Source organism: Anabas testudineus, chromosome 10 (assembly GCF_900324465.2).
Source record: "Anabas testudineus chromosome 10, fAnaTes1.2, whole genome shotgun sequence".
Taxonomy (NCBI): domain Eukaryota; kingdom Metazoa; phylum Chordata; class Actinopteri; order Anabantiformes; family Anabantidae; genus Anabas; species Anabas testudineus.
This window is the reverse complement of record NC_046619.1, coordinates 7092299-7214194: the sequence shown is the minus strand read 5'-3', so window position 1 is coordinate 7214194 and position 121896 is coordinate 7092299. Positions and strand designations below refer to the sequence as shown.

Here is a 121896-nt window from a genome sequence, read left to right as displayed (position 1 = left end):
ACATTTATAGGGAACCTAAATAAAAAGCACTATGATATTTATCCCCCTCAAACGGCTGATTTCCTAAATACATCTCCAAGCCAGTGGTTGATCATGATGGCTAATGATGCTGTGTGTATCTGAATGCCTCATTATCATGAGTTTGCATTAATTCAGTACTTGAGCGCTCCTTTGTTTCTCTCCATTACTCTCTCTCTCTCGCTCTTTGTCCGTGCCCCCTCATTCTCTCACATCTATCGCATCTTCTCTCCAAACTACCCCCCCCCCCCACCTTCTCCACGTTTTTCCTCACTGTTCCTCTCTAATCTGCAAAACGGCACATTTGGCTCGGCACAGAGAGTGATGAGAGGAAATGTCACGTTCCACTGTAAGCAGCCGACCATCCCACTGGAATTTCAATTGGCCGAGCAGTGTTGAGGTGGAGGGATGGAGAGATGGAAGGGATGAATGGACGGAGGAGTGGAGGACGACAGGAGCGGCCCTGCTCCATTGTGTATTTTTTAAAGACGTGGCGTTTTTTTTTTTTTTTTTTTTGGGATGATTATTCTAATCCCACCAAGGACCTCTCAGCCTGAACCCGCTGCCTTATCTCCCCTCCGCAGTCATTCTCTCATTAAAACACAATCACAGGCCACCAACTCTAATAAACCTTCAGCTTCCTCTTTGAAAAAAGGCAGTGAGGGGAGTGAAAATGCAGATTACAGTAGGTCTGTCAGCCAGTCCCTCCCTCCGTACATGACATTGGGAACAGGAATGCTGCTTCTAATCACTGACTGCAAAAAAGGCCATTTAAAAATCATTGGATTTTGGTGATTTTTATTTTTAAATCCACAATAAAAAAGGTCACTCTTTAATAAAGGCTGTAGGGATTATAGAGCGCCTAGTGGGACCTTGATTGTTCATTGCCTTGGAGAAGTAACATAACTTCTGAAGTCACTTCTCCTGGTGCAACTTGTCCAAAGTTAACATCAATCCAAACATTTTGGTAGAACGACTGCAGGCACTGGTGCTACAACCTGAAATCCATTTTGTCTACCATGTTCCACCCTCTCTCTCTCTCTCCCTCTCTCTTAGTGTGACAGATTCACACACTCACACACACACTCCTGACAGGGGTTTAAACCCTCTCTAATCATAAGCAGCTTGGCTTAAATCCTTGCGGTGAAGTGGGCCAGTTTGCTACCTACAGTATCTAACAACTTTATGTGGTTAGTGAAACATTATGTGTGTTTTTACTAGAAACTAAAACACATGAGGAACAGAAATGTACAATAAATAATTAGCGTGTTGCATATATGCTTAACCCCAGAGCTCAACTGATGGCTTCCCCAGACATTCAGTCAGCTGATCACTGAGTCCACCAAGTTCATAATTGGTCATTTTGTTATAAATCCACCTTGACCACAATATATTTCAGATCAATTTGATGTCATATTATGAGATTTTCAATAGAAACATTTAGCTCCATGGGAATGACATCCGTATATAGGCTTTGAAATGGTGTGTGGATGACAACTAGCATTTGATGATTGTGATGCTCCTGCATTAGTAATGTAAGGAAAAACAACAATAAATAATAAACATATAGTACAAATATTACCTTTCTTACAGTTTCAGAAAAAAACTGTACTTTATAGAAGAGCTGCTGTAGAGGATTGTGCTAGATTGTACAGGTGTACCTAAGAAAGTGGGAAGTGAGCGTGTGTAGTATTATATTTCAGAGTTTTGCCTGAATTATTCAAATTGTAGTTTTGCTCAGAGTTGCATCTCCTCGTAAAGTACTTCTGTTGACTAAATAATGACGTGTTAAACAAAGTTATCGTTCCCCTGTAGTGCTGAGTATGCAAATGTAAGTAATGATTCAGCAAAAAGTGCACCAACAATATTCTTCTCTCCGATGATGACTGTGAAAAGGAAGAGCTAACGCAGCAAATTAGTAAAACACCTGAAATTTGGATGTTTGCGTCTTTAATGCAGCACTGACGTGGAGCTCAGTGTTGACTGACACTGGACCTCTGCAATGCAGTGACCAGATCTTTGTTTTCCTTCCATCCCTCCTCCAGCCTCTTTCACCTACTCGTCACCACCTAATATATATTTAACTGGAAATTGAAAATCAGTAATTGAAATCCATATTCCTATATGGAATGCTAATGATCTAAGTGTGAATCTCTTGAAAATGATTTTGCAGCATCTCATTTATCATCTAAAATAACAGTGTAATAAGATTTATCTCTAGTCCAGCTCCTATGTAGGTCCTCACTATAAATCTAGCCAACAAGGTAAAGCACTATTAGTTTAATTGCTCCATTAAAACTATGTAGGAAATCCTGATGCTATCTTCCACTCGTGTCCCTCAGGCCATTTCCCCAGATCGCATGTCAGTGATTGGCCTTTGGCGTCCAGACACAGCTTAGAGATGTAAGAAGAGGAATTTATGGAAATAATATGCATTAAAAAAGATGAGAGAGGAACCAAAGTCGGAGCAGGCAGCTGTCATTGGTAGTGATTCAGAGGTCTATGAGGCCTCTCACTTTGTTCCTAAATTATTCATGCAATCTGTCAATGCTGCTGTCTAGGCAGACTCCTCTCCCCATGTGTTCAATGATGACAGAAATCCTGTGCTATGTTCGCTGCTATCTTCTGCAAATCCCTCACAGGAGACACACACCGCTCTCACAAAGTTCCAGCACATGCTTTTGTGTAAGAGCGTGTGTGTGTGTGTGTGTGTGTGTGTGTATGTGTGTGAGCGTGTGCATGCACATTAGCATACGCTCCCGCTCGCCAATGATACACGTGTGTATGGCCACATACAGTATGCCTGGATGTAAACAAAGGAAGAGAAGACATAGCTGCAGTTCCACATCTCTTCAGAATCAGTTGGCGTCTTTGTTGTGCACTTTACAGCCCTCGTTGGCGTTGTCACATGTCTCACTGAGTGTTCTCTTATGCAAAACAGACACCAAACAGTGGAATAGGAATACTCAGATACAAATGTGCACATGCGCTCGCCGCGTGCTTACAAGCACACATACATGCACGCTAAGAAAGACGGAGTGTGTCCTCTTTCTCTCTCATGCCAGTGAGAAGTAGCTTCGCTGCAGTTCCACGTCTCTTTGTGGAGGACTATAAAAGACAGAAATTCTTCAGATGTTGGAAAGCATGTATTATTGAAACTCTCCCTCAAATAGCCTCCACCGCATTATAAAACTCTTTATACACATATATTAAAAGAGGCTAAAAGATAAACTTCCTCCAATGAATATCCACTTTGAGGGCACTGCGGTCACCTGTCGGCACGTGTAGCTCTAATGAAGTGTATGCAGAACTCTTACGTTTGTGCCTGCTGCGTTTTGAGTGCTGCCATGATGCTCCGACGGAGACAGATGTGACTGTGCGTCATGGTGATGATCCAGGCCCCTGTCACTCAGCATTAGGATGGATTGTGTCGCATCCATCAGGGATGCCCACATGGACTTTTGAGATTTAAAAACTTTACATAAACTCGTGAATTTAGTGAAGCAGCCTTCTCTTAACTTCGGAGCATCTGAAGCAAGTCAAATATTGATAAATGAGTCTCGGTGCAAGCCCTAAGTGCCTGTTTAAGTAATGGGAGGGATGTTTGTTTGCAGAGATGCTAATGTCAAGTGTTTGTGCAGCAGCCTCAGCGAGGCACAGAAAATATATAGGCTGAATATGCACACTAACATGCAGGCGTACCCACTGATGAAAGGGTATGTGCAGATGTAGAGACAGACAGCAGATATATATTCGCTAGCATACATTTAAATATTATCCTGTAATACACACAATGCCTGTGTCCAACAGTGATCTAATTAAGAAATGCCCAGTGAGCAGATTATCAGTGTAACAGTAACCAAGGCCAACCGCCTCGCCTCCATGACAACCAGACATCAAACCCGGAGAAAGTCCCTGTGCTCAGTGATAGCGAGATGTTTCATATTAAAGCAGTTTGTCACTGTGCTGATGGTGTCATGAGTAAAAAAAAAAAACAATATTCACTGAAACACTTTCATTTTTTCTTCCTTATATCTTTTACACATCTGACATTTTCACTTTTGTCTGCTGCTGTATATGGTTTCTTACGGTAATAATCAGCCACAGCATTAAATCCACCTGGTGTTGTTAATGTTATTGTAGACAGGGGTCTCTGACCCGTCTGCAGCTACGCTGACCTATACGCAGCAGCCTCGTATCCACTGATACCTTACAGGTTTTTTTTCCATGCTGACCCCTGTGTACACAACAATAAAACCACCAGTTCATGCATTACTGCTGTGGCTGATCAGGGTATGATCTCATCCCCAGCTTTGCCTTGTGCTGTTTCTGCTTATCTTGCAGACACACCTTTGCTTTGCAGCAAACCTAAACCCCCAGACTTACCTGAAGTGAGCCATGATGACTTGCCGCTGGGTAAACTCTGACCACCAGGTGATGAGATGAAATATACTGAGGTTATTGTATTTACTGAAATGTGCTTACTTCTCAAATGGAACTGCTCCGTGAATCCCTCCTCTTTACCTCCTCTGCATCATCTTGAGTCAACTACTTTTTTCCTTCTTTGATCAGTTTTATTATTGTTTATTATTTGTGATCATTATCCTCTTGGGTGTCTTGTGACTTGTTCATGATCCTTCATCGTGTTTTTCATTTTTTACTTGGTCATTGTTCCAAAGTTATCTTTCATGTCCTGCTGTCTGAGCTATATTTGAATAGAAATCTACTACTGGGGGGAAATATTCATATTCATACAGACTTGTTTCAAACAAGAGGAAATCCAGACTATCTAGGCTTTATATCACATATCATATTATCAGCCAAAACATTAACACCACCTAAATGGACTTTGGGTTCATCCACTGCACTTCAAAATATACTCACCTCTTAAACCAATAGGTGGACACCAATGAAAAAACACCTTCAATCGTCTATTGTTCACACAACACAGCTTACACACTGTGAATCACACACACACACACACGACACACATTGTCTTTGTGTCTTTGGGCATGACCTGCCGTTATTACATTTGGCTCTCTGCCTGTGTGTCCTTCAGGTACATAAATGCACACAAGCGGTGCATCACACACGCGGACCACTTTAAACAACATATGAAAGCAGCCCCACAGCCAGGTGTGTGTCTCAGCAGGCGGTATCTCTACGAATCAGTGAGCCAGTTGCATGACATAATATCTCCTGCGGTGCATCCTCTGCTTTCTGTTTCTCTTGTCCTTCATCTCCCAGCAGGTGATCTCAATATGCTTCATTTATTTTTGGTTTTTTTGTGTGTGTGTGTGTGTGTGTGTGTGTGTGTGTTTTTCCTACAAGGAACCACCAGAATATAAAAAGTTTGTAAAAGGCCAAAGGGATATCTGCTATTTCTTAGTTTGACATGTTAAACTGTCAGTCATGCGTAAGGTGACCTTTTTTTCTTTGTTCGCTTAATAAATCATGATAAGTATTGTACCATATAGCGTCCTCTTGGGAAAGAAAAGCACAAGAGCTTTCAGAAGAAGAAAGTGCACATAAATTTTTTCTTTTCTCTTCTTTCTTCTTTTTTTGATTCGTGATGTCAAAGTTTTTATGACATGTCACTCGCTAGCGGAGGCAAACGGCCAATGTGTTTACCTTAGACCCTCAAAAGCACTGTCACCCAAGAGCATACTCATGGGTTTATCATCGTGTTGACACTCAAGGGGATTATACAAAGACAGAAACAAGCAAGGTTTATCAGCTTCAGACCCATAGGAGAACACACACACTACTCATACTGACACACACACACACACACACACACACACACACACACACACACACACACGCTAAAAAAGCTCTAATCCTCCAAAGAAGATGGGCATTGAGTACTGCACAAAACACACACACAGAGATTAGGAAACTTGAGCTCCTTCTCACTATCTCCCCTTCACTCTGTTTCAATTCACCACACTTGTATCAGCGGGAATTAGCTCCCTGCGTGTTGTCTTTCAGGCTGTGTAAGGTAAACAAAACGCTTTTCACTTCAAAGACAAAGTTTCTTAATTTCCTAATTCATAATCCTGCTCTTGACACTGTAGTTTGCCAGGCTATGTTTCGTTCCCATGGCAACATCCTACGATGCTGTGACTCTCTTGGCGTGGAGATACAGTACACTACACAGGCAGCAGGCTACTCCATTTCAGCGGAGACCCCAGTGAGTTGTTCCATAATTATGAAGGATAATTATTAAAGGTTCCCACAAGTGGGTGCGCTCGTTTGTGTTAATTTGATTTTCAGGACAGAAGCCATCATCAGAGGTTTTATTGTGTTTCTCACCTTGACCCTCACTTAATATAACTTTAAAACTATAAACCTACACCAATCAGCCGCAACATCAGGCATGGGTGACATTTAAAGCCTCACCGTGATCAACAGGTGTCAAAACTCACAGTGACAGCCAGAGAGTCCATGCTGACCCCTGTGCACCACAACAGTAAAGCCATTAGGTGTTAATGTTGTGGCTGATCAGTGTAAATTCTGACTCCAGACTAGCCTCTCTGTCTGTAGAAGATTTTCTTCATCTTTCCTCCTAACAGCAGAAATACAAGAACACACACAGACACACACACACACACACACACACGACCAAACACACACAGCCACAGCCGGTTCTCCCTTTGCGATAACTCCTACAAAACGCCTGTCATCCTTACTCAGTCATACACAAGCAGGGAGTCAGCGCAAGCCGATGGATCAATTTAGTACAGAAAAGCTGTGGCATTCTTCAAATGTAATGGGCTTTGATGTAGACGCTGAGCTGCATTACAGAACCCCGCTGAAGCCAGTGAAACCTCTTTTCATCTGCCTGCTTCCTATGCAGAGGACGTTGGCAGGAAACGTGCCTCACTTATGCTATGCTGTTTTTTTTTTTCCCCCCCTCCTCCTGTTCACAGAGCAGTGCAGTTCACCTGCACTCGCACATTTTCCCCCTTTTTTCCCCCCATTCTTTCTGTTCTCTTGTACGTGCACGGGAAATAACGACTTCCCTCTGCTTGTTTCAGATGATTGGCTCTCCCCGACCAGTGCCTGCCAAAGTCACAATTGTGACCCTATGTGCGACTTTTCTGTGATGTAAGCCTGAACACAGAGAAGCAGAAATTTCTTCTTGTGCAGCAGGGATGATTCCAGTTGTGTTGCACTCCTGTATCCTTCCACAGCTACAGACTGCCCCCTGGTGGAACATTTTGGTCACAGCAAGAGTTTGCAGCATTTCCTCTGAGGCATTGATCACGTTAATTTCTTTTTTTTTTTTTTCACACTACAGTACATGTTTAAATCTCAGTAACCGATGCTATTTGATTACAAATATTAGGAGTTAAAGAGCAAATATGCTAACATAACCTGTACTGCTTGTCAGTGATAAATCCTCCACACTAGGAATACTCATTATATCTACTTTAATTCATATTCAGAGCAAACCAGAGGCTTCTTTCACTCAGCTGCAGCTGCAGCACTTCACAGTTCTCTATAATTATAACTGTTTCCATACCAAAGTGTTCTTCTATCAGTATGTGAGTCATGATTCACTCCCATCACCAGCTCTTTGTACCAATTTCTGTCATGCTGCAAACTGCAACAGATCCTGCCACTTCTATATCGCTTGTAATATCATAGTAATGACTAAAAATTGGTGGCATAACATTCAATACACTCAAGACACATTACAGACATGTTAATAAAGACAATGCACATTTAGCTTTGATTTATTTTTAATAAGATTGAAAAACGGATCCACTGAACAAATAAACAGTAATCAGATCAGGATCATTTACTTGGCCTGGAGGTGGAGGGATGAATACAAATGAATCAGGCTGAAAGGGCTTCAGTTTCAGTGGGGTTGATGTGTTTTAAGGTGGAGGTATTTAGATGTGTGCAGAGCATAACAGGCACGTAGTTCACACAACCCACAGACCACTGACCATGAGACCACAGCAGCCAGCATTTCCTGCAAAGCTGCAGCACATAGCAGGAACATGTCACCATGGTGCTTTTCACAGTCTTTTCCCAGCACACGAGTGTGAGACTTGTTCTCACAGAGAGTCGCTGCCAAGAGCAGATCACTTATTATGCTCTATCTTCTGTGTTAGAGACAATGTGGATTTAGAGCAAATTGTCATTTTCTTGTACAGTAGCTAATTACACACTCATTACTCGCACCGGGTTTGCATCTATTGTAGCATCACATGCAAATTAAGTTAGGTTAGGGGGAATAGTTGTAATCAAAAATAGGAATGTCAAAGAAATTCCTTTTCAGCAATGTATTTTATTAGGAACTAATGTGCAGAAATCAAACAGAGTGAACCAAGAAGAGCACAAACGCTGCGATCAACGTAAAATCACAATTTTATTCAGCGAGAAGGCGACATCTTAAAGGAATACAAATGACACATGCGTGATTTACAAAAGAGAGAAAAAGTGTGAGAAACCATCAGAAAACAAAACACAGTCTGCAAAAATATGTTCTGGAGGGGTGAAAATCGAACTTGTTAGTCATGTATTGCTGTTGTGCGTTTACCGCTAAGGCTCACGGCGCTGGTCATTCAGAAGCATTCAGAAAGAATCTCAATCCCTTTTTTCATTTTCATTTGAGTGAGCTTTTATCATGCTGTGGCACGGTGGCATGAAACTGACATTTATGATGCATTTTTGTCAGTGAAATCAACAGCTTTGTGATAACTGGCACATTATAAAGTCTTTGAATCTGATGTTATTCCCAGACAGCTTGAGAAATGACAGAAATGGACAACGGCATGTTGTGACATAGTACGCAGTCAAGTAAAATGTTATTTCCCTGGTCAGAGGTCAGAAATTAGCCTGTAACCAATGCTTCCCCAGTGTCCATCAGTATGTCCATCAGTTTGTCCTTTTGTGCGTGTCAAGTCTCATGATTACCCCTTAAGTCGTGATATTTTAGCCATGACAAGATACAAAAAGCATGGGGTCAAAGATCAACTTCAGAGTCCCTGATGTAGACAGATTGTTTAGCGAACCATTCCCAGAAAACACACCAGAAATATTTATGGCACATTTAACAAAGTTTAAAAAAAAGAAAAAAAGCGTTTTCATTTCACCCAGGTAGCCTGTGTTAGTTAGTAAATTAACTATACGTAATATTGCAGCTTCAACATCCCATGGAATTTGGCACTGTGCCAATTAACATCACACAGTCCATCCTCTATTCTTATGAGGGGCAGGTCTCCAGGTCTCCTGAGGTGGCACAGACACGCCAGGAGAGGCCAGATACACAGCGAGACAGATTAGGGGCCAGTAGACAGGAAATACTTTTTTAGTGTTGACACCATGCAAAAGCATCAGATTATTGTGATGACTGACAGAGCTGACTCCATATTTACAGCTGACAACACATACAGGACCGATCACACATATAATCACGCAGGTTCATATGGTAAAAGCTGGTATGCGTCTATCTGCCTGTTGACCCTAATCTCTTCTTAGAAGATTTTTTTCTACTGGATGATGACTTGCAGCATTCAGAACCAGCAGCTTTCATTAAAAACTATAAATTATTATTGCAATATTTACTAATACTTAATAAGGGCCTTTTGTGATTATTCAATAGTATAAAATGAGCCATAGTCCATGGCTGCCAAGGCCATTAAATGCAATCAAATTGCAAACATTACAGAACTGTCCTTCAGCAAAGGTGAATCACTCAGAGAATCCAAAACGACTTCCTGCATAGTCCTGACATTTTTTCTCACTCCAAATTCAGCTAGGTTTAAGCTAAGTGTCTGATCTGAATGGGCAACACATTCCAGTACAGTATATTCTACCAGCGTTTGAGATGCTGCAGCATGTTCTTCATGATGGTAAATGGAGAAAACAGTGACACTTAGTGTCGAATGTCAGCAAAATTATTTTAGAAAATGAACTCACTGATTTAGCTTCTCTACAAATACACATTTTTGACTCTTGAAGACCCTAAATAAGAAGCATCTTTGGTCAGCCCTGCAGTTCTTGCTAGTACAGCAATTACAATGTTCAGAGTAAGGTTGAAAATGTTGATTTTCCCAGTAAGAATATCAAGAAAGAACTGCCAAAACCTGTGCTCAGTAATAAAATCACTATTGTTCTGTTATTAACAGACAAGCCAGAAGAGTTAGCCATTATTTGTGATTTTAAAAAGTCCCTCCATGGTTTAGATAAGTTCAAAACCCAACTCCAAAGTCTGTGGTGCGAGTGCATTCACTGGTCTCTCACACACATTCATCTGTGTGTAATATCTGACTCTCAGCTAGCTGGGGCCACAGCATGACTGTGCTGTGGGATCTAGCTCTGAGAAAAGTACTCAAGGACGAGGCGGAGGTGTCCCAGGCGGTCTTTGAGTGAGGTCAGGGACAGGACAGTAGTCTGATAGGCTGGGTCCAGCTGGAGGACAGACAACAGCCACCAGCACCAGGCCGGACCATTGGTCGAGGCCTGAAGAAAAGTTGAAGACGATTAGAATAGAAATATATTATACAAATAATTACTTTAAAATATTGAATACAAATCACTTAACATTACACCTTTTTCAGTTTGTTTACATCCAATTCTAAAAAAAGTAAAAAACATTGAGTAAAAAAGTCTAAAAAAAAAGACTAAAATGTTACTTCTACACCCCAACCTGAATATTCTCTTCTTTATCTGGCATGGTGCCGTATTGTCTGTTGATCTGCTCTCGGATGCGACTGCCAAGGCGCTGATACCAATCCTGAGCTTGCTGGTACACACTGTCATGAAGACGTTGCAAAATCTCCAACTCACTACCTTCAACCTGGGAGACAGACGCCGCAAACACAGAAGAAATACAAGAGAGAGGGAGGAAAGAGGTTCAGTAATTACGTTTTCTGTGTGTTTTCTTTAAGTGTACTTTGAGCTCTCTGCGATCCTGACCTTGAGGTCCTCCAGATACTCTATATCAGCGGTGTGGTAGCCATCTCTTTGACCCCTCTTTAGCACCCTGAATCTGCTGCCACCAACCGTGTCCACATAGGACCGCCCATCAGGCAGCAGCTCCAGACTGAGAATCTCCAGCACACAGCCATAGTCTGCAAACCTGCAGCACATAAGAAAAACATGTTCTACAGTAAATAAATCATCAACTGGACAAAGTGTACTGTCTTATTTATATTGTAGTGTAAAGGAAAAAACTATCTCATAATTTGTATATATATATGTTGTATATATGTTACTCTACTTCAGTGTTGCAGGAAGAATCTTATATATACAGTACATAACTTTAAATACCTGTGAATGCACGGGGCCTAAATTGGTTCACAACCTATTTTCATTATTTTCTACCCAATCGGAAAATAAACGCGCTGCTTTTGATAGTTATAAATCTAGCGATCAATATATTACAGACACAACACTGAACGCTGTCATTCTGTGCACTGCATACCCTTTGCCTTGCTCATAACAGCACATGCCAAACTTCTTGGTGCCAGTTTCCATGCAGCGCCGCATCATCAGCCGATATCGAGGTTCAAAGATGTGCAGTGGGCAGGGCACTCCAGGGTAGGCCACCGTGCAAACAAAGATAGGGATGTCCTTAGTAAGACTGCAAAAGAAGAGACAGAAGAGAAGTCGGTGAGGGGGTTTGGAGAGTTACTACAAAACCGCCTCAGTGTATGTTTTACTGAAAGGTGCTCACTTGGACAGTTCAGCCATCTCAGTATCATGGACCTGTTTCCTCTCAGCCAACTGTGAGGTAAAAAGGCGCATGACGATGTCCTGGAGCAGGACTGTTGGGTTGTACTTCCTGGTCTTGAAGTACTGCAATGAGAGAAACGCAAGCGCGTGTTATCAGACATCAGACCCAGAAACGTAAATACTCAATAACTAATACCACGTTTATCACATGTCACAAACTGAAACTGAACAAAAGGGGGGGAGGGGCTTTAATAATTAACTAGCTTTGAAAGTGGATATGTTCGTGAGCTAAAAACAGCATCTATCCTATTTTCCCCATTCAGTTTAAAAGAGGTGTATGAAAGTGTCTGTAGGTGGTTACCTCTTGTAGAGGCTGTTTGCAGAGTGGACAGCGGAGGTTGTGATCCAGACTCCTTTCTATGCAGTTTTTGCAGAAGGTGTGACCACAGGGAGTTGTAACTGGCTCAAAAAACAACCTTCGTAGAAAAAGCATAAACAGAGGAAGGGAATTTCTTCTTTTTGTACATTAGCTCCTAAAGTCTACTACATACTGAATGTGTGCTAAACATTTATCAGAGAGGGGAGCACGAGAATAGACTCAGTCCGATATACGACTCTGAAGCAGACAAAGTACAGATGGCAAAGAATTATTGATTCGAGTGAGTCCTCCAGGACACTAACCTGATGCAGAGAGGGCACTCAAAGTCTGACACAGTGAGAACACTCAGGCATTTCTCTCTCCGGTGAGTAACTTCTCCTGTAATGAAAGATGAGACAAAGATGATTGATGGAAAGTTTATTTATTTATGAAAGAATGAATGATTTTAATGCTAGTTCCTACCACCTCCCGTAAAGGTGTTTGTATCTTACCCCTGCCACGCCCATCTTCCTTCCTCATCATCATCTCTTCATCCTCTTCAGCAGTAGGGAGGAAGGACACAGCTTGGCAAAGGCTGAGGCAGCACTCAGTACCTGTATCATGCTTCACTTTGGAGACCTAGTAACACATACAGCTTTATCAGCTCGGATTTTATCTACATTCAAACACCTCCAAAAGCAAGTATTAAAGTGCATTCCCCTTGCCAGCTGACCTCGTGCACCTCTCTCCTCCCATTACTCTCCGATTCATCTCCACTTGGATGTATGAGGCCTTCGGGGTGAGCTGGCCCCTGGGAGCCGCTGAGGCTGGTAACGGGGCAGGCCTCTTTCAGGTACTCGGACAACAATTGTAAAATGGAGGGCACTTCCTCCGGCACTTCCACACCCTTCACCTCCAGGATCTGTGATTTGAATCCATGTCACAACACAAATAAAGGTATTTGAAACAATTTGATAAAAAGATAAATGAACAGAGCCGATTAGAATCATTTTTGTAATGGTCTAGACTGGCTGCATGTCTTTAGGCTCAGTCTTGCAGCTTTGCACTTTGCAAACATGTCACTGGGCAACTGTTTCATAAAATACTGCAATATGACAAATTTGTATCATGGGAAAAAATGATTATGATGTCTCACAAATGGTACCCCATGGCACGGCTCTACTAAAACCGTAACTGCACCCACATACATATACTGGAAAAGAACTATAATCAGAGCAGATGATCGTGCTAGATAAGTTACTGTAGGTTTAAGTCTGGCTTTTCATCTGAATCACGTCACATTAATCTGCATCACTGCTCTTCCAGTATGTTCTCAGACAACCACTCCGAATAAAAAACAAAGTGCAGGCTAAGAATAAACTACAAAACTGAAGATGTAGCTTATTTCCAATGCCACACCTTCAGTTTTGGATATTAAATCACATTTCATCTGATTGTGCTTTGTGTCTAAGCATAAATGTTAAACAAACCTTCTTGATCTGGCTCTTCGCAGGAGCAAAATCAGCCTGGAGTCTCAGGCAACGGTGAAACTGAACGAGGGCTTCTGTAAGCTGACCCAATTCCTGCAGTGCATTCCCTTTACGAAAGAAGCCCTGCACAAAGAGAACGGTGCTATCACCACACCACTGCCTTTAAAGTTGAAATGTACAGTAGGCGTTTCTGCATTAACTGTGTGCTGCCCACTGGCACAAAGCCAATAAATGACACTATGACATAAGTAGCGGTTTGCATAACTTTGTGAGTGACATAACATCAGTGATATGTGCTGAATAAAACATGAAGCAATAAATAAAAAGGGCAGCACCATTTTATTATGGTGACCTGTTATGTGTGTGTTATTAACATGCAACTCTGTGTTCCAAAACCTGCCAATATGAGTGTTGGGTCACAAAGACATAATGTATACTGTCTCTCACCTCAGTCCAGCTGGGACGAAGGCAGCAGAGGTAGTCGAGGTCTTTCAGAGCATCAGAGAAACGCATCAGGCCACTGTTAGCTTCAGCTCTGTATGACTTCCAACTCTGATCATCTGAGACTAGGGATGCAAAGGCAGGGGGGAGAGCGAGGAAAGGAGAAAGAGACAGAATATTTAATGCAGCACTGCACTACTTCTGAGGAGCTGAGGTCTTACAGCTGAGACAAACCTTACTGCAGACAAACAACAACTGGCAATGACAGGTTTGAAACGGCTTGCATAATAAGTGGTTCAGACGATCTCGATGACATGAGGGAAATCCATCCAAAAACACGTAAGCCACTGATCGGATGCAATGAATGCACTGTTCCTAGCTTTATCAAACTGATCTTGCATCCGCAAGACATGACTGATCCCCAAATGCAATAATAACTGCAATGATAATGTAATAATATAATTTTTAAAAGGCATTCGAAAATCATATAATAAACATTTACACATGGCTAAAACTATATTACACACACAAGATTTGTAGAAATGACTTGTGCACTACACCGGCACACCACTACAGTCCATCAATGTGTGTGTGTGAGTGCATTCAAGGCTCAAAGAGTAACTATTATCTAACTATTACCTAAAGCTGTTTTGTTCAGCCAAGTCATGTCTGTTTACTGTGTATAGGTCTTATACAATATAAATCACAATAGACAATAAAATAAGACAATATACAGACACAACCCTGATGCTGGACACATTTTGGAACAATAAAGGGAAAATGACCAGTCCTAACCTTGAATCGGAGGGGAAATCTGTAGCCACAAGTTACACAACCCACAAGTGCTACAAGGTAAGCAGTTGTATTTGTCTGCACTGGCAGAGGTGGCAAACATGTAGGTAATTCAACAGTATGCTGATTCACAGTAACACAAGCCCTCCTACAATCCTCAGGACGCCTACGGGCTATCTAAACTCATCGAGGGCACAAGTCCCTTTTGCTTCCTCGCTGCTGCATGAAGAAAATAAGGTCAACAGAGGCAAGTGCAGAGGATACGCAACTGAACAGATAGTGTAGCATAAAAGATGTTTGTAAAGCCCGTGTCTTGGAATCCGGGTCAATGCTTTAACGGGAGAAGATATTGCACAACATCCTCTTTACATTCTCCTGTTTTCCATACAATGGGGTTTGAATGCAGAAATGAAAAGACTACTGCTATTGCTGTATCTTCTACTGTGTAAAACAGATGTAGGTCAACTTTCCCCACTGTATCTCTCTTATGGTGCACCCTGTCATGAATCCAGATCATCAATGGACATTACTTTTCATCTGCATCTCACTTTTGTGCAGCTGTGTTCTAGAGACAGTTGCATAGTTGAGTCCAAACTATGACTTCATTGCAGTGTGATTTCAGGTGAATGTGTTTCTTACGCAAGCAACCCTGCAGCTATCTGATCAACACGCAGCCTGAGTACAAGTCACTCAAACTGCAGCTGTGCTCATGCCCTGCATGTGCCTCTTACCTAGGTTTAACCCATCATTGGCGATGCGTAAAGCTTCAGAGAAGTCCTTGGCTTTGAGCTTTTCCTGCATGTGGCGCGTCATCCGCGTCTCGTCGGGGCAGCACTTTTCCACGACGCTGATGAGCAAGACGTTGTTCTTCATGCCTCTCACGTCTCTCTGCTTTAACCTGTCTTTGCACAGCGGGCACTTGGACGGCAGGTAGCTCGCCACACACCTCCTGCAGAACGTGTGACCGCAGGACATGGTCACCGGCTCGCACATCAGGAAGAGGCAGTGCGGACACTCCAGCAGCTCCATGGTGGACAGGTTATGTCACCAGAGACAGAGACAGGGAGCCACGGAAGGAGTCGTTGCTTATTTTCGGTCGGAGATGCTTTTCTGTGTAGTAGTGTTGCATGGACAAATTAGATAACACAATGACAGCCAGCGATACTATAACTGCGCCCCCCTCTTCTGCTCTAACCACACGGACACAGAATACTGCATATATGTCTGTGTTTGCACCCGGTGCCGATGTCAACTAACATATGATCAGCGCACACATTTTCCTATTCTTATCCAATAAACTATGTCTACATTCAGCCCTGTCTCTGGTTTGGGACACATAACGCCTTCCCCCTTTTAGAAGCAAGTTGAATCAAAAAGCGCAGTTTCAAATCCCGTGCCCCGCTTTCCTCGTCGCTCCAGACTCCGTCCGTCACGCCCGATTATTTGGACATTAATAATGTTTCTTTTTAAGACCCACCGTCCGCTTTTAACCCCTGTCGCGACACATCCACGGCCACAAAGCGAGGTTACTGTGTAACACCATTACATTACATAAATAAAGACCACGTGACGCGCAGCGCGCAATCCCATTGGCTGAGAACGTGGCTTTCCGCCCTGTTGTGAAACCCAAGGATACCGAGTTTCATAACATCATTCCTGCGACAAAAGTTGGTTTTATAAACTCAGCGCAATTCAAACATAAGTGATGATGTTAGGGGACGGCCTCGTACGTGTTGTCGCTGTATTAATAATAGTTGATCGTACTTAACAGTGCGGGGAAATGGACACCGCACTGCTACAGTGTAGGGAATCCCAGCAGCAGATGATCATTACAGCAGCCAGGGGCGGTGTGGCAGGATCTGGTCCATCCTCACTTTTAACCAACATACCCTGAAGAAAAGGGTGCAAATGTTCATATTGTAATGCTAAAAATGTACAACAGGTTTCTGTGTAGGTGCAAACTGTTATGCAATAAGAACAGAAATGCTGAGAACAAAATCTCAGTACACCTGTTATACAAGTCGGTGTGTGTCAGGTAGAACTTCTGTGTCACGGAAACCGTTCATGATCAGTGAGATGTGGCTGGAAACACAGATCTTCCCAAATCACTATGATTCAACAGCCACTGGCTGAACAAATAAACTTAAACAAAATAGGTGTTATTTTCCATTCAACAAAAAAAAACTATGACATAATTTTTTTGCTATGTCGCTGTTGGGAGGGCCAATGCTGAGGTGTACATGTGGTTAAGTTTAGCAAATTCACTTGTTTAATCAGGCCGTCTAGTGGAAGGGTTTCATTTTTGTATCAAATATTGGACAGGAACAACCTAGAAGAAACTTGCAAAAACAAGGCTTGAGGACTTGAGGGAGAGAGGAGTAGTTACACAACTACAATCTATCCATACCAATCTTCCCATAACTATTTTTATTTGATTAGTGTAAAAGTTAAGATGAATTAAATGACAATGTCAGTGCATATAATAAAAATGAGCATGTAGAAGGCTTTGTGATTGTATGCAGCTTTCCTATAAATGTTAACAGAGTAAACAGACACCACTGTACCACTCTGACATCTCTGTACCTCTACTGTAATTTCCTTTATTGGTTTTGATAGAAAAGCTCAAGTTGGCACTCAAATTGATCTGTGTAATACTCAACTCACAGGAACCGGTGATATCGTCCACACAATAACTTTTAAATAAAAAAAAACAAAAACAAAAAAAAACAACTCATGTCCAGAGTGGGTTTCAGGCCCAGTGAAAACACAGTAAAGTTCTTCAAACTACACTAAGTACAGCGTATTTCAAAAACAGGCAATGTTTAATTATTTGTACAAAAAAGAAACACTTAACGATAAACTTATGCAATTTCATCAATAATACTGCACATGGCAGCATCCTTGTCCCATATTTTGTCTCTCTTTGAAGTAGGACTGCTCTTGTCCTGGTGACCTACTGCCATACAGCTGGCACCTGCTTCCTCTACATCCATAGGTTCTGTTTTAAGCCTGGGGACTTGCCCAGAAGAACAACCAACAATAGCTGCTGCAGACACACTCCTTGTCCCATCACCAACACCTTCTGGAGCCTCCATCTGTGGTAAGTCATCGGGTAAGGAGGCGAGACATCCCTGAATCATCTCCACCACCCTCTCCAGATGTTTTTGGAATCGCTCAGCTGTCTCTAGCCTCTGTCTCTTCTGCACCTCCATCATCACCCTCAGTGTCTCCCGGGCTTGGTGCGGCCTGTATTCGTTTATAAGGTGGTGCATGTGAACAAACAGAAGCTTTAAGTCCTCCAGTTTCTCCTCACGCTTTATACTGCCAGGGCTCTTGATAAGGATGTCCAGCAGATCCAAGAAGTTCACAAGAATGGACATGTTGAGCTTCTTAAGCTCCCGTTTGTGATCAAACTGCATCGGATGAAGCCTCTCAATGCCTTGGCTCTCCAGAGGCCGAATGATGATGTCATCACACTGGAACTGGTTACCAAACATCATGTAACTGTCTCTGATGGGTGGAGGTGGCTTAGGAGCCAGACCCTTGCGGATGTTTTCATCTGTGTACTCTTTGATGTACTGCATAGGTGGAGGAGGCAGGGCACTAACCTGCTGTGGTTCACCCATGATGCTGACCTAAGACATAAACAAAAGGTTTGTATTTGTTACCAAAGCAACGCCAAGCAAAGGCACACAGAAACAAAACCAATGTTGTTTAAAATTATAACACTGTGACATGTTAAAGAGAGAACACAGCAACAGAAATCTCACAGAAAGAAGCATAACCATAGGTTACTTATTCGCATTAACTTTGTAATTAAATGTAATAAAATAAGTTTTTCTCGACGATCGGGGCGACATCTGGTTGCTACCATAGTCGGCACTGACACGCTCTTTCTCGTATAAACAGAGTGTAGCTAGTTGTCTGAGCGTGGGAAGGCTAACATAACAAGCGCTTGTTACGTTAGCAACCGTCTTCCTGGAAAATTATTTCAGTTACAATGTTATCTGCGAATCTTGATTTACGCTGTTAAATATGTTATGTCTTCAATCTACAATCAGAATCAAAGAAACACAACCACTGCGTGTCCTGTACATACAAAGCTTAGTTAACTTTAAGATTAGCCAGCTAGCTTACGTGGCTACTGCTAGGCAATCACTATAGACAGCTAGCTTCTGCTAACTAGTGGCGTCGCCGCATCAGATTTACAGCACGGGCAAACATCAGCATGATGATGTTCCGACATACCTCTAAAACGATTCTTCACTGGATGTATGTAGATCTTAGTTGTGAAATGCAGTCTATATAATCGAACAATTAGCTCATGTCTACCTCAACTCCTTTTACACACCGACATGAACAGTCCAATACGGTGCGATTTCATTGGCTGGACTCAGCTCTTTGACCGTTTTTTTGGTCCTGCGGATTGGTCAGTGCCTGGCAACAAACTAAACGCTGATTGGTCGTAATTTCTGCAGTCGTGATTATACTTGGTTCATAACTTTTTATTACAGTTCTCTTCTAGATAGTTTACTGTGTTTACTTCAACTACTCATGTACAGATACACCGTAAAAAGGTAAGTCTGCGATTGCAGCAGTTTGTCGTTGGGTCATTAGAAAGATATTATTCCTCATAATAAATTTGGAGGAACTCTAGGAATAAACCACTTTATAATTAATGCAACCAAAAACACATATACAGATATTGAGTGCGCATATTATGTTCTTTTCCTTTTTCCTTTTTGATACAGCTTTAAAACTCACTCAAAGATTTAGAACCAGCTCAAAAGAATGTGTCTAATGAGAATCATTGTAATTTAGCCCACTATTCAAAGCAATTTCAATCTTTCCACATTTTATAATGTACAAGAAATGTTATATTTGACAAATGATTATCTATGCAGAAAGTATTCACATTTATAAACATCTACATCATTGCAATGGCACATTTACCTATTTTTGTTTATTTAATTTGCACTGCTATTTAACATAAGACCTGATTTTATAAATACAAGTTCACACTCACACCTACTTTAGGCCCTATAGGTCTACACACATAACAGCCTGCTACCATCTTCTATCCTTTGTTTTTTTAAATTGTCAAACAGGACAAAATTATTTTACATTTACCAATTCACAGCAGACAGGCCTCTCCATACAAGGTCTGACAGTTCATTTTTAACATTTTTAATAAAACATGAATTATTTTTTAATTGTATAAGATTACTATATGAGCAGTTATGCATTTTGAAAACCAATATTATAATTGCTAAACACATCCACCTTTAACACTGCGTACTACAGTTTTCTGTCAACCTGGACATTGTGACTTTTTATTTTCCAAAATTATTTTCTGTAAAAAAATTACTTATCATGAGTGAATATCCACGAGATGGGACGCCAGCCTTATCCAAACATTTTTTTAATTCAAACTAAACTGTAGGAACATTTTTCCTGATGGCAGTGCTGTGCCATCTTCAAGATCAGTTGTTTCAGTTTTGAACTGGATGCAGATTAGAATAAATAAGCACTTTTAGTGCCATCATTTTCTAATAATACCAGCATTTTAATGTAACATATGGATTAAAGGTATATATACTGTATATATGTACTGTTTTTTCTTCTTTAATGTACACTCTTGGTTCAGTGTTCAGAAAAGTTCAAGATCCAAAAAAGGTGCTGAGATAAAAGAGCACTCCACAGTTAGACTTATTGCAACATATTCAGTGAAAGTACTTGTAAGTGTAGGTACAGTATGTGTGTGTGTGTTTGTATGTGTGTGTGTGTATGTGTGGGCATATGTGTTTGCTTGCACAACCCCATTTCTTGCCGTAAGGATGTGGTTTATCAACTGCAGCAACGCTATGCCGGAAGCTCCGCAGATTCTATCAACTTATCATCCATTGTTTTTTTTTTTTTACTGACTGTGAGGTACTCTATGTCAAAGCCCTCCAGTGTTTTTCGTTGTGCCGTTCGTTGCTGTTACCATGTTCCCTAGGGTTATTTTGAAAGAAGACATGATCAAAAAATCTCAACAAAAGAAGAGAACATCACCCTGTAACTACAAGGAGAGGCATTTCATCTTGGACACCCAAGAGCTGAAGTATTTTGAAAATCGCTCCGGGGTAAGTCTGCACGAAGTCGCTGAACACACCACACATGTTTTTATAGTGATTTTAATCATATTACGTTTGCCTAGAGACATCAGCTAACGATTATGTTCTTTCAGAAAAAGCTCCTGATTAAAGGTTGCATTGAGCTGTCTAGAATTAAGTGTGTGGAAATCGTGTGCAGTGATGTGCCCATACCATGCAACTATAAGTACCCTTTTCAGGTGAGGTTCACACTAAAAATATAGCTACATAATATAGTGTTATATGCCAGACATAGTCTATTGTTATGTCAATTGTAACGTTTTCATCTCCTCCGTAGATCTTTCACGACAGCCATTACCTTTACATCTTCGCCCCGGACAATGATTGCCGTCAGAGATGGGTCAGAGCTCTCAAAGAGGGTAAGCAATACTAAAACACTGCAGTTTAAGCAACAACAGCAATGCAACAAATACCTGTGGACACTATACTATACATGTATTAGCAGGAGTTAATTTAAGACGGTATTTCATTATTTTTGTCTGATATAGAGACAAAGAGTAACGCATTGGTTACCAAGTACCACCCAAACTTCTGGATGGATGGAAAATGGAAATGTTGCCAACAAACAGAAAAACTGGCGACTGGTTGTCATGTATACAACCCACTTGGTTATGGTTTGTATCATATTAATCGTCTTGTCATCAAGAGCTTAACCCTAACCCCTAACCCACTAATTTGTGTATTTGATTTCGCGTGACACTGTTTCATCGAAGCATATGTTAGCAGGTGAAAAGCAACGTCTCTTGAACGTGGGGTTCAGACACATTACGATATTGATCTAAGTTTAGTAGTGTTGCATAACTTAACTGCAGTTTTGTGCATTTGTCAGAAACCTTCTTCAATTTCACATTCCTTATTTCTCCACAGCTTCTAAAAAGCCACTCCCTCAACTCCCAGATTCAGAGGTACAACTTTCGAAAGCTTTAACTAACTGAACTCTTGGTAATATGGTCGTTGACATTGTTTAAATCAAAGGGGTCAGACAAAATAACCTGTAACATATGAATTAAAGGCTGCACATTGGAATACATTTTTCCAGATGCTTCACTTTACATCAGCTTGCTTTGCTATCGTATGTTGCTTACACAACAGGCTTTTTCTTATCCAATGTAATGTAAGTAAATTACATTGAGTTAGTTAAGTTTTCTGGAGATCTTTTGCTTATTTTGTTCAACTTTGTGTTTTTTAGAATAAAAAAACATTGTTAGGCCTGTTTATTATCAGCTACTACACGATAATTGACTTCTGTCTTTATCAGTAATTCACAGTAATTACATGTTCATGTGTCATATGATGCTCAAACAGAAGAATTAGTTTCTTTGTAACATGTGCAATCGTATGTTTAGATGAGGTCTTTCTCTGTTATCTCTGGCAGATGGATCTGAACTATGCGGGGCACAGGCTGGTCGTCGCTCTGAAAGATTACATACCGCTTGGAGATGATGATTTGCCGCTTCAGAAAGACCAGGAGTATATTCTGATTAAAAGCTCCCACCCTGAATGGTGGACCGTACAAGATGACCAGGGGTAAGACTAATCAATTTTTAGTTCATGCTTACACTAAGTCATAGTAAATACATTTTTGTCACAGTAAGGTTGATTCATTAACATGCATTTTTTCTTATGCCTCATCAGAAACACAGGCTTTGTGCCCAGCACTTACGTAGCTGAAAAATCTGTCAAAAATTTTGAGAGATTTGAGTGAGTTTGTTTTCATCCCTCCGTCTAATTGTTAACACACGTACAGTTTTAAATCCATTCATGTGATCTGTATCAATTATCAATTAAAGAATGGATGAATTTGTTGTCTCGCAGGTGGTACAACAAGAACATAACCAGAGGGGAAGCAGAAGATTTGTTAATGAAAGAGGTAAAAACAATGTCAGTGTTTAAGGACCCAACGAATATTCAGCTCTGCTTTGTGCTTCCAGTCAGAAAAATCTGCTAAAAATAATAGTTAAGATAATTAGCATGATAACTCAATGTACTTTTGCTATGACGGTGCCACCTACAACGCCGTTGCACTTGCAGAATTAGTGCAATTGCACCTGCAAAACGAGAATTTGACATGACATGGGACTTGAACTTGTCTTACAACCACAGTGTTTCCTCTAATGTTGAATTTCCTGCTGTGAAAAGCTTCGCTCCCTTTTGCTGGCAGAACATACAGTAGCAATCCACTGTAATCCATTACACGTAGGAAGAGCCAGGCCCCTACTGACATTAGCTGCACATTAAAGGGTCATTGTTCATGTTTAACAGCTGTGTGATGACTTCAGGTGATTACAGTTCTCTTCTTTTAGGGAAAAGAAGGAGCATTCATGGTGCGTGACTCGCGGCAGGCAGGAGTCTACACCGTGTCGGTCTTCACCAAAGCAGCGGGGTAATTTTACTTCATTTTTCTTCTTCTGTACTGTATGTAATTAACTATTACTTGTACTAATGATAATATAATTAGTATACAGTATATTTATGCTGTGGTATATGCTATGCTGGGGTATATAAATACCCCAAAATACTACACTGCATAATATAGTGACACTTCATTGACTCCCTATTGAAATCTTTAAATTCTAGTAAAATAATAATACATTTACTTTTGGTCAATTGGCAGATGCTCTTATCCAAAGCGACCTAAGAAGTTAGGTACAAGGCAGGCAAAACGTGATCCAAAGAGAAAAAAGAGAAAGTGCTATAGGGAGAACTGTCTCTGTGTCATGAAAAGAAGATTTTGTGCAGAGAAAGTTGCAAAATAGTTCTGTAGATTGGAAGTGAGGCTGCTGTGTGTGCAGAGGTGAGTAGCTCGAGTAGCTCGTTCTATTATCGTCGTACCACTGAGCTGACAAGTTTAGCCTGGCATCTTCTGAGGTGAGGTGACGTTGTTCACTGCCGATGGGAAGGATTGTAGATGAGGATGAGGCAGTTCAGGTAGGCAGGTGCTGTTGAGTTGACTACTTTGTAAGTAAGGGGCAGGGCTTTGAACCCGATGATGGCCGCTACGCCAGTGCAGAGATCTGAAGAGTGGCATAATGTGCGTCCTTTTTGATCAAAAATGAGACGTGCTGCTGCATTTTGGATCATCTGGAGGGGTTTTATGCATGCTGGTAACCCCGTCTGTAAGATATTGCAGTAGTTGAGACGAGATATGACCAGGCCTGCACGATGAATTGGCTAGCGTAGGCCAAAAGGTAGCGTCTGATCTCTTCAGACAGAGGAGATGTGGTCAGTTGATCATCAATGATCACCTCCAGGTTTCTGGCAGACTTATTTGGAAGAATCACAACAAATATTAGATGATGTTAGGTGGACGTCACTGTTCAAAGGCGAGAGAGCTGCCACCTTATTAGTAAAGAAGGTGGCAAAGCTGTCAGCAGTGAGAGAGGTGGTTGGGGGAGTAGTAAAAGAGTGACTTGAAAGCGAAGAAAAGCTTCCTGGTGTCAATGGTTGTCTTGTTGTTTGTCCTGATAGTACTCTGTTTTTGGCTTGGTGACACTGTGAGAAAAAAAACAAACAAGCGGAAACATGTCTACAGTGTAAATACAATGACCCTGAATAAAAATCAATGAGTCTTTATTGTAATTTAAAATGTTCACTTTGGATGTATTAATGTAAATGTTAATTAGGTCTAATGGAGAGAAGAATCCAAGAGTGAAACATTATCAGATCAGACAGACAGAAACAGAAGACGCCTTATTTTACCTGGCAGAAAAGTACGTGTTCAGCACCATTCCTGAGCTCATCCAATACCACCAACTTAACGCTGCAGGTAAGAATAGGACAATGCACACGCCACAGCATTAATAACAACAGCTCATGTTACATAGGTTTGACATAAGTGTGTGTCCAGTGAGACAAAGAGCAAAAGAATGTGGCGCTATATATTCTGTATGTATATAAAATGTATGCTTATGAATCTGCTTGCTTGTCAGGCCTGATAACACGTCTGAGACACCCTGTCTCTCAAGATGGATGCTGCTCCCAGAACACTCTGATTCCTTCAAAAGGTAAGAGGATGTATTGTTCTAAAAATGCATGTTTTAAAGCAGCGTAGTTTGCCACTAGCTGGAGGATGCCAAATCATAAGGAAGAAATCTATTACTGATTGTTAATAATCAATTTTTAAGTCTTTAACAGTGCAGTGATTTGATTGTTTAAAAAAAAAAACTGCACTAAACACCTGATGGCAGAATACAGACTGTAGAGGGAACTCTCTTTGCATCTGACTCTCACATCGCCTGCTGTTTTTCTACTTTTCTTTACCCTACATTATGTAGAAAGAGTAAAAAAAACAATGTGGCCGTGCGGACAGTTTATTGAGAAAGATTTTGATTTTAAAATCTGCCTCTTCACTCTAAGCTGTGACATCACCCCCTGTAGCTGTGCCAAGACGTCGTCATTCAAACCAATGGAGAAGTTGAAAATGGAGCAAAAAATACCTAAATCTAAAACTGTCAAAAATCAAAATGTTTGAAAGATACAAAAACGCTGCCTTAAAGGGAAAAGTTGAAAGTGTCTACACCTGTTTAAATTATGTTTCTACATATGTTTCTCATTATGATGATAAAGGAAGCTGAGGAAAAGAGGAAAGTTAGTGGGAAGTTGAACAATGACTCTCATAGATGATCATTAAAAAGCGATAATAAAATAAAAATGAGCTGCTTGGGTTCAGCCTGGGATAGTATCAGGAAGAAATGTGGGAACAAATGACATTGATAGAAAGACGGTGGCTCTGGAAGGGTTTCATCTGACCTAGAACTGGCCCAAGAGCTCAGTAAATGTTTTCCAGACTTGATGTACATCACATGCATCCTTACATTTTCTTGTATCTGTTGGTTTGGCTCACTCATTATTAAACCGAAAAGGTTAATTAAATGGGATGGTAGAAGTTTTCTAGCAAAATCATTGGAACTTTTAATTATTAAGGAACCTGTCTGACCTCCATAGGAAGCAGCTGCTCAACAAGGTACAGTCGATCCTGTGTGACAGCTCCATGTTTCATGTGATGCCTTCAGGTTCTCTCTTTAGCAGCCACGAGCCATAACTAAAAGATACAAACATTCTTTTCTACCCTGGAGTTAAAAGCAAAAGGTTAAGATTATAGATGGATGGATGCACAACTTCTTGTTGACTTATTGGTGACCTCTAGTGGCTCTCATAGATGTATTTTATAACTGATTTTGTAATATGATTGTATATAAAACAATAAATAAAACATGGTGTAATATCTTTGCTAAACTCAACTAAGATTTTTTTAACCCTAACCCACATTCCTATAAAGCCTGCCTCTGTACTGTAATTTAAAAAGATGGCTCCTTTTGTTTGCCCTTCACCCACCAACAGATCATTGGGAAGTGGACCCTCAAGAGCTGACCCTGGGGGAGGAGTTAGGCAGCGGCCAATTTGGGCTTGTCCTTGAGGGGATGTGGAGGGAGAAGAAGGTGGCAGTGAAGATGACAAGAGAAGAGTGCATGTCAGACGACGAGTTTAAAGAAGAGGCATTGGTCATGACGTAAGTATCATAATATCCACCATAATAATGGTAAGTGTCATGTTGCTCAAGCAAAACTAACAAGAAACCGGTCAACTTTATGTGTGTGTGTGTGTGTTTAACCAGGAAATTATCTCATTCCAAACTGGTTCAGCTCTATGGTGTGTGCACACAACATTCTCCCATGTGTCTGGTGTTTGAGTTCATGGAAAACGGCTGTCTGTCAGACTACCTGCGAGCCAGGAAAGGGCAGTTGTCTCAGGACGTCATGTTGGGGATGTGTCTGGACGTCAGTGAGGGGATGGCTTACCTGGAGAGCTCCAACTTCATCCACAGAGATCTAGTAAACCAATAGATATAAGTTTTTTTTTTATTATCCACTTGTGCATACCCACTGTTAGAGTAATGATCCTCCCTTTTGTGACTCTTTCTTCTGCAGGCCGCCAGGAACTGTCTTGTTTCACATGATCATGAGGTGAAAGTGTCTGACTTTGGCATGACCAGGTACGCCTATACCAACGAGGCTGAATATTTCGTCACCAAATCTTGCCCAACATATCTTGTATCAAACATGTGAAATCACTTCGTTTTTATAGTAGAAGTCAGCTTATTACTGTGTAATGTGTGGCCACTGTCTGTGCCATAGATTTGTTCTTGATGATCAGTACACAAGCTCCCAGTGCTCCAAATTCCCTGTCAAGTGGTCAGCTCCAGAGGTCATCAGATACAGCAAGTTCAGCAGCAAATCCGACGTCTGGTCATTCGGTGTGTTAGTCTGTCTGTGTCTATCAGTGTGATTCAGTTATTTGGTTTGTATGTCTCTATATCTTATGCTATAACTGGACTAAAGACTAAGGGTCCATCTAAGACTTAGATGAAACCCTCTCTCTTAGGATTATGATCTACTGTATATATTCTATTAACAGTTCCTCCTATTCCCCACGCTCAGGTGTGCTTATGTGGGAGGTGTACAGCGAGGGCCGGCTTCCCTACGAGAACCGCTCTAATGCTGAAGTGGTGGAGTCACTGAACGCAGGCCTGAGGCTCCTGAAGCCACGCTTGGCTCCAGATGCTGTCCACCTGCTCATGGAGTGGTGCTGGAAGGAGGTACAGGGCACAGGGATTGTAAATATAAGGACAACTGCTCAATCATAAAAGAAGCAAAACGTTTTGTATTCATGCATTTTTTTCTGTCTTGTTTTTTCTGTTCTCATTCCCAGAAACCAGAAGATCGTCCATCCTTCGCTCTCCTCGTACACGAACTGGCCTCGCTCTCAAACATTTGAACACAGGCGGATTAATTTCTTTAAAATTGATTTATTTATTTAATTTATTGATTGAAATGTTTTGGCATATGTATTTTTATTATAGTAATTGCAAAACACAAGGCAAATTTTGAAATCCCTGAATTTTGCACTTTATCTGTAAACTATTCTAGAGAAGGTTCATACAGTCCATTCACACTGCTACAGCAATTTACTGCAGGCATCTGTGAAGATTTCCAAAATTCTCTGTAGATATGTTTATATTTGGCAGGTGTTATATTGTTTAAACCATTTCTACATGTGTTTTTTACTATTTTTTCATGTTTTATATTCACTACGGAGCAGGCGGCTCCCGTGAAAAGTTGTGAAAACGTATGTTGAGACGAGTTTGATTTGATGCCATAGTTCTATTTTATCGGCTTTTCCTGAAAAAAAAAAAAGTAAATAGGTTTATTTGATTTACATATCTGTCAGTATTAGCCTACGCTGAACTGTTTTATTGAAGTCTGGCAGTATGGAGATAGGGGAAACAGAGTAGTGCACAACACAAGAGAGGTCTGTTCATCTAGCAACCACGAATCGGACACAATTGTTAGCAGATACTCAATGTGTTTGGAGACAGACATGATCCACTGGATCGGCAAACTTGCATAGTGAACACTTTTTGACTGTCTTGGTGGTTAAATGTAAAGCTAAGCTAATACAGCCAGCTGGTGTCAGTGTTGACTGCTAACGCATGTTACTGGAAACGTGTGCTTGGTTTCTGCTGATGAGTGAACACATTTTTATTTGCTGTAAAAGTGTTAAACCTCTAGTTAAAGGCACATATATCTACAATGTACATTAAAATGTGTGTCAAAAATACGAATCATAACTCAGTTTATTATCTTTTATTGAGAGATTTTTAGTTCTATGACCCTAATAGTATTATTAATGTTACATAATATATGTAATACATATATATATATATATATATATATATATATATATATATAGATAGATAGATAGATAGATAGATAGATAGATAGATAGATAGATAGATAGATAGATAGATATAATTAAAATTCAAATCTGTAAAGAGCAAACGTTTTCTTTGTTATCCTGAATAGGTTTCCTTCATCGCTCCTTGATTGAGGAGATGGTGAGCTGCCAAAGGACTTTCTTTCTTTAGATAGAGGAGAAAGACAACATTTCCTTCACCTATGTTGTGATAATACACCAGTGCAGTAGGACTGTTTAAGCCCCACATCTTAATTCTGACTTCTTCTAACCAGGTGCACCCATGCCACAAAGAAAACCAAACCGGAACCAAACTGACTGAAAACTTTGTTAAAAAACTGAAACAGAAATTAATAAAACTGAAACTGAAATGAGAAAGAATGAAAGATGCTGGGGTTTAACAACAAGAACAAGAGTTCATTATAAAATGAACTGGGTTATATTTCAGATTCTTTACAGATCAATTCTATCTTCATACTGCTGAATAACTGTGATGCCTAATGAATACACTAATTAATACAGTATATTTACTAGGTTACTGATACAGGATTGCTGGTATTTTCCACATGTTTAGCTAACCTTTCATTCTGTGACTCTTACTCTCCATCTACTTATTGAGTCTTTTACCAGAGGATGCATGGTCACAACATTGTGAATACTTTTAGACAGCTGGGAGACGCTAAGCCAGGCTTTTGCTGGGACTTCTTACTACACATACCATCACAAAATACCAAGGGTTAAAAAGGTCAGAGGCACTAACTGAGTATCACACTCAACTAAATGACTATTTCACTTGCCTAATTCAAGTTGAAGTTTTTGTAAGCTCGTTTCGTGTTTCTGTTAAATGTATATATGTATGTCAAATTTGTAAATTTTACAGTGGGGCATCGGTCAGTGTTGGTCTTTTGAGAAGCGTTTGTCATTCAAGTTCTTGTGGTATGTCCCGAACTGTTGGTACCTTTAGTTTCCAATTCAGCATGTTCAATTGATGGCAGACCTCATCAGAGACCACTCTGAATGGCTGTTCAGCCTAGTGAATCACTTCACAAGAGGAAAAAGGGACCCCAGTGCCATTTACAGCTTACCAAACATAGTATTGGTTAGAAGACGCTATAAACCATTAGAGGTGAGTGAGAGTGGTGTGAAAGTCATAAGCAAACAATCCCAGTACTACTTTGTTTGTATAGTATATAGTTTGTTTATCGGCAGTGTCCCAAGGCATCATCTTTCCCTTTTTGCATAAATACGAATAAGACTACTGTCGCCTGCTGATGGTTAATAATGTTTTTGTGACACCTTTTTGGCCAATTTCCTCAAAAATGGCTCATTATATACTGTACTGCTCATTATGTAATCTAGTGACTTCAGCTTTCCTATAAATGACCCACAAATTTGTAACTTCCTCATCTCGCTATTCACTTTAGTTGACCTCTCTGTGTCTACATTTACTGGACTGTGCGACGTCCATCTGACCGTTGTGAGACATCAGACATGAATCAGATCTGGGACATGAAGTGGCCCACATATGATTTGAACAAGTGTGACTTGGCTTCACACAAAATCATGAACTGGGCTCAGGGGTCAGTGATCACACTTGTGTCACTGCAGCATGTGGTGTGAACACAGCCTTAGCCATATGTGCCATATTGTTAAAGTAGTGTGTGAACGCAACTTTAGTTATGTCCTGTGTTAATAAAGCAGTGTTTGCTCAAATTATTTGACACTTGCATCCAATATTTGGTATAAAACTACATGAAAAACGGACAAACTGTGCTCTGCAAAGCCACGATGTTGGGTTTTATTTAAAAGAGTACCAGTAAAAGCTGTGAGTGAAGTGAATCAACATGTCGGAGAGCCCTCACCCTCATCCTCATCCTCAGCCATCACTCGGCTGTGACTGTCCCTTTAAGAAAATGCACTTGCAGCCATTTTCTGCTCTTTGTGTGGGGTGGATTAGCACTGGGTAGGTACCGAGTGAAACTAGAGCATCAATCGGCAAAGAAGACGAGGAAACACTCAAACAAACGTTGGGATCGCCGTCGCAGTCCGCGACACTGTCCGCCCGTCTTCGTGTGCCGCCGGACGGACATGCAATTTACAGGTATGTGGCAAAATGCAGCGATGGATGGAGCCGCAGCGCTACAGAGGAGCGGGGATGGTGATGTGCGCTGGGTAGTGATGATGGCTGGAGACTGGAGAGCTGTCCCCCCCCCACCACCACCACCACCACCCCTCCTATTTCCCTCCTTGCACCGTGCATTTCTCAAACACGATAAATAAAAGGTTTGATCACTGGGAAGGGCGCGATCTCCGGTTTTTCGCGGATCCTCCAAACGCACGAACGGGATCCTCCGTTCGCTTACATCGGCGTCGTAGCTCGCACTGAGATGGGTGGGGTGACTAGAGGGTCCGTGTGTAGCAAGTGCACGGAGAAGCGATGGCTCGCGTAAAGCTACACGGTTGCCGCTTTCCTGAGCCGCCGCCAGCGTGTTTTCCGCCGTGCGGAGAAACGGAGAAGATGGGGAGAGGTGAGCGAAATGGATGCTGTGTGCTGGCTCCGTTTCAAACGATCGCTTTCATTCTCTTTTATCTTTTTCCTTTTTCGCCTTTTCCTCTCTTGCACCGCCCCGCATTGATCCACCCGAGCGTCGGGGCACAGCTCGCACTGGAGAGGTTTTCTGAGCCAGGCACGCAGGCCTGCTGCTGATGCACGGATGACAGGTTCACCTACTTCCTTTTCACACGAATCCCTGAACGCTGTCGTTTTTACACTTCATGCCACTCCGTCCATCTCTCCACCTGGAGAAGAAGAAAAACCAATCTACTGTTGCTGCAGAGTCACCGAGTTGTAAATCTGCATGCCAGCCCCTATATACCAACAAGCAGTGATGTAATGATATGCTGGGGATGCTTTGCAGCTGCTCATACAAAAAAAAAAATAATAATAATAAAATGAAATGATTCAGGAACATTTCTAGTCAAGTCAGGTTTATTGAGGCTTCACAGTCAATACAGCATGTGTATGCAGAAGGGAGAAAAGGGAAGAAGCCCATAGAAGAGCTGTACAGAGGTTACTGGTTAAAGTTATTTCCCTTGGTGGGATCACTGTGTTTAAAGTTAAATCAGCTGATCAGTCTGTTGAAGCTTGATCATGTATTTAGGTTTATTCGGTAGATTGCCATAAATCAGGCAAAAAAAAGGCCAAACATTCACCAGTTCCATGTTCCCAAATGCAAGGATGTTCTCATTTTACTGCTTTATAACATTGATAGAGTTGAATGTCATGGTGTTGGACAAAACAGGACATCTGGAGACTTCATCTCACACTCTGGGAAACGCATGTGAAGCTGTTTTAGGCAGTAAAGACAGAAGGGTGGACAACTGACCTGCAGTTTGTGGCTTGGTAATGGGCTATCCCCATAGTATGATGGGAGTAGATGATAGTACTGATGTGACATCTCTATTATAGCCGTTTAGGTACATGCCTACTGCGGAATAGAAACTAATGAACCCGAGCTATTTCTGCACTTCAAACCTTGGTCATGTGCAGCTGACAGTACTGTTACTATTTTTTCCAGTTTAGAATAGTGTGAGACAAAGGCCGGTACATGCAAAAAATCCAACCAACCAGCAATGGAAAAGGGAAGTAGAGGTAAACAATGCTGACAAACGATGATGAACAAAAGCCTTTTGCAAACCATATCTCTATTCTTATCTTGTATAAGCTCACTGCTTCCTGCTGCTATCAATCTAAAAAGGTATGTTAGTGATGTTAGTCCAGGTTGTCGTTTACCCTCCTCTACCTGAGCATGATTTGTTTGTTTGTTTGTTTGTTTTTCTTGCCAAGTTGCTTATTCATGTGATGCTCATTGTTGTTGGTTTAGCAGAGCATGACCTCATGGGGATCATGAGACAGCAGCAGTTCTGTGGTGTTGGTCTCTCTCTCAAAAAAAAAAAAAAAAAAATGACAGCCAGCTTGTCAAATAGCTCAGCTATAGCCTTCCACAAGCACAGCGTTGCACTATTCTGCACAGATGCTGCTCGGACACACATTTAACTACTGTGTCAGTGTGTTCCTTTCTTCCAAGCGGATCTCACGCGGATCTCCTGTCATTGTGTGGATATATATATAAATTACAGAGCTAGCCTTGGGGGTAGATCCCATTGAGTGGTGTGACCCTGGAGTTGACACACTTTTCTCACTCTGTCTTTCCCTCTAAGGCAAGATGTATTACACAAACCCCTATCAGTGCATATTGGTCATGACTTCTTTCTACAAATTTTGTGTGTGTGTGTGTATCTTGCAGCCTTTTCCTATTCTTGTTTTACTCTGTCTCATTCATGCCCTTCCTTTTAGTTGTAATTCTTGGAGCACTTCCTCATCACCCCCATAGTTTAGTGGTGGCGTGAGGAGATTTGACCCAAGCTCCTGATGCACAGGAGCTTTAGTTATAATGTGGGAGCTACTGTATGAGATTTCACCAAATAATTGTCTTGTGTGGTCTTCAGTATTGTTTCCAAACTACCACAGGCGTATAGCTATGTTACCAAGTATCCAGAGGAGAATGAAGGGGCCCTCTGCTTTGTAAAGATGCACACAGAAACACACACACACACACAGACACACATGCCAACTGTTAAACAGAGCCTGGTATAGGGTGGGAAAGTTTATTCAGCCAACCCAAGCTTCAGTCTGCGCCTGTATTCCCAAGCACAGATGGGAATTTAGTAGCACTGAGTGTGTTTGTATGCCTGAAAAAAAAGCGCTCGTAGCAAGCTGCATGTTACATTTCTGGTAAGCTGAATAGTTAAATGAAAGCAGCAGAGAATCGGAGAGCGTCTGAACCAAGGCAGCACGAAGACTGCAGGAAGCACAGCCACAATCGTGATTTCTTTTACTCTAGCGTTCAAATGTTTCTTCAGTACATGGGTGTGAAGGTTGTCTCTGACATTTTCACTTGTGAACATCACCAAAATCGTGCAGCTCCTTGTTTCTTCTGATTTTTAGACATGCAGTACTGCATTATTGAACAGAGGTTGGAGGTTCCTGCAAAGCACTGAACCTCCCAGCCTGCCTGTGGCACTGCATGCTACAATGGAAAATATTGTCAAACGCTGTATTTTGAAAAATGGTGGGGGTTTACCAATCTAATTAATGCAGATAATGGTAGGAAATGAGCTACATGAACATAGATCTAGGCAATTTAGCATGTCACAGCATGTGTGTGGATGGTTTTCTGTGCAGACAGTTTGAAGTGTCACTCGCTTAGTATCATTACAAGTTTGATGAATCATTCATTCGTCTGTGTCAGACCCCAAGGCCAGTGGTTCACCTCATGCAGCTATAATCCTCAGTGTATGTTAACTTTTACAGTTTGATGTGACAGGAAACTCCACCCGCCATCTTTTTTTTTTTTTCAGCTCATATGAGATCATACATATGTACCGACACGTGTGCATGACAATGTGACTCAGTGTATTTATAATAGGCTTCTGCATGCTTAGGGTATACTGTCTATCTCTGCTGTATAAAAACAGACATTGCTATTGAAACGGTGTCCAATTTTGTCTGAGGTTGTTCTAAGTTTGGAAGGAGGCAGGTTCAGCTGTGTGTTCATTCGAAAACCCAGTATGTGGCTGACAGCCTGTATAAGTAATCAGCATTAAATGTTATCTCACTGTATCAATGGACAGTTTTACAACTTGATGAAACGCCTTCTGTTCCTGGAAACTCTTCGTCTGCTTATGATGAGGAGAAGAGACGCAGCCTCGTTTGGTTTTAATCTGCCTGTTTTCTCTTTTGCTGTTTGGCCCCTGGCCCTCTCAGTTCTAGTTTTGCCCTCTCTGGCTGTGAATACTAAGCTGATTATCAGCAGTGTCAGCCCTGTCTGCTAGGTCAGACGTAAAACACACATTTCTGAGAGGCACATGATATACGGGTGGGCGCACGCACAGCGCTTTGGTCGGGGTAGTGTTTCTATGAGGTGAAGGCACTTCTGGGACTGTGCAGTTTCACGAGGGGCTAGATGTTTATTCCAAGGACAAATCAAGTAGAGTGTTGTCATAACGAGGTATGAGGTGAATATGAATTTGTGTTCATATACTACCCAAAATGAATTTTAATCTGCATAATATGTTTCTTCCATAAGGCTTGAATATGACAATCCTTCTAGAGCTTTTTTACAATTTCAATGACATTTTGTCCTTAATCACTTTCCCCCGCCTGTTTCAGCTCAATGAGCTTTCCAGGTAGTGGCATTTCTAGAATTCAACACATCATATGGTGCATAAATTAAAAAAAAAAAACGGAAGAAATGAGGTGCCTCTGCCCTTTACTTCCTGCGAACGTTAGTCTGATATTGACATATGGTGAAATAGGAGAGGATACAGGTGCACGGTGAACCACTAGACCAAACAGAGTTCACAAGAGGAAGTGAAGCCTGTCTAGACATGCAAGCACAGCATCTAGTGTATTTCCTTATGACTTGAAATACATATTACTGCATTAGATGGATGTGTGATATAAAATTTCACCTTCTTCATTCATTTGTACCTTCTGAAGCACTGGCCCTAACTCAGCCAGACATAACTTGAGTTTCCCTGTAAGATTAACTGAAGCGCCCTTTCATCACACACCACCCGTTACGTTCTAAATATGTCCACTTGAAAACATTTTAAACTGCATATGAAATGCTAATTAGGTCACTTTGGTTGCGCTGACATTCTGTTCTATCTTTGAATTGGCAGAAGCTTTAGATTATTATCTATTTTAACCATTACCCTTAGCAAACAGTTGTTTATTCATTCTTCATAGCTATTTCAACCACTTATCTGTTATCTATTAAACACACCATTTCAAGGTTTATTTATTCCCTTTCAACTATTTAAACCAGCAAAATGTATCTGTTGACTTGAGCTAATTAGTCAAATGTGCGCGCATTACTTTAAGGATTAAATATTAATAATATTAATATCATTATATTAAACATGCACATCTGTTTATCCATTACCTTAAAATAATACTTTCTCCATATAAAGCCAGGTTCAGATAAATAGCTGCAACATGGGGTTTAGAGGTATTATAAGTGATGTTTTTAAAAATCATAACATTTTAGCAAATTTACACCACCCACACATATTAACACCTGCTTCATGGTGTACTCCTAGTTTAGATTTACAGTTTTAAAATGTATCCCGTCTCATCCTGGGTCTTTTCTTTATCTCTTGTATGTATGCTTTCCTCTCTTTCTGTCAGACTGGGGTGTTGTGTGAGTGACGCCTTGTTACCATGACGACCCACGTGACCCTGGAGGATGCTCTGTCCAATGTGGACCTGCTGGAGGAGCTGCCCCTCCCGGACCAGCAGCCATGCATCGAACCCCCTCCCTCATCTATCATGTACCAGGTAAACACACACACACGCTGTCACGTCATCGCCGTCATCCCCGTCATCCCCTGTTGTTCAGACATCTCCAGTGCACCCCTCTCACTCTTTTCTGCCCTTTTTTTTGTTCTGCAGGCTAATTTTGACACCAACTTCGAAGACAGGAATGCATTCGTGACCGGCATCGCCCGTTACATAGAACAAGCCACGGTCCACTCCAGCATGGTGAGACCTGCGATCCACTTTCCAAAACCACATGTCATGGCTTACAACCATGTTGGTTTTTTACATTTGGTCGGCAACTGTGGGAAGCAGCATCACGCCCTTAAAGAGAGCCTTGTTGTTTGTGAATTGATTATCATTTGGCTCCCTTGTGAGGATTTGGCTAGCCCTGTGGCAGCTAACACATACACACATTCCTCTCACACACTGGTGAATCAGGCAGGCAGTGGACCACTAAACCTCTTTTTCCCGATGATGAATGAACAGAGAGTGTGATTTGACTAGTAAAGAGGGAAGTAGCGCTTTATTTAACCTTCTTTAATCAGGAAGTCCCATTGAGGTTGAAGCTGGTCTATTTGAGGATGTTCCTCCTTTAGCCTGAGTGATGAAGACATCTGTCTCACCTACTTCTGAATAGAGGGAATGTTCCCCTCCTCAATATTTGTCAAGCCCCACTGATCTTGGCCTAGGTGGTCTTTTTGGATTAAGTGCCTTTAATAAAAATAATAATAATAATTATTATTATTATTATCATTAATCATCATCAACAATTAGGAGACACAGTTGATGAAGTCATCCACTCTTTCTTGATATTTTGCTTTTAGTAGTGATTCATGTCTTTATATTATGTTGTTCATTCATGCAGAATGAGATGCTGGAGGAAGGACATGAATATGCTGTGATGCTTTACACCTGGAGAAGCTGTTCCAGAGCCATTCCCCAGGTAAGTAACACAAACACGCTTGCACCTAATACATTTTAATTATAATTATTTTTGCATCCTGTTCATCTTGTAATTAAGTTTTTCAATTAACAGATTAAAAAAACACATACTTTAGAGTTGTGAACTAACTGAACTAGACATTGTGATCAGGCTGTACGATGCCGCCCTCTTGTGTTTACTAGGTGAAATGCAACGAGCAACCAAACAGAGTGGAGATCTATGAGAAAACAGTGGAGGTATTAGAACCTGAAGTGACCAAGCTCATGAAGTTCATGTACTTCCAGGTAAGATTCAGCTGCCTGACTGACTTTTTAAAATCTTAGATTGAATTAACCCAGACCAAATCAAACCCTTCCAAACCATGTAATCTGTGTTGAAATAATTGTCAGTAAGATCCTGGTTCCTTTGTCTTCGCAGCGGAAAGCTATAGAACGGTTCTGTAGTGAAGTGAAGCGTTTGTGCCACGCCGAAAGAAGGAAAGACTTTGTGTCTGAGGCCTACCTGCTCACTCTGGGCAAATTCATTAACATGTTTGCAGTGCTGGACGAACTGAAGAACATGAAATGTAGCGTCAAGAATGATCACTCTGCCTATAAAAGGTAGTGTGCCATAAATCGAGAAGTCACAGTCAGGGTTTTGATTCCTCTGATGGGTGAGGTGGACAATTCTGTCTTCTCTTGTCTCCAGGGCAGCTCAGTTCCTGAGGAAAATGGCCGACCCGCAGTCCATTCAGGAGTCCCAGAATCTCTCCATGTTTTTAGCCAACCACAACAGGATCACTCAGGTTGGTTTGCAGATTATCTTTACAGCATGTGGTGTAAAAACTGTTTATCTTTGCATGGACACAGAGGATTAAACACTGACTTTCTACTGAAGTTGTATGTTTATCTTTGTAAAAACGATCCTCTTAGAATCTTGTTATCCAAAGTTTAATGCAAACGGACCTTAATATTGTTTGTTCCATGACTAAATTGGACTAAATCCTAACTTAATACTTGCTAGACAAACTGCATGAATGAACTGATGAATGACTCACATTTATATCAGGGTGCTGTGTGCTTGGTGTAGCTGAATGAACATATTATCCTGCCTGAAAGAGCAATTAAGCAATTATCCTACCTAACTAACCTAAGCTAAAGTTTGACCTGCTCAACAAGCTGAATGACATGGACAGTATTCTTAAAACAATAATGGGCCAAAGCATCCAATTTAGGATTTTTAATTATCATAGAAGCCAATTTAAAAGAAAGCTAGACATTACCTTGAGTTGGAGGTATTACAATTATTGGAGTTCATGCTTACTGTATATGCAATGAGGCTGTACAGAGTGTAGGTCATCTGTGTTTTGAGGGACCCCTACCCCCAAAAACTGAAAAATAAAAAACAAGGTAAGAACCAAACCAGGATTTGTAGAATCAGAGTAGACTGAGCCCTGTGTGGAATTATTGCTTATCTGAAGGTGACCTGGTGTCCCATCTCTGTCTCTGTGTAGTGCCTGCACCAACAGTTGGAGGTGATTCCTGGGTACGAGGAACTTTTGGCCGACATTGTCAACATCTGTGTAGACTATTATGAGAACAAGATGTACTTGACACCCAGTGAGAAACACATGCTGCTCAAGGTAGGCACGTCTAACACATTAACATGATGTCAACCTTAAAGAGCCTTAGCCTTAGCTGGCTCAGTGTGCTCAAACCAAATCGTTTCTCAATGTGATTCAGGTAATGGGCTTTGGTCTGTACCTGATGGATGGGAATGTGAGTAATATCTACAAACTGGATGCCAAGAAAAGGATCAACCTGAGCAAGATAGACAAGTTCTTCAAAGTAAGGCTTTTGCTTTTTTTTAGAATTTCTTTTGTCCTGTGTTCAAGTTTGGAGCGTGAGACATGAATTTCTTTGTTTTTCAGCTTCAAGTGGTGCCACTATTTGGTGATATGCAGATAGAGTTGTCACGCTACATCGAGACAAGTGCTCACTACGAGGAAAACAAGTCCAAGTAAGAGAACCTGTCTGGTCTGACCATCTGTCTTGAAATTCTTGACTCCTGCCCACCCATCAATCTGCAACCTTCTCCATTCTGTGCCCAGGTGGACGTGCACCCAGAGCAGCATCTCACCGCAGTACAACCTGTGTGAGCAGATGGTGCAGATCAGGGAGGACCACATCCGTTTCATCTCGGAGCTGGCGCGCTACAGCAACAGCGAAGTGGTGACGGGCTCGGGCCTGGACAGCCAGAAATCTGACGAGGAGTACAGGGAGCTGTTTGACCTGGCTCTGAGGGGCCTGCAGCTGCTGTCCAAGTGGAGCACACACGTCATGGAAGTTGTGAGTCGAGCGAGGGATTGATTGTGTCCGCGTGTGGGTGGGGAAAGCGTTTGTGCGTAATTCAATATGTGTGGGTTTGGGTATGAAACATTTGTGGTTTTGCCATTGATCATTGTAACTTTGATCTATTTATAACTTCGCCTTTTGCCTTTCACAGTACTCGTGGAAGCTGGTACATCCCACAGATAAATTCTGTAACAAGGACTGTCCGGGCACAGCGGAGGAGTATGAACGGGCCACGCGCTACAATTACACCAGTGAAGAGAAATTTGCCCTGGTGGAGGTCATTGCCATGATCAAAGGGCTGCAGGTAAAACACTGGTGATGCTGGCAGGTGTTGAAGTGTTCAGACTGAATGAGTAGCTGTGATGGTCTCAACAGCTAGTGATCAGAGAACTTGATCAAATGGATGTTTGAACTGTTCCCCGAAACGCTTTGAAACGTTTTTGAGAAATACACATATTTCATGAGAGCTACACTAAATGAGAGGACTGATATCAGTCCTGTTGCAGATTTTGAGAGTGTGATTTACTATAGGGCACATGTGTTTAGATGCATGGATTTATCAGTGATGGAGAATGGATTTATGTTATTCCAAGAATTTTTACTAGCTTAAATGAACTTCATTTTGAAAAAAAAAACAACAACAAACAAACATACTTTGTTTGTCTTACTGTATGTCTGGAAGGTATCTTTAATGGGCAGATATCATGTGGTTTCAATCCTTTTCTCTAACCTTCAGCAAGAAATTAAAAGAAATGTATTTTCTAAAATGTGAAATTATGAGTTAATACCCAGCTGATAGCGAGAAGCCCTTATGACCAAGTTGATGATAACTATTATGATGCTGTGCAATGTGCTGTGTAGGTTCTAATGGGCCGAATGGAGTCAGTATTTAACCAGGCCATTAGGAATACCATCTACGCAGCGCTGCAAGACTTTGCCCAGGTGACCCTCAGAGAACCTCTGCGCCAGGCTGTGCGCAAGAAGAAGAACGTCCTCATTAGGTACAATGATGATCTGTCCTAATGTACATTAAACCTGATGCTATTGCTTTTTGTGTTTTGTTTTTTTTTTTTTTTGTCTCTTAAATATGTAATTTACTTCCCTAGTCATGCTTTCTTTGTAGTGTTCTCCAGGCCATTCGAAAGACTGTCTGTGACTGGGAGGGGGCAAGGGAACCTCCAAATGACCCCTGTCTCAGGGGAGAGAAGGACCCAAAAGGTGGATTTGACATCAAAGTGCCCCGCAGGGCTGTAGGACCCTCTAGCACTCAGGTAAAGCATGAAACAAATCAAAACTGAAATAAGACTAAAATGATTGTAACCCATAGACGTAAAACAGGACAAAGATTCTCTTAGTCTCAAGATAGTTTTGGGAAAAAGGTCCCTGTGGGATAGAGGAAAGAGGCCAAAACCCATTTCTGTTGTGGAACCATATTTCATTCAATGAAATACCAGTACCACAGTATAAAAATCTAAGTTCAGCATTTAAAAGATGCTGATGAGCAAATTGTCCTTAAACTCTACAGGATAAAAATAGTCAACAGCCGAAAAAATGCCCCGCTTTAGTTTGTTAATGCACACAAGTTGCAACAACATAAAAATTTTATCGTTCAAGTCTTGACGGACTGTCATAGTTTTGTTAACATATGAATATTTTAATAAATAATGTTGACTTTACACATTACACCCAGAGGTTTGTGAGCATCTTAGGAGGAAGATGTTTTACCTGTGTTCCCCCTCTGCAGCTGTATATGGTGCGCACCATGCTGGAGTCATTGATAGCAGATAAGAGTGGGTCTAAGAAGACTCTCCGCAGCAGTTTGGATGGACCCATAGTGGTGGCCATAGAAGACTTCCACAAACAGTCCTTCTTCTTCACACATCTGCTCAACTTCAGCGGTGAGCGGTTACAGCTTTACCTCACAATATAAACTGTTTTCAAATGAGTTTGAGGGCTTGTAGGTTCATGCACAATTCAAGTCATTTCTTGCTTTTTTTTTTTTTTGCTTCTCGTCCCGTTCAGAGGCTCTGCAGCAGTGCTGTGACCTGTCCCAGCTGTGGTTCAGAGAGTTCTTCCTGGAGCTGACCATGGGCCGCAGGATCCAGTTCCCCATCGAGATGTCCATGCCCTGGATCCTCACAGACCACATCCTGGAGACCAAGGAGCCCTCTATGATGGAGTACGACAAATCCAACTGTGAAACACAGACTGTGCTTGCACTTTGACCTAACAACCTGTGTTGTAACTTCCATTCTCTCTCCTGCAGGTACGTGCTGTATCCTCTTGACTTGTATAACGACAGTGGATACTACGCTCTCACTAAGTTCAAGAAGCAGTTCCTTTATGATGAAATCGAAGCTGAGGTAATGAATAAAACGCATTAGTGTGTTCCTTAGTGCTGCTTCTTTAAAACACTGCCTTCACAATACTCCTCTTGTTTTTAGGTGAACCTCTGCTTTGATCAGTTTGTCTACAAGTTAGCAGATCAGATATTTGCCTACTACAAAGCAATGGCTGGAAGGTAAAGAAGTCTTGTGGGTCATATATTTGCCATATTGGCATATACCGTAGCAGGTTCTGCAAACTTAGTCTACATAAGATGCATAAATCACATGTCCTTTTTTTCCCACCACAGTGTCCTCCTAGACAAGCGCTTCAGAGCAGAGTGTAAAAACTATGGCGTGATCATCCCGTACCCACCATCAAACCGCTACGAGACGCTGCTCAAACAGAGACACGTACAGGTACTGCTAAATTAAAAGCTCTCTTGGTGTATTTTCAGCAGCTGTTGTCAATGTGAACATGACTCAGTGACTTTCAAAAATCTGCTTCTCTTACTGTATGTTAGGATAAAGATGAGGAAATATAATTTGATCTACACGGCAAATTGCTTTGTGATTTATTCCTCTGTTTCTCATTCGTTGTGCAGCTCCTAGGTCGATCTATCGACCTGAACCGGCTGATCACGCAGAGGATCTCTGCAGCGATGTACAAGTCTCTGGACCATGCCATCAGCCGCTTTGAAAGTGAAGACCTCACTTCCATAGTGGTAAGATCACACTGTGAAGCTACAGTAACTGCATGCACTAACAACAGTGGGCCTTAGCCTTCAATGCTGTTGAAGATCCTAAGTCATCAGATGAGCCAAAGGTCTATGTTAGATCCACAACATGTTCTGATTTGTTGGCAGCTTTGCTCTAAAAATGGTGAATCTGCATGTCCAGTGGTTTCTGTTTAGCATAGGTACACAGCTAAGGAACTCAAATGTGAATAAGAGCAAATCCCAAATAAGAAAATATTGGTAAATGTCAGAATCTCTTGTGACAGTTGATGAATGAGCCCCAATGATCCTTCTCCTTCACAACCTCATCAAATTTAACTATGTGTTCAATTCACCTTTCTAATTCTACTTGTGTATGTCTCCCGGACAGGAGTTGGAGTGGCTGCTGGAGATCAACAGACTAACCCACCGGCTCCTGTCCAAGCACATGACGCTGGACAGCTTTGACGCCATGTTCCGCGAAGCCAACCACAATGTCTCCGCTCCCTACGGACGAATCACGCTCCACGTCTTCTGGGAGCTCAACTTTGATTTCCTGCCCAACTACTGCTACAACGGATCCACAAACCGGTCAGTATGTTGACGCATGTTTGTGCAAATACTTCTTTTCCACATGAATTTTTTATTTTTGTCTTACAGTGTGTTTTGCTTTTGCCTTGTCAGCTTTGTACGTACAGCCATTCCCTTCACCCAGGAGCCTCAAAGAGACAAGCCAGCCAACGTGCAGCCTTACTACCTGTATGGGTCCAAGGTATCATCACTGCTGAAATTGTTTTTACCTCAAAATATATTTCCCTAAAATCTTGCAGCAGCATGTGTAAAGGAAGCCATCTTCTTACTGCTTCACATTAACACTGTTTCTCTTTCTGTCTCTCTTCTCAGCCTCTGAACATTGCCTACTCCCACATATACAGCTCCTACAGAAACTTTGTTGGCCCGCCTCACTTCAAGACCATCTGCCGTCTCCTTGGTTACCAAGGCATTGCCGTAGTGATGGAAGAGCTGCTAAAGATTGTCAAGAGCCTGGTATTTATCTTCATTTTCCATCGCATCCCTAAAACATGTCGCCCTCCTCTCAGTGTGCTGGATACTAACAGCCATTTTTTGTTCCCCCCCTTTTTCTTCCCTCTGCCTGCTGTGCTTCATCTATCTTTGCTGTCACTTTGTAGTTACAGGGCACCATTCTGCAGTATGTAAAAACGCTGATAGAAGTCATGCCTAAGATCTGCCGCCTACCCCGCCATGAGTATGGCTCCCCAGGTGAGCTTATATTTCCCGCTGTTACAGTGAATAGAGTGAATGTGGGGTTATATCTGTAGCATTTACCACATAATTTATACAACTGAAGTACAGAAGAAGAACAATATGTTTGTGTATTTACAGCCAAACACATGCACACTGTTGTAATGAAAAAGTCTGTCAAAAATAATTATATTATATATTACAGCCTTCACGTGATGCAACTCACAGCATCCGTCAGCCGGACACAGTGAAGTCGGCTACGTTCATGTTCTGTTAGAAGAATTAAATGATGTGCAGATGAAGAAATGCAGTAGATTGTCTTGTTTTTGATCGCAGATAACACTGACTGCAGTGACAAACATTGGTTTAACTATCACTATTCTTAATAAACGTCATCCTGCTTTTCTACAATTTAATGTTTTTAATATGACACAGCAACAGTCGGGTTTGCATTGAGAGAAGGTTGACACAGCTCTTACACAACTGTAAGGAAATGGACAGCGAGGCTGTTACCAAAGACAAAATGTCATTATACGCATTATTTTCATGCTTAGGTAAGGAGACTGAGTCCCGCCTGGGAATGTCGGACTCCACTCTATCTCGCTTTACACTGAGAACACCCTCTAATACTACATTATTACATTACCACATTATTAAATCTAATATGTTATGGTGGCTGTAAAGGAACCAGCTGGGGAGACAGTGAAGGAAATAGACTTTCTGCTGCAATGGAAATCAAATTGATGTACAGTCATTGTCATGTCAGAGTTATTGGTGTTGGAAATTACTTATTTGTGAGAAATGTCCCTTTAAAGCATTATAAAAATGCCTTTGCTGTTTACCCATGTAGGTTGTATCTTGGTGTATTACCTGATCTGCCCCTGTGCATTTTGGCTGGAGTTGTGTGTGTGTGTGTGTGTGTGTGTGTGTTTGTGTGTGAAGATTAAAGGCCAGTCAGATGGGATATCCCTATGAAGAAGGCTTGGTAATCTGTAGATTACTGATGTTCTGTACCTGGCTTACTGCCTGTGATCTTACTGTCAGCAGTTAATGATCCTCCTTTCCTCTGATACTCAGACCAAAGTGGGTCAGGGCAGCTAGACGGGAGCACTGACACCATCCTTATTCAACCTGGCAGCGTCACATTGTCAATGAATAATGAAGTATTAATATGTGCTTAATGTTTGGCTGTAGGAGTGAAATAGATGTTTCAGTAATAGATTTTAAATGTGTCGCTTAATTAAAAAAAGAAAGATTTTACAGGGTATTGTGACCATATTCTTCCATTTTTATAATTCCAGGTATCCTGGAGTTCTTCCACCATCAGCTCAAGGATATCATAGAGTATGCTGAGCTGAAGACAGATGTCTTCCAGAGCTTAAGGGAAGTGGGAAATGCCATCCTCTTCTGCCTGCTCATTGAACAAGCTCTGGTAAGACCTTTTCCTTTGCTCTCATGTTATACCTCTATTGCATTCTCTCTCCTTTCTTTAGTGTTTTTGTTCTGTACTATTGTCTCCCCTTATCCCGTGACCCCTGAGTATGCTTATTAAATAAGGCCGCTAACTCGTAGCCATCTTGACTACCATATGTTTATGTGGGTGACCAATAACCTAGGGGTGCCTGAAGGTTTTGACAGTGTCGATTCACTCTCTAAATCAAACACAAATAATCCAGAAACTGTCAGAGCCCCAGTTCGAATTCCCAAGTTTGTTTGACCTTTGATGTTTTTTGGGTTTTTTTTCTCAATACAACTCTATTTTTCATTACACGCTGGCAACTACTGCAGGTGGTAAGGATTTAGGTTTCGTCACTGGTATCACGATAACACAGAGACTGAATATGTCGTATTCTCTTTTATCTCTTGTTGGTTTGGGCTGCTGTGTTTCTGTTTTTCTCTTTTTCACCGTGTTAGTTTCACTTGGTTTCACCTTCAGTCAGCCATGGAAGCAAAAGGACTAAAGGAAATTTTCATTTTGTTCATGACACACAAAAAAATAAACAAACATTTGACCAAAAACTGTGGAAAAAAAAAACAAACAAAAAAAAAAAACAACGATTTGGCTGCTGTTAATATTAAAAGTCCCTGTCTTCCATGGAAGAGGTGATGGATCACTTCTGGTTGGTTGGTGGTTGTTGAAACAGTCTTGTGCTTAGCTCTGCACTTCTGCCTCCATACTCTCTTCTGATTCTGGGATCTTGTAATGCCTGTCTGCATAACACTACTCACTACTGTCCACCATTTCTGTATGACTGCACTGACTCGTGTGTTTATTGGCTGTTGGTTTGAACTGCCTGTAGATGTGTGTGCGTGCGTCTGGATGTGTGTGTGTGTCTTGCACTTATCATTGCATGGCTCTCTCTTCTCATTCATCACCCTTTAGCCAAGGTTTCAACATGCTGCTTCTCTGCGTTTAGTATGATTTTATAGCTTGCTGTCTTGACTAACAGTCGCCATGGCAACCATCAAACTAAGTAAGTCAGACAAGGAAGAGCTATCCAGGACCCCCGCACAGCTAAAGTACACACCGATATTTTATCCAGAGTATATCAAGATGGCTGTAAACGTGGCCTCTTGCTACTAAACCAGATTAGACTGGATGTTTTTCATAGAGTGGTACAAATTATAATCCTGCTAATAAACACTGAACATAGACACAATCATTCACTTATCTTGTATCTTCCTCTGCTGGAGGCCAATCTGTCTGCTTTTGAGACAAAATACAGGAATGCATCAGAATCAACATTACCTTATGGCTACCTGCATGCTCTACACGGGTGTTCATACAGCAAACCGAGGGGTGTTCTTGATTCAAATGATCTGTTTCTGTGTTATGTTCGAATCTTAGTCCCAGGAAGAAGTGTGCGACCTGCTTCACGCTGCCCCCTTCCAGAACATTCTGCCCAGAGTCTACATTAAAGGTATATGAAAGGTTTAGAAACAGTGAATTAAAGAGAGATGGGTAAAACCACTGGGTCAGATTATTGGTGTTCAATCAACATAACATTGATTTGTTTATTTTGCACAGTATGTAAATGTTTTTCATTGTGTCATATGTGTTATACAGAGGGAGAGCGCCTAGAAGTGAGGATGAAAAGGCTGGAAGCAAAGTATGCCCCTCTCCACCTTGTGCCTCTAATCGAGAGGTTGGGAACCCCACAGGTGAGTTTCACTCCACTCTGTCTGTAGGAGGGCACGAAGTGAGCCACCGGGTTATATAATATGGGAATATTCCTTTTTACCAGCAAATTGCCATTGCCCGTGAGGGAGACCTGCTGACCAAAGAGCGTCTGTGCTGCGGCCTCTCCATGTTCGAGGTCATCTTGACACGCATCCGCAGCTTCCTGCAGGACGGCGTGTGGCGCGGACCTCCGCCCACCAACGGTGTGATGCATGTTGACGAGTGCATGGAGTTCCACCGCCTCTGGAGTGCCATGCAGTTTGTTTACTGCATCCCTGTGGGCACACATGAGTTTACAGCAGAGTGAGTAAAACCTGGCCGGTGTACAGGACTATGAGTGTGTGTTTGGACTGTGGGAGGAAACCACCTGTAAGGAAACCTATATGCAAACTCAGACAGCCCGTCAGCAAACCTGGATTCGTACCAGGGACCCTCTAGCTGTAAAGTTCTACCTAGTCGTCCACTGTGCTGTTCTTATTTATATAATTTAGTTTTGGTTGAGGTAGAATAGGTGGTATATAGTTAAGTGCAAACATTTTTGCTGTGTTTTCATGCATTTGTTTAAGACTTGTGTCTCACTTCAGTGGATACATAACTCCTGCTTTTTCTGCGTTTTGCCTTGCAGGCAGTGTTTTGGAGATGGATTGAACTGGGCTGGCTGTGCCATCATTGTGCTGTTGGGACAGCAGCGTCGTTTTGACCTCTTTGACTTCTGCTACCACCTTCTCAAAGTCCAAAGACAGGATGGCAAGGATGAAATCATCAAGAATGTGGTGGGTATATTATATCTTATATACTGACCTAACGCATTCACTGACCAGTTGATGATTGACTTCTTTCTGCACCTGTATGATTTAAACACAGATTCATCTCTGTTTTCATTAACAGCCCCTGAAGAAGATGGCAGACCGCATTAGAAAGTACCAGATCCTCAACAATGAGATCTTTGCCATCCTCAACAAGTACATGAAGGCGGTGGAGACAGACAGTTCTACTGTGGAGCACGTTCGCTGTTTCCAGCCTCCTATACACCAATCCCTGGCAACCACCTGTTGAAAAAAAGACCCTTCACAAATAGTGTACACATACACACACACACACACACACACACACATTCCTCATAGCTGTGATACTAATTTCTGCCTCTTGCTGGTCTTTTAGAGGTATAGATTACATTAGCTCCATGCTGGCTGTAAGAATCCAAAGACAAGTCATCTCAAACTATTGTTCTGTGAAATTCGACTTGCTTTGCATTCTTCAAACCGACAGAAGTGGACCAGTCCAGAGGTAGAAGTGTATATTCACAACTTTTCTTTTTCTTCACTATGTGTGGCTCTCACTCAGACTCTCACTCAGACTCATGCATGCCTTTTCTAATCCCTTCGGCCTGCACACCTGTGGATTGGACCACCGACACAAATACCAAGAGCATCTCTGCCCCCACGATCTGAATCCCTATGTGAATCCACTTCTTTGAAGTTGCATCCATTCAAAGTCATAAAAACAAATTGCATTCAAAAGCTGAGACAAAACTAAGTCTAATAAGATTTCAATTGAATACTATTTCAACAAATTTTCTAAGTTACGTAGTTCTTTAAATGCAACACGGTGCTCTTAAGAGCTACTACTGCTGCTGTACTAACAGTACTAGTACAAGCACCAGTACACCTGTACTAACATAATGTGTGTTCAAACTCTACATCATTTGTATAATAATCTGGTCTGACATGTTCATGATACATAGTGTCTATCATGATGAATACTTACTACATTACTTCTTCTACGCCTGCTTGCTTTCAAAGGAATGAAGGTACATCACATTTTTGAGTTTGCTTTTATTTATCTTAACTCTCCCCATTCTGGTTTTCTCTCCTCCCGCTGACACATTTGTACTGGGTACCAGTTCCACTGTAAATTTCACTGTTGAACAAAGTGAAGTGTTGAGTGTTGTAAGTGTTCTTGTTTTTAATTATTAATATTTTAATTTACTTGCCGCTCTACTACTGACTGGTAACCTCATCAACTGTTTTTCTTTTCTCTCGTTTTGTCTGTTTGTTGCAAAGATTTTCATTTTTTTAATATATTCTGTACATGAATACAGTGATATTATTTACAGTCGGGAAAGACACATCTTCATTTGGGTGTTTGCCTTTTCTTTTTCAAGAGTTAAAAAAAACAAAACAAACAAGGTTGGAAAATACCTCTAGGTTGTATAAAGACAGTGGTGTACTAGATTAACCTGTTTTGAGTGTGGCTGAACAATGTTGGTCGAGAAGACCTACGAAACACAAACAGGAAAAAAAAATCATAACTAAAATATCAGTTATATTAAAGGGCAGTTTCCTAAATATAGTCAGTATTTACTATTGTTGGAATTTTGCTTTAGATTTAGCAGTGTTATCAAAATATGCAAAAATTGTCCCTATTTTTTTCATATGAAGGAAGATGAATTATTAAGAAGTAACCCTCCCTAAACAAACCCTGTGATCTTTTTTCTGCTCTGTTTTGAATGAACAAAGTTTCTTTTGTAACTCCAGTGTCTTTTTATCATATTTATTCAACTCTGACTTCTTGTTCATTTAAAGGTTAATCTAGTTAAAATGAAGGTACCAATGTATCATCTCGAAACCTTAGCATGGCAAGTGTAATTTATTGTCATCAATGGCTCCATTTGTGACATGAGGCTTTGTTTATGATATTGTTGTACAAGTGACCATGTTTTCAAGTACAAAAAAAAAAATGGAGAAAAGAGTATAATATGTACAACAATAGTCCTGCAAAGGATTTGAAATTATGTTGTATTTCCATGAAATAAAAAATGTTTAACTGAAAAAAAAAAAAAAATGAAGTTGTGTTGAGGAAGTTCTGTGTGTTAACAGCATTGTGTATGCACATCTTTATCAGAAAATAAATGTGGGAAGAGCTCAACTAGAAGAAAAAAAAAATTAAAATAAGCTAATCATGGTGCAGCAGTATCCAGTTAAACAGCATGGCACTTTCTAGCTCTGTTCACAAAAAGAAATCAAAAGAAAAGCTTTTATTATAAAGACACATGGCCTGTTTGGCTGTGTGGGGAGAAATCAGAAAATGTTTCTTCTTCTTTTCAAAGCTTGTGTACAACTTGATTGACTAATAAATACAAATAAATTGTTAAAAATACTAACATGCACAGAAATGATGTAGCTGTTCTGCGGACTGATGACGTCACCCATGACTGAACGCCTATTGGTCAGACGTACGTAAATGCGCGCATGACGTTTTTTCAAAATTTCAGCGGCGGAGCGTTTGTTGTTGTGTCATCTGGAGCTGCGCTGCAGCGGTGTTGTCATTGAAAAAGGGAGCTAAGTACGAATTACGAAGTACGAAATGTCTTTCTCAAGAGCCCCCTTGAGAAGATTCAACGAACACGCAGGTGAGTAATAAGAAATACTCTGTAGCTCGTTGTTAGCCTGAGCTATTCAACAGTAGTTACGTAGCTTGTTAGCTGACAGACGTTACGTCTCGCTAGCTAGGCTAAGCAAACGTTACGCTTTTCCAGTGTGGTATCCTGTAGGTTAATTAAAATGACTGGAATCAAGTAAAGCTAAAAGCCGACGTTTAAATATGTCAAAAAAAGAAACTAAACAGTGTTCGCTAACTTGTGATTGTGGCCGAAGCTTGCACCCCTGCACCGGGGTCCTATGAGATTAAACCTGGAGAACTGAAGGGAGCTGCTTCCTTCGACAAATCGGATCGATTCAGACCTGTTAAGGCGGGTAGGTAAATCCGATAAACACAGTGCAGTAAAGAAAGAAAACAAACAAATACCGTTTTCTGAAATATCACTTTTTATGCCCTTTCTTTCGTGCTCTGTGTCTCCAGCGGCTGGAGCTCTTCTCCCACCACCATCGCCTTCCAGAAGTGTCTTAGTGTCCCCTGTGCGGAGGACTTTGTCGGTTGATGGTCTAGTAAGTTTCCTTTTTCTTCAGTAACAGACCTGCTAGTTCTTTAAATCTTGTGTCATAAAATGAACCATGTTTATGCCTTCTCAAAATTTAGGCTGAAGGGTTAAGTGTAAAGAAAGACAGGAATGCCATGACCGTGGAGAAGAAGCAGCAAAAACTCTTGGAGAAAGAGGTACACTTAAATAAACAAACACTTGATCGGTTCACCAGAATCTGTTATAAATGTCTTTTTTTGATAAGTGGTTTCACAGAATCAGAGAAAGTGATGTACAACCGGTGTTTACAGTTAAATATGTGTTCAAAAGTCATAACTTTAGCTTTGCATCCTTTTAGATTCGATCCTTGGTCCAGCTGCGAGGAGAGCAGGACCGTCGCTTGCTGGCTCTGGAAGAGGAGATGCAGAAGGTTGAGGCCAAGCTGCTGGCCACAGTCAGGGAGAAGACGGGGCTTGCTGCCAACGTTACCACCCTTGAAAGACAGCGGGCCGAGCTCAAGAAAATCAATGAGTTTCTAAAAAGCAAGGTGTGCTTGCTTTAATGTTTTTAGAAATCCTGTCTTAAATATACCTAGATGAGATGTGTCTTAGGTGCCTAAAACCTTTCTTATCTTAGCATGGCTGTATGGAAAATGTGACAGACCTTTTATTTATTTATTTTTTTCTTTCTTTAGGTGTCTGCTGACACTACAAAAAAGAGAATCAATTCATTAACAATGGAATTGATGGAGGCCCGGAACACTTTAGATGTTAAAAACAAGGTATGATTTGCGTAAACTTATTCCTTTATTCCAATATTTCAATTAAATAAGATCTTTTTTTCCTGGTTCAGTTAAAACTGAAGTAGTATAACGTGTGTGTGTGTGTATATATATATGTTTTAGCTGCATTAGCCTGTTCTTATATAATGTGTGTGTGTGTGTGTGTGTGTGTGTGTGTGTGTGTGTGTGTGTGTGTGTGTGTGTGTGTGTGTGTGTGTGTGGCATGGGCCTAGGAGTTAAGTGTCCTGCAGATTAACAGTGATGGTCAACTGAAGGCGATGGAAACTGACCTTCAAGCTTCCAGGGCTGCTGTATCTGCTCTAAAAGAGAGGAATAAAGATTTGGGTAATATTTCTGAACATATAGTGCTGAGAAAAATCTGTTTGCTAACGTGTACTTGATGTAATCAAGCATTTTACTTTTTTAGAGGATCTCCACCAAGTGATGAAAACACAGAATAGGGAACTGGAGAATGAAAATGCTAGGTTACATGGTGAGTTCTGAGTACGGTATGCTTTTACCTTTGCACTTATCGTAACTCGTAAAAATGCCCTTTTTTAAAATACACATTGTAAATACACATTTTTATTTAAGCCTATCAGGCTTATATCTTAGCCTGACTCCTGTACATAAAGATACACGTATCTCCCTAATATAGCTCTTGAAGCAGTTGTACATACAATTATCCATGATTCTGTGTTGTTTCCAGCTTCTATACGAGAGCTGAAGGAGGAGGTCAGAGTAGTGCAGGGATATCTGGACACTGCCAATGAAGAGATTCAGGTATAAACTAGGACTTTTGGTCCAAATCTTACAAAAATCGAAGTCTTTCTTCAGATTTTTGTCAAGCTATATGAAAGTCACGCCTGATTTATCTTTGCATTTGTAGGACCTTCGCTTGAAACTGCAAGAGAAGACACAAGACATGACTGTATCAAGTTCTCAGTTGGAGAAAGTAAAGTAAGCAAGCCTCTAATGCATCAGCAATGCAAGCTACATCTGAACTGTATGACATGACACTCGTTTGTCATTTCTTCACAGACAACTAGAAACCAAACTGGAGCACTGCATGACAGACTTAGAAATGACTCAAGATGTGCTGAGGCAAAAAGAGGAGGAGGCACTGAAATTCCATCAAGAGCTGCAGGCGTCAAAGGATGCTTTATGCGAAGCAGAGAAGAGGTTGGAGAGCCAAGAGCAGGAGCTTAAGTCTTCACAGAAGGCAGTGATAGACATGGAGAAGCAAATGAATGTGGCCAACCAAGAAGTATACGACTCTCAAGCTACAGTGCGTCACCAGGAGGCAGAGCTCGCTAGACTAAGAGAGGTCCTTAGAAGGACGGAGAAGGAGCTGGATGAGAGAGTGGCCCACCTTGAACAACGATGTCTTTTCTCCGAGGAAGAGAGATGTGTGTTGACCAAAACCCTATTGCTTAATTGTTAATTGCAAAATGGATTGCAAAAACAAAATTAGAATAATAAGTTACAAAACAGTTACATGATATATGTATTTTCTTCTTTTAGGCAAGACCCAGGAAGAGGGATTGAGGAGAGTGCAGGAGTTGAAGACAGAGCTCAGCTTGCTGAAGGAGGCTAAAAGAGATGAAAAAAAGAGACAAATTCAGCTCCAGCAAGAACATGCTGCACTTACTGAGGAACTGAGCAAAGAAAAGGTTAGAAAGTTTTCTATCTAAGATGACTTAGATTAATTCTGTGTCATGACACTTAAGTTTTAATTTACTCTTTCCTATTTTCTGCAGGCGCTTGTAGACTCTCTCTCTGTGCTGGTGAAGCAAGAAAGGGAGGAGTCTGAGGAGAAATTGAGACACTTAACAGAGGAGATGGAGGAGGTGCTGGGAGAGCTTGCCATGCTGGAGGACCAGGACCAGAAGAGACAGGAGATGTCGGAGAACCTGCAGGAGGCAAATGAAGAGCTGGAGAGACAGCTGAAAGATACCAGAGCACTACTGGAAACGTAAGCAACCATGGGCCAAACACACAGATAAAAAGCGTTGATGAAAAAGGAGCAAGTAAACCCAATCCAAAATACTTGGATTCAAGAAATCCTGGTCAAAACCTTTGCATTTGTTGGCACTACCTGCATGTTATGTATTTAGAGTCAAAGGTAGCTGGCACCATCATTAGCATTAGGAAAAAATGACTGGTTGCCTGTCCATGACAAGATGACAGACAGGGACAGGGGGTCACTGTCTATTTCTGTTTATTAACAATTTCAATTTGCCTCACAACTCCATGTTTAAATATGGGGGTAACTAGGGTACTTGGGAGAAGTTTTTACTTAGACACTTAAGGGCAAGAGATGGCAGGAAGATATTGATGAGGAAAAAAATAGGCATGACACTCAAAAATCTTTTTCCAACTTAGAACTTAGCATGCCAGTCATTTGATGTGCAAATTACAAGGGCAACAGCTAACAATTATTTCATTATCAATTAATTTGTCAGTTGTTTTCTGGATTATTGTCGTTGTTTAGTTCAGTCGTTCCTGACGTGTTCTGTCTGAAATACACCCACAGTCCATCCTTATTGACACCACCCCCGTGTCTCATAGATGTCCTTCAAAAACCGACAATTTATAATCTTAGATTTTTTTTCCATCATTCACGTTTTTTACGTGTTCCAAGTTATAGTTGTAAGTCAGAATGTACTATCTGAATACTAGCAGTGTAATAGCACACCTGTATCCTTTCTGTTTTTAGTAACAACAATGATGTGGCAACTTTGAAAGAGGAGCATTCAGCAGCAATGAGAGAGCTCCAAGAGGCACACACAAACTCACTGAGCAAGATGGAAGACATTATCACAGAACTGGATAGGTAAGCTATAGCTTTTTCTTGTGGGTTTTAAGCATTATTGGTCTGTTTGATTTGTTTGTGAGAAATAATTCTGAGTAATGTATAACTTTACATACTGCTTTTTAGTACCAAAGATGCTCTTAAGGAAGCAGAGGAGAGGCAAAAAGACCTGGAACAGGAGGTGGAGAGAATGACCCAGCAGGTGAAGGAGGAGATGGACAATGTGGTTAATCAGAAAACGCAGGAGATCAGAAGAATGCAGGAACTGTTGCAGGAGCACCAGGAGAGGCAGTTAGCTGAAGCAAAAGCCAGGGAGGAGAATGCAAAGTATGCTTGTATTTCACTTGAAATCTGTGTTGAAAAAACTTTCCCTTTCCCACCTTTTTATATATTACATTATTCATTGACGTTATAGGAAATTGCTGGAGGTGCAGACTCACCTTGCACAAAAGGACGAGGAACTGAAGGCCATGGAAACAAACCATACTTCCCTGATAAGCCACTTACAGCTGGAACTAGAGTTACAGAAAAAGGAGAAAGAAGTAGCACTGGGGCAACTAGAGGAACAGAGGGGTCTTGGTGTTTCACAGCTCCAGCATGAGAAAGAAATGGCCCAGAAACTGCTAGAGGAGGTCAGTCAGAAAAAAGAGGAAATAATGGAACAGCTTAACCAAGAGAGAGAAGAACGAGTTAGAATTGAGACAGCACTTCAAGAATTAAAGGGAACTTTGGAGGCTGAAAGGAAAGACCTCCAGCAGATGAAGTCAGAGGTGCCCAGATTACAGGCAGAGCTTATGAGAGTAGTTGAAGAAAACAAGAGTCTTCTCTCTCACGTAGAAATGGTAGATCAGTCCAGGCTTGCTCTGGAAAATCAACTAAATGTCGCAGAGCAGGACAGAAATCAGCTTCAGTCCCGCCTTAATCAGGTAGAACAAGAAGGTGTGACATTTCAGACTCAAATTAAAATAATGGAGGAGATGGTGCAGGCCCTGCAGCAGCAGGTTAAAGAACAACAGCAGAACAAACTGTCTCTTCAGAAGCAGGTAGACATACTGACTCAGGAGAAGGTTACACTGCATTGGGAGATGGAGGAGCAGCATCAGGAACTCCAAAGACAAATAACTGAAGCACAAGAGAAAAGGTGAATGACACTAGATTTGTCTGCTCGTTTTATATAGGCTTTGTTATTTACAGATTTTAATTGATCATTAATTTTTTCCAAGTGTCCCAGATTCAGAGACAGAACACTGGAGGCAGCAATATGAGGAGCTGTTTGCTAAAGTCAAGCCCTTCCAGGTCAGTCACATACACATATGAAATCTTAATATCATCTAGATCGTCGTACTAATCAATATTTGTCTATTAACAATGGGAAACCATGATTGAGAAATGTAACTGTTGTTGTTCGTAGTGACAAAATCAGAATAATCATGCGGAACAAAGATTGGTTGTTTTGGCTTATTTGTAATTCATCTTGTTTGCTGCTCTCCTTCACACACAAAGAACAGATTGTGAGTTGGAGCCACAGGAGAGAAAAGCCGGTGACAAATTTTTTGAGTCTTACTTCAAGCAAAGTGTTTAATGCCTTGCCAAAAAGTTACTAGAGCTGGCACAAGTCACTTTGTCAAAGTTGCTAAAGGGGTCTAAAAAGTCACTAAATCTAGCGACACACAAGCTAAATTGGAAACGCTGCACCACTGCCTAAAGATTGTTCACACGTGTACATGTTTAATTAAATTGCTGCCTTTTGTGGTCATATAATCCCACAGGCTGACACTGTGATTGCAATTATATTGCAGCACTAGTTTAAGACATTCAATTTCACCACTCTCGCCAACTGTATTTTCAGGGCCAGCGTGGCTGTAACACACGGTACATACCCTACCCAACATGAACCAGCAGACACGCTTAGCCACTAAGTGTTTTGTTTAAATTAAAATACATGTAATGGTTTTTACCTTCTTAATGTTGCTGCTGGTCTCCCCCCCAAAGGAACAACTCAATGCATTTGCAGCTGAGCGAAATGCACTACTCAATGAGAACGGGGTGAACCAGGAGGAATTAAACAAGTTGGCTGACGCTTATGCTCGCCTGCTGGGCCACCAGAACCAGAAGCAGAAGATCAAACACGTGATGAAGCTGAAAGATGAGAACATTTCCCTGAAACAGGTAAAACATAACCACACCACCGTATGCCTGATGTTCTATATGATTCCCTACCCCCACACCAACTTCATACGCTCATACTTTATCCTTCTTTTCCCTGGCTCTGTGTGGGTGGGTAGGAGGTGTCTAAGCTTCGCTCCCAGGTGAGCCGACAGAAGAGTGATCTGGAGCAGCTCAAGTCAAAACTACCTGGTGCTCCTCGTCGCAGGTTTGATCCCAACAAAGCTTTCCAACACGACAAGGAGAACAGGCTAACAGAAGCCACTGAACCCCTTAGAGAAGGTAAGCATCCAAGTGACCTCACTGCAACACTACATATGAAAACATGTGCTAGGATTTGATTTATATACTGATTTATAACTTTTGTTTTGGTGTGGAATCCTAATTCATTGTTTATTTTGTCAGGAAATCATTATGCGTAATGGAGCTCTACTACCAGACAAGAACTGGCATCTAATTGGCTGATTTAATTTAAATAAATTAATTTCTAAGGTGTATGTCTTCTGAATACTTATCAACATCATCTTCTAAATATTATTTGTATTAAGGTAGTAGTCTGTGTTTTTCTGTTCTACTTTTATTGTTAGGCTGGGTTTTATTTTTTTGTTCTCTTTTTTTTTTTTTTTTTTTTTTTCTTAAGAAATTTTAGGAGCAGATTGTGTATAGAAGCAGTGTGTAAAAATAATGAGGACATAGATGCATGCAAGACATAAGTGCTTACAATTCAGAGAACAAGAGCATAAATTGTAAGATCCAACATACTGTGAATGAATTTCAGTTTGTAACTTTTGGCAGTTCTTCTGGGAGCGGAACCAGTAGCTATTCTGTGTGATATAGCATTTAAAACCTTTCTTATTTGTAAATAAAGACAGATTTTAATACACTTCTTAAAAGTGTCTCAGAAATTTATTTAGTTTTAAAGTGTAAAAATGGTGTGTACAAAGCCTTTGTTACTATGTGTCCTCTTGGCCATGTCTGTCCTCAGCCACTAGAGGGCACTCTACGACTGCGGCCACAGCTTAGAGCACGGCTTAAAAAAAAAAAAAAAAAAAAGCTATTGCATCCCCATGTTTCATCCACAATATATACCAGCTACAAAGGACACAAATGCACATCTTTGCACAGAGGAGCCTTAGGTTATGGGTCATGAAGCTTTATTTCCTTCAGTTGATAAGACATAGCCAGTGTTGATCCAGAAATTGACTTCAGGATCTTTTTACAAGCTATGATTGGTGCTAGTTGTGGAGTGTTGAGTCAGTCGCAGTAGCCCTCCAGGTGGTAAATGCTGCATGGCTTATGGCAGCACTGCTCCACGATGCCTCTCTTCACCTTGGGCTCATCGTGTCCAGGCAGAGCCCTCCACAGCCGCTGCTCCTGCCTGGCCCTTTTAGACAGGAACCCTTAGAAGTGGAGAAAGTTTCCAGAGCCCTGGGTCAAATCCTGCTCCAATTCAAACTACCATTTAAACTGTTTACACTTTCATGTAGACTTAATGGTGAGGTAATCGGATCTCCCCAATCCATTTAGTGTTGTTAGTCTCTATTTCAAGAGAAGAAATGACAGAGCTAGCTAACTTGTGTCTCTAAAGTTAACTTCAAATCATCAGTAGAATGTTTGAGGCAGAGGAACCAAATAATGTGTTTGGGGAATAATCTAATGAGGAATTTGGGGATTACACAATTGATTCTGTTACTATTGGATTTGTCTCATCACAGATGTTGAAAGCAACAAAAAGAAGTATGGCCACGCCACTAACTTAAAAAAAAATGCTGCAAGAGTCTTTGTACACTAATGATGGTTCAGACAAATACACAAATTTACTTCAGTACAGTTTCCAGCGTGTTCCCTAAACATTTTTTATCCAGCCAGCATCCAAATTGGCGTTCTCATTAGAGTTTGAACTTTGAACACGGTAGGCAGAGTCTGCTGGGATGCAAAGCCAGCCTGGAGTTTTGGGGCAATGTCATACTGTTCCTCTCTGATCTCCCACCATCAAGGGCACAATTAAAACTTATTTTACACGCCTCAAACAAAATAAGTCGCAGCTGTTCCCAGAGTTAAAGCGGCCTTACCAAGCAGATGTTCCAGGTCCCGCTTGTGGGGTCGGCTTGGGCTGTAGAAGAAGCCCCTTTCTCCACAGACGAAGTAGAGGGCGTCCACCAGGTGGGAGCCGCACAGGTGTCTGACTGGGGCCGTGGACACCCCCTGGGAGTTGAGCATGAGCAGTAACATCACAGACACCACCCATGATACCCTGGCCATAGGAAGGAGACCTCTTGGAGTACTAAAATAGTACACATCTGATCAAAATTTTATGTTAGATTTCAAAGACAGAGTAAAAGTGAATCCACCTTGATACACCATCAATACTTTACACCTTGAGGCCAGATGGTCGAAACTAAAAGCGTTCATGTTTGATTCGATCTCTCTTCATGACACTCGCGCATTACTTTTTTCTTTTAATAAATACGTTTAGATATAGATATTTTGCAATGTTTGAAAATTCTACTACTCTAGACAACCTCAGGTCTTAAGAGCATAATAGCCCAGAGACAACACAGAGGGCACGCAGCAGTATCCCAACTCAAAATAAGGGCTTTGAAGTGAGCAGAAAACTGAATAATTCAATCTTTCATTTAAAATCAAAGGCCAGGATGAAAAGCCACGCTGAATCTAGGTGCGTAGAGAAGTCAGTGGCTCATGTCTGACTCTAAATATTACAATTAAGCGTGAGTCGAGCAGAAAAAGTCAGAGATTGAGAAAAGTGATGAGCGTTAAGAATAAGAATCTTGAAGACCTTGTGGTCTACAAGCTGTTCTTTGTTGGGGGCGATATGATGCATCTAAATTCCTGAAATAACTGGACAGTTTTGAAGTTAAATCGACCGGTTATGTTTTTGATGTTTGGTATTTTGTAGTTTATATTTCCAAATGGCATTTTAGAGCTCAGCTGTCCAAGGTTATGTTTAATGTTATTTCTACACGGCTGCTGTTGAAGAAATTTGAAAATGGATTTTATTTAGATTACTTTTACTTTTATCCCACAGGTGAGCCTTATTTTATCTTAGCTCAATCTATTACAAGCTAGAAGGACTGCCTGTGTCCCCAAATCATCGTCGCGGATACTGTCAGTGTATCCTCAAGGTCAGTCCCCACCCAGCAGTCCATCTCTGCGGCTATAGTGCTCAAGAGTCAGAATGATCTGTCCAAAATTACAGGACTGTTATTAGTTAAATCCCATTTGTGATGGATATTCTCCCGGGTTTGAAGTTCAGCTCCTGTTTCAAGGTGAAAAACATATTTAGCAGTCACTTAGAAGCTATATAGACCTTTTGTGGGCATCTTATGGTGTGCTGCAGATTACTGGACAGAAAATGAATCATTTTAACAGTGTCTTTAACAATGCACCTGTGCCAGGCATTACAACATTGGCAGAGCGCTCCTTCTGGCCTGCCACTCCTCTATCTGCCATGGCTGCACGCCAGGCTTCTTGGCACAATAGATTGGTTGAATTATAGACAGTGTGCTACTCTTTACTTGCTTCCTAGTTGTTGTACATATCAATTTTTAAAGCTGAAATCTCAAGGGAATACAGAGAAACTTGCTTACCTGTGTTTGAGGCCTCAGTGTAGCAGAGCAGCTGGTGGTTGCAGATGAAAAGGGCCAAGACCTATAGGACTGTAGACGTACAGAGAACATCTCTACTTGGCTACCTTTCCCCTTTATAACTCCCCACCTCCACCTGCCAGCCTCAGCGGAAAACGTTAAGGTTCTCTCATTAACACCCTGACCTGTAAGCATGCTGATCTGCTCTTGAGTGGCACTAAGTCATTTAAGAGAGTGCAAACCAGAAGCAGATCTAGGAATGAAGTTGAGAAGGCCGTCACCCAAAATGATACCGAATTCAACCCCTGCTGTGTGGCCTGACTGGCACTGTTCACAGGCTGACAAACACCATATGTTGCATTCAGATCACATAGCGTCGATTAGTTGCCTTCAAGGCTTTTTAGTGACCACTAGTGGTGTGCTTAGGGTTGAGCTGTGTGCACAACACTGTCTGCATCAGTCTTGTCTTACAAATCAGACAAATAGATGTCGCCAAATGCTTACATCTAAAGCAAATCTATCAACTCCACCTTGGCCTATCACACTTTCTTTTTAAGAGTGTACCAACCAACCAACTACCTTTGCTATCTCACACAGTTCTAGACTTTTTTGATCCTCAGTATGTTCTGATACTTTTCATATTGCCAGATAAATGCACCTCCATCTAGATGTCAACTTTCAGCCACATGCGAGCTCTTAAATGCAAGAACGATAGCTACCCTAAAAGCTACCTCTAATTAGCTTTTAGGGTTCAGATAGTTTTTCCCCCTCATACTATGAGGTTTTCATGGTTGTTCTCAATAAATAAAATAATTTTTTTGGTGTTATTATTTTAGGCACATTGTTAATATTCTTGACTCAGATGAAGATCAGATCATATTTTAAGTTAATCCAAGGTTCACATACTTTGTCTTGCTGCTGTATGTATAAATTGATAGATACTGAATAAAGTATTATTAGTATTTTTAAATAATAGAAATTTGATGTTTTTATTCAGTTTCCATCCAGAGGCTGCACCTTTCAGTTTTAGTTTGCCTTGGGTGCTCCAGAGTTCTCTTTTCCTTCTGGATAGCAGAGGGAGCCTTACGGGTTAATGGGAATTATGACAACATGAACGTTTGCTACCATGTTTAGTGATCTAAGCTGTTGAGGACAGGTTAGAAAATCACTAGTTCCTCATTATACAAGATGTGTGGTAAATTAAAGCATTAATTTAAAGCCAGAAATCCAGTGCTAGATTTTTTTTTTCATGTAGACATATTTTTAAGAACTATCAAGAAACTAATTAACCCAAAATTGAACTTTTTTTTCAACATGGGGAATAAAAGTTGTGTTTAATGAGTAAACACACAAACACAAGAATATATATCTATATCTATATATATAGATATAGATATATATAGATACATATATGTATTTTTGTCATATATAACATTTCTTCTGTCTGACATGAAAAAATAATTCTTTAAGACTAAGACTTAACATAAATGGATCCATGTGTGTGCAAAAACAGTTGTGAAGCATGTGCTCATTTGCTTAAAAGAACACATTTTAGCTAAGTGACATTAGAAGGAGGGCAGGTCTTTCTAGGCCCTATTAGTGAAGGGAGGGCTTTTATAGAAATGACAAAAGAGAAAGGTGGGAGGAAAGCTATCCAGCACCTTGACACTGCGATTTGAGAAGGTGTTAAATGTAGAACCAGGAAAGGTCCAACTTTGCTATGCTTTGAAACTCGTTCCTCGGGGGAACAGAGCAAAGCAGCAAGAGCTGTGAACAACAGGCACATCCTTCTCACCCCGGTCGCATGGCTGCTTCAAACACGCACATCAAATAGCAGAGGACTAGCAGACACCCCAGACATGCAGAGACAGACAGAAGTTGGCTGGAAAGTCGGCTGGGTCCCCGAGGTGGGAAGTTACGTAACTCATCTTCTCTTCTACTGCGTTTGAGGAGATAAAAGCGAGCGAGGAGTTCATCCTAGTGAGATGTTGTTAATCTGCTCTGAGAGTGAGCCTTTTTACTCCCATAATTATCCCAGACTTTCTGAGGATGGAAACTGAAGAGTCTTAGAACATCAAAAAATCGTTGACTGACGCAGCAGACAACAGAAACAACTTGGATCATTATGTTTTTTTTTTTTTTTCTGTGAGAGTCTGAACCGTCAGGAGGCAGACGTAATGAGACAGATTTCCATAAGTCAACGCTGAGAAACTGGATGCCGACGTCGAAGTCTGGGGAAAAAAAAAGATTCATCTGTGATTAGATGGAGCAAATCTTTGAAAACTGAACCTCTGCTGTTAAAAAACGCTTCAGGCTGAAATGAGAAAACATCAAAAAAGAAAGAAAAAAAAAAAGGTCAAGAGCTCTTTTAGGGGGCGAGGCGGGTCTGTGACAAGGGCAAGCGTTTTGGATTCTGCCAGGTCAAGTAGCCTTGTCATATGCAGACAGTGTTTCATGCATTGCACAAAAGACAGAGTGGGAACATCCGTCTGTTCTGGACACTGCCCTCCATGTGTGTCACAGCCTTGTGGCTCAGGTCCGTGACAGGACGCCACAGAGTTTGAGAAAAACGCCGGTGTGTCTGTGCGTGTGATACTGTGAGTGAGAGGGAGAGGACTGCCCTGCTGTCTGCACTCTCCTGTCCTGCAAGTGACAGTGGCTAATGCAGTACTAACCCCTGTCATGACCTACTTTGCTATGCAGCCTCTGTCCAGATCATCACAGAACACACACACACACACACACACACACATTATTAATGAATAAAACAATCTGCGTATAATTCCAAACGACTATTTTTAAAAACAGCACTCGATTTCGCTGCAACACTCGTGCGCACCGGGCAATATATAGAGAGAGACATGGAGCAGGTTTGAATTAGAAGTTGACTGGACGAGTTGGGTGACAGAGATTGGCAAGAGCGCGGTTTGACAGCTGAGAAAATGACTACATGTTAGAAATGTGACAAGTCCCCAAGAGAGAGGCGAGGCAGGACAGAATGATGGCCAGTTTGACTTTCAGGCAAGAGAAGAGATTTCTATTAAAACTCTCATGCGACCGGTCTGTTCGAGTTGAGCACGAATTTCATTTAGAGCTGGCGTTTTCCTAGTTTGCATGAGGCGTCCCTTAGTTTGACGGATTGATAAGAGAGGGGCTCGCTTCCTGTTTGAAGGGACGTTATTTCACACGGCGTCAGAAGGGAGAGGCATGTTTTGTCTCTTTGTATGGTGACCCTCCCCACTGGGTATTATGACCCTTCAATCCACCAATGGGAAGTGGCATCACTTTGAAATGTGCTTGATCGCTTACATTTCTCACAGAAGGAGGGTGTTGATTCACTCGGGATCGGCGCGATACAGTCTTTGTCTTGTCGACGCTGACAGCATTCCAAATCAGTTTTGTGGTTGCATCCCTCTTCGGGGCGTGCTGGTGGTTGTGTGGAGCTGCCAGACTGAGAAACTGAACCATCAGAGTTCTGCTCTGATGGTTCAGGTAAGACACCTTTCACAGGATCATTTGTTCAGAATGAAATCATCGTCCCACGGAGCGCTAAGTGGGATGAATAACCAATCACTTCAATTTTTTTGGACAATGTTAGTTAGTTTACACATTATTAACAACAGCAACAACAGGACTGAACTGGACTTTACGCATATGGATGAGACATTTGTTCATTTGAACTAAATGCAAAGTGCAGCTGAGGTTGTTATTAGTCATTTTGATTTGATTTTGAAATAATAATTTGGTTTAAAGTCAATAAGGAAGATCTTCCCTCTCACTTCCTCAATCCAGATTTCCATTTGCACTTCTTCCATCACTTCATACATACCCTAAAATCCCTCTCACACATTCAGATGTCACCTGTTCTGTGCAATTATCTATGGCCCGTTCTCCTCGAGCCCCATCACCACCTTATCAAGCAGGATGATCCAGGCAATACAGCTGGAAAATTCCATCTTCCATCAACTGCTTTACTCCATCACCACCAGTGTCTACACCCTGGGGAATTCTTTCTATCTTTATCAGTCTACCATGTTTCCAGATGGATCACAGTGATGTCGTTAACCTCAATAAACATTCTGTACATGTTCTGTTGATCTCTCCTTATTGAACTGATTGTGGAGGCAGTTGGTAGGAGGTTACCAAAGTGACTCGAGTATAACCTGAACAAGGCATGAATCCCAGTACTGAATGTCATGACAATCCAACCAATAGTTGTGTTGATCGCTTTCTGCAATTATAGTGAAAGAAACCATATATAGAAAAGGACATTAAACAAGATCTAGATAACTGACAGATTCAACTTCAGACTGTTACTATATATATATCTGTTTGTGTGTGTGTGTGTGTGTGTGTGTGTGTGTGTGTGTGTGTGTGTGTGTGTGTGTGTGTGTGTGTGTGTGTGTGTGTGTGTGTGTGTGTGTGTGTATATATTGATAATGAAGAGTTTTTAGTTTTATCACAGATCAACTTGTAGCTGTGGTATAAGGCTGGATGGAGTTGAGGATTATAGCAAAGCTGTGCACCACCCCATGCTATAACCAGTGTGTGTGTGTATGTGTGTGCATCTTTGCACATGTTTGCACAAATCGATGTGGCTGGTATCACCCCTCTGAGTCCGTCTCCCCCTGCTCTTAGAGATAAAGCGGAGAAAGCAGACCTACAGCCAGACATATGAGTGGGATTAACAACAGGCCCTTATTTGAGAGAAGAAAAGAGGCAAAAGCTAAAGATAGAGGGATTTCAACGCTTTTCATTATTTTGTGGAGAATGCGTACAGCAGGTACTGTCAGGGAAAAGGTCAGAATCAATCAATCCAATGTTCTCAGCCAACCTGCATCAAATTGCATATTGACTCAGCGTAACGGTCTCCAAACTAGTGGATTAGATGCATGCTGACAACTCTTATGCTACACTAGAGCTTTTCTGGAGTAGTATCTATATGCTGTTATTGGTATCTCAGGGACTTAGAGCTGATGTTACTAAGCCAGTCTTGCTCATCTCACTCCTTTAAAACTTCCCCCCCTGTATTCTGTGTGGGTGTAAACATGAGTGGCCGAGATGGTGGTGGTGGTGGTGGTGGTGGTGGCTGCGGAGCAGAATGCCAAACATGTCGGAGTCTGTGCGTGCGCGCCCATGTGTACTTGACACCTGAGCGCTATCTCGATCTGTAACTGTCTGCTATCTGCAGTAGCTGTCAGTGCAATATATATATATATATATATATAAATATATATAAGTGGTGTGCAGTTGCAGAGGAAGCCTGTATGCTGTCTTGTTGGCTTCCACTCGGTTTGCGTATAGCATGTCCAGCAGGAGGAACTACAGCTTTGATATGCTGATGAGAACCTTTTTATGTTGCATGTGTCTTCTTCACCTGTTTTACTCTTTTGCTCGAGAGCGGGAGGGAGATGCTTCAGGTGTGTTGTCCTTTCATTCCACAGAGGATCCCGTGGATGCTTAACAACATAAAGATTGAATTATCTGTGTTCTCTTTAAATCCCTGTTCAATCTGTTTATTTATATATATATATTTTATTTATTTATTTATTTTTTTTTGGATGGATGAAAGATTTTGTCTGTGGTGCTTGGGGAGCTGTGTACCCCGCTGTTTGGTAATATCTGAAATTAATTCCTCCACCCGTCTCAGTTGCGCCTAAACAATTCAAGGGCAGTGTTAGATCCTCAAATTGAGAATTTACTGAAAGGCCTTTGTACCACAGCCACTGATAGCATTTTTGTTAAGGATAATTCCATTTATCATTACTGTGTCCTAGCACAAACTGGCTCGTGTTGCCCAAACAACAAACTATATGTGACGCTCAATCACAAGGGTTGTTACCCATTAATGAAAGGAGGTTTTTGCCAAGTGTTGGAGAAGAAGAAAGAAGAAGCTAATTCTTTGAAGTGAAAGCAAAGGACTTCCCCCTGAGCCACCACAAAGAAGAATCTAGAGGAGAGGGAGAGGCAGAGAGGGGTGGGGTGGGGTGGAGAAAAGGTGAAAACAGAGGACTCTGAGTTTTTTTTATTATTATTTTTTTTGAAACCACTCAAGAATATTTAATTCTTTTCAGGTAGGGCTTGCTCCATAATTCAACAGTACCTGGACCTGAGCTTTTCATCCACACACCATTTCCACTGTGCACACACACACACACCTAAGCAAGCGCACATTTCACCCTTTACACTGTGTGACTGGCCTTTGCCCATCAGGCATCAGTATGAGGCTGCATTGGGATGTGAAGAGTTCTGAATGCAGATTCTGCATCTTGGTATTTATTTAGTCCACAAATATAATTATATGTAGACATGGCTGATAGAATTTGACATTTATACACTTGATGAGGTTCAAGGGGCTTGTTTTTCAACTTTGTATCATATTTAATGGGGCTCTGGTGATTAAGTCAATAGCTCATCACTGAGTTTGTCGAAGTCACACTTGAGTTAAACTATGGTATACATAATATATATATAGTATATTTAAGAAGAACTGGGTACCAGAGCACAAGATGCCGGCCTTTTTTCAGTTGCCCGTTTGCCCACGTATGGCAAACATGTAAGCAAACTGGCTGTTTTCATGTCATGCGGACAGAAGCAGCATTAGTGTTGATTTGATTTGAGGTTGTTTTTATCTGGCAACCTCACTGGTGGAAATCTTAACATTTACTCTTGTTTTAGCTCTGGCCTCAACCTAACAAGTGAAAGAAATGCCCGACTCTTTGCCTTGCTAAATGATCCACTACGATCACAAGCTTGTCACTAACTTTGTGGTGCTGAGCAGCAGCACACAGAGGGTTTATCAGAGCCTTTTTCTCAGATAAGATAAAATGCTGCCTGCCGTGGCTGAAAATGTCACTTGCAGGCAGTAAAACCGACTGTCTACAGACAATTCTTCATCATTTTATAATCTTTTTACGAGTGACTTATTACACATGGTAATTAGTCTTAAAATATTGATTGAAGAATTAGAGCATGTTTCCAGTCAGTGTTTGCCACACTGGCATCTTTACTGTGTTTTGACTTGGAGAGTCTCATATCTGTGTGCGGTGACCTTTTTAGGTGACAGCACTAGTAAAGCGTGCTCAAACCACAGGAAATTACATAAGAATTGATTTTGTGGCATAAACTGAGCAGAAAATAAACCACTTCGAATTTCTACATTAGCAGCAACTGCAAGGCTCTACATACTCTGCTGGAGCAGATGTAAACAAGAAGAAACATCTATCAAAGGCAAGCAAGGAATCCCAAAAGTGAAAGAGACACAGCTCACTCAAAGGCGAGGGTAAATATTATTAATATTATACCAACTGGGTAAAGGGTGGAAGAGAGATCGAGGTAAGATTCCAGCTTTAAGGTTTAAAAAGGGGCAAAAAAGAGCTTTACTAAAGCAAATAGCAACAGTGATTTAGTGCAGCCAACTTGACTTGTCACAGAAGCAATCCTTCTAATAGAACCACTTTGATTTATCACTGAGACTCTCCACAATAGAGACTGTAATGGGCTTTATTCATATTTTTATTTTATGAAACACGATGAAAGGGGTCATGGTGGCCATTAAGTGGATTAATGGTATGTGTTGGGTAAAGAAGAAGCTATAAAGCCCTAAAAGTTAATGCTGTCATCTGTGGACTGCTGTCCTGATGGAGTGGGAGGGGCCACGAGCAGCTAATAGACATAATTCAGCCAGGTAATGTCGGATCACTGGGGGACATGATAGATATCTCTTGGCAACATTATGGGGGCGTGTTGTGGCGTGCCAGCACATTTACGCAGGTTATATATGCTCTATAATGAAGAGCATAATGAAAATTGGACACAACTATAAATATGAGCAGCAAAAGCGTGATACGGAGGGATAATCACCGACGCAATTAAGGTGTCGTACACATGCAGTGCGAGACTGGCCTCCCCCGACTTTCTCATCTTCCCTTCACCAAGGCCGTATTTTATCCAGAAGCATCACATTTAATCGGGGGCGGAGGATGTCAGCGTAAATCCTGCGGTCCCCTGCAAGCATGCTGGCATTTTAAATATGTTCTTGCCAAAGCAGTAAAGTCTTTAATTAATCTATCTTAAAGGTTATTGACAACTATTGTTAGATTGTTAGTTGTATTTCTTAATTGCCGTGTGGGTGCATATCTGTGGACACTGTCCACGTTGTGTGCATCTGTAGGGGGCTTGAAAGAAAAAGAGTTGGCCGCTCTGTCAGAATTGGCGCCCTATGAGGTAGGGAAGGGGGAGGGGGGAGAAAGTCAGGTCAGGAGATATGGGAGAGAGATGGAGACGGATGACAAGGGGAGTCTAGGAGCTGAAGTGACCCTGCGGTCCAGATGCTGATAAAGTGCCATCACTGAGCGCTCTGTCAGCTCCGGCCCTTGTCTGTCACTGTCACCCTGCTGCATTTCACCCTCGTCTTTCTCTTTTACTTCACCTTCTCCACGTCATCTTTTTGTCCACCAGTTTCCCGTTTTATTTTTTTGTGCGCACATCCATACGTCAGTATCATGCTGTGTGTGCCTTCACACACTCCAGCTTTTTATCCTCCTGTAAAGACTTGCTCACTCACTCTTTAAATACGTTGCTTTGCAGTGAGTGTTTCACAGTACGCATGCTGAGCTCACGGGAAATGACTCACCCCGCTCCAGCTTTTATTTTGACAAACAGGGATGGAGGCTTTTCATTTGTAAATATACCTCCATGTTAGAACGGTTGTGCCAAACAAAAGACGCTCTGTGTTCATATAAGAAAAAAGTTGCAAGTTGGAATACAAATGCTATTTTGGAATACGTTCCAGGTATTAAAAAAACCTGACGATTAGCTGCAGAGACCATGAGGCATGACTTTCATGTTCAAAGTCTTCGTGCACTGGTGGTCATATGTGCTGATACACGTAGAGTTGCGATGATTAAGGGGATTTAGCTTATCTAGGTGGGGATGTCCTGTACATAAAGTTCTTTTGCTGTTATCCCCTGACCCTTAACCTCCTGCATTAGTAGATTAATAGTGACTGGCTGAGAGGCCATGTGTACTGTAGGCCCCGTGTGTTGAGTTTTACTTGTGCCTGTAGCAGAGGAGAGGTTTTAGTGTAAGTATGACATGAATGCTGAAAGACAAAGCTACCTAATCCCTTTTAGAAACAATTATCTGACACTAATTAAGTCAAAGATTAGTCATAACAGCTGACGAAACTTAAAAACAGCCTTTGAAGCTGCACTTTTTTTAAATCTTTATTTAAATTACATCTCAGAAGTACAAAATTCAAAGATCGTGAACTTGTGCATGACGTCAATCTGTCATTGTAGATCACTTGTAATTCAATTAAAGAAAACGAACACCGTGCTCAAATATAGAGAGCACGTGTCCTTCACCCTAAAAGTAAAATATGTAAAGGACGGAGAAATGGTGTGTCCTTGCTCCACAGTTGTGCAGAAATCCCTCAGGTTAATCTGTCTAATAGCAACTATCCCGGCTGTCACAACCAGGCTGGGACAGCCACTTGCAGGCTCAGATGACTTTGTTTTGTCCCTGTCTGAGAAAGCCCAGTTGATTGGAACTCTGTGTGTGTGTGTGTGTGTGTGTGTGTGTGTGTGTGTCTTGAAAATAGAGCCACACAGACATTGATTTGTGTTTGGCGGAACAGATCAAATTGTCCCCTCATGCTTGTACCCACTTTTCCATGGCGAAGTATGTATCAGCGTGTTTCGATTGTGCTTATGTCTATGAGCGTGCGAGAGTGTGTCTTGTACACAACGCGGCATCCTGATTCCCTGGCCAAACCCTATCATTTTGCGCCTGTCACATTTTGTTAAGTGTAGCTGCTCACACTCCTTAAATTCCTCACATTCCCTTGTCACCTCCAACGTCAATCCAGACGCTCATAAACAGCATCTCTCAAAATGGCATCTGATTCATTACACCCCACCACACACACACACACACACAAAAAAAAAGGGAGAATGCACCCATGAACACGCTGACATTTCTGGTCCTCTGCCAATGCTGCAGCTTAATTTGTCTCACAACAGACTTGTCTTTCTAATATTTAGTTTTGCTGCTGTCTACCAGCTTCAATGCTGGTAGACAGCATATTATGTTAGAAGATGGAACTTTTTGCTCTGTTCTGCACATGTGTATGGACTACACGAGAACAAACTACAAATAAGTGCCAGGGCTGAGGATAAACTGAATGTTTCAAAGTGCTAAATTGGACAGGGCATCATTTATGTTTGGCATTTTTTCAGCAATAGCCACAAAATCCATTTACATTCTATAATTACCTCCAAAGTCCAGGTGTGAGGGACATTACCCTGCCCATTATGATTAAGTAACATATAAACAGTCTACGTATCTCTCATGACTGCCAATATTGCACAGATTGTAAGCGACTCAAAAGATTTTTTTGTCTTTTTGTGGTGCTTTTTTGTTTCTCTGAAGTAGGTCTCTGTCTCTCTCAATGTTTAACTATGGACATATTACATAAGCGGCATGTTTTTGGCCATGGGAGAGAAGAAAAACTGTAAAGCTGACAGGCAATTCTTTATAACATTGTCACTGTTAGTGTTAGTCATTATCTACTTACCTACTCAGAAAGACATCATTGTACAGAAGTCGTGTTTCTGGCCACCTGACAACTTTCAGTCGACTATTTACATGCAAAACCATAGAGGAACGTATCTGTGCCTTTGTTTAATATATACTTGACTTTCTTCACCAGCTAGCTGCCAACTTTGTTTCCTTGACACTCGGTACTGGGCAGGTTGCTCAGAGCCTGTTTGCTGAAAACTCACTGTGACAGCTCCTATTACCTGGTGTGGATGCTTGTCTTGTAGTTGTGTTAACTTGTATTAACTGGACAATCAAGTTGAGTCAAACCTTTTGGAATTTCTTGGTTGTCATAAAATGTGATCTGATCTTCATGTTAAGTATATTAACAAATATAATGTACCTAAAGTAGTAAAACAAAATATTTTTTTTCTTTTATGTCTTTCTTTATTGAGAACAACCATAAAATCATTAGTTGTGGGCTAGAGCTACATTGACTGACAAAAAGAAACTTTTACTCGTTTACTCACCACAAGAAGAATATGCTTATGTGATACATGGCTCAGCAAAAGGGGCTTTCAGAGGATCTAGGATAAAGAATAGTTGATTTACATGCTGGAGAGGGCTACAAAGTGATGTCAAAGACTGCAGAAATTCACCAGTCTATAGTTAGTCAAACAATCTACAACTGGAGAAACTTTTGGACTGTGGCTGTTCTACCAAGAAGTGGACGTCCAGTCAAAATGACCCCAAGAGCACAACACAAACTCATCAGTGAGGTAAAGAAACAACCCCGACAGACACCCAAAGATTTGAAGGCATCATTGGAAATGGCTAACATCTGTGTTCATGAGTCTACAGTGTGTAAAACATTGAACTAGCAGGGTGTCTGTGACAGGACACCATGAAGGAAGCTGCTGCTTACTAAAAAGAAGATTGCTGCACGCCTGAAGTTTGCTAAAGAGCACACTGACACTCCACAGCAGTATTAGCAAAATGTTTTGTGGACTGATGAAACTATATTAAATTGTTTGGAAAGAACACAGCACTACAATTAGCGTAAAAAGGACACAGCATATCATCATGAAAACATCATTCCAATCGTATGGTGGAAGAAACATCATGACTCGGGCCTACTTTGCTGCATCAGTGCCTGATCAGCTTGCTGTGATTTCAGGGAAAGTTGACTTCCCAAGTTTATCAAAGCATTCTTCAGTGTAATGTGAGAATGTCTGTACGTCAGCTGAAACTCTGTAGGAGTTGGTTAAAGGACATTGACCCAAAACACACAACAGAACGGCTTCAGAAAAACTAAATCCACCTTTTAGCGGGGACCTCAACCCAATAGAGACGCTATGGAACGACTTAAGGAGAGCCACAAACACGAGGCATTCAAAGCATAGGACAGAGCTAAAGCAGTTCTGCAGGAAGAATGGACTAAAATTCCTTCTGAACGATGTGCTGATCTGATCCACAACTACAAGAAGCACCTGGGTGAGTTTATTGCTGGCAGGTTTTTTAATTGTTCTCAATAAAGACCTGAAGGGACAGAATTCACAAATTAACAAATTATAATTGTTAATACTCTTGACTTAGATAAAGATGATTATGTTTTATGACAAATTAATGCAGAAAACCACAAAACTTTAAAAGGTTCACATATTTTTCCTTGCCACTGTATATGCAACTCCACACATCACACATTTGCCTTAGGGGTTTTCAATCTGTACAACAAACAAGACCCTCTATCCTTAGACACAGTCTATTTGTTGAAGTGGGTCATGAGAATTACGTTCTACATAGCTATCAAAAGTGCAGAGGTTTAGGGAGTAGGTGATCAGTAGCCACTGGAAGGTCACTGGCAAAACAGATCTACTTGAACTATTGATAATATCGTCTTCCATAGAAGAGCAGCTGCACATTTCACCAGTAACAAAGACAGATAAGCTCTGGTTTACTTAACAATATTTTATTGCAATAAGTGCAGAAAGGTAGAAAACATAGAAAATAGTTCTGTTTCACCTGGTACCTTAAAATCTCCACACTTCTACTTCTGCATCTGGTAGAAAAGTGCTAAGATCCAGCATTCTGCATTAAGTGGCACTCAGCAGCCCTAAAAAAAAAAAAAAAATGTGATTACGATTGACACTTTCCTCAATCTGAGTTTATCAAGGCTCTGCCATCTCAACTAAAATCCCACTATAAGCTATAAAAGTGTCAAAAAGCCACACACAGGCCTAAATGTAAGTTGTTGCAGTGAATTTTATGGTTTACTTGAGCAGTCTACAGGTTCACTCAGACGTTCCTTTGTTTCTTTTTTTTTATATTGGTGGGAAAAGCCTTAGTTGTAGTGTTTCTTGATTCTACTAGAAGTCCAGCTCCTCCTGAATGTGTCATACCATTCAGCAGTATGTGCGTACTCTCCCTGCTCTGCTACACTCTGCTGCGCTCTCACAACAAATGAGAATGCTCCAGACTAATCAAGTGGTCAGTCTAGTAATTGAAATGCTCTGACTCGTTAGAAAGGGAGAAACTTTTGCTCTGCTGCGAGTGCTGTTCTATGAGCACGGGTCACAGGAGGCTTTGATAGCACTTCTCCACATTAGATGTGTTTCAGAGCTCATTTTGAGTGAAAGAAATTGTGCTATACCATATTCTGGAACAGGGAGCTTTTACCCCTCAACACTTCCAATCGTTTACATAGGAAGATGTAATGGAAGGCTGTAGATGGTAAATATTCAGCTGTTGTGACCTTTAATAGATTAGAACTGGCACATCAGTAATTCTCTTTGAAGTAGCGGTTCATTTCTAGCTTCTGTACTCACAGTATTACTCTCTGTTGGTCAAATATTATACAGTGGACATATTTCACTTTTATATAAAGCTATCAAAACAGGTTTTGGTTTCACTAGTTAGTTTTGTTCACACACACATGTAAAAACACATCCAGTACACGTACTCTGTGACAGAAGCTATATACCGCGACTATATTTGTGACAGCCAGTGAAAAAGCACATAGAAGCATCAAGCATCAAGACACAATGGACGTTTTGGTCAGATGAACCTCAGCTCTCTGCTGGGCAAAGATTTATATGCCACCGTGTCAGACAAATCGTTTATACACCACTTAGACAGGCGAGTGCCCCAAGCCGAAAGAAATGAAAGGTGTGGACTGGCCGCGGGACATAATGATTCTTGGAGTTTCTGTGTCACCCACGGGGAAGTAGGACAATGATTACTATAAAACACTGCCGTCGCTATACTGAGAAAAAAAAAAAAAGTTACGGATAAAGTTTTAAAGTTGCTCTGAAGTGTGAGAGTTAACCAAAGAAACCACAGTCTAAATGTAAAAAGAAAAAAAGTGCTAAAACTGAGAAGAACTACAGTTGGGCGACAATTCTCCATCCCAGTTTACCCATAGACATTTGATTTGTTGTTAATATTTATATAATGATAATGCCAGGTTTGGTTTTATTATAAAGGGCTGAAACAGCCTGAGGGGGAAAAAAAAACTAATTAATAGAAAATTAAAATGGAAAGATGGACAGAGTTTTGATTACAGAACAAACAAAATATGAATTAGTGTTTATTTGAAGCCTTATATACGTACGTTTAAGCTGAAATGTCCTTGAGTGACTTGCCACTCACTTACTGCTACATATGCTGTAGGACATAAACCCCTTCCAACGGCTCGCGTGTTAAGATAGCGATTCATGATCCCACGCCAGGACTGAGGATAAACGGAACGCATTTCTGTGGTTTGTTAGTGTTATGATGACACATCGCTGTAAACACCAACAAACGCTTTGAAGATGTGAAGGTAATCATATCATTATTGTAGATAAAGACGCATGACATTTGCTGAAGTTCTCTCGAGCCTCAAGAGGCACATAAAGTACACATCAAGTTCCCACTGATCTTTAATCAATTTATTCTGCAATAAGCTGCAGGAATAGGTGGAGGATGGAGCTGCATTAAAATTCTGTTCCATTTCACTTCAAAAGAGCCTTTTAATGTCTGACATATTTACCTCTGAAAATGGACCCCTTTGAATGATTCCTTTATTGGGATTTCCTGCTGTATAGTTTCTGGAAATATGCAGGAGAATACTGAGTAGATACCATATTGGCGAAAGTGAGCTTTTGTTTGATTAACTCTAATGCTGAGTTGAAGGCCCTGGAGCTAAAATCCCTTATTATTCCTAACCAGCCTGTCACTTGACAGGCTGGTTGGCTGACTGATCCATAGATGACTGATCCATCTTCTATGAGAATTGCTTATTAACATGAATGATTGTGATGAAAGTGATAATGGGTTTTCTAAGTCACAAGAAGACATGTGAAACACTGTTTGAGGTCTCTGGTACCCCACCTGTAAAATACAACACTGACTCCAAACATCATCAACATCACATAAACTCATGTAAACTTATTTATGTATAAAGATATAAATGAGCATTAGCCGTCACAGCAGTATAGCACAGTAATACACACACAGCGATACAGAAAGTACATACAGTCGAAACCTGTTATATGACTGTCTGAAACATATCTATAGCCATTTTTTTCACTTTCATGGGAAAAATACTAAGACTTATTCTTAATTCCTCTAACAGATTGCTGTAAAGGTTGCTGGCAATTGATTCCAGTATTACCAGCAACAACATTTAATCCCCGCATCGTGCATAAATCATACACTAACCTTGAATGTTGCTCACGCCAAACTTCTCTATTAAATCTGTGAATTATAATTAACATTGCCGTCGTGTTCTCTATTAGTTACTGTGGCCATATGCTCATTTCCCTCAGCTTCACAACAGCTGAATCAGTGGTCATCTCTTTTATCTAGAAAACACAATATGACAGCATTTGGCACGGCCTGTTTTCTCATTTTAATGCCACTGTGGCTGCCAAAGCTGCTTCTACTTTTTTCTGAAGAGCGGCGCAGCAGTAGGTGGCAGTGTTGCTCTTTTGCAGTTCTCACGCAGGCTTCTTGGCTTCTGCTAAAGCCCAACATTGATTAATTAGTTTATAGAATGTTGTGTAGACTTTGGTGTATTGGCTCTCGTCCGCTTTGGCTCTCCACCTCTGATTGCAGACAGATTAACAGATAAATGGATCACCATAGAGTATTCCAATGTGTGGTGCAGCAGGAATCGATATCTATTGTCCAGTAATGGCTTCAGAAAAGAGACAAGGACCTCTCTTTTTCCTTATTTCAAACTACACCTGTTTTTATACTCCGGCACACCCAGGGTTGGATAGGTTTTGGGAAACAATTCATGTAAAAATGCAGAGCAATGTGTTATTATCCATTAAAACAGTCAAATCAAAGCTTCTTCACTCTATAATAATCAGTAAATGCATGCTCTAAAGTTAAAAGTCTATTGTCTCTGCAATATTCATACATGACGTGATGGAAAACTTTTCGAGCTTTGCTAAATTGCCATTAGTTGTTAAGCATATTGTTAATTTCAATGAAAATTAATTTCCTTTCATTTAAATTTTGTAAGGTCAGCTAACTTTGAATAGCTTCGCGAGAGTCCACCATTATCATTAAATGTGTCCTGATTGGGATTGGCCTCGACTGAACAGTTTATATGCTTGAAATAGAACAGGAAATTGTGGGTGCAAACCTTCTGGGAAAATGATAAGGAGAATCCTCTCTTTTAAATGAATCAATTGTGTTTCCAGCAAAGGAAATTAATTACATACCTAAATATTGCTTATTGAAATAGACAAAGAATTTAAACACTTGGCAATCAGTCAAGACAGAGCGGCTCTTAATTTGCCATACAAATGAAATACAGAATAAAACATCATTAATTAACAAGAACAATAAGAAGAGTTGTTTGAAGGATACAGTGAAGGGTAAAGGCATATGGCAGTGATCAAAGCGCTTGAATGGAATGAAACTTTTTTTTTTTTTCAGATCAAATGAAAAGACTCAAATTAGAAGACTTGACCACACTGATAGGTGCTAATCACTACGCCGGTCAAGTTGTTTAAATCCTGTTGCTGCGTCAATCCTTTCTTCATTATTGCATTGTGTGTTTGCAGCTCTGAAGTCTCCCCCTGTTGTTACGAATGTGTTTCTATTCCTCCCTGTCAGCTTGGGGCCGTATAGAGATGTTAAAATTGTGCGAGTAACATGGACTGCTGACTTTATCCTTCCCTTCTTCTAAAGAGAAAAAATATATTATGACAGATAGTATGACTGTGTTTTCTTCCATGTCTGACAACATGTTATGCATTTTTATATATATATAAAAAAAAAAAAACCCTCCTCAAGTGTAACAGCGGGGAGGGAGAGGGGAGATTCTACACATCTGTTGAAATCTAGCTCTCAAGCGAGGCTGTTGAATAATTGCTGAAGTACCGTTTGTATTAGCAGTAGAGAGCGCCCTCTTAAACCTAGGCTCTGACTTTTAGACAAGCGCTTTAAGACAGTCATGGCATGAAGGTCATCACTAATTCAACAGTCGGCACCCTGACCAAGCAATAAAAATGTCCCCAAGAAAGAAAAGAAAGCCTCTGTTTAACCTATTTAATACCAACCGTATGTGGATCTAATCATTCCCTTTGAAAGCCCAGAATATGGTAATTAATTTTTCATAGTGTGAATTAGAATCCTAATTTGGAAATGTGAGATCAAAAGAAACACTTTCAATAGCTGGCTAGTGGTAGTAATCCTTAGTGGCCAAGGACAAGCGGCTGCAGTGTTCAAGATATTCCCAGTGGCAGGTTCACAGCAGAATGCAAAGAGGGATTTAGTGTGTTTTCTTGCTGAATCACATTAATAAATCATGTACCTATTAGACCATAGCAACACTTATATGAGGGATGAGTCATGCTTCCTTTTCTTTTTCTTATTTATCCTTAGAACATCCCGCTCTGCCTAACAACATACATTACGCTTCCTTCCCAGGCTGGCGTGTGCACATTCCCATAGGTTGTACAGTGCATGTTTGACAAGCAGCTAAATGAGCAACCCACACTTTCAGTACACTGCAATAGGAGCAATTGCATTAGGTCGGGATCGGTTCTGCAGGCTGGATGGAAAGGTCGCAGAGGTTGTGAATCACAGAGGAATCCTAATCAGGCCTTGTTGCAACTCTAATTAATTACAGCCCAGAGGGCAAGAGATCATACAGAGACCTACAAGCTAGCACATTTGCAAACACTGACTCACACACACCAGAAACACACACACACACACACGTAGAAAAGGAAATTGTATCCTTGGATTGTCTTACACTGCTGTGCACATATCAATCTGATACTGACTGATTTACAAGAGTTATTTCATGAGGTGTTGTAACTCACTTTAATATTGTACCACCTCCCCTCAGCCTGTTGCCTCAGTTAGACATTTCCTATATTTCCACGTAATGACTTTTGACAATCTCCAGAGCTCTTGCCTGGACTTGTTGCATCCAGCAGTTTTATGTGTGAGCAACCAGCGAGACAGCTGGAGTTTGCACACGAGAAACCACTAGAGTCATGTCTGCTTTATAGACAGGAATCAATTGAGAAATCAGTGTGAGTTTCTTTCAGTGTGATTTTCATTGGGCCAAATAGTGAGCTGAGAGAGAAACATTTCCTGTGAATATTGAGGAACTGACACGGAAACTTGACATTTCTGTAGTTTTCTTTCTCATATTATCTTTCTGTGACTGATGTCAAAGCTGCCAAAGAGGAAAATCAACATTATGTCATATCAAGTAAGAGAAAAAAAGAATAAAAAAAAAGCTTGTTTGCGCTCTTCCAGAGAATTAGGTGGAGAGATCGATGCCTCTTATGTCTGTCTGGTTGGATACAGCCAGCAGCAGTAGCTTAGGTTAGCAGTAACAGCCAGCCTGATTTAACACTGGAACAAAAATCTTCCAAACAGTAGCACTGATTGGAGAACTAGCTGTTTCAAAAATCACATATCATAGTTATGCATATGCATTAACCCTTGGGCGGGGGAGGGGGGAGGGGGGTGCTAAATAAGAGAGCAGTATTGACCACATGTTTTCAGACAGCCTGTCTGTTTTAATAGCGGATGCTCCACGTGTGTTAGTGGCGGGCAGAATTAGAAAGACCAGTGTGTGGGAGCTCTGATTAGCAGTGGAGAAGCCAGCCAGCGGCTTCCAGGGCAGCTCTGTTTGCAAACAGCGAGAACAGCAAGGGCAAGCCAAAGCAGGGGATCACAGGCGTGTGCATGCATAATGACATCTCTCTAAATTAGACAGTGATGAGTAAAACTCTGCTGACTCAAATACTGGAAGTCACTTGCAGATGATCATTTACTGGAAGATATTGTGATCTTTGACAGGCCCGAGATCAAAATAGAACCATAAAAAAAAAACAAGTTGAGGTGATAAATGATTGACTAACAAAAAGAAAAAGCTAATATGAATATGTTAACCTTGAGTTTAACAGTTTTGCTGTTGTGCTGAGTAGGTGAAAAACACTGACTTAACTTCAATAATGCCAAGTTCTCAAACTCATACTGATGCAGAGTACATATTTTCCTAATCGATTTGGGAGCAAATCCTCTGCTGAAGGCAAACAGGACTTTAGTATTCATGGGGGCATGTGTGCCTCTCGCTATGTTAATAATGCTGTCTTCAGACAGGCTCAGGCTATAATGAGGATTCACAAATTCAAATCACAGTCTGCTACATATGTCAATGCCATCAATATACCATGGCTCGAGCCCTTACACGTTCCTTTCCATTTCTGACACCGGCTGGCTTCTTGACCCTTCCCACCTCAACAAGGAAGCAGTGAGGAAGTTATCGGTGCTCCCATCAGATAATGACAAGATGATGACCGGCCTCTGGCCCCGGCTTCGTGGTTTACAGAAGAGCTGTTGGCTAGCAAAAGGCATAAAAAAAAAAATAGAGAGAGGAAAATGGAGAGGTTTAAGCACTACTGCTATTTACTACTTGTCAACATATCAGCAAGTGTGATGCAAGCAGAGGTTGGTGCAATTCAATTCACTCCACTTTTGGAAAATAGCCTCACTTTATTATTTTATGTCTATTCCACTTTATATGTGTGGCATTTAAACAGCACCCCCCCCCCCCCCCCCCCACAATGAGAATCCATCTCTGTTTTCACTATTTGTAGTAAATGTTTAATAAGATGGGTACATGAGAGTCAATCTACTTTAGCCCGCGCTCTGTGTATTGAACATTAAGCGTTTATGTAAATGAGGGCTGGCTAGAAACTCTCCCTCTGGTCTGGTCTCAATGGATGCTATTTACTCACATGGAAAACAGAGTTTAAGAAAGGATATATTCTCAGATACGTGCAAGAAAACAACATTAGCGTGTTAGCATTTCCTCATACCCATATATTCATTATCCTAAAAAAAAAAAAGCCATATCCCTAGGTCTCTCTTTAAGCTTCCCAAGCTACTCCTCCCTTTTCTAAATAGTTACTTTGAAGAATGAACTTCAGGTCATTATAGCCAAAGTGCTTGATTAATTAAGTAGTTAAAAGAGAAAGCACAGAGCAATAGTTTGCTGCCTTTTGGTCAACACTTGTTTTCTACTGTTTATTAAAAAGAATCCTTTGGGTGAGGAGACCTCTTAAATGGGGTTAGTGCTGTTGAAAGCAGCATTTCACAGTGAATAATTGGATTGCGGCTTTGGGCACGTGCATGTTTAAATGTTGAGATCGACCAGCGCCTGGGGAGTATTTACCTGAGAAGGCTCAATCCCCCCTCCCATCCTTCTTTTTCCTCCCTCCTACCGTCCATCGCTCCAGCCCTCCTCTCTAATCAGTCTGATAAAGGATATCCTCTGCAGTCCCCCAGCCATGGCTCTGCAGCAACAGATTAGGCAGGTCTACACGTACGCACACACTTCGTCTACCGTGGGGAAACGGAGCAGGAGGGGTGTGTGGGGGGGTGTCAGTGGCAGAGACAGACAAATTTACAGATGGACAAAGGTACAAGCACTGGGCTGTGGCTGTAAAGTGCTGCTACACAGATGCACAGATTGCTGATTGTTTTCCCCTCACGTTCCGACATAAAAACGCAAGCAGGCGCGGGATGCATGTGGCATGCTTGCACACACACACACGGGAAGCATGCTGGCATGTACCCTTGAGTTAACAAACTCTCATGTGAAGTACTCCGCTAACAAGCGGAAGTGAGTGACTCTGACAAATTGGTGTGTGCTGATGAATTGGTGCGTGTATGCTTTGGCTCATAACACTTGGAATAATGAATAGGCTGCCCCTAAAGTAACCTCTGCATGCTGAGAGATGGACGCTGCCTCAGACAGCTGCAGGAGGAGACGAGTTGGTGTGTATCTACATACTGTGCCTCACTGTGTGTGTGTGTGTGTGTGTGTGCTATTTGAAAGTGTACAAGAGAACTAGGAGAGAGAATGGACTCTATATGTGAATGCATGACCAGGACGCTCTCGGGTGTCATCGCAAATGTCCCAGGCTTTTATGCCATCAGTCCAGCACCTAAACTATTTGTGTTCCTGTAAACTATTTGTGTAGAGACCAATTGTGTGTCAGAGTAGACCAAAGGAGCTTGCTCAATGGCTTTTACAGTTCCAGGGAAGGTGTGTGGAGACTGTTTGCTCATCTACAAATGGCGAGCGATATGCCAAGTCATAAACATCCAGACACGGTTTTGCTGATTTCAGACAAGTTTTTATTTACTGTGAGCACAAAATCACACCACTTAAGCTGTTTGCGGCACCAGAACACTTCTGATTTTTTAACCTCCCTGCGGTACTCCAAAACCATTTTTCCCAAAATACACATGCCACCACAGCTGCCTCTATGACAAACCTATCACACTTTACTTGCAATGGCTTTTACAACTTCATGGAACAGGGCAACGGAGAATAGTTTACAACAGCGTCCTGTCTCTGACTGTGTATTCATTAAATGAGCTAGCTTTTTTTATTTTTTATCAAAACAATCAATGCAGGCATATTCTTTGTGAGACATTTGTGTTGGACTGTTCTTGTTTGCACTCACTCTGTATCGGCTCCCGTATGATAGTTCCTCTGTGAATCAGCTTGTGCATCATCGTGCTGTCATTTAGCCTTCCCCGATGCTGAATGGAAGCTGTTGCAAGCTGAGATTCACACAACCTTGATAGCCGCTCTACTTAAATCACACACTTTTATGGCCTAGCTTCCCACCCTGATGCACTAGACTGAATACAATAGGATGGTTTGTAATGGGAGAAATGCTGCACCTGAACCACCTCTTACTGTGGTGTTGTTCTGTAGGTGGCTTCAGATTTACAGTTGATGGAGTTATTAAAACACAAGGCAGCGGTGCCTTTTATGCATAAAGACTGTTTTTTGTGGTGTCAGGCAGATATTTCTACATGACACAGAAGACTAAACGTACCGGCTGACACTGTTGGCACCTCGATGGTCACATCTCTCCTTGACTGCAGGTTTATTTACGCAATAAAAACACACCACAGCCATTAAAAGTCAGAGGTTGTCATGTTCAGAAAGTTACCTTGAAACAAAGTAAAGGCAGGTTCTTTGAGCTGAGGAAAATGTGATCCGGACAGACAGTGAAGCCAAGCTGAGAGGGAACACGGGGCATAATTGGAAACGTACTTTTGCGGAATCAGGTGGGGAAAGGTTAGAAATCTCTGCTTGTCTCTTTTGTGAGTGCACCTGCATTTACACATGTGTGCAAGTTCCCTCTAATAAGGTCCTGAACTTCATCAAGACACGCAGCTAGGTGCCATTATCTGCACCCAGAGAGCCACGCGGGACCCCGGTGGCTGATGGGATTAACGAACAAAGAGAATCGTGGGATTAGTTTGGTACGGTAGAGGTGCCGCAGTTTGGAAGGGGACCATTTTGTTTACCTTTTGTCTTTAGTCTTTTATTTCATTTCCGCAACATTGTGTTGTGACTCCCTGTCGGGGGGCGGGCAACGAGTGATATCTTGTTTGGCTCCTGACAGCACCACTTGGAGAGGAAAATGAAAAGAGATGGTGATAACACGGAGACTCACGCATTCACACACACCTCCTGCCGGCCTGTCCACCCCACGCTGTTCATAGGGCAATTCAGGCCTGGCAATTTAAAGCCGAGTTAAAGTGGAGGGAAAAACCTAAAATAGTGAGGCAAGGCGAAAGAGAGGGGAGAGGGGGGAAAAAAAAGGAGGTTTAGGGAGTGATTGGTGGAATGGTGGGGGACAGATGTAATTTTCAGACAACGGCAGGGAAGTGATGTAATTTTCTGGATGCAATTTGTGTGTGTGACTGCTTGTGTGCACGTGTGTGAGTGTGTGGTGTGTGTTGTGAAACAATGCAGATGCTAAAGAAGCACTTGCTTGGAGGACTCATCAACGGAGAGGAACAAAAAACATCTCATTTTGGCACTCTTTTCTTTTTGGATGATAAAAATTGATGCAAGTTTTCGTGCTATAACAGCCAACCGTCAAAATAAAAGTGAGTTTTCATTCTGTTATTTGTAGGCTTAACTAGTTTGGCTCCAGAGATATTTGTCTTCAGATGATATTAAATGAGCTTTTGCTGTAAAAGTAATGATTACAAAAAGAATAATATTATCCTTTTTTCTTCCTGCTTTTCATCTTAACAACCTAGTGATAAAACAGCAAGCGTAATCTGCAGCAAACGAGCTTTGAGAAAATTTGGGAAGGACGCAATTGATATTCCTATCAATGTAAATTGTGACTTTTATTTTGCCTTCTCTGTTGGACTTGCCAAACTAATGTGGTGCTGGGACAACATTGTTTGATGCATTATGCTCTTGGCTGTCTTGGTAGACAATTAGTCTGACAGATGAATTAAAGAATACGAGGCCATTTTCCACAGGAGATGAATCCCTCCTGCCTAAGCATATATTCATTTAAGGGAGGGGGGCTTTTTTCATATCATAGGAAGGAGAAACATTAAAACTTTAGTGTTTGGTAATTGAATCGTTTAACGGCAGAACTCTCAAAGTGAATCAAGGACGTCATTGTTTTCGAATTTGAACTTTGCATGTAAACTTGCAATGTCACTGGGGAAAAGTCATTTTAAAGGTTACTTACTGGCAAAGGATCCCATTAAAAGACAGAAAACGATAACCAGCTCGTTTCGACTAAGTAATACTTGTGAAGCCAAAGACTGGTTTGGAACCAGTGCATATTAAAATGGCAAATACACTACAGCTTAAAATCTTGGGATCACTTGCAAAATTCTTTGTTTTCCAAAGAAAAACACGTTTCCATGCAATTCGCCAACACTTTTATCAATTTCACAAACAATTAAAATTATTCAGATGATTTTTAAAGAATGATCTACATTTTTGCATAGAGACCTTTTATTAGCAATTGTCAGTCCTCTGCATCAATCTTCTGGTAAGGCTGCTAATTCAAGTTAATTATTTTATAAGGTTAATTCATTATGAGAAAACCCTTTTGCAATAGTGTTACTGAGCTGAGAACACTTGTACTAATGGAGCAAACAAGGGAGCATGGTAATCTTTAGGTTAGTTTAGTATCTGAACATCAGCAGTTGTTTGTTTACAGGTTCTAATAGGTACCAATAGCCAGAAAGAAAAAACTGTCATTAGAGACCTGTCAGTATATTATAGGCTACTCAATGCTAGAAAATGTGAGAAAACTAAAAATGTCTTATTTATAAAGAGATATCTTAAAAATATCTTGAAAATAACTTGTGTGTGTTTCCTTAGAAACATATAAAATATCTAAGTGATCCCAAACTTTTGAGTGGTAGCACATGTGCACATGCATTTAAATGTTACACATTAGCAGCATGAGCAGTGGCACTAAATCTAAATAGAGAAATTGCAGGGGCCAAATCATCATCATGACATGTCTTCTCCTTTGTTAAACTGTCCTCTGACCTCATCCTTGACTCATGTTGACAGCACATGAGCCTTGAGGTTGGAGGATGTTAGGAAGGAGGATGGAAAGGACTGTGCCAGCTACACCTTTTTGTAGTCTATGTGTTAACTGGGCTTGAAACGTTTTATTGGGCTGTGTCATCATGTGACTGAGTAGTTGATTTAGCAATCAACTGTAGGGAAAGGTTACAGTGAAAGTCAGATATACTACAAAACCCCTCATAATCTGCCTCGATAATTGGGTAGTTTAAAATAAGACCTTATAACCAATCAGGGATTAGAATTTTTTTTAAAGATGTAAACACACAGGTCATGACCTCATGAAATCACAGAATCTATGCAGCTGAGCATCACATTTTATTTGACTGTTCACCTGCAGATAAGACAGTGTTTATTGGCTCCTCGCGTGACCCCCTCGTCCTTGTGAATCTCAGCGGGACTGTTAGTGTTTTGATGGAAGGTTACCGGCTTGTATAAAACACTCAGCCTCTGCAACAACAACTTTATAGAACACCTGTGGGATCGGGTTTTTATGAGCTCATCGGCTGCCTGATTTTACATTTTCCAATTGGCAAAGTGACATATGCTGCGGGAAACTAACACCGAGAGGCTCGCACCTGAACCTGACGAGATGCGTTCAACAGGGCAAGAGCCAAGTCAAGCTGGTCCGTACCAAAATGCTGTGACCTTTACCGTGCCGCTGAGACAACACACCTATGAGTTTTTCAAGTAGAATTATATTATTACAATTAATACAACAGTAATCTTGAACCATGGGGGCCAGTTCTTATGAAGAATATCATAAACAAACACACCATTAAATTTTGTCATAATCAAAGTCAAAACGATGAGTCAACAGTTGTCCACACTCTTAATACTCAATTAGTCGTTTTTTTTTTCTTCTTCTTTTTTAAGAGCCCCGAATAAATGCGCCTATTTGCATGCATTTTGCATAATCAAGCTGGTGGAGGCTGACTTGGAGGAGCTGTGGTTATATATCTCCTTGAGCACATCGATTCATCGGGGGGCAGTTGAAATTCTGCAGAAGCCCAGTTTTCATTTTCATGGCTGCATTTACATGCTGTCCTTCTTTGAGTTATATGGGGGGGCTTTATCACCTGATATAAAGCAGAGATAAATGTTGCTGAGAAAGTGTAAAACACAGACCCCTCAACAACACACTATATATGTGTATTGTGTCTCTCTGCGTGTGTGTGTGTGTGTGTGCGCGTGTTATTTAATGCTCTCTCCTGAGCCTGCATGTGTGTGTGTAAACTCCAGGCATTCTGCAGACTCGGCTTCTCACGCCCTTCTTGCGGTTCTGCTGAAGGTGCACTTCTAGCTCAGGGCTGCAGGAGGTCACTATCTGACAAAGTACACACACACAAACACACACACACACACACACACATATTTCAACAGGCGTAGCTTTTTTTAACATTTGACACAGATATGAATCCAGACTCTACTAAAAGAAGTCCATTCCCCTGGTGACATTTACCTGGGGTTAGTAGAAATCATTAGATAAGGTCAGTTTCATAACTTGGGGCATGACAGGAGAAGGGTATGAGGATAACACACCCAACCATAACTGTAGTTCTCCACCGGGCTGCATAGTTTCATATACTGTAGGGGCACGTGGGTGGGTGCACTGAGCAAAAATGCCCTCTGAAGTAGATCTGGCACATTTTGATGAACCTGGTGTGAGAAAAATGTCTGTAGAAACACATCTCTTATCCTCTAACAGAATCATACTGACGCTGAAGTTTGAAAGCCCATTTTCACTACATTACCTCTGTTAAGGCCCCAGATTCTGTTTGCTTGCACCTGAGGTGTTTCTGTTATCTTGTTTATACTTAAACAGTTTTCCCAGACTTTAGCTCCTTTATTTGGGGGATGTTTTGGTGAACTTTTGAGCTCTCCTGAGAGGCTGACTCCGGTCCTTCTGAAAACATGACTCGAGAGAATAACAAGGGAAAATCAAAGCGCTGTGCTTGGAAATATATAGAATGCAAACGCTTGGGTTCTGTCTGCGTATGTGTTGTTTATGTGTGTCTATGCAGCTGAGAGGTAATGAGTACCAGGGGAGGGATTTATAACAGGCCAATGCACGGAAGCCTCGCTGAATAATTATTTTTCACACTATATTCCTCACAGATAGAAAAACGTAGTTAATATTCTACATTTCCCTTTTCATTCTATACACACACTTGATTTTCTCACAATATTTCTACTTAAAGCAACCACTGACTTGGGATTCATTTAGGTTTGCGATGGTGCATAGCAATAAGGAAGTCTGTGGACAAAAGAAAACTCATCCTTTACAGCTCACAGATGGATTCATTATCGAGCAACCTCATTGGCTCACTCAGAATCAGTTGACAGGAAGGGACAGATATATTCTGATCATGTACCGCTAGCGTAAGATATTTCTTTCTCTCTTCCTCCTTTTCCAGTGATCCATGTCTTGACTGACCAGACTCGAGTGTCCGTGCAGACTCATAAGTGGTTAACCGAGAACTGCAGAGGCTCACCAGTCATAACAAACATCACGCAACAGTAAGGCAACGTATTATCACATCGTAATCCAAGGTAATCATACCTGGATGCCTAATTGATGTGGAGAAAAACAGTGACACAAGGAAAATGGAATATACATTTGTATTAGCATATATAAAACACACATGAGAAATGTTTGTAGGTAGTAATAACTACTAGTAATAATAATTCGCCTTTTCTTTTCTTTGACTGCACTCCTGCCCACATGTGCACACATGTCAACACCCACACGTAGCTACAGTTGCATGTTGCAGAGAGGGACAGAGAGCAACTCTTCTCATCTGATGCAAACATACTGTGTTGTGACCCAGCACTACTGCAACAGAGTGAGAGAGCAGAAGATGCTCCTCTTTTTGCCAAGCTGTGCAGAGCTGAGTGTAGTGTGGACTCTGTGCCAAGCCACGCAAAAAAAAAAAAAAAAAAAAAAAAGGACTGGACTAGACTGGACAGAGTTCCTCTTGTCCTGTTGCTTCTTCTTTTGTATTCAGCAGATCCTGAGGCTCTTAGAAACAAACTCCGTCCCAGTCCGACATGAAAGAGATTCCTTTTCCGTCAGCACAATTCTCTCTTTTCATTGGGCCTAAAGATACAGATAGTGGGATTCTATTATCTGTCATGCTATCACGTCGTGCACATTTTTGCTCGTGCCGTTGTAAGTGTACACAGCGAGTGATGCAAAGATGCGTTCTAGAAAATGAAACTGCACTCTCAATCGACAAACAGCAAGCGGCAAGATTCAGGGGATGCTGCAGTTTGGGCAGAGATGAACATTAGTAAGGGCTTAGGGAGGCACTGGAGATGATGATTGAGGAATTTAAAGGATTTTACAGCATGTACCTGTCTAAATCCTCCCTGTGGTGAAAAATAAAAACACTATTAAAAATGATATATTGAAATGATTTGATAATTATGTGGTTAGATTCTTAATTAAGGTAACAAGCCATTCATGTTAATGCCTGATATGTTTTTTTTTTTTATAAGCGATTTTAAAGAGCTACTAATTGTTATGCCCATAGGTAGTGTTTTGGATAATGCTTGCCTAAAGGTGAAAATACAATGGTGGACGCACAGCACAGCCTAATAAACTACTGCAAAGGTTTAATGTGTGTGCTCACGGATGTATTATGAGAGCTGGATACAGTGCTGCCAGTTAGCTGCAGCGGTCCACAAAGCGTTTTCTCCACTGAGGACAATGATGAAGAACTACGAACAGGGTCAGTTATCACTCTGCATTGTGCACGTTTAAACAACATGTATTTGTACAACTCTGTAGTCCAAAGAAAAGGAAAGAAACCTGAAAGCCGGAAAACTTTTTTTGGATCATGTGCCAGGTGAGTGTATTTTCACGTAAGTGGAATGCTGGGCAGTATAACTTTGTGTCTACACCTCTTGTGTTCCTTCAGGCTTTTACTTCAATGAGCTCAATGTGATGTTCTGTGAATATATATGCACACAACCTGCCTGTACGTTTATGAAGAAGCTTCATAAAGCAACTTTAGTACAATTCATGGTTATCCATGTGCTGTTGTTGAGATATATTAGTGGTGGACCAAGCAGTCAACACTACTATCCGCAGTGCCAGATGCTGTAAAGCTAAAAATGCCACATTGCTTGTGTATCTTTCAGTACAGTTTATTGTCTATCTGCCTTTTCTTTTTCTTTTTTTTTTTTTTTTTGCATTTACCCACAGGACTTTGTTCAAAATGATATTCATCCTGCTGTTAACATTTTGATAGCAGAGAGGTATCTGCAACATAAACACATTAAATCATGGGCATTAACTTGAAAAAAAAAAAAATCTAAGTGAAAAAAATGTTCTTTTCAAAAATGGATCCAAACAAAATGAAACAATTGCGAGGTTATTGTGAGGACACTGGTGAATTCAACGCTTTTGTTGTGTTATATACAGATATCCCTGCCAGTAGTTTGTCCCAGGGAGTTCTCATATTTTATTCACAAGACAACACTGGCTGTTTTTGTTTTTTGTTCTCGCAGGAAGGAGTAAGACATGAATATGCTGGGAAACTATCTTTCAAGATATCCAGAGAATTGAAGTGTCTGCATGCATTTATCAAGTTTGTCAAACTTGCCACAGGACTTAACTTGCTCGGTGTTTTCACCGAGCTGCAGAGTCCCCCTGATAAATTAATTGTCTGCATTTTGTATGCAGAGACAGAGAGAAAGATAAAGGGATGAGTATCATGAACAGTAGGGGATAGTAATTGAATCCTAGAGTTATTGATTCAGCCAGACTTTGACTGCGGGAGACCTACAACTAAGATATGTTGTCTGTAAAGTTTTGATTTGCATGCACTGTGCTAACAAATAGCTTACTGTAATTATGTTTTTGTTTCTCTTACAGATTTTCTTGCTTGTAGTATCACTTTTGTCTTTTCTTTTACTTCTAGTTCATCCCACTAGACTTATTTTCACCAACATGAAGTACAGTAAGTATTATTGTACTTCCTCCCACCTCACGTTTTCCTTTTGCCCTTTGTCTTGCAGCCGTCAGCCTCCAGAAGACACACACACACACACACACACACACACACACACACACATATATATATATATACATATACAGAGAGAGAGAGAGAGAGAGAGAGGAGAGAAGCTTTGTGAGAGTGCACACTTGCAGCAGCAGTGAAGTCATGTTTTTCTTCCTGGGCCTGAAGCCAAAGGCCAACACTGGTGTTTTACAGCGGACCACTGTAGAGGCACAGGCGGAACTGCAGCGATGGCACTTTACCACCTCAGTCTCTGTCCTCCTCACCACTCCCCTCCAGTTCCTCAGCCCCTGGGGATCTGCGGAGATAAGGATTGAACATCTCCGGATGCCACTTTGCATAAATGTTTAATAGCAGGGAAAACATTAGCATCAGTAATTAAAGCAGTAATTTCGGCCTAGATGCCATCAACAGGCGAGCTACTTCCACGCTGGAATAACACCACTGAAACACAGTAATTAGCTTTGCTTTGATTGGACGGGAGACTGGGTTCAGAGAATGTGTGTGTGTGTGTGTGTGTGTGTGTGTGTGTGTGTGTGTGTTTGTGCACATTACAAAGGAAGGCACTGTTTGTGTCTGCCTGCTTTCTACTGTATGCAGGGGAGAGTTTTGCAAATAGCTTGTACTTACACTTGATTCATGATTGATCTGCTACTCCCAGCATGCCTGTACTCAAGATTGATTGCATGTCAGTGTGTGTACACACAGTACACCTAGTGTGTGTAAGTGTGTTCGGTGGCATTTGACATTGGTTTGGACACTGTTAAACATTGGCCTGAGGAGGTCAAATATTGTGTAGGGCTTCCCTAAGGTAGCTGATGTTGTCCTATGTCATCATCCATGTCCTGTGAGCCTCTGCCTCTCTCTAATTCCCCCTAAACTCTAGACTGTAACCTTTCTATCTGCCTGGGACCTCTGGGACAGTACCCTGCATTCTTTTTCATTAAAGTGCTATGATAGCAATATGGCTGTGAGGGGGGATGATATGTTTTGCTTTCTTTCCACTGGCATCAAAAATCGTTAGGAGTGCAAGGAGGTCAGCCTGGCTCGTATCTGGCTTTTAATGGCTCCTTAAAGCTACGCCCCAGGGATGGGGTACACACACACACAAACACACACATACACGTGCACTTACACACGTACACAAACTGCAGGGTGTCTGAAACCAAGCCAAGACCTTGCTCTCATCTCCTGACTCTCTTTATTTCACTCTTTTTTTGCTCATTCTTCCCCTCTCTCTAGCCAAGTAGCTGCAGCCTTTGATGTATTGCAAAAGACTATTGCTGGAGCATCAGGGCCATTCTATGAATTTAACTCATTCTTGGTAATAGATGAATCTGCACTCACAATTTTTTCATTCCACAGCATGCATTTATCCCATTAGTAATGTATTTCTATTATATTGCTGTCAGAAATTGTTATTCATGTATAAACCCAGTTCATTTCATGACCTTTCACCTTTCCAGAAAGAATACTTTTCACTTGTGCCAGCACCCTGCTGCGTCTTCTCAGTATGCTGATATAGTTTCTGTGCAGTTTAATTAAGCATATTGAGTTTGTATCAGCAGTGGGGTGTTATATGGCCAGCTGGATACACACACACACTCACATAAACACGTGCGCACGCTTGCAAACACACATTCCCGCACCGCCATGCGCAGTCCTATCCATCCCAGCTGACAGCTTGTTAATTGCCAGGGGGTTAACTGGAAGTGGTGGTGTAATTGCATCAGAGTTTTAATTTACCCTGGCCTCTTATTTATTTACCTAGCCATAGATTTTAAAGCAGCATTAATCGTCTGGGTCCGTCAGGACAAAGTGGGGATCGACTGCCAAGGCTGTCAGTCCAGACTGGGTCCAGACAACCTGTAGATTGTTCAGTTGCACGTAATTACCTGCACTGTGATGAAATCCAACGGAGCACTGCATGCTTCAGAGGTGGAATATTTAACGCTTGTTTAAATAGAATATAATAATTGAGTCACTGTGATGTTCATGAAGGCTTCAGGGTCTTTTCTTACTGAACTGCTACAGTGTTTATTAATGTATGGCAGTGGCAAATGACTAGCTCTGCATAGCTGTCTTCTTATTAATGCTTTGTGCAGCTACACTATTCTAAAAAATACTACATTTTGAGGCGCATGATGGCCTTGATGCTTCAATGCATGGCATTTTATGACTGCAATGACTTTTTTTTTTCCGGACGCTTCTTTCCCCACACTTCTGACCTCGGGGAAACAGCAAATCAGGAAGGCCTTGGTAATCAAATTTATTTGACAGGGAAGGAACTTAAAAGCCCTGCTGCAGACTACCCTCTAGTTCAAGGCTTTGAGAAAGGAAAAGGGGGGAAAACACTCATGTACCTGTGAGACTCACTTTAAAAATATTATCTCCGCGATCTGATCACAGTGACTTTGTAAAATGACTAGATTAACTGGAAAATGATCAAATCTGTTTCAATTAGGACACACTTTTTGATGTTGAAGAGTTTCTTTGCCTCTCTCTCTCTCTCTCTCTCTCTCTGTATGTGTGTACCATGCTTTACTAACTTTGTGGGGACCTGATTACACCCTCATATTGTAGGGAACAGATGAAGTCACTGAATTTCAGATTTGGAGTAAGGTTAAGGTTAGGGGTTTTTGGCAAGTGTTGGCGGTGGTTAAGGATAAGGTAAGTCTCCAGAAAATGAATGCAACTCAAAACCCCACAAGGTGATAAAGACATGCGTGTGCGTTAGCTCTATGTGTCTGTTCACATTGTACATTAGAATGACACAGGGAGTTGGGAAATGGGCTAAATTCCCAGAAGCAATCCAGATTTTTAGCTTGATGCCTTCTATCTCTATCTGTCGCCCCTCCCATACCCACACAAACACACACACAGAGACCCACTCAGTCCTATGAGCCTACCCATACATCTCCTTGACATGATTGTTCCTCTCTTGTTGCTTTACGTTCAAATCCATCAGCTATGAGTAAAACAGCAATTACACTCGGCCATTGATGCAGCAAGTAGACAGACTCAGAATTATGACATGGTGCATTACTGCAAATTAATATTAAAGGTCCTTTTTCTCTCTAGAGCATGGGAAGCAAGTGGAGAGTAATGGACATTCATAATAAGGCACATCATTAGGATAGCTTTAGTCATCTCATGGTTTTAATTGCAAACCTTTCATACATGTATGAATATATATATAAGTTGATATAAGTTGTGATGTTGCTCTTACTGCCCCCTTTGCTGCTAAGTTCAGTGCTGCCTCTGCCCACTTTTACCGTTACTTCCTCTTTTTTGTCATCATTTGTGCCCAGAATACACAGATCTCTGCGAGAACAGTCCTGATTTCAATAACCCAAGCGAGCAACAGAACAACCTACCAGCGTCATGTGTGAAAAGGAGAAGCATCTAAAACTGATAGAGATGGAGAGAAAGGTGAAGTGATGAGCGGTGTCCTGTGAGCCAGTGCTCGAGGAGATGGATGGCATGTGTGGGCGGAGCTGTCCTTGGTGTGGTGCTGATTGTGTATGAGGTGGTGCTCAGCAGGACAGATGGTGCTAGTGGGCAGATGAGTGAATAATGATGTTTCACTACAGTGCAGTAATTACCTGCGCCTAGGCCCTCTCCGCAGTCCACATGGCCACATACATTTGGGCATATGGATGTTTGCACACACACATTCATGCATGCCCACTTCCAATGATGGTTTCGTACATCCAGCACTAGAAAATGTTGGGGTACTTGATGAATCCCATCATTGGAATTCGGCAACTAAAGAAATTATCTTTTTAATTGAGTCATGTATATCCCAGTCATATTGCACTCCGTGCTTTTTCACGTCTGCAACCTGAACAACAGGTTATTCATCTCTGCTGCTCTCACGTGCGCGTGTGACTCTTAAGTAAGAAACATCTTAATCTTAAGAAATATGGTTACAGACATTGCCTTCAGTGTGTGCAACAAGATGTTGCGAATCTCTTACCAGTCTGTGTTTTTTCTTCTTTTTCGTTTCTGTCTGCTGGGGCAGCAGCATCAGATCTGGGCTGGGGATTTTACTGGAACCCTTGGAGCAGCTGGTGGAGAGGACAGCGCTGCATCATGGAGAGCAGCACACATCCTCTCCACGGCCTGCTGGTCAAACAGCGGAGCAGCTTTAGTCAGAGACTTCTCCAGCTCCGCTGTGATAAGGAAAGGTACAGGAAGTCATTCCTGCCAACAGCCATCACCCTGTTGGCAGTCTGACTATATTCAGACAGTAGAGAGCTCTGCTCCAACCTATCTAAACCAGCTAGTGACATCTTCATTAATCCATTATATTGTATCAGATGGTTTTTCCACATTCCTTGATATAGCACAATCATCTCAACATTCAACAACATACAGAATGCTTAATAGTTACGTGTTTTGTTCTGTAGATTTAACTGTGTGTTTTCTTCTCTGTCTAGTTTTGTTAGTGTGTTTAGTTTTAGTGTCTGTATGGGAATTTATATAATTAATTTAGAAAATGAAGTTTTCTAAAGTTATCATTTAAATCTCTCTTGTCAGAGCAAATTCACACCAGCTGCACAGAACTGCTGAAAAAGCTCAAATAAATCCTCTGTCCACTACCAGCTCAGGAACAAAGAGTAGACAATGTTAGCAGCCAGCTAGTGAACACAGCGGAGCACTTAGCAGTTAAAGAGATGCATATTTCCCCAGTCACTATTGGACCTATATTATTCAAGCTGACTGACACGCAACTTAAAATGACTAAAGTTGCTCCAACTCGGCCTAATATGTAACGAAGTGCTAACAAACAGGTTGGCCATATCAACTTAAATACTTAATTAGTGTTTTTTGGAATTTATTTTTGACAAGGTTTTTCAATGCACGTGCACGCATCATGCTAATTCCACCACCATCTGACACGTCATCTTGCTCAGTTTATGTGCTACAGTACACAGTCTTCAGTATGTGAAAGTTAAACTACAGAAAAGTTAAACTGGTGGAGGAGGAAACATGGGATTGTGGGAAGTGATGAATTTATGACCCTGCCACACACACACACACACACACACACACAAGAGCGTGCATGCCAGTCTATGGCCAGACTACCAAACAGATTTTTTTGTGCTGCTAGACTCATTGGGAAAACGGCTGGTGTTTCAGATGTCCAGTCGTGCTCTGCTCCTCAATACTGCCAGATGTCTCTACCCTATGCCCCGTCCTGGGTACCGATCAGCAGGGATTTTGTTTAACCCAGAGTAAGCTTTATTTTTCTTTATTTATTCATTAACTTGTTTACTCACTTACTTGCAACAAAATATTGCTGTCGCTCCAGTAGATGAGGTCTAAGAGCATATATAGCAAAGACACATACACACACACAGGAATGGAATAATATTTCCCTAAATTATTGATGCTCAACCATCTAAAGTTAAGATAAGAGTTTTTAAAAGGCACCAAAGTGTGTCAGACCACCGCAGGTTGCACAAAATACCAACATCATTGCGATCAAGTCCTTTCCATACGGAAAGCCAAAAGGGTCACGATTCGTCTCCTTTCCACTGCTGTTTGATTTCTTCTGTCTATCTAATGAACACCACCCCATGCTCCACTTCATGCAAATGCTAACATGCCAGGCACCTTTTCAGCTAAACATGGATTCTGTCCTTGAGATGTGGAACTGTTGTTAAAATAAGTCCAGATTCACACGGCCATGTTTCAGTTTACACTATATTTGTGGTTACTGTGTATTTTGTTTTGATTGCTTTTTACTTATGAAACTTCAGCCTCCTCTCATCTTACAGTATTTGCATGGAATCAGGGTTCCTGGTGCAGCTAAACACACCGGGGATTTGTCAGTGATGTAACTCTCCTGAAAATATTTACAACTGGCACAATATAAAAAATTTTCTTGAAAGTTTAGTTAGAGTTTCAGTTTCATCTCGTGCATTTTTTATTTTAATTCTTTTACATTAATATTTTGGGTTTAGTGAACAAAGAACATCACCTGGACATACACATACATATAGACTGACTTTTACAGATAAAATTTGCAAGGTAGTTGCTGCAGAACTTAATATTCCCAGGTGCTATTAGGTGGCATTTTTAATAAATCTCTTGGTTTAACTGGATTTAATAGATGCCCCTTAATCCAACCCGGTTCTTATTCTGCCTTATCCACAAGATTGTGTTCAAGTGGAATGTTACGCTTTCTGTTGTTAAATATCATTTTCTCTACACTTTGAAGACTAGTCTGTCTTTCAGTGTAAAGAAAAGCAGAAAAAGAAAAGAGCAGCTCTGCTGCTTGGTTTGGCATTAGAGCTTCAAGTGTTATTCTATATGTAGGACAAACTTCAACTCTTCAAGTAGTTCTTCATATTTTCAGAAAAACTAAAAGTAAAAAAGAAATAAAAAAGATACATTACAGTGCATAAAAAAAAGGCATCAGCAGAATCTCTCCATAATAACATACATCTTGGAATATATTTCTACTCTGAAAAAAAAAATGTAGCTTTAAATTAGGTGATGGTATCACCCTCATACCGCCTGTAACTACAGCACCACAGACCCTCAAACCCTTGGTTACTCTTAGATATCCCAAATATCAATCAGGATCTAGTTTCCAGAACTACTATGTATGCATATACAGTACTGTAGATGGTTTACATCGACAATATATGCGAGACATTGTTTCACTTGCAGGTCATCAGTTAGCTACTCTAAATTCTGCAGCTGTCGTCCCCTGGTCCAGACAGCATCCACTTCATCAAAATCAGCTACTGGAAAGTCACACAAATTACCCACAGGAACTTAGTACAGAGCTTGAAATAGCAATCAATTTCACTGCTATCACAGCTGATGTCATATGCGGTAAACACTGCTGTGCATAGCTTACACTAATGACTGAGAGAGGGAGGAGGGGGCGGCAGCGAGATGGTCCTTAGATGATAACGTCCTTTATTGTAGTTGGTTAAGTGATGAGTACTAGTGGAACATGCCAAAGAAATTTGCCCTTGGGATACAATAGCAGGCTCTATACACATGACTATTATACATCATTGGATTATGGATTTGTTTTGTAACGTATCGAAAAGACCTTAGGGACCTTTTCTCAAAGACACCCTAAAGAAGATCTAATTAACACTTGCCTGTGTAGATTTCTAAGATTAGCTGTAATTCTTATCATGTTTTTATATGTGCAGTGTGCATCCCAAGAAAACGGGTGGTTTTATCTTTATCTCTCACGATTGTGATTAAATAATACTGCAATCTCACATTATTAACAAGGTCTCTCACTTTCATGGCTCTTTACAAGTTTCTTGGCTGCAGCAGCTCTAATAGTATTCTCAGTCTGTGCTAGTTCAGGCTGTGGATGTTAAAAGAGAAGAGATAAAATGATTATCAGACCTTGTTCCTCTCACACAAATTTTTTGGAAGTGGGGAAAAAGAAATGTCACATTGTTTGTGATTAGGCTTAAATGAGGATGAAACAATGTGCAACTCTGAGCCTGCCAAGGCGATGACCTGTCAACAAGCTAGACTGCAGAGCACAACTACATTCTCCTCTGATCCTCCTCCACCTCCCCTGTCTCCTCTCACTCTCAGAGGAGGGGTGGGGGGGGTGTATCCTCATCTCAAAGGCCACTGCGTCACTCGCTCGACACCCGGCATGCTATTTTCAGGAGGAAGGAAAAGTTGCGAGTTTGTTCCTCCTTCTGATTTCCGCCTCTTTTCATCTCCGCTCTCTCTCATCCCCCCGTAGGCCATGTAGTGTTGGTGGACTTGTTGCAGCTATACCATACTCTCACATCAACAGATCCAACATATATCTCCAGAGCATCCCAGAAAGCTCCCTGGAAGATACCTCAAAGCAGTGCGTCTCTGTAGCTGCTGAGCTGTTATGAGCTGCTTGAGTGAAGTGATGTGTTGTATCAAAGTGAGTGGATCTCCTGTGTTTAAGACAGAAGCAGGCGGAAACAGTATGCAACTTATATCATTTAGCATTCTTTTCCTTAATTGTTCTCTTTGATTAATTGAGTTCTTTTGCTGCTAAATGTTTCACATTACTTTGAAAGGTGCTCTCAATAGCTTAGTTGTCTTTTTTATTTGTCAAAACCCTACTACGAATGGCTGCTTTGAAACAAGTACATACACATTAACAGATGGCACAATGTCATGTATTGGAAAAAAGCGTATGGAAGGACTCTGGTAAAGGGCGGTGGAGGTGTGTGTGTGTGTGTGTCTGGACTTCTTCCTGGACTGATCTGTAACTAAAGTGGCAGGTCTGATCGTCTAAAGGTCATCCATGACATCAGGACTTGGCTGCTTTAGGCTTGATGTCTATTGGTGCTGATGGCTGCACCGCTGGTAAAAACTCTGTTGTCTCTCTCTCTCTCTCTCCGTGCCTCTCTCTTTCTCCTTTACTTTTATTCTTCGACTCACATGCTCACAAATAAGGACAAGTGCATGTGCATCATCAAATACCTCAGGTATTTAGTAGGTTTGAAAAGGTCAGTTTCACTAATTCACTCTTTTTACCACCGGACAGTGTAAGCGATTGATAAAAGCCGTCATCATGTCCCGCCATGCAGAGGTGTTTGTGATTATGATTATGGCTGTGTGTGCTATTTAGACTGCTTTGAGCAGAGCTAGAGTTAGGAGAGGGTCAAACTTACAGTGCAGTTACACTGAGTCAGGTCAAAGCCAAAAGAATAAGTAATCACTTTTAATGTGACCTCTTGTTTGAGCTTGTGCATAATAAGTCACTCCCCTCACCAACCAATTACTGCCATACAGAATCAAGAAGAACATACAGTATGTTTACTCGCCTTTTTGCAGAAGAAGAATCTCTCTTCATACTGTATGATAGATTCTAAAATAGTGGCCTTTGTGTACCTCAATGGCAGCGAAAACTGTTTTTCATCTGGAACAGGCTACAAACATTCATTCACATGATACTCACCACAAGTTTTCTCACCTTGTTTTTGTTTTTCCCCAACAGTGTTAATCTGAATGCAGCACACTACAGCCCTCGGGACCCTGGTCACAGGCCCACGAAGCGACGTCAAATGAATACAAAGAATCTGCAAAGACAAGTGAAAGACTTACAAGTGGATGCTAAGTGACCGCAAAGGCACAAAACAACCACAAGAAGGCTACAAGAAGGCTTAAAACAATAAGAAAGATACTCCCGGGGACAACAAGCAACACATGCAATGACCAAAAAGGGATTCCCAAAGCAAGCACAAAATACTGAAAACAACCACAAAGAACACAAACATAGAGCCATTTGATTGCATACTGGGTTGTATATGTCAATCTGAAGAATTAGATTATCACATGAGGATATGTTAAGTGTTACTAATGCTTGCTAATAAGCATATTTTGGTCATGGAAAGAGAACTGTGCTATTCCTGGTGCGCTCGCTCAGCTTACACTAATGGCTCAAGGGCTTCAGAGGGGACCTGCAAAATGTTTGCTTTTTTGTTGACCTGGAGTAGGCCCCGGCTGCCGGCCTGGTCTGCATGCACTATATTTGTTTTGTGCATTTCAACAAACAGCAGACCGCTACTCAGTCAAATTAAGGTGAAAAGCACAGTGGCATAGTCAAGGGCCTTCTGTTAATGTTAAGTAGCTTTTCTACCCACCAGGGGCCCCCGAAGCTCCGAGTGCTCTAATGTCACATTGCAGAAATAGGAATGGATGAGCTGGACTTCACTATGGCAACCATATTTATCAAGAATTACCCAGGATGTCTGTTGCTCTAGTGGCTTCTCCCCCGAACCTCAGACGTTTGCAGCAGCTCGGAGATTTATTTCTCTTAGTTTTGTCCTCTTTTGCTGAGAATGATGAAATTTGCAGACATTTCGCTCAACTTTCGTAAACAGAGAGGGGGACTTCTGCTGCCACCAATTTTTAAGAAAAGTGTGTGAAACCCCCCCCCAACACCCCTCCCACACACACACACACACACACACACACACACACACACACACACACATATGTGTACACAGTCTAGCTCCCTTTCCCTCACTGTTGGCTTGTGTCATGATGAAGGCTCTGTCACTCCATCCTTATTACCAGAAGAGAGGTCAGCACAAGTTCACCCTTACATCACTCAGACTGTGACAGCGGCGGCACTCTGGAACAGATGTATAGAGAGAGGGAGAGAAGGAAAGAAAGAGGGAGAGAAATGATTCTAGTTTATAGTGGGCTATATCCACCGTCTCCCACAGCCAGCCATTGTTGGTGTGAACCGAAGGAGTCAGTCAACCAGCTGAGTCCTGTCTGTGTTTGCCTGCCATTTAGTGAGATGTGGAGGCGCGGAGGCAAAGAGAAACGAGAGCAGTACAGCACATATCACAGGAGGAAGCTTGAAAACCTGAGTGCTTCTGTGTCCAGAATACCAAAAGCAACAATAAAGAGAAAAAAGAAAAAACTCCCACAGAAAAGAAAAGCAGCAGAGATCATCGAAAGAAGGATCTCCCATATGCTTTTACAGGAGACTGTGTACTATTTGTTGTTACCCAAACATCAGAGGGCATTGATTTCAAAGGAACTGGATACTGGTGAGGCGTATTTTTCCGTGTTACCTTTTCAAGCGTTTGTCTGAGGAGTGTGTATTGAAATATTTCCTCTGCCGCACTATTTTCGGCACACGAGGAGGGCATCCAGCTCTGCTCTTAAACGCATGTAAAACCGAAAACCGTGTTTTCCCTGCCTCCGTCTTTCACATTTCTTTTTTTTTTGTGCTTTCTCCATTTTGATCAATCGCTTCTTTATTCGACATGACTTCGGTTTCGAGGTTGAATTTCTCTTCTCTCTCCAGGACTTGCCCTCCATCCCTCTTTACTTTTGACTTTTCTCCCCCTACACAAAGTTACTTCACCTCCCTGACTCTCTTTTACACGCTGTAGGAGAGAGGTAGCTCCGCTGAGATACCTGCGCTCCGTTTCTTTCTAAAATGTTTTTATCTCCCCAGGTAACCACACCTTCTCCTCCTTTCCCTGCACTGTCTTCCTCCTCTTTTTCCTCGTCTTTTGAAAGGCATGAGCCACAAAGAGAGCTATAGTGCAACACAGAGGTCCTGTGCTCGCCTGAAGAGAAATGCGGGATAGAGAAAGGCCAAACTTTGTTTTATTATTGACATAATCCTAAAAGCTTGTGCCTGTGAAGCCAGATCAATTTTCTGCACCTTATCCTATTATTAAAAGCTTGCCTGAGGGCTAAGGAGACCTGATCTTACAAGGAGAAACAGAGGGAGAGGAAAACACGCAGCAAGACAGATGGAAACACACAAACACCGACTCAATCTGCAGCCAGCTCTAGCAGATAAAACATGTATCTAGGATGAATTTGATTTTCCAATACTGTCATTAATAGATGAGCTGGCAGGGGCCGGCGTAGAGGCTTGTAGAGCGCGTGTGCCCGCTGTAATACTCCTGGACAGGAGTGAAGATAGAGACTATCACAGTTTCTATGAACAACACTTCATCACTGTCACGTTTGGGCAGAATTCAATTTGCAGATGTCAAACTTGCCCCCACCGCCCCCATCTCTGTGCCACGTCTAGATTGCGAGAAAGACACAAACATTTGCACACACAAATGCTTGCTTATTATGTCCCGCTTACAGTACCAAACCGCATCAGTTTGACACAACCGCTGGTGTCCAGAACAGCCCAGGGAAGCGGGAATTGAAGAGAAGAGACGCACTCCCAGCGCTCTGCTGTCCTTACATTAGGTCAACATGCTTTGACGGTATAGTGTGAGTGGTGTATTTCTCACATTGTAGAATAGAGAATTTCGACTGAACATGTCTATCCCTGCCCTAAAGCAGGAAAATGAAAAAAAAAAAAAAAAGCTAATTTTAAACCATGGAAACTTGCTTCTGCATGATGCACAATGGGTAATCAGTAATCAGAGGGATCTTTCACTGCAGGCTGTGGAATTTGAAAGTGGTTTAGTGTGCATTTTCTTAAAAACAATACAAGAAAAAAAATTATGATTTTCTTAATGGTTTGATTTAGTAGACTCTAGAAAATTGCCAACCAGGAAACAGACAAGTATAAAAAGAAATCACCCATCCTGCAATTAACATAAATGATGGAAAGTTTAATCAACCAACGGCAAATTATAATGTGACACCAGACGGGCATCAGCGTCAGTTAAAATTGTGTTGTGTAGCACGTAGCCTTGTATGATATGTGTTAATAATACCTGTCATCTGCATGATGTGTATTGATGTTTATAGATTATTTCAACAGGCTGACAAGATTTTCTGTGCTTCATTATTTGCGCTTGTAGCAATTATTGCTACTCTGCTGACAGTGGCTTCGTTGGATATTGATATGCGACATATGCTAAATGATGAGCCCCAGACAAACACATTTAAGTGAGTGGAATAAGAGGTATGACACGCAATCAACATTACGTTTGCATCTTTTATTGGCATAGACTACTAATAAATGTGTGGTAATGTTAAATTACAGCCCTCAAAGGTGTTGGTGATCATTTTCTACATATGTGGTACCAATGAAGCACTTGCTCGGGACCTTGAGGTGGATACAAGGGATTAAATGAGCATCAAATTTGCAAATTTTATTTAGGTCCACTCGTTGGGAGTGGACCTAAATAAAATAAACTACTGTACTTTTTAAATTACCTGTTGCATATTAAATCATTTCAGGAGCAGTAAGGACAGCACACATACCTTGCGCTGTCATTTTAATTTGACATTTTTCTTCATGCATGCTTTTCAACAAACTCCGTAAATGATTTGGAGAACTCTGACACTTGATTAGTTGAATTTATGAATAGCTTATCACACTTTCCACCATGCACTCAAATCAACTAAAGCTGCAGCTACAGAGTGTAACATTTCGTGAATCAGACAAGCAGCATGTTTATGTATTGTAATTTTATCACAATAATAACCTGAGCTGTCCAGAGCCTTGCGGAGTACAGCAGCTGGTAGAGGAGCATAGTGGATTGTGGAAACAGAGGGCTGGGATGAGCAGAGTGATTTCAAACCTTGCATATTGTAGCTTTAAGGTTTGCTGTAAGTGAAAGCATATGCGTTTGGCTCCTCAGTGACTTATAATGTGATAATATGACAGGATATAACACTTTTTCAACACTTCGGCTTTGATCGTACAAGGGCGCCTGCATTAGATCCCATAGCTGCATTAGTGATAACAGGTATTTTATGTTCATTTAAAAACCATGAGCATAATTATTTTATAGCTGTAGCCATAAATGTTGTTATCTATTCATATGCAGAAGACATGACTATATATTATTTTTAACGAGTGGTTGTGTCTTCCTTTGTGTGAAAGGGGCTTTAAAATATGTTTATGTCTACTAACATTACACACACACACACACACACACACACACACACACAGGCTGTTGAATCAATGAAGTGAATGTGAATTACCAAAGATTTTGGCTTGTTTGCATTTTGGACAGTAAAACCCTGCGTTGTACCTCTGATGCGACAGTGTATCAGTTCCCCATAAAAGCCGAAACTCATTCCTCCTACCACCGAGACTGTAAAATCAACGTGTTCAGAAAAGTTCACATTACTTCGTGCACGTTTATAATTTATTGCATACAATGGATTGGTTTTCTGTCTTCCAAGTGACACAATAATGGCTGCCTGTGATGTATTTGACCACTTTCCTTCTTACTTTCAAATCAACACATATAATAGGCGGTGATTACGGCAGCCAAGCCGCACCGCCACAGCAAATATTTCCTCTAAAGAATGGGACTGTTTGAACCTCTTTCAGCCCAACACAAATGGAATCGATTAATAATTGCCTTTTCTTCTCCAACAATGATTAGTTATTTCATGTTGCCATTTGTGTACCATTTGATTTGTGTGGCAAAGTTTATGTGTGTGTGTGTGTGTGTGTGTATCCAGGGACTCAAGCCTGTGATTTGTTGTGTTGGTACCTGGGAAATGTATTCTTAATTGCGTTGAAACCTTGTTACACCCGCAGACTGGCAGGTCACAAATAACTAGCCAGCTGCTCTGTGGCTGTGGGCACACGGGGAAAGAGGAATATAAAATGGATGGATGAGAGAATGTGAGAGTGCGGAGGGGAGGAGTATTTCATCCCCTCATCAGTGAGGCTGCAGGTGTCCTGCTGTCAGGTCTGGACGGGCAGGGGTGTGATGCGAATGTCTGATCGACACTCCCCCCCCCATCCTTTTGAGGACAGGCGCCTTCTGAATCTGGATTCAGATTTACTGACTTTAGGCATCTTAGCATGGTACACAACAATACAGTAACTTAGTGGAGCACAAGAGAACACAAAATCCAACTAACTGAAAAATATTAGTGTTTGTGTCCTATTGATGGAGCCTGCGAGCTTTAGCCATTAATGTTGTTGACTCATTAATGAATCTTCATATGTTCAGATGAGAAAAAGCGTCCTCTCACTTCCTCGATCTGGTAGACCACAAGGGACACCCAGTTAAAATGTGCCATTGATTTCCAGCCTTATCCATGTCTTGGTGATTATGAACAAGATTGGAGTGTTAGCTTAAATGGAAATGACTGATGTTTATTGGCTGCTAATAAGCTATTACCTCAACCTTACTGCAAGCTAGGCATCAGTCCCTGCTTCCCTGCTCATTTCACTTGTAAGGATGTGGGAGGGGTGGGAAGAAGGATGGGAAGGTGTGCATGTGTGTGTGTGTGTGTGTGTGTGGAGGGGGTAGGGGGGTTGTGGGGAGGGTGTAGGTTTGGAAGTATTAAGGAGACAGGGGGCAGAGTGAGATAAAAAGGAGAGAACATCCGTGTTTGTATTTCAGTGTGCTGAGAGTAAGCCGCAGCTTAAAGCAATTTATATAGCTGTGAAAAATGTGCCAACCATTTAATGGCTGTGGAATTAGCTGGGAATGGAACAGCACCTATTTCAAGGGCAGGACTGCTTGCAGATAAGCATCACCATTTACTGTAATATTGGAGCCAGAGGACAGAGTCCTGTTACAGAGGAGATTAATGAGGCCCGTGCATGTGTCTGTGTGTGGATATTGTATTTATATCTTTCCTGGAAATGTTAAGGTTTCCAGGAGCAAAGAAATTAATATTTCCTCGTTTTTGACACAGTACACCACACATGAATTGATTGTTGCTACAGCTTTGAAGGAGAAAAAAAAAATAAAAAAAAACTCCTAACAGTGCCATCCAGTGGACAGAGCTCTCCTGTGCACCTGTGTGTGTGTGTGTGTGTGTGTGTGTGTGTGTGCCAGCACTCATGATTGAGCCAGCATTTTCGCCCTGCCCTACTTTGGCTTATTTGTGCATGAACACAGAAACACTAAAACATGCATGCACTTACACATGCACCCAGAGACACACACATTTTTCTTTTTTTGCTCCACCTCCCCCCCCCCCCCCCCCTCTTTTTTTTTTTTTTCTTTTTTATAAAAAATGATAGATGACTGTACGGTTACTGTTGTATTGATTGCATGCTTTTATGGAATTACATCTTTGGAGCAGGTTGGGCTTTAGAGGGAAGACAAATAGGCCTGACTAAATGAGAGTAAGCACAATCCACTGTGATCTGGCTAGAGAGATTGGGCAAAGGGGGCACCTAAGGGCCCGGACCAGTTCCAGCACCGCAGATAGACATCCATCCTTCCTCTCCCCCATGCATGTCATCATTCAGGAAAGAAAGATAGTGGTCCCCAAGTGGAGATTTTTGAAATGGAATCCACTTCACTTCTCCTCTACATGCTACACTCCCCGATATGGTAACACACTGCAGCACTGAAAGCAACGGTTCAGCTTGATGGGTTTCTCCTATTGCCACAACAGTTAAATGGACCTGCTCTATTTCCTTTATTGATTATTATGAAAGCATTTCATTATACAGGAAGTTATATGGCCAACAAGCAATTATGAATTCAATACTGCAAATGTAAACTGAAATGTGTCTTAGAGGCACGTGCGAGAGGTGAAAAAGTCATTAAGCTCCATGCACAAGCTCCCCTTCAAACACACACACACACACTGAGCGTAGAGGGAGTGGGAATATTTTTGGGCATTAACTAATTCACTTACTTGGCTGGCTGGGTAGTGTTGGGGTAATTTGGTGATAGCAAAGCAGTCCATTATCAGAATCAGAAATATGAAAATGGTGCTTACTTAAGCTGGGGCTGCAAAACAGACACTGAACTCCCTACAGCAGTAGTAGTAGTGAGGAAGAAGAAGGTAAAAGCCTCACCTTTCACTAACTATATCAAAGACTTCTACAGTCATTCGTATTCACTCTGAAAAGTTCCATATGTGTTAGATACGTTACTTTCCAGTAAAGCATCAAGTATTTTTGCCTTGTGTCTACTTGCCAAACGTACCCAGACAGCTAAACTTATATACTGTACAGTATAATATCTAATTCCAGAACCATACGATATGCTGCCCCACTCTACCGAGACGGCTTTACAATACAGTTTGGAGGGGATTTGCTCCCCTCCAGCCACAAGAACATTAGCGAGGTTGGCTTGTGATGGGAGTGATAAGGCCTGACTCGCTGTCAGTGTCGCAGTTTATCCCTAAGCTGTTGGATAGGGTTGAGTTCAGGGTTCTGTGCAGTGCAGTTTAAGCAAGTTCTTCCACACCAAAGACCACTGCTATTGACTTCATCATGCTGAAACAAGATAGAAAAGCCTCCTCCTCAAAAATGTGAAATACTAACTATGGCCCCCGAGCTTTTTGGGTCATTTATGATGAAGCAATAACTTCTTGTGAACATACTTTCCATGTTTCCTAATCTGTTCTCCTCTAAATACTACAGCACCTAATTCCCTTTCTTTGCTCGTATCAGAATTGCTATGACTAGTAGATTTGCAAATTCATTGTTGTTGGTGATAATTACCTGTTTGCACAAACAGTGTATGGACACTCTTGAATTTCACTTTCTCTTGCAATGCAATGTTTCAGTCTTTGGACCTTTACCAGCCAAAGGCCATAAAATTCACATCATTTTGATTGGTGTTCTTATCTTGAAACCCCTCAACTTTATCTTCTGAGCCCTTAATGGGTTGCAAACCCACAGGTTCGTGAAGCACTTTAAATAGCCATAGCAGGCTGTAGCATTGAATTAATTGATTCTATTAATTTTTGCTATAGTCTATTTCATAAAAATCAGAGGAGTGAAGTAAGCTTTATATTAATTTGAACAGTGTATTGGGTATTCTGTGTAATCGCTTAACATTTTGAAATATTGAATTTAAAATATCCAACCAGATGATACAGATTACATTAAAAGATATGGAAAGATCTGCTGAATTTCCACAACCAGTCTAACTGTTCTCTGTCTCTTATTCCTTATTTTTGAGAATAGAGCAATTAGGACATTAGGGTTATTGACATTAATCCATCCGTCTTTTGCTTTTACAGTGCCACATGTAACATTTGTTGTTGCTGCTGAGGCTTCTGGCTGTGGTGAATTTGGTATGTCTGCCTCTAATCCACCTCTTTCATGTGGCCAATTATCAACATGAAATAGGAAAATACATCATTAAACAAATTTGACCCATAAATGCAGCTCAAATTCCCAAGAGCTGTTTTCACCCAACCTTATTAAATGTTTTGGCCTTGCTTTTACCATACTTCTAGGTATACTACGGCAAAATCTACACCCACACTGATTTCATATGCTATGTGTATATTCTCTGCAGTCATGAGTGGCAAAAGGAGATCAGGGAGAGAGAACACATTAACCTTTGAGACATTTCAGACATAGAAAAAGCTATTGTTATATCACATACTGACAATTGCGACCATTATTGTATAAGCTATACTGTAATATCAGTGCTGTCTAAAATGCACAGAGTTAGCTAAAAAAAAAAAAGGTTTCACATCTAGCAGAAAACGGACATGCAACTTGTCTTAGGCATGAGCAGAATAATGGAGAAAAATCAGAGGTAGATTCAAGGCAAAAAAGCAAGTGAAGATTTGTGCTGTGTTCTTGGCGCTTCAATCCCCTCGAGTGATCCTGGTGAGCGAGAGCAGAGAGAAAAGGGGGAGATGTTCCTGCTGCAATTTCTCTGCCTGATTTGTAACAGGCCAATAAGCTTGGCAAGCACCCCTGCAGGACAACTGACCAATGGCGGCTCACTTCTCAAGCTGAGAAGGACAGGGAGAAAAATACGTGCCATATCACACACATAGCATAGTCCATCTCTCAAAGTCGCTGATTGTCATACATTTACCGCCTCCAAGGACATAAATTTTTCACATAAGCTATCCAATTTTGTTTGTTTTTGATATCTGTGCATATGAAAGCCTGTCAGGCGGGGTGTCTGAAAGCAACATGAGGTTATCACAGGCATTATACAGTATATTATAGACTTAAATGGAAGAAAATCAAGTAAAAAAAAAAAAGGTGAAAGCAAAGCAATACAAAGGAAAACAACAGGTTTGTCCAGAGTAAACACTGCATCGTAATGACACCTATCTTGTATAAATGAAAATGGATTATTGAACAGAAAACAGAGCACAGGACTGTTGTGCTCAAAATTGTGCACTGGCTGAAATGTCGTTGCTCTGGACATAATTCTATTTACCAGTAATCATTGCAAATCCCCACAGGCCACTGCTGGTAAGAATATCTACTGGACGATAATATTGATATTCGATTTGCTTAACTTGACTTAAATAACATCCGTTATACCCTGCCTGGCGGAGAGTATGGAAGCAAAGCTACAAGAATGATTTGAAAGGCTGGTCCTTTATCAGATATATCACCATGAGCAAATTAAACCACGTGGAGTCAAATGGCCTCAATAAGAGGCCTGAAACGACTCAACACAATATTCTCCTTCCACCAGGAATCTATAAATGGCCCATTTAGCATCTGCGACCCCAATGCCTGTTACTGAAGAAGAGTTATGGCCTTTCAAAAGGAAACCATCATAGATTTTAGTGAAGTAAGAAAATGTCCCCAGGTACCGCTAGAGCAAATGAAATTATGCATGACCCTCTCATTACTTGGCTTAAGAAGTGATCTATGGACTGGGAACAATAAAGATCCAGATGTCATGGAGACATATGAACAGGAGAAATGAAAAAAGAATAATAATAAAAAAAAAAATCTACAATGCTGCATATTCAGTAGCGTAGGAATGCGTGAGCGATGCATTCTCCTTCTCTCTTTGTCATTCGCATACATATACAGCACATGCACACACAGCAAGGACAGTGATGTCTGTCTCTCATTGGTATTCATTGACCCTGGAATGGAGAAATGGGCATCATGGTTTTCATTTAATCAGACTCTTATGGGCATCAGCTGTATGCTTGCGCGTAGAAGTTGTGTGTGAGTGAGTGCACGGCCACGGTGGACATGAGCTGTCAGCACATATTAATGCAGACTTGTCAAGGTGGAGGAGTAAAGAGGGTACAAAACCTGAAGCTGGGTTAAGTAATTGGAGTCTTGTTCAATAAAAGTTGGGCCGGGTTGTGTGTTTGTCTTTGTATGTGTAGGCAGACTTGATGCCTGCTTGCTTGTGTACATTTAAAATACAAACTGTATTTATATCAACCTTTTGCATTTTGTACAATGAAGATTTTTGTGTTGTGTGTTGGGACACGCAAAAATCCCTGTGCTTCACACAATAACAAATAACATTTATATATGCTATTTGGCCCTTTTCACTTGCAGCTTTAATTCCCTAGAGCTAGATAGAGAGTGAGTCTCCAAGGTGCTGTAGTAGCAAAAGGTGGACAAAGCAGATAAGAGTATCACTAAGGCACACTCCTGTGGGCCCCGTTGAAGTATGAACCTCTCTCTCACACACGCATGCCGACCACTTTGTGACTTGCAGAAAGAAAACAGGCAAACATAACAAAAATCTGATGCATATGGCTGTTAATATCTACCTGATCTTCACTCCAGTAGCAGTGAAATCCTCCATTGATCCATTTCTGCTTCATCCTCATCAGTGTCAAGGAGACAACAGAGCACAGAGTTGTTTCAGTGGAACCCTCTGAGTCTCCACACTGCTACGCCAGCTGGAAGTTGTATTCCCTCCAGCATGTCCTGGTCTTGCCCAGGAGGTTGCCTCCCAAAACAACAGTCTCAGGAGGTGTCTTTACCAAGTCCCTGATCCGCCTCACTTGCTCCTATTAGTGTGCAGCAGCTGCAGCCTGACGCGGCCCTGAAGCCTATTGAGATTCACACGGGGTCATGCAGGGTGTGACCAATCACACTGCGGAAAAAAAACTCAATTTAGCTATGTGTGTCTAGGAGCTTATTCCTTCAGTTACTGTCCAAAACTTGTGATCACAGGTGAAGGGTAAAAAAAAAAAGAATAGAGAGGGAAAATGGCTCTGTTTCCCCTTTTCTGGGATCCGACACAACAGCTGCATTACTGTAGCCCTTGCACCAAAATGACAGTCAGTTTCATCATCCGTTTCAAGGAGAAAATCAGGCTGTCAGATAGCAAGGTACAGAGCAAGTTCTGTGAAGTTAGTTGAGATCAAGGGGTTCGTGGCCTTTATTTTACATAACATAGGATTCAGTGACGTCACACGCCCAGTTACATTTGCAGTGGGGAGAATCTTTCCAACGAGGAAACAATATGGCAGCAACTGCCGGGGAATACAGACAAAAGACAACCAAAATTAGCTGTAGCCACTGAATATGCTAAAGTGAGCCACAGCAGTTTCATAATAGCATCATAGAGCGAGGAGTCGGTGGCCAACAGATCAGCTGTCTGTGCATGTGTGTCTGAATGCCTGAGAAAAAGTCCCCTTGAAACTTGCTCAAACAAATAAGGGTTAAATACATTCTCTTGTATGACTTCACTTTAACATTCTCCCAATTTTAGCTGCTGCCTGTAAAAAAAAAAAAAGTGAAAAAAAAAAGAAAACTTGCCAAAACAATCTCATCACGAGGTCCAAAGCTTTTGATCTTTCGTAGCAGATGGAGTTTGCCCAGCTGTGATGGGATTGTAGCTGTTTAAACTTTCAAGTCGCCTTAGAAATTGAAATGGAAAGTTCATTCTTGACCTTGGAGACAGTAGTTGACGAAACAATTTTTTTTGTGAAGCTGAAATTTCCACGACAGGTGGGCAAACTCCATCTGCTGAGGAAGATGGAAAGCTATTAAATGATGATAATTGGTTTGCCAACTACTCTTTCCAAGGTCATGAATAAACTTCTGTAATCTGCACACACACTGTAGCAGACAGTGTGTGTATAGTACTTAATATACAGTATAGTTCATATATGTATATCTAGTTCTATATTTATAACTATGTTGTAATAGTTCACAGTCACAGACTGCCTTGTTAAGAGTTAATTTGTGACATTTCTTGCATCTTAATGTGCTTTAGACCATCAGTTGTCTTGTGCAGAAGGGTGGGTACAGAGTCAATAATCCTATTAGTGCTACTACAACTACTGTACAAATCCATATGATGGCAAGAAACACTCTGTTAAGTAATGAGAAAAGGCCGTCCATCAGTCCATTAGGAAGTGAAAGCCAGTCAATCCCAAGGAGGAGACGTGATGGTGTAGCTGTGCTTTGCTGGTGACGTCGTGGGTAACTTGAGGGAACACCACAGCATTTTGAAGCGAAATGTCATCCCATCCCTGGTTTGCACTTTGTAGGACCAAAATGTGTTTTCCAGCAGGACAATGACCCCAAACACACATCTAGGTTATCTAAAAACTCTTTGTCCAAGAAGGAGAGTGGTGGAGAGCTGCATCATATGACCTGGCCTCCATGATACGGATATGGACCATGCTGAGAATGACCACTGAAGGAGAGAAACAATTTCACTGGTAGTGTGTACATATACCTAATCTTCACAGCTAAATATGGCAATTAATCGTGAAATATGTGACCATATTCAATGGGCTAATTTACAAAAGACATGTAGCATAAAAATAATAGGAAAAGCATGGTTGCGAAGAATACAATTAAGGATGGCTGAATTTCACTTAGCTGCCTCATTTTCAGGATTCAGGTACATGCTGACTCACTGTCACACTGTCACTCTAGCAGAATACAGCGCTGTTAATGTCATTAGTATCGCTTGTTTGTTCCTTTCTTACTTTGACAAGTGAAAATGTCTGCTGTGAAAAACACTTATTTCAGACGATGATATAAAGCTTAGTGTAATTGGAAGTAAACCTCTCCACTAAATTGAAATTAGTATGTTACTTTTTTTGTGTTTTTTGTTTAGTTCACACAGACAAAAATGATAAGAGCACCACATTTGAGAAGACAGTAAGAGCATAATGAGAATTTTGACATTTATGCTAATCCCATTGTTTGCCAATGTGTGCTTTTCTTTTACAATACGTTCACTGTATAATGTATCTGCGCTGTCTGCGGGCAGGGCAGTGCAGGTTTTTGGCTACAGAGCAGCACTCAGTCTCTATTACCAGACGAGCGGGAGTGTCTGAGTAGAGCCAGGGAAGCTCAAGGTAGCATCATAGATTTGACCAGTCAGTCGTGTAGAGCACTAAGTCCTTCATTTACTCCCCACATACCTCCGACTGCCAACCTCACACCAATGCCCTCATGCACACAAACACACACACAAACACAGCTACATGCACTAAACACGTACGTGCAGGCACACCGATCTTTTTACGTAGGTAGCATGTCTGCTCATTCTCTTCCCCTGTCTTTCTGTCACACACACACACACACACACACACGTACACACACACACACACACGCACACAGTCCCTTCTTCCCAACTCACTCACTTCACCTCTTCACACACACTATTTTAGCAGCCTTGAAAAGCTAAATGGTGTGAAGTTGAGTGCTGGTCCATCTGTCTCCTGGGTGTTTGGAAAGGATGAGAAAGAGAGTGAGCAGTGGGAGGAACAGGGGGGGTGGAAAGATTGGAAGAAGAAAAAGGCAAGGAGGGATTGGGGTCAGGTCCATTAATATGAATCACCAGCAGAACCCCACAGCGGATCCATCTGTGGTTGAACACTGCCCAGAAACAATTCACAGCCTAGACAACAGGACATTAATAGGTGAATGGGGGTAAAAAAAATACTTATGTCATGCATGGATTCTTGACAGCTTCTGCACACAGTTCAAGGTTTCACTGGTATTACTGTCTTTTCTCTATCACTGAATTGCAGGTAGTAGCCAATGTGAAAATCAAATGTTAGTGTTCATCTTAACAGAGAAAAAGCCTGAAACAGCAGCATAAAATAAAATCTTCCAACTTACTAAGGTGAAACAATACTTTGGTAGCTTCTGAATGTGGTTTGCTGTGAGAAGGCTCAGTCCTATACCCCGAATGGATTCTTGAAAAGACACTTTATGGTGTAAATGTATTCAGCACAACATGGCAGTCGAAGAGCCAGAGTTTTGCTGAAATCAATATTCTCCTTTCATGGGTACTTTAAACAGTAAATGCCCCTCTTTGAGGCTCTGCGACAGAGCCAGCGGCCAGTGTGTGTGTCACACGTACACACTCCTTGCACCCAGACAGGTTGAATGTCAGATGAGGGTGCTGAGTAATGCAGGACATCTGTACGGTAGATATTATGCATAGTAGAGTAGTAGATACATAACCCCCCCCCAAAAAACAACCTCTTATCTAAAGTGATTTATAGTGATTTTTATAATGTATATTTCTTAAACTGACTGCAATGCACGAGGGGGAAGAATAGATAATAATTAGTTAATAAAGCATGTGAAGAGAATATATGAGGCACAAGCAAGATGCACTTTAAACCCTATACAAAGCCTTAGGGGAAACAAAAATGTGAAAAAAGCAGGAGACATTGTAATGTTAACTAACAACCCCATAATTATTGTGTGCTCAATGGACAGATCCACAATCACCAAGAGGCCCATAAGAACAATAGTCTACTATGCCCTTCTGTGCATTAATCAAATTCTGCTGAATTAAAACACTGGCCACTGCATTATAGAGAGTACTGTAGCAGACAATGTATCAAAGATTTGTATTTAACAGATGCTGCAGGAAACACATCGACTGTTTTCTTTGGCTTGCACCGTTGTGGTCCTTCAGTGTTGCTTGTCAGACAGTCCCAAAAAGGGTTCCCATAAGCCGTCATGCTGTTAATATAATTAAAACCTTTAAACTGCACCAAAGGATAGGTTCACGTTTGCAAAGTTTATCTGAGGCTAATATGAGGCTTCGGCTGTCTAATTTGATTAAATCAAGTTATTTTCCCGTTGGGAAAGGCTCTATTAATGGCCAGTATGAACAGCCGACATAATTACAGCATTTCATTTATGAGTATTTTCAACTGGGCAGGGAACTTTATGGTTTGCCACTGTCTTGCCAAACAGTAATTACACTCTCTTGTTTTGTTGCACCCTGCAGTAGGACAAGGTATCATACTAATGTCCAAACATATTAAAAAACATTCTGTTAAGTTCACTTGACTTCTTTCCTTCTCTGGAAGTTCTCCATGAGAAGGCGCTGAGGTGAAGCTTCTGCTCTGATGATAGAGACAGCACGGTTCCAGTCACTTCATCAGAGGCAACAAACTGTCTGAAATGTCATTAGTTCCCGCATTAATGATGATCTTTTTGATGCCCAGATGGTTCAGCATCATTTTCTGGGCTGAGTCACAAACTATGATGCTTGGCACATTTATAAGTTTATACATGTTTATACATTTATACATCCCTAATTAATGAGTCTCTAAAAACAAGCTTTAGTGATGGCATTGGTCCCCAGCATTAGGCTTGTATCTGGCATTAATGTCAGTGTGCTCCACTAAATACTCTGTGGCCTTGTACTGAGGTTAAGTTGGTAGCATGCGTGGGATGTTTGTGTCTATCTTGAGCAAAATTGCCATGAGTGCATGATCTAGAACCGAAAAGAGACGTCATCCAAAACTTCAACATGAGATGCAGTGTGACGTTTAGCAGGTCCAGCTCCAACTTGTAGGTGAAGTTGGGGTGGTGGCGCATGCCTGTGAAATGAGGCTCCCATGGAACATATGAATGTGTGCTATGTTTGAGTGTGTGTTTTTAAGTGTGTCATCGAAGAATAGGGTAGAGTCAGAAATGACACTGTCTGGCACAGTTCAATAAAAAAAACCCATTATGTTACAATAGTTTAATCAACTGTCATCAGTTAAGGACCTAAATTGTACCTCAACCATCAAGGTTATGACCATCCATCAAATATTCCTCCATGACTTGCAGTGCCTAACACCCATAGCACAATTCCTAAAGAAATTGTGCTGCTAGATAGTGTAGTGGTAAGATCGCCTTCCACTCTATGTGGAAGACTGGGGCTCAAATGCCGGCTGTAGCTTACCTCCAGTAGAGGTCCTTAGGCAAGACCTCCTTATGCTTACCCTGCCTTTGCCTTGTACCTCACTTTTAAGTTGCTTTGGATAAAACAACTGCCAAATCACTAAATGTAAATGAATGCAAGAACAGAGGGGGGATTACTCACAGATGAGCATACGTGCAGACTAATCGTAAGGGTGATGCATCACATCTACAGAGTGTTTTAGGTGTACTATAAAAAAGTCCAATAACAAAGACAGTGTATAAAGAATTCAGAAAACAGACACTTCAAGCATGGAACATCTGCAAGTTGACAACTTGAGAAAAACATGGGTTTGATAAAGACGTACACAGACTGTTTGAGAACTTTTGGACCAGTAATGTACATCCAGGTCAGGCTAAAACCTGATCTCCCACAGTCCAGAGTGAGTGAAATCATTACTGGGTGTATTTAGGGAAGCTGTCAAAGTTGTCCCTTCCAGACTATGTTCAATTCCACCTCTAGCCCCAGAGGGGTGGTGTCTGGGAATTAGAGCTGTCTCATTCTCTCTCAGCCACCCACCCACCCACATACCCAGCCAGCCAGCCAGCCAGACAGCTAGACGGACAAATAGACACCCTCTGTCTCAGTCTTTCACCTTGCTTTCTGGCCTTTCCACCATCTTGTCACCTGCCTTGCTCTGACGTTCTTATGTAAGTGTCCTAAGGCTGGGGAAATCTCAATGTGTTTGCACATATAGTATGTGTGCATGGATGAATACACACAGACACATGCACTTTAGAAAGGGCTTGTCCAGTACTAGTTTCTTTTTGGTGGAGGGGTCAGCCTGCGAAATGGCCTGTCCATCCTCTGTAGCTTGTTAAAGTCTTGAGGGGAATAGATTGACTGTGACATGTGTAGTCCACCTGTCCATGTGGAGATGGTTACATAATGAGTCAGTTTGAAGGTCTTGAGACTGGCTGATGGGTCGGCTCAGAGGGTGTGGAGGATGCATGTGAAGACATGCACAGGTCTGAAAATGTAACGTGAGAGCAGAACAAAAATGTGATCACAAAGTATAACAAGTTGAAGGGCAACATGAGTTTTACACAACTATGTTAATACTGCTCACATGCCACATGTATCACTGATAGTTTTCAATGACCTCCTTTTTCCAGCAGGACATAATTACACCTAAGCAAGTGTGTTAGTTGTGTGACTTTGAACCTCATGTACATTACCGGATAAAGAAAATGCTATGATAATAAAATATGTTAGGCCTTCCTCACACCACAAAGTCAGTTCCATTTATTGCTATAAGTAATTGTGCAGAATAGCGTAACTTAGAAAATTCACAAATACACTATTTAAGCCAATTTAGGAGCTGTTTGTTCATTTGCAAAAAAACTGAGGTAATCTCATCACCTGTAAAACAACTTTTTTACACACAATGTACGCCCTTGGTAAAGTGCATGATGGCAACCACACAATAAACGTAGCCAATTTCTTTTTGACTTGAGAATACAAACACTGGCTTATTAGCACAAAAAACAGCCGTAACTGATGAAATATCATTAATTCCATCCAGTAATTGTTAAAATAATTCAGCCTGGGCCAAAGTGGTAGACTGGCTGACCAACAAACCATCATTGTCATCCTTAGAGAATGAATGAGCTTAATTTGCAAGTCAATGACATCATTTGTAGATATATATATATATAGATGAATGAATTCCGTGTTCTAAGCTGCGTTTGCAGTGTGTTTCGATTGCATATGGCTTGCAAATATCAAACTAAGTGACACATGGTTTACTAACATTGCAGCGTGATTTGTTTTGTGACAGCACTATGATTGTTTGGAGCAGTAAATCAAAGATGTCATTCCAGTGCTTGAGGCCTAGTAGTGCTAATAGCCCTGGCAACGCCCCCACCTGAGGCCACATGTTTCATTGGGAGCCTGATGACCTGGATAAATCAGTTTAGTCCAGCTTGAGGCAGCTGTGAAATGTTGAAGTGTTTTTAGAAAGGTGTTAAATTTGTGTGGTAACGCCCTTGGTTACATTCAGTACTAATGTGAGCACCCCTGTTCAGACATTTAAATAGCATCATTTTCAGGTGGCTAAATGATTGTGCAATGTTTTTGTCATTGGCCACCTGCTGTATTGTAAATAACTCATGAAATCATACCCACCACTAGATAACTGCAACCATTTACAAGCACAAGCCTCAAAATGCACCTTGCTACATTTCTAAACAATGCAACATTTATTCACAGCAGATTTGCAACTCAATATGTTTCAACAACAACACATAATACATCAAGTGTGTTGAGCAGCATCTCTTATCTTCTCTGAAACAAAGACGATTTTACTGATTCTATCTCAGACAAAACCATTGACTTTCAAGTCACATTATTTCAAACAATGCTGAAAAAAACCCCAGTAAAAAATAAGAAAATAAAAGAAGATTTAACCTTATAGGTTTCATGAATAATGGCTAACAAGAAAATATATTTGTCAAATGCCCTGATAACTTAAAATAGTACCCAGTTTGATAGTATGCAGCTAAGACACAGCTTTATTCTGATTCTGATCAAAACATGCTTGGAGGGAGGTGAGTGGTGAAGCAGAATATAAAGAAAAGTGATTGAAAGACAGAGAATGATAGATTGACGGCTGGACATTAACAAAGAATGAAAAAATAGTAAAATGATCGGTGAGGCGAGACGGGTGGATACTAATACAGAAATGCGTGTGAAGGCAGCAGGTTGTGGAGGATCTGCACATCTAGTGTCTCAGGCAGACAGGAAGACGTATAAGTCACAGCTAGTCTGCACTGTTCAGGGGCGTGGCAGCACTGCACCTCTCTTTAAAAAACTAATCTTTCAGTCAGTGTTAGGGCGGAGCTGGGGTCAACATATCTGTCCTCCAGGGGATGGAAGCATCTGTCACGTATAAACACATAAATAACCTCGTGGCTGTACTGTATGTAAAAATGTCACAGGTGACAGTGATCCCTTTCTGATAGAATAATATATGTGTTTGGTTTCATTTTAAACATTAACGCTCTCATTCCTACTAAAAACCCGGTGTCCACCCTCACACAAATCCAGCAGTGGATCATTAAACACATCAGCACTTACAGTAACCAGCCACAGCTGTGATTTTTCATATAATCACTGGTGCATGGTAATGCTTCCAGCCTTGAGGACAGACAAGCCATACGCTCGCTCGCACACACAAACCGTAAAGGACAACTTAGCTCAGGTAGTGCAAAGCAATCTTGGCAGCCAGCCTTGGCATATTCGCAGCCTTTTACTATCAACACAGTGAAACGGAGGGCTGACTCTCACAGCGCGCTGGCATAGCACGGTGTCCTTGGGTAAACCTGAGTACAAACCGTGTACAGGAAGAGATAGTATTACGCTTCTAGATTATGAGGTCTCACCAGCTGGTTTATGGTTCCGTTAATTTGAACTTGGCAAAATGACAACTCGAAGTGTCACTGTGGAGAAAGACCGATGGAGGAAGTTAAAAAACAAAACAAAAAACAAAACAAATAACAACAACAACAACAAAGAAAAAAAAACAGAGTGTTAGAGAGAGAGAGTGAGAGATCGACAAAAGCTAGATAGAAAACTTTGACATAGAGCAACAGATGCTGAATATTGTGCTCATTTATTCAGGGCCTGCTGTGTTAATGGCTATGTAAATCTGCTGGTCTCACAGAGTGGTAGAAACCAGCACTGGCAGGCCTCAACAATGCAGCCTAATTGGAGATAAGCCTGAACAACAAGCCTATAGCATGGCCTCATAAATTACAGCTCCTACACCACAAGTCCATTCCTGTTCCCTTTATACACGATCCCTCCTCTCCACATTGTGGGTTCTCGTTTTTTTTTTTTTTTCTTTTATGCAGCCATTTCCCCAAATTTGCCTGCTAATTTTTTTTTTACCGTTTCTCCCACTTCAACTCAAATAGGACCATTCTCCACTCTTTCTCCCTTCTTTCTCTTTCCTACTGGAACCTGGCCTTACCAGGGTTGTGGAGAGGGTTGTGCAGATTGAACAGTAAATTAAATTAATGTAGGCCATTTCTCAATCATTTTTCATCCCCCTAAAATGATTAAGGCTGACGTAAGAAGTTCATTAAAACAGAAAACATTAGGCTCATTAAAAAGCCATTAAAACTATCGCAGAGCGGTGATTTATGCCTGAGTATGACTGGGGGAGGAAATTATTGGACGGGGGGAGGTAAGTCTGAATGGGAGGAAATGGGAGACTCAGGAGCTTGATGGTGGGGAGTCAGCTTTTTAAAAACGGAGGACACAAATAGTAAACTCAGGAGCAGCAGAGAGGAATGAAGGCAAAACGAAACAGTGGGTGGCAAGAAGTAGAGGTTTCTCCATGCCAGGACCTTTCCTTTCCACTGCACCTTAACCAGTGCTCTGACTGGCCTCTCTGTCTAATATCTTCACACTGGACCAGTAGAGCTTCACACCAGACATCATTAACTGTCCTTAACTCTGCCCATTAGGCTCTGGCATTTACCAAACTAAATGTCATTGTTCCTAATCATCATGTGTAAAGCAAGCCACAATATGTTTGCATGAGACTGGATACATACGCCAATGCACTCATGCATACCAATGTCTCAAATCCCACCCCTGTCTAAGTAACACAATTCTTTCACTTGTCTTGTTCTATATATTTCCTCCTTTCTACGTTACATCTGTAAGGCACATTCACCTAGATATCATCTCAAAGCCCATTCTCTTCGTTTGACAAGGCAGAGGGAGAGCTTTCAGCCTACTGTTGCTGGTACAAAGTGGTAGAGAGATTGGTGGAGATGGAAAGGCAGAGGGAGGATATTTTGAAGAAGGTCTTTGAAGCAGCAGGCAGCAGTTCTGAGTCGAATAGATTTGGCTGTGTGTGCTAATGCAGCATCCGGTGACTCAGACTCAACAGTGAGCCAGGTTTCCAGAGCTCAGCTCACCTGGAGAGGCTCAGTAGATTGGATGGTTAGATTCTGCACGCTCTGCATCTAGCTGGAGGCAAGGTTTCACTGATACGCTTCACTTATATTTCTTCCAATATTTTAACCGCTATAATTGTGACTAAGACCCCAGTTAAACACATTTTTGCAGTGCTTTAGTAAAAACAGAAAGATACTATTAGAATGCTAGTTATACTGTTTTCCTCATGAACTGAGCTTACCAAGAAAGAAATCCCTTCAACATTATTTATTCTGATTGTCTAAAGCATGGTCTGCCAGTTAGCAATTTATTCAGATATTCACTGGTCTCTTTGAATGTGGAAATGCATCCATAATGTTACCGTCGGACGCATAAAGCCTGCAGTGCTGGGTGGGAGAGCTGGTAGACTGCTGCTCTTTTGCTCCCTCTAGGTATGCAGGGCTCTGTTGCATTTCCTCCTTTGAAGACAGAAGAAACCTTTACATGCAAATGTGCAAGTGTGTGTGCACACAAACAGACAAACAAGCACCCACTTTCACGCAGATGTGTTTGTGTTTAAAAGAGAATTTCAAATGGTGCCATACGTGGGCCGGTTGATGCTTTTAACCCGAAGGGATCCTATGGCAGGCTCCCTAATTGTGTGTGAAGCTGCCAACTGTTTTTTCATGGGCGTGTGTTTAGTGTCTAACCATCCAGCTGACACACTTTGATTTATTGGCAAAGAGTTGAGCTAGTTAGCAGTCTGCAGACATATGCAGAGTTTGTATATGTATGTGTATGTACATATGTAGGGCTGGGGATTGTGCGTGTGACTGGTGGAGCCCCACAAACAGAATGTACAGTAGCTGACTGTTGGTCACAAATCTAATTTGAAAGCAGCTTAAAAGTTACTTTACTGAGTAGTCATGCATCAACCGTGTCTCCTAAAAACAACAAATACTTTATGATGAATGAATGAATTATGAATTTCCTGCTTTCTGTTATCACCCAAATGAGGATGGGTTCCCTGTTGAGTCTGGTTCCTCTCAAGGTTTCTTCCTGTTGCCATCGCAGGGAGCCTATCCTTGCCACTGTCGCCCTCGGCTTGCTTGGGACAATCAGATTCATACACATTCACTGTTCATATAAACTTCCATAGTTTCTTTGGTTGTGTAAAGCTGCTTTGCGACAATGACAAATGTTAAAAGCGCTATACAAATAAAATTGAATTGAATTGAATGATGGAAACATAATGTAATACCAATAATGTTAATTCAAATGGTGAAGGCACATTACTGTCCAGCACTTACAGCTATGATCTGGAAAGTTGTAAAATGTAGATACTGTACTGTATGCATGTTCACATCATTTATTTGTCATTTATCATTATATTTTGTCTGCTTGTGGTTCTTAGACCCTCAGAACACTACAGGTTGATATTTATATGAATTTTGACTTAGAAGTATCACGTGGTAATAACATTAAATCAAAGACATCATCTTTTCATAACCTTAAAGCAAAAGTTTAAGATGTTCGAAAAGATGCCTTTTCACTGTATAACCAAGAGTAAGACGAGCAGACTGATACCACTCACATATTTGCACGGTTATGATGAAGCTTCCTCCAGCTGCTGGCTAACATAGCTTAGCATTAAGACTGATAACAGGTTTTGTGTACTCACACCTCGCTCTATTAGGTGCTAAATACAAATGCTATTAGGTGGAAGACGGTAGCATTTCATTGAAAAAGATTTTCAATTTTTACTTAGAATAATAAACTATACATGTATACATAATACAATAACTAGGATACAGGGTTGCATATCTATAACAACAAATTATTCATTTGATCTTTCAGTCACACCTTCAGTTGGACACTTTATGCCCATTTTTACTTTTTTTGCCTCCCTTTCCTCTGTCACTGTCTTTCTTTGACTTTATTGCATAATTTCTTCACACAATCCTCTGATCTGTTCAGCTTCAAAGGATCCTGTTGACACATGAATTATGGAATTGGACATTATTCAATATTGTTTCATGCTTTTGCTGCTCTTTACTTTGTGTTACTATGTATTTATTGGCACAGATTGGAATAAAA

The 121896-nt window shown here is 41.2% G+C and overlaps 6 protein-coding genes across 9 annotated transcripts; 3 read left to right on the top strand and 3 right to left on the bottom strand.

The window, feature by feature from the left end:
- Positions 1-8381: 8381 nt before the first annotated feature.
- On the bottom strand, positions 8382-16333 carry lonrf1 (LON peptidase N-terminal domain and ring finger 1). Of its 2 annotated transcripts, XM_026358222.1 has the most exons (13): positions 16271-16333; positions 15525-15903; positions 14008-14126; positions 13561-13683; positions 12804-12992; positions 12583-12709; positions 12394-12469; positions 12074-12188; positions 11714-11835; positions 11462-11620; positions 10954-11116; positions 10685-10834; positions 8382-10497 (listed from the first exon to the last, which is right to left on the bottom strand). In XM_026358222.1, exons 2-13 carry the CDS (start codon positions 15820-15822, stop codon positions 10348-10350), a joined length of 1791 nt encoding a protein of 596 aa, XP_026214007.1. In that variant the 5' UTR covers positions 15823-15903; positions 16271-16333; the 3' UTR covers positions 8382-10347. The 2 variants fall into 2 exon arrangements, with proteins under 2 accessions (XP_026214007.1, XP_026214006.1); XM_026358221.1 differs by having other exon boundaries at positions 15525-16333.
- A 1029-nt stretch (positions 16334-17362) lies between these two features.
- Positions 17363-19162, bottom strand: med7 (mediator complex subunit 7). Its single transcript, XM_026357192.1, has 2 exons — positions 19042-19162; positions 17363-18428 (listed from the first exon to the last, which is right to left on the bottom strand). Exon 2 carries the CDS (start codon positions 18417-18419, stop codon positions 17655-17657), a length of 765 nt encoding a protein of 254 aa, XP_026212977.1. The 5' UTR covers positions 18420-18428; positions 19042-19162; the 3' UTR covers positions 17363-17654.
- Positions 19163-19348: 186 nt separating this feature from the next.
- On the top strand, positions 19349-28575 carry itk (IL2 inducible T cell kinase). Its single transcript, XM_026357907.1, has 17 exons — positions 19349-20918; positions 21023-21127; positions 21226-21307; positions 21437-21562; positions 21816-21853; positions 22324-22475; positions 22584-22649; positions 22764-22818; positions 23252-23331; positions 24572-24714; positions 24878-24952; positions 26289-26457; positions 26563-26779; positions 26876-26940; positions 27083-27201; positions 27386-27543; positions 27657-28575. Exons 1-17 carry the CDS (start codon positions 20781-20783, stop codon positions 27720-27722), a joined length of 1854 nt encoding a protein of 617 aa, XP_026213692.1. The 5' UTR covers positions 19349-20780; the 3' UTR covers positions 27723-28575.
- A 2058-nt stretch (positions 28576-30633) lies between these two features.
- On the top strand, positions 30634-62878 carry cyfip2 (cytoplasmic FMR1 interacting protein 2). Of its 3 annotated transcripts, XR_003298682.1 has the most exons (31): positions 30634-30801; positions 35956-36105; positions 36220-36309; positions 36953-37030; positions 37213-37314; positions 37448-37629; positions 37718-37814; positions 38523-38651; positions 38752-38856; positions 38940-39028; positions 39120-39357; positions 39515-39667; positions 40225-40364; positions 40487-40634; positions 41108-41261; positions 41386-41542; positions 41630-41726; positions 41808-41884; positions 41999-42107; positions 42293-42412; positions 42795-42994; positions 43088-43175; positions 43307-43450; positions 43594-43684; positions 44968-45100; positions 46514-46587; positions 46734-46828; positions 46912-47150; positions 47473-47620; positions 47736-47960; positions 62861-62878. XR_003298682.1 is itself a non-coding variant. In XM_026357433.1 (30 exons), exons 2-30 carry the CDS (start codon positions 35989-35991, stop codon positions 47901-47903), a joined length of 3759 nt encoding a protein of 1252 aa, XP_026213218.1. In that variant the 5' UTR covers positions 30634-30801; positions 35956-35988. The 3 variants fall into 3 exon arrangements, 2 of the variants coding, with proteins under 2 accessions (XP_026213218.1, XP_026213217.1); XM_026357433.1 differs by lacking the exon at positions 62861-62878 and having other exon boundaries at positions 44968-45098; positions 46515-46587; positions 47736-47903; XM_026357432.1 differs by lacking the exons at positions 30634-30801; positions 62861-62878 and adding an exon at positions 31005-31228 and having other exon boundaries at positions 47736-49669.
- Positions 50131-57128, top strand: hmmr (hyaluronan-mediated motility receptor (RHAMM)). Its single transcript, XM_026357434.1, has 20 exons — positions 50131-50259; positions 50504-50602; positions 50709-50794; positions 50886-50963; positions 51125-51313; positions 51461-51547; positions 51781-51892; positions 51975-52040; positions 52257-52330; positions 52437-52507; positions 52589-52956; positions 53072-53220; positions 53308-53522; positions 54267-54383; positions 54489-54689; positions 54778-55503; positions 55586-55658; positions 56355-56531; positions 56648-56810; positions 56934-57128. Exons 1-20 carry the CDS (start codon positions 50214-50216, stop codon positions 56948-56950), a joined length of 3114 nt encoding a protein of 1037 aa, XP_026213219.1. The 5' UTR covers positions 50131-50213; the 3' UTR covers positions 56951-57128.
- On the bottom strand, positions 57783-58793 carry LOC113160265 (insulin-like). The gene is made up of 2 exons (XM_026357435.1): positions 58601-58793; positions 57783-57928 (listed from the first exon to the last, which is right to left on the bottom strand). The coding sequence occupies exons 1-2, from the start codon at positions 58788-58790 to the stop codon at positions 57783-57785; spliced, it is 336 nt and encodes a 111-aa protein (XP_026213220.1). The 5' UTR covers positions 58791-58793.
- Positions 62879-121896: the final 59018 nt, after the last annotated feature.

Coding starts and splice junctions, on each gene's coding strand:
- lonrf1 (XM_026358221.1), bottom strand. CDS start 15,822: ATGGAGCTGCTGGAGTGTCCGCACTGCCTCTTCCTGATGTGCGAGCCG. Junction 12,710..12,803: donor GGAGGAGAGAGGTGCACGAG/GTCAGCTGGCAA, acceptor ATGTGTTACTAG/GTCTCCAAAGTGAAGCATGA. Junction 11,836..12,073: donor GCAAACAGCCTCTACAAGAG/GTAACCACCTAC, acceptor CTCTCATTGCAG/TACTTCAAGACCAGGAAGTA.
- med7 (XM_026357192.1), bottom strand. CDS start 18,419: ATGGGTGAACCACAGCAGGTTAGTGCCCTGCCTCCTCCACCTATGCAG.
- itk (XM_026357907.1), top strand. CDS start 20,781: ATGTTCCCTAGGGTTATTTTGAAAGAAGACATGATCAAAAAATCTCAA. Junction 24,715..24,877: donor CCACCAACTTAACGCTGCAG/GTAAGAATAGGA, acceptor CTTGCTTGTCAG/GCCTGATAACACGTCTGAGA. Junction 27,544..27,656: donor TGGAGTGGTGCTGGAAGGAG/GTACAGGGCACA, acceptor TCTCATTCCCAG/AAACCAGAAGATCGTCCATC.
- cyfip2 (XM_026357432.1), top strand. CDS start 35,989: ATGACGACCCACGTGACCCTGGAGGATGCTCTGTCCAATGTGGACCTG. Junction 39,668..40,224: donor CCATGATCAAAGGGCTGCAG/GTAAAACACTGG, acceptor TGTGCTGTGTAG/GTTCTAATGGGCCGAATGGA. Junction 43,176..43,306: donor ACTACCTGTATGGGTCCAAG/GTATCATCACTG, acceptor CTCTCTTCTCAG/CCTCTGAACATTGCCTACTC.
- hmmr (XM_026357434.1), top strand. CDS start 50,214: ATGTCTTTCTCAAGAGCCCCCTTGAGAAGATTCAACGAACACGCAG. Junction 50,795..50,885: donor CTTTGTCGGTTGATGGTCTA/GTAAGTTTCCTT, acceptor CTCAAAATTTAG/GCTGAAGGGTTAAGTGTAAA. Junction 51,548..51,780: donor CTTTAGATGTTAAAAACAAG/GTATGATTTGCG, acceptor GCATGGGCCTAG/GAGTTAAGTGTCCTGCAGAT.
- LOC113160265 (XM_026357435.1), bottom strand. CDS start 58,790: ATGGCCAGGGTATCATGGGTGGTGTCTGTGATGTTACTGCTCATGCTC. Junction 57,929..58,600: donor GGACCTGGAACATCTGCTTG/GTAAGGCCGCTT, acceptor TCCACTTCTAAG/GGTTCCTGTCTAAAAGGGCC.